The following is a 141619-nucleotide window of genomic DNA, read 5'->3' on the forward strand; positions in this document are numbered from 1 at the left end:
GCTGCTGAACCTGGCTAGCAATCCCTGTACAGCACGTGCCATGTGGCCTCCCATTGTGGTCTCCCAGAGGCGACAATTTCAACTCTAAGCCCAGAGCCAATACTCATAACTCCACATGTAAAAATGATACAAATATATAAACAGCATCAATATTCAGTGAAGGACCAGCTTTCATTAGACACCTCGCTTGGCCGGCTTTCAACAAGATGGGCCAAACCCAGGACAGTGGTTCCCACAGTGTCTGCATGTTCATTTTAACGTCATGGGAAGACAAGGGGGTATTACCCCTATAACTTCCAGGGAGGACAACTCACAGAAGCAATGGATTTGTTTTTCTGATTGCCAGAACATGATTTTGTCCTTGTGATCAGTAAGTCAAATTGTTTTACATTCAGACTGGGAGCCAAATTAAGACAGAACCAATCTCGCGCTCTGCCAGCGAGGGACCCCAACTGCTCAACCCATTTCCCAACAGTACCAAAATGAAAGAACTGTCTTTCTGTTCCCTTTGCTCTTGGCCATTAATCAGTTGATCTGTGATCAGAACTTGTGTAAATCTTCCTCCTTCTCTACAGCCAGACTTTCTTAGCTTCTTCACGCTCAGCTCTCCAGCCAAGATGGATGTGGAAACCCAGTCCTTCCCCCAGTGACTTCTCACAATCCATCGGCCTGAGTAGAATCCTGTCCAGGAAATCTGAAGCCTCACTGCCTGTGAGCAGCTTGTGTGTGTGAAGAGTTCCAGTGGTGGGTCCGTTCTGGGCCCAACTCAAGGCTAGTGGTCACTGCTAGAGACGTTGGGGTCAGCACTCTTGACACCCAGCATCTTTCTTAGTGCCCCCTTCACTTCCTGGTTCCTCAGGCAGTAAATGAAGGGGTTCAACATGGGGATGGCAATGGTGTACACCACGGACACGAGCTTGTTGAGGTCAAAGGAGTAGATCCTCCGGGGCCGGGCGTACATGAAGACGGTGGTTGAGAAGAAGACGACAACCACAGTGAGGTGGGAGCCGCAGGTGGAGAAGGCCTTCCTCCTGCCCTGGGCGGTGGGGATGCGCAGGATGGTGCTGATGATGCAGATGTAGGAGGTGACAGTGACGGAGAGGGGGATGAGGAGGATGATCAAGGCACAGACAAAGTCCACCATCTCTGCCACTGTCATGTCGGAGCAGGAGAGGTTGAGCAATGGGGAGATGTCACAGAAGAAGTGGTTGATGACATTGGGGCCACAGTATGACAGCTGGGCGATGAAGAAGACCTTCAGTATGGACATGAGGAAGCCAGTCAGCCAGGAGCCCACCGCCAGCTGCAGGCACAGCCGGTGACTCATGATAGTCGGGTAGCGCAGTGGGTTACAGATGGCCACATAGCGGTCATAGGCCATGGCAGCTAAGAGGGCACATTCAGTGCAGAACAAGGCAATGAAGAAGTAGAGCTGGACCATGCAGCCCAGGAAGGAGATGCTCTTATTCACCACCAGGAAATTCACCAGCAGCTTTGGGACGGTGACCGAGATGTACCAAGCCTCCAGGAAGGAGAGGTGACTGAGGAAGAAGTACATGGGCTTGTGGAGGTGGAGGTTGGTCCAGATCAGGGCAATGATGACCATGTTCTGCAGGAGGGTCAGCAGGTATATGGTGAGGAACACCACAAAGAGCAGCACCTGCAGCTCCAGGATGGTTGGGAATCCCACAAGGATGAACTCCCGCACTCGGGTGTGGTTCTCCTGCTCCATCGTGAGCCTGGGGGTCTGCGAAGAAAGAAAGAAAGAAAGAAAGAAAGAGCATTTTAAGCTCTTTCTTACCACAGTTTTTTGAATTCCTCTGCATTGTGGGGAGAAATAAGTTTAAATGTCTATATGAGAAACAAGTTTCTATAATAGTGGACTCTGTGATCTGCTCTACAGGTTGTACCTCCCTCACCCGGCACCCTCAGGATGAGAGTGGTCATGAACATGGGGATTTACCGGACAAGGGGAAGTTAAGCTCCCAACGTGCCTGGAGGGAAGCCCTACTCCTGCAGGGTTCCTCACAACCCCAGCCAGGATCACTGAAACTGTGGAGCTGCTGGTGGGGATCCCTTCCACAGCCAGCTCCCTGTGCCATGGGGCTGCTGGGGTTCCCCACCCCAGCCAGGGGTCCTCGGGGCTGTGGGCTGCTGGCAGGGCTCCCAGCTGGGGCTGGACTCCCCACAGTAAGGCTCCCCAACCCCAGCCAGGCTCCCAGCAGTGGGTCTCCCTGACCTGGCTGCCTACCCCATGGCTGCCCCCCAGGCTCCCCAGAGTAGGATTCCAGCAGGGGCTCCCTGCCAGCAGCAGGGCTCTGGTGCAACCCGCACAGCTGGAGGTCCCTGGCCCAGCAGCCTCCATGGTCCTGCCGGACGCAGGAAGTTGCTGGACGAGAGAGTTTCAACCCGTCTGACACCGTCCAACAGCTGAATTCTGAAGCGAGAGAAGTTCCCACCCGGAGCAATGGGGACGTCTTTCACAGTGAGGCTCAGGGGCTGCTCCATCACCTGCCGCTTTTAAAGCCAGGTTGAGTTTTCCCCCTCACACACCTGCTCTCGTTCCAGCCTGGATTGGTCCGGGGAGGTTCTAAGGCCAGTGTCACGCAGGACTTCAGGCTAAACCAGCGGTGGACAACCTGTGGCTGGCAGGTTGCACCCAGCCCCTCAGGGACACCCACAGGTGGGGCACAAGGCCTTTTGCTGGTGCTGACTGTCCACAGGCCTGGTCCCGCAGCTCCCACTGACTACGATTTGCCGTCCTGAGCCAGTGGGAGCTGTGGGAGGCAGCTTGGGCCTCGGGCCTTGGGCCACTTCCTGCAGCCCCCATTGGCTGAGAACTAACAACCACAGCCAGTGGGAGATCTGGGAGCCAGGCGTGTGGCCGGTCAACCTCAGCTAAAGCTCTCACAGCCCCCAGGGAATGACCCTGACGGGCCGGGTGCATCCAGACAACTGCAGTTTGCCCCCCACTGGGCTGGGATCTATGAAATGAGCCACTGCTGGGTCTGTGTCAATTCATCCCAATAAAAGCCCTGGCTGGGATGATTTAGTTGGGGTTGGTCCTGCTTTGGGCAGCGGGCTGGACTCAATGACCACCTGAGGTCCCTTCCAGCTCTAGGGTTCTCTGACTCTATGATTCTCTGAATAATCAAACCCAGTATCCCGCTCTTCACCCAGCTGTCCCTGAGCCATTCAAACAGAGCTGGGCAGCGCTTTCAGAGGACCCCAAGGGATGAAATCTCAGGGGGATTTGTGGTCTTGGCACACTAGAAAACAGTCGGGTAGCAACATGAATGGGGGCATTCAGGGGGTGTGTTCATACCACACTTTCCCTTTTCATGGGAACAGAAACTCCCAAAACTGGAAATTTTCAATTTTAAGCCAAAATGGTGTTTCCGTTTGTCAAAGATGTACAATTTCCATGGGAAGTCGAGTCACCTGTCTTGAAAAAGTTCATTTGGTCACAAAATCAATTTTCCATCAAACCCAAACTGAAATGAGTGTGCTAAAAAGAAGATCGACCTTTGCTGTTCACTTCACTGCCTGCTACTCTCACATCCGCTTGGGGGACAGGAAATCAGTAGCAGTAGTAGCAGAAGAGGAAGAACAAAGCCACTTTCTGGGGTTTGGCTTCACATCCTGCCAGTGTCCCAGCCAAGTGCTGGGTGATTGCACTTTTAAGGGTTTTTACTGTGAGGCTTAGAACATCCGTTCTCCAGCGTTGGTACTCGCAGCCCCTTTCCCACAGCAAACCTCCTCCTGCCTCCCCCCGTCTCCACTACCGGCATTTTTAGATAACGAACCAGCCATAAATACTGGAGGCAAAGCAGGGCTTGTGTGGGGGCTGACGGCTCCCAACCACCCATTTCAAGAACCCCTGGGTTAGAATCATAGAATCACGGAATCCTAAGGCTGGAAGGGACCTCAGGAGCTCACTGAGTCCAGCCTCCTGCCCAAAGCAGGATCAACCCTAATTAAATCACCCTAGTCCTGGCTTTGTCAAGCCAGGACTTTAAACCTCTAGGGATGGAGATTCCACCACCTCTCTGGGTAACACATTCCAGTGCTTCACCTCCACCCAGGGAAAGAGTTTTTCCTCATATCCAACCTCCACCTTCCCCCCACGTCCTTGTAACTTGGGACCATTGCTCCTTGTTCTGCCATCTGTCACTACTGAGAGCAGCTTCTCGCCCTCCTCTTAAAACCTCAGCAGTGCCAAATGAAGGGGAATAATAACTTCTCTAGAGCTGCTGGAAATGCTCCTCCTAATGAACCCCAATGTGCCGTTAGCCTCCTTGGCTGCAAGGACACACTGTTGACTCCTATCCAGCCTCTCATCCACTGTAATCCCCATGTCCTTTTCTGCTGTACTGCTACTTAGCCAGTCGGTCCCCAGCCTGTAACAATGCTTGGGATTCTTCCATCCCAAGGGCAGGGCTCTGCACTTCTCCATGCTGAACCTCATCAGGTTTCTTTTGGCCCAGTCTTCCAAATCTTTCAGGTCACTGTGGACCCTACCCCCACCTTCCAACGGAGCCACCTCTCCCCTCACAAGAATTTGTGTTTTTATTAGGAAATCCCAGCACATGATAAATGTACATTTCACCACATGCGTGCACAACGATGAAAAACTATTTCCACTGATAACTGAAACTTACAGCTTGGTGAAGTAGGACAAATGCTCCTTGGGAACTTCCTCATTTGATTTCAGGCTATTTCCTTCACACAGACTGACGGGGTGTTCACAGCTGGTGTTTTACCAGTCACGCTGCTTTGATTCCCAATCTCAATGTCTAGGGTCGTTCCAAAACTGAACACTTCAGGTGGTAACAATTGAAAAGGTTTAAAAACAGCCGTTGAAATGATCTGTCGAGATTGAAAAATCACGTTGTGCGAAGCTGCTTATTCCCCACTTTTGCAAAGCCTGACGCTACGTCTACACGATGGAAACTGCAGTGGGCAGGTTCCTGGCCATGGCCCGAGCAGCACGGCACCAGCTACGTCAGGAGAAAGGTCTCTGTGAGTGTAGAAATACGACCTCCCCAGGTGAGAGGTGATGTGTCGAGGGAACCATTCTTCCATCAGCACAGGGATGGCCACTCTTTGGGGCTCTGCAGCATAGTCCTCTTAGTCAGGGATGTGGATTTTGCCCACCTCTGACCCATGTAGCTATGGTCACCCTTCTTTTAAGGGTTGACCATGCCTCAATCAAATGCTTGACTTCCTACTCAGGAGTCCCTTGCTCTCTTTTAGGGGCTCACACCTGTGTCTTTTGTCTTTGATGAATATTTTTGGGTTACAAACCTTTGAAACAATAACAATACCTGTGCTGTTTATTACTTCTATTTATCTTTGGTGTTACTGTGATGGAGCCAAGAAGCCACAGGACACATTGACGCCAGTAACCAGACCTCCTCTGCGCTAGGCACTGCACAAACACAGAACTAGAAGACTCCGCCTTCCCTGAAGGCCGAATAGCCTCCGAGTACAACTAGAGACAACCGATGGAGGAGACAGAGCAATGGGAGAGTACAAGAAAACAGAGAGATAACAACATTTCATTGGGTTTCGCACCAGAGAGATTGATGAGAACCTCTCTAATCTGACCTCCTGCACAGCACAGGGTAGAAAATTGCCCTTAACTTCCCTTCCTCCCTCCACATTATTATTAGAGCTGTTTTGATTTGCCATTCGGGTCAGACCACACGACCGTCCCAGTCCGCCCATCCTACCAAAAGCAGGTTGATTAAAATACAATACTAGTGATTGAAAAGGGGAATCAGCTTTACCCGAGGCATTTCCTTCTGAATGCAAAACCCAGCAGAGAGACTGTCAATGGGGTCAGACTGATTTCGGAGCAGAAGTCCCCTGGGAAGGGAGTGAGACGCCTGCTCCTAGATCCTATCAGGCGACAGATGTCCTGACCTCTGTTGCAGAGTGAGGAAGAGGAAGTGAAGCTGGGCTTTGAGGTACAGGCCAAAACCCTGCTACCCCGGAGTTTTACTTGTGTGGGAAATGGTGATAATTCATTTTCCTTTTTTCCAACTCAGAACTCTCAGAACTCAACATCCCACAGCACAGACATTCCTGGTCCTGACCAGCTCACCTGCAAATTCCCTTTGACAATGTCAGCTTGGGGAATCTGAGTCTCCATTTCACAACAAGGCAGAGCTCAAGCAGTGGGTCTGTCCCACAAAAAACTCATCACCTGATAAATCAATTTGTTAGTCTTTAAAGTGCCACATTTCTGCTGTTTGGTTTTGTTACAACAAGGCGCAGGTTAAGGAAGAGCTCGGCCAAGTCACTCATACAATCCTAGGACTGGAAGAGACCTCAGGAGGTGATTGAGTCCAGCCCTCTGCCCAAAGCATGTCCAAACCCAGCTAAATCATCCCAGCCAATTAAATCATCATCATCAAGCTGGGACTTAAAAACCTCTAGGGATGGAGATTCCACCAGCTCTCGAGGTAACACAGACCAGTGCTTCACCACCGCCCGGGTGAAATAGCTTTCGTAATAGCCAACCTTCACCTCCCCCTCTGGAACTTCAGATCGTTGCTCCTTGTTCTGTCATCTGCCACTGCCGAGAACAGCCTCTCTCCATCTTTTTTAAAGCCCCCTTGGGGAAGCTGAAGGCCGCTGTCAAATCCGCCCTCACTCTTCTCTTCTGCAAACTAAATAAGCCCAAATCCCTCAGCATCTTATCGTGGTTCATGTGCTCCAGCCCCGCAGCCATTTTCAGTTGCCCTTCGCTGGACCCTCTCCAATCCATCCACGTCCTTTCTACGCTGGGGAGCCCAGAAATGGACACGACACTCCAGGTGTGGCCTCACCAGTGCCGAGCAGAGGGGCATAATAACTTCTCTGGATCTGCTGGAAATGCTCCTCCTGATACACCCCAAGATGCCATTCGCCTTTTTGGCTGCTAGGGCAGAATCTTGACTCACATCCAGCCTCTTATCCACTGTAATCCCCAGAGTGGGTCTGTCCCACGAAAGCTCATCACCTAATACATTATTTTGTGAGTCTTTAAAGTGCTGCTTGACCGGTATTTTGTTTTGACAGTGTGTAGACTCACACGGCTCCTTCTCTGCTCCTATCACCCCCAGGTCTTTTTCTGCCGCACTCTTATTGAGCCAGTCACTCCCCAGCCTGCAACAGCACTTGGGATTCTTCTGCACTCTGCACTTATCTTTCTTGACCCTCATCAACTTCTTTTGGCCCAGCCCTGCAGTCGGTCTGAGTCACTTTGGACACACCGACGTGTTCCGCTCTCCCCCAGCTGAGTGATGAACCTGGGAATGAGCAAACATCGCTCCTGGGGCGTGGCCCAAACACCCTTTGTCCTGCAGGGTTTTACCTGCAGAGAAGGAGATTCAGGAGCACTTTTCTAGCCACGTGAGGCTCACTTTGTGCCCCAGGGTTGGGAGATTGGTGTGAAAGGAGATGTTAAGGACAGGCCCAAAAACTACCAGAAAGGAGAGAAATTGAGCCGCAGAAAAATGAAGCTCAGAAACGGCAGCAAAATAATGAAAAACAAAGTTCCCGAGGGCGTAGACCAGCGCTGATCTCCGAACTGAGAAACCAGTCTGCTGAGCTGACGGTCCCAGGAGTGCGCCGTCCCCTTCGCGCCGACAGAGCAAAGGCACAAACTTCCCTCGCCCCTTTGTGAATGTGCCAGATCAGCCCTGAGCCCAGATCCGGCCATTTCTGCTTTTCACTCAGCCGCGACTCAGGCAAAGTCTCAGTGGAGGAGACGGAAGATTTACCTCACGAAGGATTAGATCAAATCTGGGCAGTGAATTTGCTTTTGACTCTTGTTATCTGTCCAGCCCGACATGAATCTCTCTCACTTACCCAGTCTGGTTCTGTCTCTACATCCCTGCAGCTGAGATCTGCATGTGCTCCATAGCTCCGTCCTTCTGCCCAGAGATGCAGCTCTCCCATCTCTGTGCCTGCATTTATAGTCAGCTCTCGAATGTCGTTATCTAACTCGAGCTTCACCCTCCCCCCTTCTCCAATTAAACTAACGAGGGGGCTGCCTGGGGAACGCCACACTGAGCCCTGGGGACGTTCCCAAAGCAGGAGAGAGGAAAAGAAAGTTTTGCTCCATCACCAGTGCAGCAGGTCAGCATCTCCCGACCCTTCTCACCTGCCCGTCCATAGCCAGCCCCCATCCCCTGTGGCTGGGCTGCCGGCTCAGCAGGCTGGGATCTGAGCTGACTCCTGAATTCAGACCAGCTTCCCCCAGGTGACAGCAGTTCCCCAGCCCCGGCACGAGCCATTCACTCAGCATTGCTCGGCCTCCCCCGAACTCTTACTCCCATGTCCGGTCACCCACCTGGATGGGAGGGACTTTCCCCTCCACTTCCTTTCTAGTAACAGAGAGAGCCGTGCTCGTCTATGTACGGTCAAAACCAAACAGCAGCCCAGGAGCACTTAAAAGACGAAAAAAATAATTTACTAGGCGATGAGCTTTCGTGTGACAGACCCACTTCTTCAGCCCATCCATAGCCAGACCAGAACAGACTCAATATGTAAGGCACAGAGAACCTCTCTGCCCAGCTGTCGTGTGTGTCTGGCAATGCCCACACACCCCTCTGCCCGTCCATCACCATATTTCCCTCCCGCACGCCCGGCCTCTCTGCCCAGCTGTCGTGTGTGTCTGGCAATGCCCACACACCCCTCTGCCCGTCCATCGCCATATTTCTCTCCTGCACGCCCGGCCTCTCTGCCCAGCTGTCGTGTGTGTCTGGCAATGCCCACACACACCTCTGCCCATCCATCACCGTATTTCCCTCCCGCACGCCCGGCCTCTCTGCCCAGCCGTCGTGTGTGTCTGGCAATGCCCACACACCCCCCTGCCCGTCCATCACCATATTTCCCTCCCACACGCCCGGCCTCTCTGCCCAGCTGTCGTGTGTGTCTGGCAATGCCCACACACCCCTCTGCCCGTCCATCGCCGTATTTCCCTCCCACACGCCCGGCCTCTCTGCCCAGCTGTCGTGTGTGTCTGGCAATGCCCACACACCCCTCTGCCCGTCCATCGCCGTATTTCCCTCCCACACGCCCGGCCTCTCTGCCCAGCTGTCGTGTGTGTCTGGCAATGCCCACACACCCCTCTGCCCGTCCATCGCCGTATTTCCCTCCCACACGCCCGGCCTCTCTGCCCAGCTGTCGTGTGTGTCTGGCAATGCCCACACACCCCTCTGCCCGTCCATCGCCGTATTTCCCTCCCACACGCCCGGCCTCTCTGCCCAGCTGTCGTGTGTGTCTGGCAATGCCCACACACCCCTCTGCCCGTCCATCGCCGTATTTCCCTCCCGCACGCCCGGCCTCTCTGCCCAGCTGTCGTGTGTGTCTGGCAATGCCCACACACCCCTCTGCCCGTCCATCCCCGTATTTCCCTCCCGCACGCCCGGCCTCTCTGCCCAGCTGTCGTGTGTGTCTGGCAATGCCTACACACCCCTCTGCCCGTCCATCGCCGTATTTCCCTCCCACACGCCCGGCCTCTCTGCCCAGCTGTCGTGTGTGTCTGGCAATGCCCACACACCCCTCTGCCCGTCCATCGCCGTATTTCCCACCCACACGCCTGGCCTCTCTGCCCAGCTGTCGTGTGTGTCTGGCAATGCCCACACACCCCTCTGCCCGTCCATCCCCGTATTTCCCTCCCGCACGCCCGGCCTCTCTGCCCAGCTGTCGCGTGTGTCTGACAATGCCCACACACCCCTCTGCCCGTCCATCCCCGTATTTCCCTCCCACACGCCCGGCCTCTCTGCCCAGCTGTCGTGTGTGTCTGGCAATGCCCACACACCCCTCTGCCCGTCCATCGCCGTATTTCCCTCCCGCACGCCCGGCCTCTCTGCCCAGCTGTCGTGTGTGTCTGGCAATGCCCACACACCCCTCTGCCCGTCCATCGCCGTATTTCCCTCCTGCACGCCCGGCCTCTCTGCCCAGCTGTCGTGTGTGTCTGGCAATGCCCACACACCCCTCTGCCCGTCCATCGCCGTATTTCCCTCTCGCACGCCCGGCCTCTCTGCCCAGCTGTCGTGTGTGTCTGGCAATGCCCACACACCCCTCTGCCCGTCCATCCCTGTATTTCCCTCCCACACACCCGGCCTCTCTGCCCAGCTGTCGTGTGTGTCTGGCAATGCCCACACACCCCTCTGCCCGTCCATCACCGTATTTCCCTCCCGCACGCCCGGCCTCTCTGCCCAGCTGTCGTGTGTGTCTGGCAATGCCCACACACCCCTCTGCCCGTCCATCGCCGTATTTCCCTCCCGCACGCCCGGCCTCTCTGCCCAGGTGTCGTGTGTGTCTGGCAATGCCCACAAACCCCTCTGCCCGTCCATCACCGTATTTCCCTCCCACACGCCCGGCCTCTCTGCCCCGCTGTCGTGTGTGTCTGGCAATGCCCACACACCCCTCTGCCTGTCCATCCCCGTATTTCCCTCCCGCACGCCCGGCCTCTCTGCCCAGGTGTCGTGTGTGTCTGGCAATGCCCACAAACCCCTCTGCCCGTCCATCACCGTATTTCCCTCCCACACGCCCGGCCTCTCTGCCCCGCTGTCGTGTGTGTCTGGCAATGCCCACACACCCCTCTGCCTGTCCATCCCCGTATTTCCCTCCCACACACCCAGCCTCTCTGCCCAGCTGTCATGTGTGTCTGGCAATGCCCACACACCCCTCTGCCCGTCCATCGCCGTATTTCCTTCCCGCACGCCCGGCCTCTCTGCCCAGCTCTCGTGTGTGTCTGGCAATGCCCACACACCCCTCTGCCCGTCCATCGCCGTATTTCCCTCCCACACGCCCGGCCTCTCTGCCCAGCTGTCGTGTGTGTCTGGCAATGCCCACACACCCCTCTGCCCGTCCATCGCCGTATTTCCCACTCGCACGCCCGGCCTCTCTGCCCAGCTGTCGCATGTGTCTGGCAATGCCCACACACCCCTCTGCCCGTCCATCCCCGTATTTCCCTCTCACACGCCCGGCCTCTCTGCCCAGCTGTCGTGTGTGTCTGGCAATGCCCACACACCCCTCTGCCCGTCCATCGCCATATTTCCCACCCACACACCCGGCCTCTCTGCCCAGCTGTCGTGTGCGTCTGGCAATGCCCACACACCCCTCTGCCCGTCCATCGCCGTATTTCCCTCCCGCACGCCCAGCCTCTCTGCCCAGCTGTTGCGTGTGTCTGGCAGTGCCCACACACCCCTCTGCCCGTCCATCCCCGTATTTCCCTCCCGCACGCCCGGCCTCTCTGCCCAGCTGTCGTGTGTGTCTGGCAATGCCCACACACCCCTCTGCCCATCCATCGCCGTATTTCCCTCCCGCACTCCCGGCCTCTCTGCCCAGCTGTCATGTGTGTCTGGCAATGCCCACACACCCCTCTGCCCATCCATCGCCGTATTTCCCTCTCGCACGCTCGGCCTCTCTGCCCAGCTGTCGTGTGTGTCTGGCAATGCCCACACACCCCTATGCCCGTCCATCCCCGTATTTCCCTCCCGCACGCCCAGCCTCTCTGCCCAGCTGTCGTGTGTGTCTGGCAATGCCTACACACCCCTCTGCCCGTCCATCGCCGTATTTCCCTCCCACACGCCCGGCCTCTCTGCCCAGCTGTCGTGTGTGTCTGGCAATGCCCACACACCCCTCTGCCCGTCCATCGCAGTATTTCCCACCCACACGCCTGGCCTCTCTGCCCAGCTGTCGTGTGTGTCTGGCAATGCCCACACACCCCTCTGCCCGTCCATCCCCGTATTTCCCTCCCGCACGCCCGGCCTCTCTGCCCAGCTGTCGCGTGTGTCTGACAATGCCCACACACCCCTCTGCCCGTCCATCCCCGTATTTCCCTCCCACACGCCCGGCCTCTCTGCCCAGCTGCCCAGAGGGTCGCACTCCCTGCTCCCAGTTGTAGTCATGTAGTAAGTACCGGCCCAGTATGAGGCCTTAGGCCTGAACCAAAGGAATGGTCAGGACTTTGCTAACAGAAAGCCAAGTGCAGCTGTGAGCTAAAGCAACGCATTGCTCACAGAAGGCGGCAAGAAGAGGGTCGCTGGTGCATAGACATCTCTGCCTGGCATATTGAAGTGTGAACACGGTACCAGAACTCCCGACCCTGGAACATCCCACGGATGAGAACGAACAGGCCGACCCACCCCAATGACAGGGGCAAAGGGAGTTGTTTTGTTCGAACCAACATGTACAAGGTGAGAGGCGGCACCTGGCTACGTAGAAGGGTTGTACCCCAGTACGTCAGGAGTGAGGTGTAAGTTGTTTGTACCTGTGTATAAGAATGTACCCCTGGGGTGTGGTCTGGGTCCGGCCGAGGGGGCAGTGGAAAGTCCTGCCACTGACTGAGCCGAGTCCATTGACCGCGGGTGCATATTTGTAGTTTGCCCTGACTTAGACTAAGAAATCTACAGGGAACTACTATTGTATCCAATACGGCAAGAAACCTGGCCAACGCGCCTTCACACCTTGCTAGACTCTGTGGTCACTGGGGGTTCTCCTCGGGTCTGCTGTGTCGGCTGTCTGCAGAGCTGGGGCAGCGCACAGAGGGAACACGCACGCAGCCGAGCGATACCAGCATTGGAGAGAACAGAGCACCACGCTGGTAGCATCTGACAACACCAGTCAGTGCTGCCAATGGGCCGAACAAACTCCCGGGGCACTGACAGGCCCAGCCCCAGCCATAGGCCCTGAGATCGGGACTGGGGCCCAGCAGCTTTAAGGCGTCATCAGGCTCCCCGGCCCGTGTGCGCTGAACACAGCTGGGCTGGGCTGGGCTGGGCTGGGCTGGGCTGGCCAGAGGGAGAATCTCCTCCGCTCGGCCAAGCAGACGCCCCCCGGGGGTTCCCCCCACTGGGGAGGATGTGGCTGAGCCGGCCGGAGCCAGGTCCCACTGCCGGGGGCGGCCGGAGCGTGTCCCTGCCGCGAGACGCAGAGACTCCAGCTCTGCCTGGCCAAGGTGCCCCGGCCCTGTGAGCGAGGGGCTGGGGCGGGGCGGGGCGGGGGGCTGTGCCCACACCCAGGGAAACCTGCCCCAGCGCTGAGGAGCCCAGGCCGGTGCGGCCCAGAGCGGAGCTGGCGCCTGCGGACGCGGAGGGGCTGGAAGGAGCAGGCGGGTGGGCGCAGCCTGGCCGGGGGGGAAGGACCCAGCCCCGGCCCAGCCCGGCCAGTGGGGCTGGGAGGGGGGGGGGGCAGAACTGCCGCCTGCGCCTGCGTCCCAGGGAGGGAAACCCAGCGCTGGGAGAGGGAGTCTGGAGGGACCAGGCGGCGCCAGCCGAGCGGCGGAGCTGGCGCCAGGCGGCGCTGCCCCCGGGAGGCAGGGAGCCTGCAGGAGAACCCAGCGCTCTGCTCTGCTCTGCCCTGCTCTGCTCTGCTCTGCCCTGCCCTGCCCTGCCCTGCTCTGCTCTGCTCTGCCCTGCCCTGCCCGAGCAGGAGGGGTCTGCCCCTGGGGGAGAGTGCGGTGTGCAGACACACACACACACACACACACACACAGAGACAGACACCGACACACAAACAGACACACACACACACACCCCCAACACAGACGCACACACACCCACTCACACACAGAGACACACACAGAGACACACACACATACAGATATACAGAGATAAACACACATACAGACTTATACACACCCGTTCACCCACAGACACACAGACACATATAGGCACACAGACACACACACACAGATACACAGAGATTAACACACATACAGGCATACACACCCATTCACCTACAGACACAGAGACAGACACACGCACACACACGCACACACCCACAGTCGTCGCACCATTCAGCCTGCGCAGACTATGGATGGCGCCTTCCGTAGTTCCATGTGGGCTCGTGTTTGCAGCGCTGGCTGTGACTGTGACTGTGAGGGCCCACACGAGAGTGCCAGTCTTGCTGCAGCTGTTGCCTGTGTGGTGGGTGCCTGGCAGGACCTTGCCGCGCGTTCTGTGCGCTCGCGTCTCCTCTGCTCGCTGTCTGACCCTCAGCTCACCCTTCTGACGGCCCTTGTGTAGTTCCCGCCTCCGTCTGCTGCGACCGTCTGCCAGCTCCCCCCAGCTGTCGGCTCAATGTCTCCCTCCCGCAGGTCCCTCTTGCAGACATCTTTGTAGCACAGCTGGGGGCGTCCGGGGGGTCTTTCGCCAGAGGCTAGCTCGCCATACAGGGTGTCTTTTGGGATCCCTCCATCGTTCATCCCATGGACACGGCCAAGCCAGCGGAGCCGCCGCTGCCTGAGGAGGGTGTGCATGCTGAACACAGACACGTACACACAGGCACACATTTATACATACACACATACTTACACCCCCCCCACACACACACCCACACACACGTCCCCCTGTGATCCCAGCACGGCTGTGGGGGTGGGGCCCGGTGGGGGGTGGGACTGAGCGGAGCCACACCTACGGCCCCTCCCCTGCCCCACATGTCCAGCCCCAGCCCAGAGCCTGGTGCGGCGCTTCCCCCCACCCGGCTGCACCGGCGGCTCTGGGAGTTACAGGGTGGGGGGGTGAAACCACGTGGAAGCGGGGGAGGGGGAGTGAAACTGAGGGGAGGTTGGGGCCAGAGAGGGGAAGTCAAGACGAGGGGTGGTTTGGGGAGCTGGGGGGGCGGGCGGTTTGGGGCCAGGGAGGGGGAGTTAAGCCAGGAACCAGTTTCGGGTTCGGGGGGGCAGGGGAGCTTGGGGCTGAGTTCCAGTCCCCAGGAGTCCTCACTCCCAGACCCACTGCCCAGACCACAGGGCCGGATTCCCACTGACCCCGGGGGCAGCCAGGGACACCCCTGCTAGGGCCCTGGCCTGGGATGGGCAGAGCAGGGAGGGCCCCGTCCCAGCGCTCTGCACGGACATCCCAGAGCAGGAGGGGTCTGCCCCAGGGGGTGGAGCCTGCACTGCACAGACACACACACACTTACATACACACACACACGTACCCATGCACAGGCACACACACTGGGGCACATTAATAAAAAGTGGGGCTGTGGGCGGTGAAGCCACATGGGAGCTGAAGGGCGGTTTGGGGCATGAATTCCGGTAGGGGGAGGGGGCCGGTTTGGAGCGTGAGTTCTGGCGGGGAGAGGTTTGGGGCATGAGCGCTGCCCCCACCCCTAGGAAATCAGCCCTGCGCACACACACGTGAGCAGCTTTTGGAGCAAAACCCCCGTGGGGTTCGTCTCAGCTGGGAAACGGGCTCTGCCCACTGAGTTCGTTGCTGTCAGTCTCTCAGGTGCCACCGGACCACTCGCTGCCCCGTCTGAGTCCTTCCGCCCAGCTCGCGGGATGGAGCCGCAGGAGTCAGGAGAATCTGAGCCCAGATCCCCGCCCGGCCCCGAGAGCGGCAGCAGCTCCGCACACATCTCAGGTGCCCGCTCAGAGCTGCCCAGGGGATTTGAGCACCCAATTCCATTTCCTGTTAATAACAGGTGCCCAAACCACCTAGGTCACTTGGACAATCTCTGCCTCAGTCACTCTCCCCAGACTCAGGGGCTCACAGTGGGGCTTAAAGCCACCGGTTCCCTCCCTCTCCAGCGTGTGGTGGCAGGGGGGACGTGGGCCTTCATTGCTCTACCCCATCCAAGGGCAGGGCCCTAGCGGGGGTGGCCATGGCTGTGACTGGGGTCAGTGGGAATCTGGCCCAGTGGTCTGGGCAGGGGATTTGGGAGTGAGGACTCTTTGGTTCTGGTCTCAGCTCTGGCAGAGGAGTGGGGTGTAATGGCTAGAGCTAGTGGAAGTTGGAGCTCCTGGGTTCTCATCATGGCTCTGAGACAAGAGTCTGAGCATCAGGAACCTGCAGCTGTGAGCCCTGGGGGTTGTCCCAGCCCTGACTTTGGGGTGTCTTCCTGGGACAAATCAGTCCTCCTTGTAGGCAAAACAGGTCAAATAATTTACCAGGAGAGCGAATCTCAGAATGATTTTAATTTAGAAAATACAGGTGAAGATGAGGATGACAATGATACAATTTCCCATAAACCGATTCTCTCAGTGACTATTGTTTGTTGCAGCCTGAGGCAGTGTTATTTTCCTCTGGGGAATACGGCAAGAAATTTTGCCTGAGGGACTTGGTCCCAGAAGCCAGTGAATGTAATAAACACACCTGTTTCCTTCAGCACGTCCAGCACCAGCAGCAGCTGGGAGGTGGAACTGCCCATCCTGAACAAGGTAGGGAAAAGGAGCCTTCAGCCCCCGGCCATCCTCCCACTGCAATCCTCAGTGTTGTGCCCCACTCTGCAACGGGAGCCAAATCACCTCACTGGTTCCTTCATCTGAATTTTCCATATGTGTGTGGAGAACTTAGTGTCTGTCTGTCTGAATCTGTCATTCAGAATTTACCTAATGTAGCTACCTTGGGTGAGGCCAAGCGCTGGATTTCAGGCCGTGGGGGTCATTGGCACAAGGTGAAGTTCTGGTCCCCTCATTCCATAGTGCCCAGCAGAGTGAGAGATGAGCCCCACACCTGCCCCTCCTGCCCACGCCTGATTCTTTTTGCGGTCGCAATGTTGGTGTTTTTAATTCTCACAGCTCTCGTCTTTTCTCCACTCTGCTACCCAGCCTTCCTCCTCCTCCTCCTCCTCATCCACAGACTCTGAGTGTAGCTGTTGTTTCGTAAGGTGTGTGCTGTTTATGAATTTGAGCACAGTCGGCTGGGTGGGCTCCGTCTGATGTCTCCTCATCAGAATAGCCACTCCTGAATACAAGCACAGCACGTGCTCCACAGGTGAAGCCCACTGATTTAGAGGTGGTCTCTCTCAACCAAATTTATCTGAGCCCTTTCGTTACATAATGTGGGCTTTGTTAATTTATAATTTGTTGCATAGTCTCCTGTTTCTAAAGGGACTGTCTGGGTGACTTGAAGAGCACTGAAATTACCACTGAGCTTTCAATGGCAAGAATCTCCCCGGACCTTATTCTCAGTGGTGAGTACATCGTAGAATGCTGGGCCTGGAAGAGACCCCAGGAAGTCATTGAGCTCAGCCCCCTGCCTAAAGTAGGATCACCCCCGACTAAATCATCTCAGCCAGGACTTTGTCGAGCTGGGACTTAAAAACTCGTAGGGATGGAGGTTCTGTGCTTCCCCACCCTGCTGGGGACATAGTTATTCCTAATATACAACCAAGACTTCTCCCACTGTAACTTAAGACCATTGCTCCTTTTTCTACCATCTGTCACAACTGAGAACAGCCTCTCTCCACCCTATTTAGAGCCCCCCTTCGGAAAGTTGAAGGCTGCTATCAAATCCCCACCTCACTCTTCTCTTCTGTGAACTAAATAAGGCCAAATAATGAAATAATTCCACTTGTTTAGAGTCTGTCCAAATGTCAACTAAGAAACAAAAACAAAAACCAAAATCCATTCTGGAAATAGAATTAATCGATATGGATGTTTTCCATCCGTAAACACTGAGAAAACATTTTGTGTTGGACGTTTGAGTTCATACAGACTCTTGCAAACTGAAATTTGTGTTTTTGCTGCTTCAACTTTTCATATTGATTGAGGGTGAAAACACACACTGGCATTTCCCACAGGATGGAAATTCCATTTCCCAGCCAGCTCTGCATTTAGTGCCATGGTCCTGCTGAGGAAAGTCCTTCGTAATGTCAGTGAAGGTTCCTCAAAGGAGCTCTTAGGACAGACACAAGAATTCTCACCGCTTCTGTATGTTTAGAAAATATCACTCACAGCTGTTTGAAAAGGTTCTGTGATGTGCACTGGGCGTAGCTCAGCCCCACCCTTTCCTTTGCTCCTGTGATTTCATGTTCTCTCTTTGTTCTCTTGGAGAGCGTGTGTCATTGAGAGTCAGAAGATCACAGTCTCCAGGTCTGGGCGTTCCCACTCAGTGTGTCTCTTCTGTCACTCTGGTTCCCACTTACGAGCTCACTGTTATTTGCTGCAGTCCTGTGAGAGCCCCATAGTGAGGAAGATACAGGCAGGCAAAATCCATTTGTTGTGTCTCATTTTTAATTCAAGAGTGTCACCATCATAGGAGAAAGCCCCACGACTGGTGCAACTCGTAGACTCAAACAATCATAGAACATTAGAACTGGAAGGAACCTCGAGAGGTCGTTGCGTCCAGTCCCCTTCACTGCCCAGACCGTCCATAGGTAATTTATTCCAGCGTTTAACCACCTTGACAGCTGGGAAATTTTTTCCTAATGTCCAACCTAAACCTCCTGCTGCAGTTTAAGCCCATTGTTCCTTGTCCTCAGTACAGCTCCTTTTACACCCCTGGCGTTGTTACGATTTACACCACGTGAGGAGCTGGCCCTGGGTCTTGCCTCTTATGTTGACACAAACCAACGTATTGCAGAACTGGCTGTGAGGGAGGCAGGAATGATTTGGGTCGTTCACTAACATTGAAGGAAGAATAACGCTGTGCAGAGCAGAAAGGCCAAAGTCCCCCACGGCTTTCAGATTCCAGGGGGCTTCTCCATCGGAAAACGGTTTCCAGCGTGTTTCGGCTCCGCAGTGTCCGTTTGCTGGTGTGAGGTGTCACTGCAGGGGAATCCGGGCACTGGTGGTGATTACTCGTATCATTTACATACGAGTGAGAGGAGAATGTGCCCTCGTCTGAGAAATCGTATTTGGGAACTCGGCTGCGGTGACACTTTCACCCCCCGACTCTGCAGTGACCCCCACACTGCACCCTCCATCTGGCACCCTCCACCCTCTGTCCTGAGCTGCCCCAACCCGCCCAGACCCTGCACAGACTGCATCACACCCCAGCAAGGACCCCCCCACCCAAACACCTGCCCTAACGCCCCCCCAGTCCTCTGTCCTGAGCTCCCTCCCCCACTCCATCCCCCTCCACCTTTGCCCTGAGACTCCCCACACCAAACCCTGCACCTTCAGCTCTTGCCCTCACCCCCGAACCTCACAACCAACAAATACTCTGCCCTGACCCATCCCTGCCCTCATAGGCCCCTCCCTGTCAATAATCATCTCCCTGGTGTACAACCACTCAGCACTTCCCACCCCCTGGCCTGAGTCCCCCCAACTCCCAACTTCTGCACCCCCATCCCCTGTCCTTAACCACCACACACAACGAGGCCTCCCCCGTAACCCCCTGCCCTCACTGCAGCACCCTCTGCCCCCTGCCCTGGTCCCGAACCCTCCCAGCTTCTGCTCCCCCTCCTCCACCACCCACCCCTTCCCCTCCACCTTTCCACACTCCAACAGTCCCTCACCCCCAGCCTTCAGCCATCTGTCTCCACCCCCACTGACATATCTTACACAGCCCATGGGGAGCCCCCCAAGGGTTGGGGGTGCCCATACAAGAGTACCTCAAACACACAGCTGTTACCTTCACCCCTGGGCTGCACCAGGGTGATCCACAACAACGGGCTCAACCTACCGCACCATTCCTTTTCACCACGCCTTTCAGACCAGCGAGACAGCAGAGACGCAGAGCAGGAAATGCACTTTCCCACTGGAAGTGACACATCTGACACAGCGCCACATTCACTGAGGGAATTAGACCCCCGTCAGGTCCAGCTCCCTCCCATTCACACAGAACGGCCCCATCGAGAGCTGTTGGAAATGCAACAAACAGACAACACGGACTGGAAACACAGAGACAGAGACAAGCGGCTCTTCCATGAGATGAAAATGAAGAACTCCGGGAAACTCACCTTCACATGGACAGGAGAAGACAGTGAACATCTCAACCCAGTGACAGTGAGGAGCCCTGAGAAACCTGACTTCCAAGAGACAGAAGAAGACAGTCAACCCCTTGAGCACACAAATTAATGTCCCTGACTCTGCTTAAAGCCCTGAGCAAGGCCGGGTCAGTTGCTGTTTTTTATAGAGAAATTATAAAATATAGAAAATCAGCAGGTGTTAGTCAGAAGGGTCCGAACAGGAAGGAAACCAGGACCAATGTTTTAATTTGAAGTCACATTTCTGACATGCCTCAGACCCAGTGTCTTTGTCCCCCTACAGATGACCTCTTCCGATGGAGACCCTGGAGGCAACCAGACCATCTCCGGTGTGTTCATCCTGGTGGGGTTCTCCTACCTTAACAAGCTGCAAATTCTTCTGTTTGTGGTGCTTCTGGACATCTACCTGCTCACCCTGATGGGGAACCTGCTCGTTATCCTGCTGATAAAGCTGAGCCCCTCCCTCCACACCCCCATGTATTTCTTTCTGCTGAACTTGTCTTTCCTGGAAATCTGCTTCACCAGCAGTGTGGACAATTCTTTGAAGGGGTTAATAAACATGCGGACAAGGGGCACCCAGTGGACATAATATACCTAGATTTCCAGAAAGCCTTTGACACGGTCCCACACCAAAGGCTTTTATGTAAATTAGGTGGTCATGGGATAGGAGGAAAGGTCCTTTCATGGATCAGGAATTGGTTAAAAGACAGAAAACAAAGGGTTGGAATAAATGGTAAATTTTCACAATGGAGGAGGGTAACTAGTGGTGTTCCCCAGGGATCAGTCCTGGGACCGATCCTGTTCAACTTGTTCATCAATGATCTAGAAAATGAGGTAAGCAGTGAGGTGGCAAAGTTTGCAGATGACACCAAGTTGTTCAGGACAGTCAAAAGCAAAAGGGATTGTGAAGAGCTACAAAAAGATCTCAGCAAACTGAGTGATTGGGCAGCAAAATGGCAAATGAAATTTAATGTGGGTAAGTGTAAGGTAATGCATGTTGGAAAAAATAACCCAAATTACACGTACTACATGATGGGGTCAAATTTAGCTACGACAGATCAGGAAAGGGATCTTGGAGTTATAGTGGATAGTTCTCTGAAGACATCCACGCAGTGTGCAGCGGCAGTTAGTAAGGCAAATAGGATGTTAGGAATTATTAAAAAAGGGATCGATAATAAGACAAAAGATATCATACTTCCCCTATATAAAACTATGGTACGCCCACATCTCGAGTACTGCGTGCAGATGTGGTCTCCTCACCTCAAAAAAGATATATTGGCATTAGAAAAGGTGCAGAAAAGGGCGACTAAGATGATTAGGGGCTTGGAAAGGGTCCCATATGGGGAGAGGCTAGAGAGACTGGGAATTTTCAGTTTGGAAAAAAGGCGATTGAGGGGCGATATGATAGAGGTATATAAAATCATGAATGGTGTGGAGAAAGTGAATATAGAAAAATTATTTACCTTTTCCCATAATACAAGAACTAGGGGACACCAAATGAAATTGATGGGTAGTAGGTTCAAAACTAATAAAAGGAAATTTTTCTTCACACAGCGCACAGTCAACCTGTGGAACTCCTTGCCCGAGGAGGCTGTGAAGGCCAGGACTCTATTAGGGTTTAAAAAAGAGCTGGATAAATGTTTGCAGGTTAGGTCCATAAATGGCTATTAGCCAGGGATAAAGTATGGTGCCCTAGCCTTCATAACAAGGGCAGGAGATGGATGGCAGGAGATAAATCACTTGATCATTGTCTTCTGTTCTCCTTCTCTGGGGCACCTGGCATTGGCCACCGTCGGCAGATGGGATGCTGGGCTTGATGGACCTTTGGTCTGACCCAGTATGGCCATTCTTATGTTCTTATGTTCTTATGTCCCCCAGCTGCTGGCTCACCTCCTGGTGGAGGAAAAGACCATCTCCATTGCAGCTTGTGCAGTGGGGTTGTATGTCAATGCCATCATGGGCCTCACGCAATGCTGCCTCCTCGCAGCCATGGCCTATGACCGCTACGTGGCCATATGTCACCACCTGCACTACGCAACCATCATGAGCGCCCGGGTCTGTGCTCTGCTTGTGGGGGCTTCATGGGCTGCTGGCATCTCGGTGGAAGTTCCTCTGACTATGTGGATCTTCAGCCTGCCCTTGTGTGGCTCCAACCGCATCCAACACTTCTTCTGTGACTTCCCACCAGTGCTGAGTATGGCATGTGCCGACACATCACAGATTAAGATTGTTGATCTCATGGTAACAATTGTGTTCATCCTGTGCCCTTTCCTGTTGATACTCCTGTCCTACGCCCGCATTATCTCCACCATCCTCAAGCTGCCATCGGCGGAGGGAAAGCATAAAGCCTTCTCCACCTGCTCATCCCACCTCACTGTGGTGACCGTGTCCTTGTAACCTGCCACCCCAAAGGGGGTAGAAAAGTATTCTTTTGTCTTTCAGAAACACAGGAAAGCTGGTAGTTACTGAAGAACAACCTAAACATCATGAATCTCCTTTTAAAATGAAGAATGTGGTTTTGTATTTTATGTTTGTGCTTATCTTATTAACAGCCTGACTCATGTAAGCGAAGCAGGGGGATAATTACTGCTGTTCAAGCAAATTGGTTTGCTTCCAAATTCTCCTAAGTAGCCCAAACTACTGTCTGGCTTGCCCTGTCTGCCAAGCCCATGACGTGGGCAAACCTGTAAAGACAGTTCTGGCAACCAGATCTCTGCCTTTAGGACTGTTCCTGCAGTTACAAATGAGCTTCATTCAGCTACCCAAATGTAAATCTTTTAAAATGTGCTGGTTATTGAATGTTTGTTCTCGGGATGGGTAGAGGAATGTCCATGCCGGAAAGTTAATACCGCACAGAACTCCACCTTAATTAAGGAATCTCTATGGAAGGTGGGAATGCCTAGTGAGTACCACCATGCCACCGAGCAACCCCTAAGTATAGGACATGTGTCAGCCCTGCAAAAGAATAACACCCCAGCTGCACAGCTAAATAACCTGGCAGATGCAGCAGCCCAGATCTCTGCTGCCCAAGTAGATTGGGAATGTTTATATCTATGGCTGCATGAGACTCTGGGGCACACAGGGAGTGATGAGCTGGTACGGCAAGCACATATCAGGGGGTGGCCTATCACTCACCAACAGGCTAGAGACCTGTTGCAAGCCTGTACTATCTGTGCTAAAACCTGAACACACATAGCTGAAGGACAGCGATTTGCCAGACTAAGAGATGGTAAAACACTATGGGCAACCTGGCAGGTTGATTACATTGACCCACTTCCTATGACCAGGCAAAGGTGTAAGTACCTCTTGACTGGAATGGAAGTTGTTTCAGGAATTGGTTTTGCACACCCTGCCCCATTGGCAACAGGACTGTCCACAATTATGGGACTAAACTGCTTAACAGCAATTGTCCCAGCACCCCATGAAATCCAGTCTGACAACAGCTCACGCTTTAAAAACAAAGTAGTACAAGAGTGGGCTACTAAGCATGGAATTGAGTGGACTTACCACAGCCCATACCGACCCCCGTCCAACGGCATAGTCGAGCGCTGGAATGGGCTGTTAAAAAGCCACTTGAAGCCCACGGCTGACACTTGGGAAAACAGGATGGATAAGGTGGTGCAGCACCTAACAATGAGCAAACCCCTACGGGCACTCCAATCAGCAGAGGATTCTTCCCTACAGGGAAAAATTCCTCAACTTTGGTTGCGCCACTCAAGGACTCCAAATCTAATCCTGGAGATACTGTTGTAATTAAACACCCTAGCCTGGGAACACAGACTCATGTACTGCACTCATACAAAGGTGGGGGTGTAGACTGCTTTAGACTCTAAAAGGGAACGAATAACCATTACCAAGGCTTGGATCACATCCAAGACCGGCTGACCTTGTGTTTTCTCTCCAGAAAAGAAGGAACCACCTGGAATGCACACCTCCCTGGGAGGAAGCAAGGCAATGGCCACCTGTAACATCAGTACACACCAAAGAACTTTAATGTACATAATATATGCATGCTGCTAGATGCCATATTAATACTAATAGACTCTTAGTAATTGCTATAGGCCTAGTTGTGTTGTAGCTACCTTCAACCCAGCTGACAGCATGGCACCTCAACTCCTCGTCATCTTCCTGACAACCTCGCTGACCTTTGCCACGCCTAAGCATCCCCTCAGGAATGCCATCCAGTCCATCGTCTCCACCGCTGGTGCCACGGATTGCTGGATGTGTACCCTGCTGAACTCCTCTACCACATTGGGAATTAAGTTTGTCCCTCTGAACCTGAATGATTGGTGGGAAGTTCTGGTTCTGGTTTTGTTATTGTATCCTGTAACGGGATGAGGCTTGCTGGGATTTGAGTCCCTGACAACCTTGTTGTCCCGGGTGCTGGGAGGGTGGAACTGAATGTCTTGCTTGTAATTCCTTGGAGTGGAAGCCATCGCGTGCGAGGAAGCTCCAAGGTTAAGCTGGGCCCTTCCATCCTGTCCTCCCACCCATGCTGGTGTGGGTAGAAGTAACCGGTTTGAACTCTCTGGATTAGACCATAATTCTCATCTGCCTTCCTGTCTAATTGTTCTCTGTCTGAGTGTCAGCAAGTGATGGGTGGGTCTCAAAGTATGTAGTCCTGGCCCAACAAGGAAGTGTTTGTGCTGTAATTAACCAATCTTACTGCTTTTAGGTAAACACTCAGAACAGATTAAACAGGATGTATCTGCCATCAAAGATGCAGTTAAAATCTCACAAGCTGTAACTAAGAATGGAAAGATCTCATGGTCAAAATGGTTAGCTCAACAATTAGAATTTTCTCTTACTCCATTCCTGCATTCTATTGTAACCACTATTTTGATTGTTCTTATCATAGTAGTTGTGTCTTGTATAACACTGTGCATCGTTAGGAGACTGATTGACGTGGCTATCTCCTCTATGAAAATCCGATACATGGAGCTGACAAGTGATCCTAGCCAATTCCGCGATTCCCCACATACTGATCGGATCATTGGGCACTTTTAGACTTCCCCCAAGGAGGGCAAAAGGTGCTGGCATCACCACCACCTTGCGTTCTGGGATGTAGTGTGGTGCATCAGGGGGTGGAATGTAGCCAGACAGAGTCTCCCCCTTACAAGCCAGCTTGCTTGTTGCCCCCCCCCCCCCACTGAGGAGCACACAGGGCACGGAAATGGCTGCTGACAGCACAGTCTTTGATGCCCTCATTGAGGCCCAGATATGCTGGCTTATCGTGACCCTGAGAAGCAGAAAGTACAGCTAGAAGGCTAACAGGCCAGACTGTCAACATGAGGGCGGGGGGGACCCTAAGAAATCACCCCAGCTGGCATTGATCAATATGATGCACACACAATCACCCAGAAGGGGACGTGCCCCGCCCGCACAAAAGAATGTCCTGTACTCCTAAATTGTTTATCTCTTGTCTTACAAGTGCAAACTAAGTAGAAATGCCCTTGTAACAAACTGGAGTCACAAAGACAAACCAGTATGATCTGGCACCATAGATAAGAAAGAGAATACGTAACCCAAAAGGGGGTATAAAAGATGGGTCCAGCAGAACTCTAACTGAGTGCATTTCAACCAACTTCCTGCTGGTCGGGTCAGGTGATTGCCTCCCGAGGTCCACAGCTGGGGACGCCCAACCTCGTATTTGTCTTTCCGTCGGAATTGAGTGACCGATCCGGCTTGGCTACGCTGGTATCGAGAGACGCAGAGAGGGTAAGATACACCCATGCTAGGTCTCTGACTTTTTTTTGTGCACAGCTAAAGAATTAGAGCTCTGTAACTAGTATCAAGATATCATTGTGTTAGATGGTAACAGATATCTTTGTATTGGATTGTAACGTAACTTGTTAACACCTGTACTTTGCTAGCATATAAGAAGTAAACAATAGCCTTTTGTAACCACACGCTTATAACTGTAGCTTAATAAACTTGTAACTAGTTAAGATCCAAGCCTAACTATTTTTGTTAACCCTTTTGTCACTGCAACACAGCCGGCACAACAAAAGAACTTTAACCATTTGGTTACAACAGCCTGGCCATAGGTAAGAGTGCTAGGAGCTGCCTGCTCTAACAGTAAAAACTGGGTTGCTTAGGACCCAGGGGAGTCCATCAGCCTGTCTTGGCTGCTTGCAGCGACGAGCTCTCTGCTCTTGTAGTTTTAAACTTGGATGATAACAAGGGCATAGTTGGTACCTCACCGCACATTACCTGGCCACCGGCTAACAGAATTGGCGTAGTCGGCAGGAGCCACTCAAGTAGATTGGAATTAACCAATCTTACTGCTTTTAGGTAAACACTCAGAACAGATTAAACAGGATGTATCTGCCATCAAAGATGCAGTTAAAATCTTACATCGAGAACAAACAAACAATAACCATATAAGAAGTAAACAATAGCCTTTTGTAACCGCACGCTTATAACTGTAGCTTAATAAACTTGTAACTAGTTAAGATCCAAGCCTAACTATTTTGTTAACCCTTTTGTCACTGCAACACAGCCGGCACAACAAAAGAACTTTAACCATTTGGTTACAACAGCCTGGCCGTAGGTAAGAGTGCTAGGAGCTGCCTGCTCTAACAGTAAAAAACTGGGTTGCTTAGGACCCAGGGGAGTCCGTCAGCCTGTCTTGGCTGCTTGCAGCGACGAGCTCTCTGCTCTTGTAGTTTTAAACTTGGATGATAACAAGGGCATAGTTGGTACCTCACAGCACATTACCTGGCCACCGGCTACCAGAATAGCCACCCAAGTAGATTGGAAGGGGGTAGAAAAGTATTCGCAGAGGATTTTTCCCTACTGGGAGAAATTTCTCAGCTTCAGCTGCACCGCTCAAGGACTCCACAGGGCACGGAAATGGCTATATGTATCCTGTGTGAGGGAGGATAAAAAGGGATTTGTTATACCAAGCTTGGCTTTCAGGGTATTCATTAAACTTTAGAGGGACAATTGCAGCATCCTTAACACCAAACAAAACTTTGTGACCTAGGGAGGCATTAATGACATTTCCCCAACAGTTTAACTGCGGTCCCTTTTCTTGTTGTGAGTGAACATCCCAGATCCCTAACTTCCTGTTGAATGAGACCAGGTGGGTGCACTGGTGGTCACCCAGGCTTCCCATCTGAGCCTCAGCATTTCCCCTGCTTTCAAAACAAATGGGATACATTGCTTTAGACGACCCTATTACATATTCCAGTGGTTGCCCCCACATAGTACGCTGCCATTGTTTTGGCTCCCCCCCAGAGTTAGTGTGAGGACTGCCTCCGGACCATTCCGGTCCCCACCGGAAGATGTCGCTCTTATTCCACCAGTCATTTAGGCCAAGGGGCACAAACTCAATTCCAGGTCCAGTGGGGGAGTTGAGCAGTGTGCACATCCAGCAGTCGGTTGCTTTGGCGATGGAGGCGATAGCTTGAACGGCACCCCGGAGTGGGTGGTCGGGTATGGCGATGGCAGCTGGAGCTAGGAGGATGATGATGAGTTGAAGGAGCGCATCCTTTGTCAGTCGGGGCTTTCCTAGATAGCTCATTTTAAAACTGAATACAATAATCAAAGAAGCTGTAACAGCAAGCAGTAAATATATACAGAGTTCATAGTGCAGCTTGGCATCTGGGCCAATCTCGGGAGGCGTCCGTTCCACTGAGGAGTTGTTTGGAGCCATGGGGCTGTTTCTGGAACAAATCACAAGGTCAGCCGGTCTTGGATACAATCCAAGCCTCAGTGATAGTTAGTGGTGCCTGGTCAGGGCCAGCAGTAATCCAAACTCCCTTCCCTTTGTATGAGTGCAGTACATGAGTCTGTGTTCCCAGGCTAGGGTGTCTAATTACAACAATATCTCCAGGATTATATTTGGAGTCCTTGAGCGGTGCAGCTGAAGCTGAGAAATTTCTCCCAGTAGGGAAAAATCCTCTGCTGATTGGACTGCCCGTAGGGGTCTGTCGGTTGTTCAGTCTCTGTACAACCTCATCCAGCCTGTTTCCCCAAGTGCCATCCGTGGGCTTCAGGTGGTTTTTTAACAGCCCATTCCAGCGCTCGACTATGCCGTTGGACTGGGGTCGATAAGGGAGGTGGTAAGTCCACTGAATTCCATGCTTAACAGCCCACTCTTGTACTGTTTTGTTTTTAAAGTGTGAGCCATTGTCAGATTGGATCTCTTGGGGTGTAGGGACTATTGCTATTACACGATTCAGTCCCGTGATGGTGGAAAGTCCTGTTGCCCCCTGGGTGGGGTATGCAAACCCTATTCCTGAGACAACCTCCACTCCAGTTAAAATATATTTCCACCGTTGTCTGGTAGTAGGGAGTGGGCCAATGTAATCAACCTGCCAGGTTGCCCATAGTGTTTTTCCATCTTTTAGTCTGGCAAATCGCTGCCCTTCTGCTACATGTTTTCGGGTTTCTGCACAGATAGTACAGGCTTGCACCAGGTCTCTAGCCTGTCGGTGGGTGATGGGCTACCCCCTGATATGTGCTTGCCGCGTTAACTCCTCACTTCCAGTGTGCCCTAAAGTATCATGCAGCCATAGGTACAAACGTTCCCAATCTACTTGGGCAGCAGAGATCTGGGCTGCTGCATCTGCCAGGTTATTTAGCTGTGCAGCTGGAGTATTATTCTTTTGATGGGCTGACACATGGCCTATGCTTAAGGCATTTTGGGTTGCATGATGGTATATCCATTTCCAGTATTTTAATCCCCATACAGGCTTTCCTCCAATTTCCCAGTTGTTATTTTTCCAGTTAGTTATCCACTGAGTAGCCCCTGCCCATATTGCGTAGGAATCGGTGTATACAACATTGGCTCCTGCCTTACAGGCTAGTACAATAGCAGCTAGTTCAGCTAGTTGGGCTGATCCCTCTATGTCTGCAGTTAGGGGTGCAGCTGATGCATCCGCTGGGACCGCTGCAGCTTTTCCCTTCCATTTCCCTTTTACCAGCTTTGCACTGCCATCTGTGAACCATACTCCCTCAGATTGAGATGGGTTAAACGGAGGAGCATCCTTAATAGGAGATGGTTGTGGGGGTAGATGGTATTCGGTAGGCATTCCCACTTTCCACAGGGACTCCTTAACCATAGTGGGATTCTGCGCAGTGTCTGCCCCACTGACCCTGTGATGTATGTAGAGTGCCCACCTTTGTACAGTCATCTTTTGGGCTACCCCAGGTGGTAACTCTTTTCCCTCCAATATAGGCTTAATGATCGGGAGAGGAGTGTGGAGTGTTACAGATTGGCCTTGGGTTAACTCCTCTGTCTCCCTTAGAGCTGTGAAAGCTGACAGGAGTACCTTTTCGTAGGGGGTATAATTGGTCTGTGACCCTTGCCATGACTTTGAGCCAAATTGAATAGGACGGCGAGGTACAGTTTCACTCTCCTGCCATAGGGCATAGGAGGACCCAGTATTCCCCACGGTGAGGTACAAGTGGAAGTGGGCATTGGGGTGGATTGGACCCAGAGCTTGATAGGTATGAATCTCACCTATTAGCTGTCTGAGGGCCTCCTCATGCACAGGGGTCCATTCCCATGTGGCACTCTTTTTAAGCAAGTTGTAAAGGGGTCGGGCTATGATAGCAAAACCCGGTACATGCTTTCTCCAGAATCCCAAAACCCCTAACATTTGTCTCAGTTGGGCTTTATCTTCTGGGGACGATGCCTGACTTAATTCATTTACAGTTTCATCAGGTATCGACCTTCGTCCTCCCATCCAGATGGTACCCAGGAATTTTACCTCATGAGAGGGACCTTGGCATTTATCAGGTGGTAGATCTAAGCCAAGACCTTCCAGGGCTGCCTTTACCTCAGTTACGGCTTCCTGTACCTCCTCAGAGGTATCCCCTCCTATTAAGATGTCATCAATGTACTGTAGGATCTGGGTGTTAGAAGGCAGGTTTAGGCCGCCTAAAACCTTTGCTAGTGCGGCATGGCAGATGGTGGGTGAGTGCGTATAGCCTTGGGGCATGCGAGTGAATGTATATTGGACCCCTTTCCAGGTAAAAGCGAACTTTTCCTGATCCTGAGGTTGCAAGGGAACCATGAAAAACATATCCTTTATATCCAATACAGCTAACCACTCCTTATTCCAAGTCTGTATGGTGTTTACAATGTCAATAATGTTGGGGACTGCTGCTGTAAGGGGCCCTGTGTTGCTATTAAGCTTTCGGTAATCTATGGTGAGCCTCCATTTTCCATTGGGCTTTTTCACAGGCCAGACAGGTGAGTTATATGGAGAATTGGTACGGATTAGAATACCCCGTTTCTCCAGGTCCTTTACAAGTTCAGAAATCGGGCCTATAGCTTCTGCTGGGACATTATACTGTTTCACGTTGGTTAAGGTCGAGGGTGGGAGAGCAGGAGCACTACTGAGCAGGTTGATTGTATATCTGGAGGCATCTTCTTCTTCCAGAACAGTGGTATGGGGCTTAAAGCCTGCTCCAAAAGCCCATTTCTCCCCATTTATTATTCCCTCTTTTCCTTTCAGAATGTCCATGCCCAATATGTTAGCATTACCGAGGATTATCTCGTGCTTTCGGGGCTGTCTGTAAAGTTGTAAAGGGATGTCTAATTTAACTTTGACCAGAGGGTATGTAATAATTGTGCCATTAACTCCTGTGACCAGTACTTGTTTTCGGCCAGTAGGTGGTGGACCGGGAAAGCTTTCTCGCTTAATCATGGATACTTGGGCTCCAGTGTCCACTAGAAAGGATGTTACATGCCTGTCATTTACTATTACTTGAATCCGGGGGTCATTTGCTGACTCATTCTCCCCTTTTAACTGATTTACTTGGAGGGGAGACTGACCCCCGCCACCTAGTTTCCCTGATCGAGATCGACTGGGGACGGCAGCTCACGTAGTTGCTGCCATAGTGGTGTGTAAAGGGTGTCTGGGAGAGGAGGAGCATCAGGAGTTACTGCTGTTTCCTCCTCTCTGGCCTTTCCAAAGGCAGCTAGGAGTTTTAGCTTTTCAGTCGGCAGCCCATGAATTACATCTTTGGGATAGCCTAAGGCCAGGCACTGTTTCCATAGCTTTGCTCGGAGCTCTTTCTCCTCTGGAGTTGTTTCACGTTTGGGCTTGAAGCCCCCCCGTTTCTTGGATTGGGAGCTTTCTTGTCTACCCTTTTGCTCCTCTTTTAACTGTCGCACTTAAGCTTTGTTTAGTGGGGTTTTACTTTCCCCAAACTCTCTGAAATATTGTATTAGGCGACGAAGCAAATCTTGAAAGGTGAGGTCAGTATTACTTTGTACCTCCATTCGGAGGGACAATGCCATTGCCTTATGGGCACTGGCAGCTCCCTTTAACAAAGGTCTCAGATCATTTACTCGGGCCAACTGTTCCCACGGGCTTCTTTCGTCCCTATTTTCACTCTGGTGCAAGTGGCTGAGCAAACTAATGGTGGCTATAGTTTGCAGGGCTTCCTTAGCTTCCTCTGCATTAGCCCATGGTATAACTGTGGGTTCATCTCGGTCTGCTGGATGTATTTCTGCAGCCCACCTAGTGACTAGGGTCCATAGTGTTCTGGGGCTTTCCTGTTCAGGGCAGCTGAGGGATATTTCTGCCCCCAAATTAAGCTGGTCACATTCATGGGCGACAAGGTGTATATGACCCCACCCTTGTAAATTCCAACACTCTGTTATCAAATCAGTGTGCTAAAGATAACCTTTTCAAGCCAGACCAAATTTTGCAAGACCTACTGGTTACTTTATACTGTTCTATTACCAGTGATCACTATTGTGTCCCATACCATGCCCCCAGGCTCGATCCAAACGAAGGATGGTATAAGGGACCTTTTTCTCCCATCCTCAGTAAAGAGCCTGGATTGTTTTTCATCTGTGGGGAAAAAGCTTATAAATACTTACCAACAAACTGGACTGGACGATGCTCTCTTGGGCACATAGTACCCGGGGGATTAACTGTATACCCTCACATCACCGCTCCCGGCATAACCAACCTGGGAAGCTTCTTGCATCGATCCAAAAGAAAGTTCACTCGTAACCCCCTCATTGAGCGACCCACAGGCTTCCACAGATTTACCCGTGCACTTTTTCCCTGGTTGGGAGTTGCTGAACTTGAGCGAGCCTTAGTTAACATCTCAGGCCAACTAGAAATAGCTCTTAATCATACTGCAGATGCCTTAAATCTTTTAAATAACCAACTCCAATCCGTAGCTCGCTTTGCTCTACAAAATAGAATTGCTCTAGATGCCATCCTAGCCCAACAAGGAGGTGTCTGTGCTGTAATAAATCAGTCCTGCTGCTTTTAGGTAAACACTCAGAACAGATTAAACAGGATGTATCTGCCATCAAAGATGCAGTTAAAATCTTACATCGAGAACAAACAAACAATAACCATATAAGAAGTAAACAATAGCCTTTTGTAACCGCAGGCTTATAACTGTAGCTTTAATAAACTTGTAACTAGTTAAGCTCTGAGCCTAACTATTTTGTTAACCCTTTTGTCACTGCAACACAGCCGGCACAACAAAAGAACTTTAACCGTTTGGTTACTACAGCCTGGCGGTGGGTGAGTGTGCTAGGAGCTGCCTGCTCTAACAGTAAAAAACTGGGTTGTTTAGGACCCAGGGGAGTACTTCACCGCACATTACCTGGCCGCCGGCTAACAGTCCTATGGAACGGCCCTCATCACCTACCTGGTGCCCAACTTTGGCTCCACTACAGAGAGTGACCTATTGATTTCCCTGTTGAACACAATCGTCTCACCAGCTTTGAACCCCATAATTTACACTTTGAGGAACAAAGAGGTGAAAGGAGCCTTGAGAAAACTTTACAGAAAAGCACCTTTTATCGCCACTGCAGAACCTAGAGCATCAAAAGTCAAGTTAGTCAAAATTGAGGTGGGGGTCCCGGTGAAAGGAAATTCCTAAACATTTTCTTGAATTTCTCACAACAGCGCTCAGTTTTTTTGTTGTTTTGAAAGCCTTTATCCTGTTGGTTAAATGGGAAGAAGACTTGTTGCCAGTTTACCCCAAAATTTTAAATTTCTATATTTTTTTAAAATACGAAAGGTAGAACAATTTCCCTGGATTTATAATTTGTTGAAAAAAAGGAAGCCCAGAGGAACAGGTTTAGTCAAAGTCTGGTCCTGATTTTCAACTGCCAAAATTGGAAATCTCAAAGGAAAACAGAGCGTCCAAGGAGGGATGTGTCATTGCAGGTTCACCTCTGCCGGCCATGTCCTTCCCAGGTCAGATTATGTGAAGCTGTTTCCTTACTACCCCCTTGCTCCTGACGATGACATGTGGGATGCTGACAGGGAAAGGTTTGGGGGGGCGTCCGATGCTGAGGACTTGTTCCGCAGAAGGAGGTAAGAATGGGTCGGTTGTAGCACCAGCAATATATTAGAAACAAGAGGAAGGCCAAGGATAGGGTAGGCTCATTGATCAGTGAAGAGAGAGGAACAATACCAAGAAAATTGGAAATGGCAGAGCTGCTTAACGACCTCTTTATTTCGGTCTTCACCAAGAAGTCTGATGGAGAAATGCCTGACATAGTGAGTCCCAGTGGGGAGGGAGTAGGTTTAGAAGATAAAATAAAAAAAGAAGGCAAAAATAACCTAGAAATGTTCCATGTCTGCAGGTCACCAGGACCTGATGAAATGCCTCCTAGAACACTGGCGGAGCTGAAAGGGGAGGTATCTGAGCCTTTCGCTTTCATGGTTGAAAAGTCCTGGAAGTCTGGAGAGATTCCAGAAGACTGGAAAGGGGCAAATAAAGTGCTCATCTCTAAAAAGGGGGAAAAAAAACAACTCAGGAAGTTACAGACCTGTCAGTTTACTAACTTCTGTGCCAGGAAAGATAATGGAGCAAATAATTTAGGAATTCATCTGCAAACTTCTGAAAGAAAATAAGGGGCTGGGTAACAGCCAGCATGGATATGTGAAGTACAAATCATGTCCAACCAATCCGATAGCTTTCTGTGATAGGATAATAAGTCTTGAGGACAAGGGAGAAAGGGTGGATGTGGTGTACCTATGTTTTAGGAAGGCATTTGATATTGTCTGGCATAAATTCTTATCAATAAACTAGGCAAATACAACTGAGATGGGGCTGCTGTAAGGTGGGTGCATAACTGGCTGTACAGCCGTTCTCAGAGAGTCGTTATCAATGGGTCACAGCCCTGCTGGAAGGGCAGAGCAAGAGGGGCTCTGCAGGGGTCTGTTTGGGGACAGGCTCTGCTCAGTATCTTCGGCGATGTGGATCTGGGCGTGGAGAGTGCGCTGCTTACGTCTGTAGCTGATACCAAGCTGGGAGGGAGAACAGGGTCGTAACTCAGAATGATCTGGGCACACTGGAGAAACGGCCTGAGGTCAATGGGGTGAAGCTGAATAAGGCCAAGTGCAAAGTGCTCCCCTGAGGAAGGCCCAATCCGTGTCAAGCCCAGCCGGGGAAGTGGCTGTCGAGGGAGGAGTCCTGCAGAAAGGGATCTGGGCTCAGAGCGGAGCACAAGCTCCAGAGGAGTCAACAGGGTGAGACTGTTGCCAGAAGCGCCAACCTGCTTGTGGGCATCACTGCCGGGTGTTGGGAGCCAGCCAGGAGCAGCAATTCCTTCCCCCCGCTCTGCGCTGAGCAGCCTCCGTGGGGCTTGTGCCCAGGGCTGGCCCCACATTTGCAGGAGGCTGTGGAGAAGGGGGAGCAGGTGCGGAGAAGAGCACAAGGCTGGTGGAAGGTGCAGAGAACATGAGCTGTGGGGGAGCCGGCCAGACCTGGGCTCCTTTCGCTCAGAAAAGAGAAAGCTCCCAGGGGCCAGGGGAGCGGGTCTCAAGCAGAGAGCTGCAAGGAAGAGGGATAATTGTGGTGCCCCCCAGCCAGCCCCCAGCCCCTCCCACTCCCCACTGCCCCCCTCTCCCCACCCAGCCCGTCCTGCAGCAGGGAGTCCCACAGGCTCTGGGATGTCCTGATGGCAGAGATGGGACCAGATCCTGCCCTGGGGCTGAAGCAGAGGCTGATCCTGCCCTGGGGCTCAGGCGGGGGCTGATCCTGCCCGCTGTGGGGAGAAGGGCCACGCCAGCCCAGCCGGGCAGGGGCACCTGTATGCCGGGACTGGAGCTGTGCCCTGGCTGTGGAAGCCATTTCTGTCACCGGTGTGTAGAGCGGCACCGACCCTGGGGCTGGGGGGCCAAGTGAGGGGTGTGATGAAAGCTGGAGATGCCCTGAAGCTGTGTGTGACTTGTGTGTCGGTGCCGTGGTCGTGTGAGAAGTTACACACATTGGCTCCGTAGCTGTGTTAGAAATGTCTGAGTGCTGAGAGTCACACTAGGGGGTGCAACACACACACACACACACACACACAGAACCAGGCTGCTGGGCTAGACACCAGGCTCAGCCGTCGAATACACATCTCAGGGATGTGGGACTTGTCGTCCACAGCAGCCCAAGGGGTCAGGTGGCCTGGGCTGAGCAATGGGGTTGAAATCGGATGCTCAGACGTCCATCCCAGCTGTCGGAGAGACAGGCCAGGAGCAGTTGGGGATGTGAATATTAGCTGGGGCAGGCTCAGTCCCGACTCAGCCCCAGGGTAGGATCAGCCTCCGTCTTAGCACCTGGGGCAGGTTCAGCTCCCTCCTCAGCCACTGGGGACCAGGAGACCGTGGATGGGAGGGACCAGCTGACACCTCTGTCCCTCGGGCTCCTCGCAGGGGCTGCTGCTCTCCTGCGCCCGGATCGTCCTCCCCTCCATCGGCCCCCTCGCCCCAAGAAAGCGAACCGGCTGGGGACTCTGGGCGGGGGAGAGCTACGTGCTGCCGGTGTGGGGAACGCAGAGGGGGCCAGACCCTGCCGGCTGCCCTGGGAACTCCGGGCCCAGCACAGACCTGTGTGCGATGGATCGTACTGTGGGTAAGGGCTGCGGCTGAGTGACAGGACAGCGGCTTCCAGCCCAGCCCTGCCCTGCCGTGACTCGCTGGGCGACCTTGGCTGAGGTTCTGCCCCAGGTCTGGGCCTGTTTCCTCATCTGTCTCCCCGGGAGGTTACGGCTGGGAGATGCCATCCAGAGAGAGGAAAGCAGGGGAGAGGTTCAGCCCTTGTCCTCAGGCAATGGCCCCACCCTGCCATTCACCAGCCATGGAGTCTTTCTCACCCCCATGCTGCAGCACATGGCGGCGTTGCTGGGTGCTGTTATATAGCGCCTCTGCCCCACCCCAGAAGTGGCTGCATTTCAGCACTGGGGAACTGACTCTGGGGCAGCACTGCAGTGCGCTATCAGGCAGCTGTCGCGTCCCACCCCACAGGTGGCTGCATTGTAATGCTGGGTGGAATAATTTCCATACAGACCCATTGAGGGCAAGTTGATTCTCACCATTTTTGTGGGGAGGGGCTGTTGGTGCTGAATGGGGCTGGGTGGCCGGCCCGTGGAGACACCCCACTGACTAGAGAGAGCTCAGCAGAGCAATGGGACACGGACCGTCGTGCCAGACGCCCACTCGGACTTGGAGGGGCTGAGTCGGGACGAGCCCCTTGCAGGCCCTGGCCTGGCCTTGTTGCCCTGCACAGAGCCCAGCCAGCCCAGCCCGGTGCTGCCGGAGCCAGACGAGGAGCTGTGAACGCCCCCTGCCGCCTCTCTCGCCCTGCCAGCGATGGAGGGAGGGGTTAGCGGGAGGGCTGGGAGCCACTGGCCAGGACCCCGGCTTTCCCTGCCCATTGACTTCCCTTACTGCCGCCGCCGGGAGTGCAGACAATTACCCCACGCGGCTCACCCGTCCCCCAGCCCCTCTCCAGGTGTCTCGTCTCCCTCCGCTTTGGGAGACCCAAACGGACCCGAACAGACTGGCCCAGCTGTGCCTGGGGGGCTGGGAGCCTTGTGCCTGAACCCTGCCCCGAGCCCCTCACACCCCACAGCTCCAGACGCCGGCAGCAGCAGACGTCCCATTACAGAGAATCGGGGAGTTCCAGGTTCATTGACGTGATAGTTACTCACCTCAGTTCCCAGTGCAGTGGGATGTTTCCAGCCATGCAGATGAGCTTTGTTCCCAGCTCTTTGCCGGCCCCTTGCTCTGAATTCGGAGGGAGTTGGGCTCTGTGGTTTGAGAAGGTCGCGCACCCCCGCCGTAGGGCCGAGCAGGTTCCTTTGGGCACAGGCTGGTGTGGGTAAAACCCCCCGTGGGCAGGCGGGTGAGATGTTGTGGCTGGAGTCGCAGTGTGGGCAGAGCTGCCAACGTCGGGGTGTCGGGCAGGGACCGGTTCTTGGGTTGGGGTTTCTGTGCTGTGGGGTGCGGCTGCTGGCGAGTGTTGGCGTCGGGTTGGGGTTGTGTGTGGGCAAGGCCTGGCCTGTCTCCCAGCACCTGTGAGAGGGAGGGACCGTTCCTAGGAGTGGGGGTGGGTCCATGAGATGCTGGTGGGACATGAGCTGGGGCTGCACATGACGATGGGCTGTTCTATTAGTTCCCTTCCTGGGCCTGTCCTGGAGCAGGCGACTTCTGGGCACAGCTCTGGTTGTGTCCGTCTGTGGCCTCTGTGTGCCAGGTGGGTGTTGCAGTGTCAGCAAAGCCCAACACAGCCCTGGGGGTGTTTGTCTCTGGCAGATCGGAGCCAATGTGGGTGTGTCTCAGGACGGGGCATTAGACACTGACCGTGTGACCTGGTCTGGGTGGAAGCTGGAGGCCGGTAGGAAAGTAACAACCACGCGGGTTTTGCCCACAAAAGCTGATGCCCAGATAAATCCATTAGTTGAAGGCGCTGCTGGACTCCTCATTGCTTCTGTAGAGACAGACGAACGCGGCTCCTGCTCCCCCAACACCTGTTAGTTAATCTGCGTCTCCCAGACACACCAGTCCTGGTGCTCGGCCCAGTGCTCAGAGCAGTGAGGTGGAAATGACTTTGTGTTTCCTCTGAGCCCAAGCTGTGGTGGGTCCCACCGAGACATGGGACCAGGCAGCGGGTGCTGGAACCCACCTTTTGCCTGGGGCTGGGGAGTCACACAAAGGGTCCCTGCCCTTGGGGAATTCTGTCCCAGGACGGGGAAGCCATGTGTGGTCATCTCAATCCACAATCTCACTCTTCAGCCGCGCGGGATTTCTTTGTACAGGGTGTGACGGGGTGTATCAATCTGCCACTGGGTGTGAACGTGAGCGTTTGTGCCTCCAGCTCCTACCAGCGGCCACTGAACTCACTTGAGAGGGAGGAATTTCCCAACTGCCCCGCACTCAGCAGCGGGAAATGTGGGCTCCCTCGTGCTGAGCTGCTCCAGACAATTCTTTCCCAGCGCTCGGCTGGGGGCTCTGGCCAAACACTCCTGCTCTGAGCGACCCCGTGTCTGGGCTCGGAAGGGAGTTTCAGGGGGTCGGATGTGCAGAGCCCATGGGGGTGGGGGATGAGGCTCCCTCCCTCTGCGGTGTGCGCCAGGGTCCTGGGCTGGGTTCAAGTCATGTCAATGGCTGCCCCAAAAACACTCCTGGGTGTGTGGGCTGCATCCCAGGGAGGGCTCTGCTGGCACCGCTCTGTCCCCACAGGCCTGGGGTGTAGCCGCCCGCTCAGTTGTCCTGGGAAAAGTGTTTCACCTCCTCCGGCTTGCAGGGAAAAGGCTGAAACCCGACCCCAGCGTGTGCTTCAGGCTCAGAAAGCAAAGCTCAGAAAAAGACCCCACACGAGAGTTTTCTTTATTTCACTTTAATCTCAGTGTTTCCAGCCGGTCTCACAGTCATTTCATTCGGCTCCTGATGTCACTGCACCTGAGGTGGGGGGAGATTTCGGCATCGAGGGAGCATCTCTGGGAGGCCACGTTTCACCTTCCCTCTTCCCAGCCATGCAGGAGGAGGCAGAGGGACTGCGGAGTCAGCGGCAGGCTGGATAAATCGTGGCTGGTACCGGGGGCGGCAGACAGTGTTTTGTGCCTGGTGAGCAGCAGGTTTCTTTATGCACCAGTCTGTCGCCACGAGCCTCTGGCCACTCACTGCTGGGGTGTAAGCCCTGCCGTGGCCCTGGGCGCTCCTGGCCAGGCCCTCCCTTTGCTCCTCCACTCTCCATGCAGGCAGATCTCGGAGTGGGGTCCACCTTCCCTGAGAACCTCCCACCTCCTCCATGGAAGTGGTGGGAAAGGGGCTGGCAGGAACTCCTGGCCGTGTTGGCCCTCGGGGTCGTAGAGGAATCCCCTAGTGCAGTGTTTCTCCCCCTGGGGGTCCCAGACCAGAAGGGGGCAACAAGGCGAGCGCAGGAGGGTCACTCGCAGGGCACCAGACTTTCGGGCTTTTCTCAGGCATGGCCTCGTCTGCAGTCCCCAGGTCTCCGTCCAGGCGGAGTTTGGAAATCAGAAGAAATGTCCGTGATCTCTCCTGGCTTCCGAGCTGGGTGTCTGGAGGGGCAGCTGCTCTCTGCCGCCCAACCCGGTCAGCAGCGGCGCAGATGGAAAGGCAGTAACATCATCGCTGGTTGCACTCCCTTCTGCGCTGCTGCTGCTGGCACTGACTTCACAGCTGGGCTCCGCTCGCTCTCACACCCAGCGTTGAAGGGAGAGATGCCACAGGAGGCGGTGCCGGGGGAAGGGTGGCAATGCCGTGCTACACCCCTTCCTTCTGTGCTGCTGCTGGTAGCGGCGCTGTCATCCGAGCTGGGCGCTGCCATCCAGCAGCAGAGCAGTGGGAGCAGTTGTGGTTCCCGGCTCGGAGGGTGGCCCCACTGAGCAGCGAGGGAGCGGTGGTCACTGACAGGCCACTCCGCCTCCTGCGCTGATACTGGTGGTGCCATTGGCTTCAGAGCTGGGTGTCCTGCCGGTGACCACCCCACCCTCGCTGCTCAGTGCAGCCACCCTCCACACTGGGAAAAACAACAGCGGCCACTGCTCTGCTGCCGCCCAGGGCCAAAGGCAGTGCCACCGCCTGCAGTGGGGCAGAAGGAAGGGCGGCGATACCATACCAGGCCCCTCCCTCCTGCGCTGCTACTGGCGGTGGAGCTGACTTCAGCCTTGGGCGCCCTGCCAGTCTCTGCCTCTCTCTGGCCCCTCGGGGTGGGGAGCCAGGCTGCCCCCGGCAGTGGCACAGAGGAGAGGTTGCACTCACAGACCTTCTGTGCCTCTGCTGGGGGCAGAGGCCTTGTGCACGTGGTGACCGCTCTCTCTTGCCGCCCAGCTGAGAAGAGAGAGGCTCCGCCAGCAGCGGCACAGAAGGGAGAGTGGCAATTCCAGCCCAGGCCTCCCTCCCTCCTGCGCTGCTGCTGGCGGTGGGGTTGCCATCCAGGTTGGGCACCAGACCCAATCCCACTGCCCCAGCCCCCCGTCAGGCAGTGCCCCCGGCAGGGTGCACAAGGAAGGGAGGCAATGGCTCGCCAGGCCACCCTGCCCTCTGCACTGCTGCTGGGGTGGCGCTGCCTTTCCCGCTGCCCACGTGGGCAGACAGAGCTGCCCCCAGCAGGGGCGCAGCAGGCCGGGCATCAACGCCATCGAATGGCGCCCTGCGTTCTGCGCTGCTGCTGGTGGCTCTGCCGCCTTCTCAGCCAGGTGCCTGGCCAGGGGCTGCTGCCCTGCAGCCTCCCAGTGTGGAATTCAGCACTGCCAGCAGTGAGGATGTGAAGGACGAGTCGACTTTGGGATAAAGAAGTCACAGTGACTGGTGGATTCCCCCCACTTGCTGCCTGTGTCATACAGTGGCAGGAGAGGAGGGGAAGAGAAGGTACTTCGAAGTGGCAGTGCCATGTGGAACCCAGGGGCAGCCGGCGACTCCCTAGCTCACCGCGGGCTCCCTGCGGCATTTCCACAGACCCCGGATTCCCCAGTGGATCCTGGGTTGGGGGAGATGCTGCGTGGAGCCCGGGACCCACTGACCCTCGGCTCCATGAGGCGCTTCCACTTTGAAATGCACCAGAGTCTCCGGACTTCCCGCTGGCCCCGCGCTGCACAGGGAGTTCCCATGTGAAATGCACAAGGGCCCCGCTGGGCTCACGTCCATGTCAAAGTGCAGAAGTGTCCACCAGCTCCTCGAGCAGTCGATGGAAATTCCACCCACCAGGAAACGAATCTCTGTGACGTCCTTAGTCTGCAGCACCAGCGGCAGCGGTGGCAGCACAGAAGGGAGGGAGGCAAAGCTGCCCCAGGCCACCTGTCTTCTGCACGGCTCCCGCCAACGGCAGTGACTGTCCGGCTGCCTGGCGGGAACAGTGGTGCCGCCGGCGGCGATGACAGAGAAGGAAGAAGGGCGGCACCATGCAGGGCCGCCCTCCCTTCTGCGCTAGGGACGTCAGACAGGAAGTCATTGAATAACGGTGTCACCGCCCCAAACCGCAGCAACTCCACAATTATTCCACAGCTCCTGGGGGCGGGAGAGCTGGGTGGGAACCCACTTTCCATGTGCACCGGCTCCCGCCTGCTCCCCGACCCTCCCCATCGCTGCATCTCTGCCCCAGGCAGCAGTGCGGGGGCAGGAGACCAGGCAGCTCTGTGGGATCTGGTGCTCATGGGGAGGCACCTTGAAAACCGGCTCCCCACAGGCACCAGCTCCCACCTCCCCTCCCCATCCTGCCCCTGATACTGCGGCCGCCGGGGGAGGGGTGTGCAGCCGACAGGATTAACCAAGCGGCCCAGGCGTATTGTTTAATCTTGTCGTCGATGACACACGTTGACACCCCCAGTTTGTGCTGCTGCTGGCGCCGGCGCTGCCCTCTGTAGTATCCCCTGGCCAGTGGCACCCGCTCTCTGGTCCCCCCGTTTGGGAGTCAGGGCTGCCCCCAGCCGTGGGGCAGACGGAAGTGCTGCAATCCCACCCCAACCCCCACTTCACATCCTGCTGCACCGCTGTTAGGAGCAGCACTGACTGCCCAGCGGGGCGGCCAGAGAGTCGTGGCTGCTGGTGAGACGCCCAGCTCGGAAGGCAGGGCCACCGCCAGCAGTGGCACAGACGTAGGAGTGACAATACCACACAATGCCCCCCCTCCTTCTGTGCTGCTGCTGGCAGGGACGCTGTCCTCTGAGCTGGGCCCCTGGCCAGCAGCCGCTGCTCTGCCACCACCCAGCTCAGAAGGCAGCTCGCACTCAGCAGCAATGCAGAAGGGAAGGTGGTAGTAACATATCCGGCTCCCTTCCCTCTGTGCTGCGGCTGGGGGAGGCGCTGACTTCTGAGCTGGGTGACCTGCCAGCGGCTACTGCTCTGATGCAGCCCAGATTGAAAGGCCGCCCCACTGCCAGCAGCGGTGCAGGAGGAGGGGTGGTGATACCGCACCAGGCCTCCCTTCCCCCTGTGCTGCTCCTGGCAGTGACGCTGCCGTCCTAACCGGGCGCCCAGACAGTGGCCGCTGCTCTCCAGGCACTCAGCTTGGAAAGCCGGGAGAAATCTGACATTTTTAATATTTCCAAACATCCGCCCAGAGGAAGATTTGAGGCCCAAAGAGGAGGTCATGGCTGGGAACACCCGGACGGCCAGTGACCCTGCTTGTGAGCCACCTACCCTGCCCTGTGACCCCCTTGTGGGTTGGGAGCCCCAGCTGGAGAAAGGCTGCACTAGGGGAATCCCCAATGACCCTGAGATCCAACAGGGCAAAGAGTTTCTGGCAGACCCTTTCCCACCACTTCCATGGAACACGCCGTAACTCGGGCCCCATCGCGTCCTCCTGCCCCCTCGCCCATTTCACAGCCAGGCAGTTCCCACGCTGCTCCGGTTCCCCCTCTCGGGTGTTCTCGTGGGAAATTTCACGGCGCTCTGACCGTGCAGGTCCTGGCCTGACATAGGGTGTGTGCAGTGGGGGAGGGGGACGTCCCAAGAATGACACTTTCACTCCCCAGGAGCATGCGGGGCAGGGCCAGAGCAGTTCCACCCTCATTTCTCCTGCCTCTCAGGGTGGCGCTGATCTCCCTGCCAGGCGTGGCCGTGTAGGGGAAGGACAACTCCTGTCCCATCCCGGCCTGGCCACGTGACCAGCTGGGCCCCCCAGGCTCCTCACCGCGTGGGGAGATCAGATTCCACCCCCGTCACACCTCTCCTGGCTGTGAAATGGGTGGAGCCCTAGTCACGTTCTCAGGGACCTTCCTCCCCCCCAAGAGCAGGGCTGGGGAACCTGTGTCGGGTCAGGGCCACTGACCCACAGACAAATCATTCGGCGGCAGCACACAACTGAGAGAGCCCCCCCCACCCCTCCCAGCGTGGGCTCCCCAGTGCAGGGGGGAGCTCTGAGCTTCAGGGGCCGCATCCCCACAAGCCGGGGGCTGCATCCGGCCACTGCCCCTGAGGTTCCCCACCCCTGCCGCAGCGCTGTGCACTGGATGGGAGTCTCCCTGGGAAGGGCCTGGCCTGGCCATGAGCGCCCAGGGCAGGGCTGCGACGCGCCGTATTTCTGTGGCTTCTGTGCCCAGCGTCGTGGCTGATGGGCGCCGCAGCCCAAGCTCGGGGTCTGGGGGACGCGGTGCGACGGGGAGGCCCCTTGGTGTGTTGAACTCTTCAGCAGGTCCCCGTGGTGCAGCCCCCGTCTGCTTCTCTGCCCTGGCCGGCAGGTTTCTCCTCCGCCGCCCTTGTCCCGTGCGTGACCTCGCAGGGCCCTGGCCGCTGGGCCGGCTGTTCAGCCTCCCATCTGCGCAGCGACCAGCCCCGTCCCTGGGCTGGAATTCTCACAGTCGGGCCGCTGGGTCCAGCCCGCGCCTGGCTCTGAGCGGACGGCAGCTTCTCCCGCCACAAAGCCTGTGGGCTCCGAGCTCCCCTCTGGCAGAACTGCCTTGGGGCAGGGCAGCCTAGTGAGCGGAGTCCATAACCCGCCTCTTTTCTCAGGGCAGTGCGGCCCAATGGCCAGAGTCGCTCCCTTGCCCCTTTTCTCAGGGCAGTGCGGCCCAATGGCCAGAGTCGGTCCCTTGCCCCTTTTCTCAGGGCAGTGCGGCCCAATGGCCAGAGTCGGTCCCTTGCCCCTTTTCCCAGGGCACTGCGGCCCAATGGCCAGAGTCGGTCCCTTGCCCCTTTTCTCAGGGCAGTGCGGCCCAATGGCCAGAGTCAGTCCCGTGCCCCTTTTCTCAGGGCAGTGCGGCCCAATGGCTACAGTCCATAACCTGGCCGTGGCTCACAGGGCTGGGCAGGTCCCTGTGCGGGACAGGAGACGGGGGCGGTTCCATCCCCCGCGGGGGGCAGCCCCTCCCTCTCCACGGGAGCCCGGTCCGGGCTGCAGGTGGTGCTGTGGCTCCCGGCCCGGCGTGAGCGGGAAAAGCTGCGACCGAGGCGCTGACTCCCGCCGGCGGCTCCCTCCCTCCCCAGCAGCCGGCGCCTGCCCTGGCCCAGCCCCTGCCGAGCCGCGGGCACCTGGCGCCAGGCTGAGCCGGGGGAGCTGGCGCGTCCCCGTGGCCGGGCTGGAACATGGGCCCTTGAAGTGCCAGGGGCTCCCTGAGCCAGGAGCAGATGAGCTGGGCCCACGTCTGGCTCAGCCCGGCTCTGACTCTGCCCCAGGGTCACTCCCAGGCGCAGCCCTGCAGCTGCCGCCCTGCGGCCTGTGGGAGCCGCCTGCCCACGCCGGGGTCCGGGAGCCGGCTCAGAGGTCACTCGCGGGCAGCGCGGGCGGGGGGCCGGGAAAGGGGGCGGAGGCAGGAGGGGGCAGCCAGAGGGAGGGAAAGGGGCGAAGGGAACCAGACCGAGCAGGCTCCAAACCCCTCGGCGGCTCCCACCTTCTCCCCGGGCCCAGCCCCACCGGCCGCAGGGAAGGAGAAAACGCCCACGAGGCTCCTCCTGCCCCGCCCGTCGGTCCCAGTTCTCCCTCCGGCCCCCGCAGAGACCCTGGGGAGGCGCCGGCTGCTGCCAAGCCGCGGGAATCTCTGAGCTTGTCCCCGCCTCGCGCCTCTGTCCTGATTGGCTGTTGTCAGGGTCTCTCTGTGAGGTCATCCCTGTCCTCCAATAGGCTGAGGTGCTGCCACAGGCCTTTGTGATGTCACTGCTACCCCCACTCCTCCCCCGCAAGGCTGGTGTCCTGGCCCTGGCCAGCCCCTCTGGAGGTTGGAGGGGTTCCCCTGGCGCCCCACTGAATGGCAGCTGGGTCTGGGGCAGAGCAGGCTGGGCAGTAACACCCCAGGGGCTGCTCCCTCGGCCCCACCCAACTCATCAGTCCTCGGCAGACAGGCCAGTGTAACCGGGGAGGTGTTAACCAGACACTGGTCTGAGCCCTGGCATGGACACAAGGGCGCTGCTATTGAGGCCCCTTCTCTTGCTAGAGTGTATTTATTGTACGTCCTCAGCTGGAGCCACGGCCTGCTGGAGGCTCTGTCACACGGTTAGGACTGACTCCCTGGGAGTTTTTTCCTCTCCCCAGCACCAGTTTAATGACAATTGATACGTTGTCAAAACACCTTTAACTCATCTCTTCAGCAGCACACAACCTACTTTCCAGAGGAGAGAAGGTTCATTATCCCCATTCCACAGATGGAGAAACTGAGGCATGGAAAGGGGCAGGGCCTTGCCTTAAGTCACCAAGCTGGATAGTGGTAGGCCCACACCCATTGGGTCTCAGTCCAGGGCTGGACGTACTCCCCTTGATCAGGAACGGCCCTATTAGTGCCCCTCTGAGCATGTTAGTCTATAAGGTGCCACAGGACTTCTTGTTGTTTCTGAAGATACAGACTCAGTCGGCCCTTCTCTGACAGATTTACAACAACCCAAGGGACGTGTTCCTTCACATGGCACGCAGTCAACCTGTGGAACTCCTCGCCAGAGGATGTTGTGGAGGAAACATCCGTCTCCATCCATTTTGCCCCCCACATTCTCTCTCTCTTTCCTGTTTCCCTTAGGGATCCCAAACCTCTTGCCAGGCTCAGGCGGCCTTGTGGATTTCAGGGCTGGAGACCTCTGATGGGTCCATGATGTGAAGTTCCCCCACTTGGTGATTTGCCCGATACTGAGCTGCTGGGGGAAGATCAGGCCAGGCTACGGAGAGAGTTGTTGCCGGACTGTGGCACTCTGGGCATGACACAAGGCGAGGGGATAACACAGCAGCGTGCACAGACCTGCCCTCGGTGGCTGGTTCCTGCCTTGGAGATGCTTGAGGGGGACTGGTCTGTCCCCTGGAACATCATTTGTCCTGCCACACAAGGAACATCAGCGCCTCTCCACCAGTCCACTCTCTAGACATCTCTGGGGACACTTGTTTGACCTTCGAGAACCACAAGAAGTCCTGTGACACCTAAAAGACTGACATATTTTGGAGCATTTCATGGATTAGCTTTGTGTGCGAATCGCGAGAGTCCCAGAGAGGTGTCCCCCAACCACCCCTGGGGCTGCGTGTGGAGACTAGCTCTGCACATCGCGTTCACAAATGAGCTGGGAAAAGGGATACACAGTGAGGGGGCAAAATTTGCAGCTGAACTGCAGTTAAATCGCAGGGAGACGGCGAAAAGCTACAAGATGATCTTTCTGAACTGGGTGTTCGGGCAACAAAATAGTGGAAATATTTTGCAAAACTAGATTATTTTAAAAAAATTCAGTCAACTCTGCAAAGAACCAGACACCCCCAGTAGCTGCAACACACTGACAGAGACCAAGCTCTGTCCTGGGTCTGAGCTGCAAGCCAGCATGGGAGCCAGCCGAGTGTGATCAGTCCTGCAAACACCGGCCTTTCCACTGGACAAAAAGCAACCGTCGGCGAAGGGTCAACTTCTGTCCGTGGGAGTGATGGACTGTCAGCTCACCATCAGCCTGGGGGCCCATGGGAACGGGGAGAATCAGCAGGACACGTTGGGACATTCTGGGCCCTTGTCAACACCCTCATCCTGGAACTGACCAGGCTCTCCTACCTGAGTTGGCCCCTTTGGGGATGTCTATACTGGAAGACCAGGATTCCGAGGAGAGTCCACAGACCCTGGGGTGGTTAACCGAGGGCTGGAGAGACTGCACACCTGGCACATGTACCCTACCTGGGAGACTGACCCATTCGGAGTCGTTCTTCCGGGGTTTGGTCTTTGTGCCCTGGCGGGGACGTGCGAAATCGCAGGATCGGGGGTCAACAGCCGAGCCTGGTGCTTGTCACTCTCGCAAGGCGTGAAAGAGCTCAGCAGGAGAGTTTCTCCCCTTGGCCTCCCTCTGTGAGCACAGCCAGATCAGCCAGTGGTAGGTACGTCCATTCTAGCTACGCGGTGGCTGTACCTGGCATGGCACATCGGTGGTCGACTGTGAGGTCTGGTGTTGACCTGACCTCGTTTGGAACCTCTCGTGAGGAACCATTGAACCCACATCCCAACCTGCTGCTCCAACGTCCACGTCACACTGAGTCAGCCTGAATCAAACCCTCCATGTTCCAGCCCTCCGCGTGCCCTCCCCAGACGCTCTAGCTCTATTCCCAGGGCGGCGTGGGAAACCCTGACTGTCCACCCAGCCTGACTGCCCAGAGGACGACTCAGCCGTCCCCCGGGAGTTAAGGGGGCCAACGTTCTACTCCTACACAGCAGGATCCCTTGGCCACGCCCCTTCCCCACCTCCCAGTCACCACCTTCTCCTCTCCAGCGGCTCATTCCCCTCCATGCTCATTCGCTGCCCCTGGGCTGGGGTCGGGGTGGGAGGGGCGGGAGAGGTGAGGCTCTAACTGGGGGTGGGGGCTCTGGCAAGAGGGGCTCCAGGCCGGGCTGGGTGTTGGAGAGCAGGAAGGAGTGAGGGCTGTGGCAGGGGCTGCAGGCCCCGGGGTGGGCTGAGGCTGAGGGGCTGGGGGTGCTGGAGGAATTCTGGGTGGGGGGACTCAGGGCTGGGGCAGGGGTTTGGGGCTCTGGGTTGGAGTATAAATGTGCCTCAGGCAGCTCCCAGTCAGTGGTGCAGGGGGCTAAGGTGGGCTCCCAGCCGGTTCTGGCTCCATGGTGGCCCTTGGAGGTGGCTGGCAGGACCGGCTCTGGCGTTACCCGCCATTTCCAGGACAATGTGTGGAGTCAGGACAGGTGGGACCAGCCTGTCTTCCCTCCTGCAGCACCACCGACTGGGCTGTTCACGGTCTGGCCAGCAGTGTGCACCGGAGCCGCCCGCCTCCCTTTCCCGCCAGGAATTCTGGTCGAAATACAGATGCCAGATGACCCTAGTGGGACTGGGGAATACGTCTGATGGGCGCCCAGGGTATTTCTGTGCAGCGATTAATAGCCTGCAGCTGGCGGTGTGAGCTGGGCAGGGGTCCTGGGGCTCAGGCTGGGGGGATGTAAAATTCATAGAATCCTCGGGCTGGAAGAGACCTCGGGAGGTCATTGAGTCCAGCCCCCTGCCCAAAGCAGAACCAACCCCAACTAAATCATCCCCGCCAGGACTTTGTCCAGCCAGGACTTGAAAACCTCTAGGGACGGAGATTCCACCACCTCTCTAGATAACACACTCCAGTGCTTCACCTCCCTCCTGGGGAAACAGTTTTTGCTAATATCCAACCTACACCTCCCGCACTGCAACTTCAGACCATTGCTCCTCGTTCTGCCATCCATCACCACTGAGGACAGCCTCTCTCCGGCCTCCTTTGAGCCCCCTTCGCAAAGTAGGAGACTGGTATCTGAAGGACAATATGCAAATGAGGTACCAGATATGTAAACCAGTGCCTCATTTGCATTTTCGCTTTCCTTCACTTGCATGCCTCTTTCCAAAGAGGAGTACAAGTGGAGACCCAGCTGGCCAGCTTAAATCCACGTTTGCTTGTGTCCAGAGTGGGCCCTAACTTAAACAAGTCTTCTGATTGAGTCAGAACAATCGTCTCTCCCCTCAGCCTCCATTGGCTTCGGCTGAGCAAGTGAAGCTCTTCCAAACGCCTTTCATAGGCAGCTTTTCCACTCCTCTGAACATCCTCACTGGCCTTCTCTGTGCTTGCCCCTGTCCGGATTTCTTAAACCGGGGAGGGCAGAACTGCACACGGTGTTCCAGAGCAGGGCTCCCCAGAGCCTTGTGTAATGGTGTTCACACTTCCCTCTTCTAAAGGGAGCAAAGCACACGTTGGGGGGGAGGTTTGTTAACACTGTGAGGGTTTATGGGGCTCGATAGTAACAAATTTAAAAACCATCGAGTGAAAATTAAAAAGAAAACAAAACCCATGATGCCTTCTTGTGCTCCCGGAAGGTCTGTCTACACAGCAGCCTTATTTCAAAGTTAGCTGCTCTGGAAGAGATTTTCCAGAAGAGCTTATTTCAGAATAACGCTGCTACACACAAACGTGCGTTTCAAATAGCACTTAGCTACAGTAAACTCTTCTGTGCCCAGCAGCCCTGGGAGCGAGAAGGTGCTGGATAATCAGGTATTCTGGATGACAGAGAGGTACACCTAGCAGTGCATAACACTTAGGAAACAAAATATTAGATATAAAGAAACATACCAAAATGTGTGCAGAGTACTTTATTAACCACCAACAGCAGTGCTGTACAGTGTAAACTTATACGGGATTTGCTGCATTTATTTACATTTACTCTCTCTATACTGCACTTATGGAAAACGTCACAGACATTCACTTCTGGTTAAAATGCCGGTTATTTGAGAGCACGGGATTAGAGAATGCTGGACATGAAAGAGTTCGCTCTATTTCCAAATACAGCATTTGCACTTCTGGGCCCTCTTTCGAATACAGCCAATGGACGCCCTACGGCTGATTCCAAAATCGGTTCTGTTCACTATGCTGGCAGCCTCGATTTCGAAATAGCTCTTGTGACGTGGGCGCTGTTCCTCAGGGAATGAAAATGACCAAATTTGAAAAAAGCCAATTGTGATTTGTGAATTATTTTGGAATCACAGGCGGATTGTGCAGATGCTGGAAGAGTTAGCTTGAAATAACAAACTATTATTTGTTTGTTAGACTATTATTAGACTATTAGAATAATAACAGTTGTTATTTCTAAATAGTTTTCCTGGGCAAACCCTACCCTGAGGAGAGTGTTCTGATCATTAGTCTTCTGATCGCCTTCTGCATCTCGGCATTCCTCAGCGCGTAGATCATGGGGTTCAGCATTGGGGTGATGACCGTGTAAAGGACGGAGACCACCTTGTCCAAGGTGAATTTCTGGAAGGGCCGCGCGTAGATGAAGATAAAAGGGATGAATATTAAACACAGAACAGTGATCTGGGTTCCACAGGTGGACAGAGCCTTGTGCTTCCCCTCTGTGAGGTGCGTCCTGATCTTGACCAGTATGATGGTGTATGAGATGAGCAGGAGAATGAAGATAATTATGGCCAGCACCCCGCTCTGGGAAACCATCAGCAGCTCAAAGAGGTAGGTGTCGGTGCAGGCCAGTTTGAGGACTTGTGGGACGTCGCAGTAGAAGTTGTCCAGGACGTTTGGCCCACAGAACGGTAGCTGGAGGATTAGCACAATCTGCACAGACGAGTGAAACAACCCTCCCAGCCACGTGCCCGCCACCAGCCCCACGCACACACCCCTGTTCATGATAGTCAAGTATTGCAATGGTTTATGGATGGCCACGTACCGATCAGCCGCCATCACCACCAGTAAAAAGACCATGGCACCGGCGATGAAGTGGAAGAAGAACATTTGGAGGATGCACTGATTGAATGAGATGGTTTTGCTCTGGGAGAGGAGACCCAACAGCATCTTTGGCACGCTGACGGTAGCGTCGCTGATATCGATGAACGCCAGGTTGGCCAGAAGGAAGTACATGGGCGTGTGGAGCTGGTGGTCGGAGATCACGGTGGTGATGATGAGGACGTTTCCCAGCCAGGTTGTCAGGTAGACTATAGAGAAGAGAATGAAGAGGAATTGCTTCAGCTGAGGGCTTTGGGTGAGGCCTAAGAGGACAAATTCTGTAACTCTCAAGGTGAAGTTCTCCTGCTCCATTCGGTGTCCTTCAATATTTACCTGGGAACTGAATAATACGAGTATTTAGCAAAAGGTTCTCAGCTTGAGAAAAACAATTGTCAGCTCCGCCATCCAAGAGGTTCCATCTCACTGTCTGATCCCACCAAAGCAAAAGCTCATCTTGGAAAAGCCGGGTCACTTCGTTTTGGTGCCTGTGGAGTCTGCTGCCGAACTTAAAGTACTTGTGCTTAAAAAATGTGAGGACATGTAGGTGCACCTATCGTGAGATATTTAAAACACCCAGAGGATGTAGGCACTTAATCTCCATTAAAATTTTGAAACTCTTGAGCAAAATCTTGCAACAAAATCTTTAAAGGAAAAAAACAAAAGACCTGATATTTTTGGTTCCAATTTTTTTCCACTTGGAATATTTTTAAATGAGACAAAATGTTCATGTTCATTTAATTGCTATTCAAGACCCACTTTTTATTTTGATCCCATTATTAATGACATATTGCTTTTGATTCAGTCTTTGGCAAAAAGACCTGAATTCAAGGGGGTTTTATTTTTACTTTGTTGGGTATTCTCCCAGATACTCCCAAGCATTTTCTCTCGGTTTTCAGTTTGCCAATTGGAAAAAATAAGAGGGGTGAGGAAAGAAAGGGGAGAAAAATGAATGAGAATTTGATAAAATAATTTTAATTTTTAATTTTAATTTTATTTCACTTTTCGACTACTTGAGTATGTAAAGATTGAAAATTTTGACTCAAGATTCCATGAAACAAATATTTTGCTTTTAAAATTTCAGATCACTTTTTAAAAAAAAATGATTAAAGACAGATCTTGTCATCCACAATTTGTTGACAGAATTATGTACTTGCAAAGTCAATTGTTTCTGTAGGAAAATGTCAGCTCCAGAGAACAGGGTGAAGTTGCTGTGAGAAACTCAGGAGAACGGTTTTGTGGGAAAGCCACTGACCTTGGGCTGCAGAGACCAAGATACAGTTTTTGTCCCACCAGAGACAACTTGGCTACATCGACGCTAGAATCACCTGTTGACAGCAGTTACTGCTGGAAGAGACGTCCTTACAAAACTTCTACCCACAGATTGTGTCTGCACATAAAAGCAGCTCGATCTTTCAATCCGCTCTGTCAACAAACCGCCCCCCTCCCCCGCCCCCGGAGCATCTACAAGGCTTTTTAACACATTTTGCACGTAGCTTCTTCACAGGTTTTGTCAACGACACCCAACAAAACCCCAGTTTTGTCTCCACAACTGTAGGGTCGATGGAGCCCTTTTGTGCCCATAAACAATTCACACCCCCTCCTGGTGTGCGCTCTTCCAAGGAGAATAATGGAGGTAGATGACCAATTCCCCTCGATCCTCTCACTCCTGACCTCTCCAGGGCCCTTTAAAAACCAGGGACTGCGACTCACTGTCCCTTTGTGAAACAGGGCAATGCTGCAGCTCCCTGCCTTGGTAGGAAGGCTCTGAGGGCCAGTCCCCTGACGACCGTGAAGCACTCAGGTACAAGGGCCAGGAGGTGGATCTCCTGGGGACAAAGGCAGTGAAAGCGGACAGGACATTGCTCACCACTTTCCTGTCAACCTCAGAGGCTGCCGAACTCACTGCAGCTGCTAAGGAGTGGAGGCTGAAGCCACGCCCAAGCACTCAGCTCCAGACAGCTTGATGTAAAAGCCTGAGCACCTCTGGGCTGAGCTAAGCACCCACAGCTGTTGGGTCAGCTGCTGGAGGAGACCCCTAAAGCTCCATCCAGGTACCAGCCTATGGGCAGCAGAGAGACACTCACAGGGATAGTACGGGATGCTCCTCAGTCCTTGTCGGACAGGTGGCTTTTGGACACTGGAGGCTGGCAGGTCCCAGGAGATGAAGGGCGTTCGGTGTCCGGCTCCCACTGAAATTCTGGGGCTTTGGAATTTCAGAGTAAAGCTTCTAGTGAGCTAAAGCTCCAGGGAATGTCAGCATCTCATTGCTCCGAGCACCAGCCTTTGGGAACGTACAAGTGGGGAGATTTATGGCTCTGTCTCCTCGCTGGAACTGGCCCCTCCTTCTCTGCTGGCCAGGACCACAAAGATCAGCTCTGACCAGACATCTCCCACTGAAATTCTGGGGCTTTGGAATTTCAGAGTAAAGCTACAAGACAGCTACAGACGGGTAAACTTCTCTACAAGCAAGCAGCCGCCCTGGCAATCTCACTCTGGTTTTATCTGCAGCCCCAGATACCTCCCATCGCTCTTTCTCGGTTTCATTCACACCACCACCTTGCCCCAGCATCTCTTAGCTGAGTCCTGCAGACCTGGTCTGGGAGAGCCAGAGGCACAAAGACCTCGGACCATCCTGGGAGCAAAGCAGCTGTGGTTTGTCCTTCCCCTATCTGCTGAGACTGCTCTGGGAACTCCAGGTAACATCTGGAGATCCCTTTGGAGGAGCACTTGCTCTGTGAGTGCCAGATGCTACCTCCCCGGCTAAGGCTGTTCTTTCCTGAGCAGTGCAGCCCTGAGCAGCTCTCATCGTAATGCTAATAACCAGTCCCCACCGTCGCACCGCACACTGTGTGAAGGAAAAGTCCGTACCTGCTGCAACTGGCCGTGGCTGTGACCTCAGAGCCGGCTGCCTCCCAAACATCCAGGGCGTCCTGTGGGGTCTGAGCTGATCATTGCCGTCCTGGCCAGCAGAGGAAGACGACCCAGTTCCAAGGAGGTGAGAGCCTCATAAATCTCCCCGTTAAGTGTTCACTAAGGCTGGTGCTGGGCATGACGAGATGCTGAAATTCCCCCAGAGCTTTACTAGGAAAGATCACGAAAATTGTTGCTCTGGAGCTCTGGGGATTCGCCCACAAGAGGCGTCGTTAGTAACTTTAGGAACTTTCCGCAGGCTGACTTTGTGCCATGTGAAGAAACACTTCTTTGGGTTGTTGTAAATCCGCTCCCTGCTGATGTCATTTGGTCACCGGCTAGTCCTTGTGCCACGGGAAGAAGTAAATAACTCTTCTCTATTCTGTTTCTCCACTGAGTAGAGGATTGTGATTTGCTTCGCTGACAGCAATTTCTCCTTTAGTCTCCCAGGTGGAGGAAGTTAAACTGTTCCAGCCTTGGAAGTGTTTATTCTGAGCAATTGGCTGGAGCAGAAAACGTTCAGTTTCCCCAGGGAAAACCTGCTTTGCAACCAGAACAAACCCAGTGTGGGACAGGACGTGTTTCGAAGGAACAAAACCATTGATTTGAATATCATTCTGGTTTTACAGAGCAGGACTGTGGCTGCTCCCTTCACTCTGGGGACTGAACTGCCCTGACAGCAGGTCCTGCCGTTGGAATGGGAACCAGGCGAGTCCCCAGGCCCGCAAGCGGAGCGACCCCACTGCACAGCACCAGCAGCGGGTGTATTGTGGGAATCCCACTGAGAGGGGCAGTAATATGGCTGTTCCTGATCAAGGGGAGGACGTCCAGCCCTGGACTGAGACTCAGCAGGTCTGGGCCCACCAGTTTCCAGCTTGCTGACTTTAGGCAAGGCCCCGCCCCTGTCTCTGCCTCAGTTTCTCCATCTGTAGAATGGGGATAATGGACCTTCTCTCCTCTGGAAAGTAGGTTGTGTGCTGCTGAAGAGATGACCTCAGAGTCAGTCCTAACTGTGTGACAGAGCCTCCAGCAGGCCGTGGTTCCAGCTGGGGACGTACAATACACTCTAGCAAGAGAAGGGGCCTCAATAGCAGCGCCCTTGTGCCCACACCAGGGCTCAGACCAGTGTCTGGTTAACACCTCTCCGCTTACACTGGTCTGTATGCTGAGGACTGACAAGCTGGGTGGGGCCGAGGGAGCAGCCCCTGGGGGGTTACTGCCCAGCCCGCTCTGCCCCAGACCCAGCTGCCATTCAGTGGGGCTCCAGGGGATCCCTCCAACCTCCAGAGGGGCCGGCCAGGGCCAGGACACCAGCCTTGGGGGGGAGGAGTGGGGGTAGCAGTGACATCACAAAGGCCTGTGGCAGGACCTCAGCCTATTGGAGGACAGGGATGACCTCACAGAGGGACCCTGACAACAGCCAATCAGGACAGAGGCGCGAGGGGGACAAGCTCAGAGATTCCCGCGGCTTGGCAGCAGCCGGCGCCTCCCCAGGGTCTCTGCCGGGCCGGAGGGAGAACTGGGACCGACGGGCGGGGCGGGAGGAGCCTCGTGGGCGTTTTCTCCTTCCCTGCGGCCGGTGGGGCTGGGCCCGGGGAGAAGGTGGGAGCCTCCGAGGGGTTTGGAGCCTGCTCGGTCTGGTTCCCCTTCGCCCCTTTCCCTCCCTCTGGCTGCCCCCTCCTGCCTCGGCCCCCTTTCCCGGCCCCCCGCCAAGCAGGGTGGGTGGGGGCTGGGGTGGGGGCGGGAGGCCTCCCACGGAGCTGGGGCTGGCAGAGCGCTGGGAGCCGGAGGTGACCTGGGCCGGCCTTTTGGACGTCTGCTGAGACCCCTCCGCCCCCCGCGCCCGGAGTCTGGCTGCTGCCTGGCCGAGCGGTGGTCACCGGCAGGGGAGATTCCCTCCCGCTTCTGTTCTCCTCCCGCCGCTCTCAGGGAGTCGTCAGTGACGGTTCCCAGCCGGGCGGGACGGGCCCAACCCGTGGGGCTGCGCAGGGGCTGCGCTGGGACCGGGTCCCTTCACCCTTCACCCGCCATTGCGGGGAGGGCAGAGCGGAGGCGAGTTACGTTTGCAGATGGTCCCAGGCTGGGGGGCGAGTGCGCTGGAGGACGGGGGCAGAATTCGAACTGATCTGGGCACCCTGGAGAAACGGCCTGAGGTCAATGGGGTGAAGCTGAATAAGGCCAAGCGCAAAGTGCTCCCCTGAGGAAGGCCCAATCCGTGTCACACCCAGACGGGGAAGTGGCTGTCGAGGGAGGAGTCCTGCAGAAAGGGATCTGGGCTCAGAGCGGAGCACAAGCTCCAGAGGAGTCAACAGGGTGAGACTGTTGCCAGAAGCGCCAACCTGCTTGTGGGCGGCACTGCCGGGTGTTGGGAGCCAGCCAGGAGCAGCAATTTCTTCCCCCCGCTCTGCGCTGAGCAGCCTCCGTGGGGCTGGTGCCCAGGGCTGGCCCCACACTTGAGGGAAGATGGGGAGAAGCTGCAGGGGGGCTGGAGAAGAGCCCGAGGCTGAGGAAAGGTGCAGAACATGCGCTGGGAGGGGAGGGGAGGAACTGGGCTGGGTGAGGCTGGAAGGAGAAGACCGAGGGGGACGTGACGCGGTTTGTAAATACCTCAGAGCGTTTTACGGCGCAGGGAGAAAACGTCGTTGTCGTTGGGCTCTGAGGACAGGACGAGAAGCAGCGGGTTTAAGGGGGGCTGGGGGGGTCGAGCTGCTTCTCTGCACTTCCTGCCTTGGGGCAGGTCCCGAGTCCCTCTGGGGCTGTGTCTGCAATGCCGCCCTCCTGCGGCAGAGGAAATGCAAATGAGGTGCTCATTAGCATATGTCACTCTCTCATTTGCATAGCCACGTCAACCCATTTTCCGCAAAAAGGAAAAAAAAGAAAAAAAACCAAACAAAAATCCCCCACCCTTTTAGTTAAACCTGTGACCCCCCTTTCCCCCTCCCCTGCAGGCTCTGCAGGGCCTGGTCTGGCCTCGGGCCGGCCCTGCGGGGGACCTGCGGGCAGAGCCCCAGAGGGCAGCAGGACAGCTGGGAGGGGAGCGTGGGGGTGGGGGGGCAGTTTCCCTGGGGGAGCGGCAGAGCCCGGCTGTAACTCACCCCCCACCCGCACTGCCCGCGAGTGACCTCTGAGCCGGCTCCCGGACCCCGGCGTGGGCAGGCGGCTCCCACAGGCCGCAGGGCGGCAGCTGCAGGGCTGCACCTGGGAGTGACCCTGGCAGAGTCAGAGCCGGGCCTGAGCCAGACGTGGGCCCAGCTCATCTTCTCCTGGCTCAGGGAGCCCCTGGCACTTTAAGGGCCCATGTTCCAGCCCCGGCTCCAGCCAGGCTCCTGCCCGGCCACAGAATCCCCAACCCAACAAACAGTCCCTGCCCGACACCCCGACGTTGGCAGCTCTGCCCACACTGCGACTCCAGCCACAACGTCTCACCCGCCTGCCCATGGGGGGTTTTACCCACACCAGCCGGTGCCCAAAGGAACCTGCTCGGCCCTACGGCGGGGGTGCGCGACCTTCTCAAACCACAGAGCCCAACTCCCTCTGAATTCAGAGCAAGGGGCCAGCAAAGAGCTGGGAACAAAGCTCATCTGTATGGCTGGAAACATCCCACTGAACTGGGAACTGACGTGAGTGACTGTCGCATCTATTGGAACAAAGAGATAATGTTAACAAATCCCCGGGACCGGATGGTGTTCATCCAAGGGCATTGGAACCTGTCCTTTGGATCAGCTGTCGTACATAATGACGGGAGGATTGCTCATGGGACACCAACGTTTAAAAAGGGCTCAAGAGGTGACCCTGGCAATTCCAGACTGGTGAGTCTAACGTCAGTTCCGGGCAACTTAGGTGAAAAATAAAAAGAATAAAATTGTCAGGCATGGAGAAGAACAGAATTTGATGGGAAAAAGTCAACCTGGTTTCTGCAGAGGGAAATCACGTCTTACTCACGTGTTGGAGTTCTTTAAAGGCGTTAACAAACATACAGACAGGGGAGACCCAGTGGATTTAGTATACTTAGATTTCCAGAAAGCCTTTGACAAGGTACCTCATCAAAGGCTCTTGCGTAAATGAAGTTGTCCTGGGATAAGAGGGAAGGTCCTTTCATGGACTGAGAACTGGTTAAAATCTAGGAAACAAAGGGTAGGTATAAATGGTAAATTTTCCTAATGGAGAGGGGTAATGTGGTGTCCCCCAAGGGTCAGTCCTAGGACCAATCCTGTTCAATTTATTCATAAATGGTCTGGAGAAGGGGGTGAGCAGTGAGGTGGCTCAGTGTGCAGATGACACGAAACTGTTCCAGATCGTCAAGACAAAGGCCGACTGTGAAGAACTTCAAAAAGATCTCATCAAACTGAGTGATTGGGCAACAAAATGGCAAATGAAATTTAATGTGGATAAGTGGAAGGTAACGCACATTGGAAAAAATAACCCCAGCTGTACCCACAATACGATGGGGGCTAATTTAGCTATAACTAATCAGGAAAGAGATCTTGGAGTTATCGTGGACAGTTCCCTGAAAACCTCCACGCAGGGCGCAGAGGCCGTCAAAAAGGCCAATAGGATGTTAGGTATTATTAAAAAAAAGGGATAGACAATAAGACAAGGAGTATCTTACTGCCCCTATATAAATCTATGCTACGCCCACCTCTTGAATACTGCGCACAGAGGTGGTCTCCTCACCTCAAAAAAGATCTGGCACTGGGAAAAGGTTCAGAAAAGGGCAATTCAATGATTCGTGGTTTGAAACAGGTGCCATCTGAGGAGAGGCTAAAGAGACTGGAACTTTTCAGTTTAGAAAAGAGGAGGCTGAGGGGGGACATGATAGAGGTCTATAAAATTACGACAGGTGTGGAGAGGGCAAACAAGGAGAAGTTATTTACCTGAGCCCATAATGCAAGAACTGGAGGACATCAACCTACGTCTACACGTGCAGCCAACATCGAAATAGTTTATTTCGAAGTTGCGACATCGAAATAGTCTATTTCGATGAATAACGTCTACACGTCCTCCAGGGCCGGCAACGTCGATGTTCAACTTCGACGTTGCTCAGCCCAACATCGAAATAGGCGCAGCGAGGGAACGTCTACACGTCAAAGTAGCACACATCGAAATAGGGATGCCAGGCACAGCTGCAGACAGGGTCACAGGGCGGACTCAACAGCAAGCCGCTCCCTTAAAGGGCCCCTCCCAGACACAGTTGCACTAAACAACACAAGATCCACAGAGCTGACAACTGGTTGCAGACCCTGTGCCTGCAGCATAGATCCCCAGCTGCCGCAGAAGCAGCCAGAAGCCCTGGGCTAAGGGCTGCTGCCCACGGTGACCATAGAGCCCCGCAGGGGCTGGAGAGAGAGCATCTCTCAACCCCCCAGCTGATGGCCGCCATGGAAGACCCAGCAATTTCGACGTTGCGGGACGCGGATCGTCTACACAGTCCCTACTTCGACGTTGAACGTCGAAGTAGAGCGCTATTCCTATCTCATCATGAGGTTAGCGACTTCGACGTCTCGCCGCCTAACGTCGAAGTTAACTTCGAAATAGCGCCCGACGCGTGTAGACGCGACGGGCGCTATTTCGAAGTTGGTGCCGCTACTTCGAAGTAGCGTGCACGTGTAGACGCAGCTCAAATGAAATTAATGGGTAGCAGGGTTAAAACTAATAAAAGAAAGTTCTACTTCACTGAGCGCGCAGTTCACCTGTGGAACTCCTCGCTAGAGCAGACTGTGAAGGCTGGGACGGTAACAGAATGTCAGAAAGAGCTAGATAAATTCCTGGAGGTCAGGTCCATAAAAGGCTGTTAGCCAAGGGTTGGAATGGTGTCCCTGGCCTCTGGTGTCAGAGGCTGGAGACAGATGGCAGGAGAAAAATCATTTGATCATTGTCTTCGGTCCCTCCCATCTGGGGCACCTGGCACTGGCCATGGTTGACAGACAAGCTACTGGGCTGGATGGACCTTTTGTCTGACCCAGTATGGGAGTTCTTATGTTCTTATCAGTAAACCTGATACTCCCCGATTCTCTGTAACGGGACGTCTGCTGCTGCAGGTGTCTGGAGCTGTGGGGTGCGAGGGGCGAGGGGCAGGGTTCAGGCATAAGGCTCCCAGCCCCCACAGGCACAGCCAGGGCCAGTCTGTTCGCGTACGTTCGGGTCTCCCAAAGAGGAGGGAGACGAGACACCTGGAGCAGGGGCTGGGGGACGGGTGAGCCGCGTGGGGTAATTGTCTGCACTCCCGGCGGCGGCAGTAAGGGAAGTCAATGGGCAGGGAAAGCCGGGGTCCTGGCCAGTGGCTCCCAGCCCTCCCGCTCACCCCCTCCCTCCATCGCTGGCAGGGTGAGAGAGGAGGCAGGGGGCATTCACAGCTCCTCGTCTGGCTCCGGCAGCACCGGGCTGGGCTGGCTGGGCTCTGTGCAGGGCGGCGAGGCCAGGCCAGGGCCTGCAAGGGACTTGTCCCGACTCAGCCCCTCCAAGTCCCAGTGGGCATCTGGCAGGACTGTCCCCATCTTGTTACTCTGCTGAACTTCCACGAGTCAGTGGGGTGTCCACCCAGCCCCATTCAGCACCAATCCTCCCCTCTTCCCCTCCCTGCCCCACAGGTGGTAAGAATCAACTTGCTCTTGATGGAGCTGTGTGGAAATTCCTCCACCCAGCATTACAATGCAGCCACCTGTGGGGTGGGACGTGACAGCTGCCTGATAGCGCACTGCAGTGCTGCCCTGGAATCACTGCCCCAGTGCTGAAATGCAGCCACTTCTGGGGTGGGGCAGAGGCCCTATATAACAGCATCCAGCAACGCCGCCGTGCGCTGCAGCATCGGGGTAAGAAAGACTCCATGGCTGGTGAATGGCAGGGTGGGGCCATTGCCTGAGGACAAGGGCTGAACCTCACCCCTGCTTTCCTCTCTCCGGATGGCATCTCCCAGCCGTAACCTTCTGGGGAGACAGATGGGAAAACAGGCCCAGACCTGGGGCAGAGCCTCAGCCAAGGTCGCCCAGCGAGTCACGGCAGGGCAGGGCTGGGCTGGAAGCCGCTGTCCTGTCACTCAGCCGCAGCCCTTACCCACAGTACGATCCATCGCACACAGGTCTGTGCTGGGCCGAGTTCCCAGGGCAGCCGGCAGGGTCTGGCCCCCTCTGCGTTCCCCACACCGGCAGCACGTAGCTCTCCCCCGCCCAGAGTCCCCGGCCGGCTCCGCTTTCTTGGGGCGAAGGGGCCGAGGGAGGGGAGGACGATCCGGGTGCAGGAGAGCAGCAGCCCCTGCGAGGAGCCCGAGGGACAGAGGTGTCAGCTGGTCCCTCCCATCCACGGTCTCCTGGCTGGGGCTGAGGAGGGAGCTGAACCTGCCCTGGGGCTGAGGCGGGGACTGAGCCTGCCCCAGCGAATATTCACATCCCCAACTGTTCCTGGCCTGTCTCTCCGACAGCTGGGATGGACATCTGAGCATCCGATTTCAACCCCATTGCTCAGCCCAGGCCACCTGACCCCCACCACCCAATTTTGACTAACTTGACTTCTCATTCTCTAGTTTCTCCAGAGGTGAGAAAAGCTGCTCTTCTGTACAGTTCTTCTCAAGGCTCTTTTCACCTCTTTGTTCCTCAGAGTGTAAATTATGGGGTTCAACGCTGGAGAGACGATAGTGTTCAATAGGGAAATCAATAGGTCACTTTCTGTAGTAGAGCCAGTGTTGGGCACCAGGTAGGTGACAAGGGCCGTTGCATAGAACACAGTCACCACCGTGAGGTGGGAGGAGCAGGTGGAGAAGGCTTTACGCCTTCCCTCCGCTGATGGCAGCTTGAGAATGGTGGAGGTAATGCAGATGTAGGACAGGAGTGTCAACAGGAAATTGCCCAGGATGAACACAACTGTCACCATGAGGGCTACAGCCTTAATCTGCGACGTGTCGGCACATGCCATTTTCAACACTGGTGGAACATCACAGAAGAAGTGTTGGATGCGGTTGGAGCCACAGAAGGGCAGGCTGAAGAGCCACGTGTTCAGAGGAACTCCCACCGAGATGCCAATAGCCCATGCAGTCCCCGCGAGCAGAGCACACACCCGGACGCTCATGATGGTTGTGTAGTGCAGGGGGTGACATATGGCCACGTAGCGGTCGTAGGCCATGGCTGCAAGTAGGCAGCATTCTGTGAGGCCCATGATGGCATTGACGTACATCCCTGCTGCACAAGCTGCAATGGAGATGGTCTTTTCCTCCACCAGGAGGTGAGCCAGCAGCTGAGGGACCACACTGCTGGTGAAGCAGATTTCCGATGCAGACAGGTTCACCAGGAAGAAATACATGGGGGTGTGGAGGGAGGGGTTCAGCTTTATCAGCAGGATAACGAGCAGGTTCCCCGTCAGGGTGAGCAGGTAGATGACCAGAAGCACCACAAACAGAAGGATTTGCAGCTCCTTAAGGTACGAGAACCCCACCAGGAAGAGAACATTGGAGATGGTCTGGTTCCCTCCAGGGTCGCCCTCGGAAGAGGTCATCTGTAGGGGGACAAAGAGACCGGGTCTGAGGCACATCAGAAATGTGACTGCAAATTAAAACATTTGTCCTGGTTTCCTTCCTGTTGGGACCCTTCTGACTAACACCTGCTGAAATTTCTCTGGAAATTACAGCGACTGACCCGGCCTTGCTCAAGGCTTAAAGAAGCATTGGGGACATTTGGTTTGTGTGCTCAAGGGTCTGTCTCTTTGAAGTCAGGTTGCTCCGGGCTCCTCACTGTCACTGGGTTGAGATGTTCACTGTCTTCTCCCGTCCATATAAAGGTGAGTTTCCCGGAGTTCTTCATTTTCTTCTGATGGAAGAGCTGCTTGTCTCTGTCTCTGTGTTTCCAGTCCATGTTGTCTGTTTGTTGCATTTCCAACAGCTCTCGATGGGGCCGTTCTGTGTGAATGGGAGGGAGCTGGACCTGACGGGGGTCTAATTCCCTCAGTGAATGTGGCGCTGTGTAAGTTGTGTCACTTCCAGTGGGAAAGTGCATTTCCTGCTCTGTGTACCTGCCGTCTCGCTGGTCTGAAAGGCGTGGTGAGAAGGAATGGTGTGGTGGGTTGAACCCATTGTTGTGGATCACCCTAGCGCAGCCCAGGGGTGAAGGTAACAGCTGTGTGTTTGTGGTACCCTTGTATGGGCATCCCCGGCCGTTGGGGGGTTTCCCCATGGGCTGTGTAAGATATGTCAGTGGGGGTGGAGGCAGGGGTCTGAAAGCTGGCGGGAGGGAGCGTTGGGGCAAAGGAGGCGGGAGGGGAAGAGGTGGGTGGTGGAGGGGGGGGAGCAGAAGCTGGGAGGGTTCGGGACCAGGGCAGGGGGCAGAGGGTGCTGCAGTGAGGGCGGGGGTTGTGGGGGAGGCCTTGTTGTGTGTGGTGGTTAAGGGCAGGGGATGGGGGTGTAGAAGTCAGAGGGGTTGGGGGGACTCAGGGCAGGGGGTGGGAGGTGCTGGAGTGGTTGTACACCAGGGAGATGATTATTGACAGGGAAGGGCCTATGAAGACAGGGATGGATCAGGCAGAGGGTTTGGGGGGTGGGAGGGTCGGGGGCGAGGGCAGGAGCTGGAGGTGCAGAAATCACAGCAGGGTTTGGTGTGGGGGGTCTCAGGACAAAGATGGAGGGGGATGGAGTGAGGGGAGGGGGCTCAGGACAGAGGGTTGCGGGGGCGTTAGGGCAGGTGTTTGGGTGGGGGGCGGTCCTTGCCGGGGTGTGATGGAGTATGTGCAGGGTCTGTGAGGGTTGGGGCAGCTCAGGGCAGGGGATGGAGGGTGCCAGATGGAGGGTGCGGTGTGGGGGTCAGTGCAGAGTCTGGGGGTGAAAGTGTCACCGCAGCTGAGTTCCCAAATACCATTTCTTAGACGAGGGCACATTCTCCTCTCACTCGTATGTTAGTGATATGAATAATCACACAAGTGCCCGGATTCCCCTGCAGTGACACCTCACACCAGCAAACGGACACCGTGGAGCCGAAACATGCTGGAAACCGTTTTCCGATGGAGAAGCCCCCTGGAATCTGAAAGCAGTGGGGGACTTTGGCCCTTTTGCACTGCACAGTGTTATTCTTCCTTCAGTGTTAGTGCATGACCCAAATCATTCCTGCCTCCCTCACAGCCAGTTCTGCAATACGTTGGTTTGTGTCCACATACGAGACAAGACCCAGGGCCAGCACCTTACATGGTGTAAATCATAACAACGCCAGGGAGCTGCACTGAGGACAAAGGAGTAATGGGCTTAAACTGCAGCAAGGGAGGTTTAGTTTGGACATAGGAAAAATTTCCTAGCTGTCAGGGTGGTTAAACGCTGGAATAAATTGCTGAGAGGGGCTGTGGAATCTCCATCCCTGGGGATGTTTAAGAGCAGGTTAGACAGACATCTATCAGGGACCCTCCGTGCAGTGCAGGGGACTGGACGCAACGACCTCTCGAGGTCCCTCCCAGTTCTAATGTTCTATAATCCTATGTGCCTCTGAGTTACACCACTTGTGAAGCTTTCTTCTATGATGGTAACACAAGGAAATTTGCAAAAAAGATCCGGTGATGTAGGAGACATTTCCTACACATTTTACTTCAGGCTCATTTGGTGAAAAGGAACTTCACAATCGCAGGTGTGACCGTGAAGTGACAGAGCTGAATTAAAAATGAGACACAACAAATGGATTCTGCCTGCGCTTAACTTCCTCACTATGGGGCTCTCACAGGACTGCAGCAAATAACAGTGAGCTCGTAAGCAGAAACCAGAGTGACAGAAGAGACACACTGAGTGGGAAGGCCCAGACCTGGAGACTGTGTTCTTCTGACTCTCAATGACACACGCTCTCCAAGAGAACAAAGAGAGAACATGAAATCACAGGAGCAAAGGAAAGGGTGGGGCTGAGCTACGCCCAGTGCACATCACAGAACCTTTTAAAACAGCTGTGAATGATATTTTCTAAACATACAGAAGCGGTGAGAATTCTTGTGTCTGTCTTAAGAGCTCCTTTGAGGAACCTACACTGACATTATGAAGGACTTTCCTCAGCACGACCATGGCACTAAATGCAGAGCTGGCCAGGAAATGGAATTTCCATCCCGTGGGAAATGCCAGTGTGTGTTTTCACACTGAATCAATATCAAAAGTTGAAACAGCAAAAACTCAAATTACAGTTCACAAGAGTCCGTATGAACTCAAAGATCCAACACAAAATGTTTTCTCAGTGTTTACGGATGGAAAACATCCATATAGATTAATTCTTTTTCCAGAATGGATTTTGGTTTATGTTTTCATTTCTTAGTTGCCATTTGGACAGTCTCTAAACAAATGGAATTTATTTCATTATTTGGCCTTCTTTAGTTTTCAGAAGAGAAGAGTGAGGTGGGGATTTGATAGTCGCCTTCAGCGTCCTGAAGAGGGGCTCTAAAGAGGGTGGAGAGAGGCTGTTCTCAGTAGTGACAAATAGGACAACAAGGAGCAAGGGTCTTAAGTTACAGTGGGGGAAGTCTAGGTTGGATATTAGGAATAACTATTTCCCCAGCAGGGTGGGGAAGCGCAGAAATGCATTACCTAGAGAAAGCAGTCAAGTAGCACTGTAAAGACTAGCAAAATGGTTTCTTAGGTGAGCTTTCATGGGACAGACCCACTTCTTCAGACCAGAGCCAGACCAGAACAGACTCAATATTTAAGACACAGAGAAGTGGGTCTGTCCCACGAAAGCTCACCTTATAAACCATTTTCTAGTCTTTAAAGTGCTACTTGACTGCTTTTTGTTTTGATGGAGTATAGACTAGCACGGCTCCCTCTCTGTTACTGTTACCTAGAGAGTTGATGGAACCTCTGTATCAAGAAGTTTTTAAGTCGCCGCTTCACAAAGTCCTGGCTGGGATGATTTAGTTGGGGTTGATCCTGCTTTAGGTAGGGGGCTGAACTCAATGACTTCCTGGGTTCCCTTCCAGGCCCAACATTCTACGATTTACTCACCACTGAGAATAAAGTCCAGGGAGATTCTTGTCATTGAAAGCTCAGTGGTAATTTCAGTGCTCTTCCGGTCACCCAGACAGCCCCTTTAGAAACAGGAGACCAAGCAACAAATTAACAAAGCCCCATTGTGTAACGAAAGGGCTCAGATAAATTCAGCTATGAGAGACCCCCTCTAAATTCGTGGGCTTCACCTGTGGAGCATGTGCCGTGGGCGTATTCAGGAGAGGATATTCTCATGAGAAGAGATCAGATGGAGCCCACCCAGCCGACTGTGCTCAAATTCGTAACCAGCACACACCTTACACTGCTTACGCAACAACAGCTACACTCAGAGTCAGTGGATAATGAGGAGGAGAAGGAGGAGGAAGTCTGCGGAGCAGAGGGGAGAAAAGACAACACCTTACGAAACAACAGGACGGGCAGTTCCACCTCCCAGCTGCTGCTGGTGCTGGACGTGCTGAAGGAAACAGGTGTGTTTATTACAGTCACTGGCTTCTGGGACCAAGTCCCTCAGGCCAAATTTCTTGCCGTATTCCCCAGAGGAAAACAACACTGCCTCAGGCTGCAACAAACAAACGTCACTCAGAGAACCGGTTTGTAGGAAGTTGTATCATCGTCATCCTCATCTTCACCTGTATTTTCTAAATTAAAACCATTCTGAGATTCGCTCTCCTGGAGGATTATTTGACCTGTTTTGCCTACAAGGAGGACTGATTTGTCCCAGGAAGACACCCTAGAGTCAGGGCTGGGAGAAGCTCCAGGGCTCATGGCTGCAGTTTCCTGATGCTCAGACTCTTGTCTCAGGACCATGATGAGAGCCCAGGAGCTCTGATTCCCATTCCCACCTGCTCTAACCATTACACCCCACTCCTCTGCCAAAGATGAGAACAGAACCCAGGAGTCCTCACTCCCAGACCCACTGCCCAGACCACAGGGCCAGATTCCCACTGACCCCAGGCACAGCCAGGGCCACTCCTGCTAGGGCCCTGGCCTTGGACGGGGTAGAGCAATGAAGGCCCACGTCCCCTCTGCCACCACACGCTGGAGAGGGAGGGAACCGGTGGCTTTAAGCCCCACTGTGCGCCCCTGAGTCTGGGGAGAGTGACTGAGGCAGAGATTGTGCAAGTGACCTAGGTGGTTTGGGCACCTGTTATTAACCGGAAATGGAAGCAGGTGCTCAAATCCCCTAGGCAGCTCTGAACTGGCACCTGAGATGTGTGCGGAGCTGCTTCCGCTCTCGGGGCCAGGAGGGGATCTGGGCTTAGATTCTCCTGACTCCTGCGGCTCCACCCGCGAGCTGGGCGGAAGGACTCAGACGGGGCAGCGAGTGGTCCGGTGGCACCTGAGAGACTGACAGCGATGAACTCAGTGGGCAGAGCCCGTTTCCCAGCTGAGACGAGCCCCACGGGGTTTTGCTCCAAAAGCTGCTCACGTGTGTGTGTGCGCAGGGCTGATTTCCTAGGGGCGGGGGCAGCGCTCACGCCCTAACTGGCACCCCCAGAACTCACACCCCAAACCGCCCCCCCCACTGGAACTCACGACCCAAACCACCCCCCTCACCCCCCACCGGAGCTCACACCCCAAACCACCCCCCTCACCCCCCACCGGAGCTCACACCCCAAACCACCCCCCTCACCCCCCACCGGAGCTCACACCCCAAACCACCTCCCTGCTGGAAGTCACGCCCCAAACTGGTCCCCACCCCCCCGCTGGAACTCACACCCCAAACCCGCTGCTGCTCCCATGTGGCATCACCTCCCACAGCCCCCCCTCTTTAAACTAATGTGCCCCCAGTGTGTGTGTGTGTGTGTGTGTGTGTGTGTGTGTGTGTGTAAGTATCCGTGTTTATGTCTATAAGTGTCTCTGGGTGTGTATGTACGTGTGTATGTAAGTATTTGCGTGTGTCTGTCTGTGTAACTGTGTGTGTCTGTGTGTGTGTGTGTGTCTGTGTGTGTGTGTCTATCTGTGTGAGTGTGTGTGTTTGTGTGTGCGTGTCTGTCTGTGTAAGTGTGTGTGTGTGTCTGTGTGTCTGTGCAGTGCATGCTCCGCCCCTGGGGCAGACCCCTCCTGCTCTGGGACGTCCGCGCAGAGCGCTGGGACGGGGCCCTCCCTGCTCTGCCCATCCCAGGCCAGGGCCGAGCAGGGGTGTCCCTGGCTGCCCCTGGGGTCATTGGGAATCTGGCCCTGTTGTTACTGAAATATCGGTCCGCCTAGCTGAGAGCCAGTAACGACCAGACAGGGCTAAGGAAGGGCTTTACTTCTGCAGAAAGAAAGGCGAGCCAAGTACATGGGTACAAAGACTCCGCCTGGATACAGAGCTGAAGAGCCTTTTATAATGATAACGAGATAAACTCCAGCCAAGCTAACATCTCATTGGTGTTTACTGCAAGTTCTCATAACACTGCTTCTCTGCACAAGAAAAGCAAGCACAGGAAAACCAGTTAAGGGCCAGTTTCATCCGCTTCGTGGGCACTTGGGGGGTGTAGCTCAAAAGTGTAAACTGCTGAGGACCTCTCACATGACGGCTGTTGATTTAAGATGGCTGCAAACTGCCCAGGCCGAACGTTCCTGTGACAGTCCCCCCTTCGGGCCTGACAACCCAAAGGCTAGTCAGGCCCGTTGCTATACTGATTGCAAGGTGGGAGGATCTCTGGGTCGTAGGCTCCGCTCAACCTGGACTCTTATATTATCTGAAGTTTTAGCAAGAGGAGTCTCACTACACTGCAAGCAAACTAAACAACAGCATTTAACTACCACATAGATTAATATAAACCCAGCTAAAATTAACAATCCGGTCTGCAGTATTGATTTCAACATTCCTCCTAACCGTCCTCCCCCATTCGGAAGCCAGTCAAACATATGATCCCACCAACTGTCGCTGGGTGGGACATAGGCGGCTTCTACTGCTTCTTGGGCTTGAGCTGCAGCCCTGACTACATTCTGATACATTTCTGTGGAGGTGTCATTAACAGACACACAACATTTTTCTCCCCCTAGAGCACACCCCCCCCCTTGCGCTGCTGAAAGATAATCCAAAGCTGAGCGATTTTGGAGTGTCATGGTGCGGACCTGGGCCAGTTCTGCAGAAAGCCCTTGGATTGCTTGTCCCAGGTCATAGACGGCTGACTCTGTAACTATGGCAATCTCTTCTAGCACCATTTGCAGGCGGATTACACAGCGCCCTGTACATGCATCGGCGACTCCAGTAACCAAAGGGATAATACCAGCCATAGAGCACCCAATAAGTGTTCCTGTGGTAAGGGGCTCCTTCCAAGACCCATTTAAGGCCTTATTTATTCGAGTAAGGGCTTGTTCCCTGGTTTCATCCTCATCCCTAAGGGCAGCGCCTTGGACGTTACAGACCCGCCCTTTAGGGAGACTGTTATGTATGGTGAGATGAGGGGACAAATAGCCTATGTAACATGTCCCTGTCCAGTTTGCAGGAAGGATCTTATAGGCCCTCTGCCCACAAACAACATACTGGTCTCTGTAAGGGGTCTGTCCTCTACACCAAGTAGCCACCACCCATCGCTCCATCGCACAACTCTGAAGGCCCTGGTTCCCACCAGGAAGCTGTACCCACTTGTTTGGTTCCGCATAAAGCACCATTTACCCCATACGACAGAGGTGACAGTGTAGTCCCAATCTTGGGGGCCGCTCGGATTTCCCCTTGTTCTATTCCAAAAATTGTCATCAGACGACCCCTTCCAGGCTAAGCCATCCAACACAGCTAAGCCAGGGGTATACAGGGGTACTGCGTCCATAGGAACGCCCACCTGTGGGGTCACAGGGCTGTTTGCACGCACCCAGCAGGAAGACTGATTTGTCGTTTGTGCCACAGTTTTTGCAAGAGTCACAAAGGAATTGTGCTCATGACATTCTACTGTGTCCCCAGCCAATGTGAGCACATAAATGGCGACCAGGAACTGCTGCGTCATGTTAGTCCGTGACCTCCTTTCTACGACCCCTTCGGAAGAGAACTTTTACCCCTTCCAAGGGCTCAGCAGTCCAGGCCTCATCTGCTCTTGGCCCTTCCGGTTCATGCAGGAAGGGCTAGCGGAGCTCCCCCGAGGTCCAGCGTCATCTTCTTCTGGCCCCGGCCTAGGGGCTAGTTTGAGCTGCGTATGGTGGATCCAAGTACCCTTTTCCTTTCCACATACCGCAGTGTGGGAAGTAAGGAGAACTTGGAAAGGACCGACCCACCGGGGCTGAAGGGTCGCACTCTTCCATTCTTTCACACAGACCCAATCTCCTGGCTGGATTCGGTGAGCAGGTACATCTGTTGGCAAGGACTGGAACTGGGCTGCATACTTGTGGAGAGAGGTGAGAGCAGTTTGGAGGGTGGAGACAAAACTGGTCAGTTCCTCGTCTCCCCAGGTGACCAGGTCAGTCACAGGTCCCGGGTCAGCAAATCCAGTATATGGCCTGCCAAATAAAAGTTCAAAAGGTGAGATACCACGTCTGCCTCGAGGGGCAGTTCGGACAGCTAAAAGAGCAAGAGGTAGAGCTTGAAGCCACCTGAGACCAGTCTGTGCACATATTTGAGAAAGTTTGAGCTTTAGAGTTTGGTTCATTCTTTCCACCTGGCCAGAAGAGGGTGGTCTCCACAGGGTACGCAGGAGCCAGGTGATGCCCAGGGCCTATGCGATGTACTTGATAACCTGAGCAGTGAAGTGAGTGCCTTGGTCGGAATCGATGGACCTAGGTGGGCCAAACCTGGGAATAATACGGTTTAGCAAAACTTTCCCCACTTCCAAGGCCGTGGCCCGTCTGGTTGGGAAGGCTTCAACCCACCCGGTCAATTGACACACAATTACAAGGAGGTGTTTGTAGCCTTGGCATTCAGGCACCTCTGAATAGTCAATCTGGAGTCGTTCAAAGGGGGTGTATGCCCAGAGTCTCGCACCAGGGGGGCCTTTAGGTTCCCCCCTTGGGTTAAACTTCACACAGATATCACAGGTTGATAGAATTCTTTTGGCCTCTTGAAATACACCTGGGGCGTGTCAGGGATTTTTCATCCCTCAGGCATTACGCCCCCGTGGGTCAGGGGAAACAAGCCTTTGGCCATTAAACATCATTACAGGTACAGGGAGAATCTAAAATCACATAGGCTGCCATTCAGCAGCCCCCTGTAATGGTCACTCTGAGTCAGTTGGTTTCCCCGGTAACCCTGAACTCATAAACAACTCATGACCTGGAGTTTAAAATCCAGGCACCTGACTGGGCGGTGGTGGAAAAGCCTCTAGAAGTTTCCACAGCCCAGAGGACCTGTTTGAAAGCAGGCCCTCAGAACGCTCGCATGTAAATAACCTCATGAATCATGCATGAGATCATAGGATATAAGGCGGCGCAGCACAGCGCTCGCTGGCCCTTGGAGCGGATACAACTCTGCTGCCTGTACGGGGAGGTGTTGGCCCTTGAGGCGTCCACCAGCCCCTAGGCCAGCTGCCTCACAAGCAGCGAAGACTTTGCGAAGAGCTCCAGCCTGAGAAGACTTTGCGAAGGGCTCCTGAGTCAACACCAGCATCGCCCAGCAGGGCCTCCTGCTGCGGTGACAGCTGGCATTTTACCTCAGCACTAAAAAGCCGCGTCTACACGTGCCGGCGACTTCGAAGTAGCGGCACTAACTTTGAAGTAGCGCCCGTCACGGCTACACGTGTTGGGCGCTAGTTCGAAGTTGAAATCGACGTTAGGCGGCGAGATGTCGAAGTCGCTAACCCCATGAGGGGATGGGAATAGCGCCCTACTTCGAAGTTGAACGTCGAAGTAGGGCACGTGTAGACGATCCGCGTCCCGCAACATCGAAATAGCGGGGTCCGCCATGGCGGCCATCAGCTGAGGGGTTGAGAGACACTCTTTCCAGCCCCTGCGGGGCTCTATGGTCACCGTGTGCAGCAGCCCTTAGCCCAGGGCTTCTGGCTGCTGCTGCGGCAGCTGGGGATCCATGCTGCATGCACAGGGTCTGCAACCAGTTGTCGGCTCTGTGGATCTTGTGCTGTTTAGTGCAACTGTGTCTGGGAGGGGCCCTTTAAGGGAGCGGCTGGCTGTTGAGTCCGCCCTTTGACCCTGTCTGCAGCTGCTCCTGGCACCCTTATTTCGATGTGTGCTACTGTGGCGTGTAGACGTTCCCTCGCAGCGCCTAATTCGATGTGGTGATGCTCAACATCGATGTTGAACGTCGACGTTGCCAGCCCTGGAGGACGTGTAGATGTTATTCATCGAAATAGCCTATATCGATGTTGCTACATAGAAATAAGCTACTTTGATGTAGGCTTCACGTGTAGACGTAGCTAAAGAGTGACAAGCAGCCCTGAGGCAGATCAGGCGAGTGGCGAACTGGCCTCATCACTAGGGTGAGGTACTGTGCGCTCGCCTGTTGAAACCCAGGGTCTGCCATCTACACAGCAAGCAGGCTCTGAGGTGGATCAGCTGGTCGGCGAACTGGCCTCACCATTAGGGTGAGGTACTGCGCGCCCAGCTGTTGAAGCCCAGAGCCTGCCATCGAAGCGGCACCCTCGCTCCCGCCACCTGCCACCCTGCGGTGACGACACCACCTACCGGACACGACCCACCTGCCTGACGAGACCACAATCACCTGGACACGTAAATCCACCACAAGCCTGAGGCCCAGCCCAGGCCACATAGACTTTCACAGGCCCGAGACCCAGTCCGGGCTGTACAAATTATATTACCACAGTACTTTGGGCATTGGGTCCCCAGTTGGGGGTTTCGGGATTGCAACCCGGGCCGCGCCCTTCCAGGGCCGAGGAAGGACCACACCCGGGGCTCGACCCCAGGGCCGGGCCTAACTGCCCATACCTACATATTAATAGGCTGTACACTTGTATTAATAAGTTCTGTAGTTATCGTTTAATTCAGTTATAGCTTAATTAAGTAGTTATGTATTGTTGTTTGCATAGTAATTATATTTGTTTATTTAGTGTGCAGGCGGGTCATCTCGGTAGAGGCTTGACCTCCCAGTTGCCCTACACACCCTGCATCCTACCTTACCCCCTTACCTGTCCCTATCCTCCGAGCCCTGGCTGAGGAGGTAACGTTGCCCCTCACTCAGCTGGGAGGAGGCCCTAGCAGGCAGAGCCCGGGGGTCTCCAATTGGCTGGAGTAGCGAACCAGCCGGGGCACAAAGGGGGAAGGCAAATTGACCTTCCCCTGCCCAGAGTTAAAACTATTTAAAATTACCTTTACCTCTTTCCTTGGATGTTCCTTTTAACCTTCCTCTTTGCCTCCAACCTAATAAAAGCCACCATACAGGTCGCCTCATGGATTCTTTAGTACTTAGCATTGTAAGTGTTTAAATGAAATACTCTTGTTGCAATTCAGTATATTAGTAGTAGTAATCACTAGTTTATAGACGTAGTTACATTGTAAGGAATTATCTACTGTGTTACATTTGTTGTTCCCTTTTTTCCTGTTGTTTGTTCCGTTAATAAACTTAGTAACTGTTTGCACCTTCACAAGCCTTCCCCTTGCCGTCTCACCCTTCTCCCTTAGAGCCAGCCTCCTGCCTGCCAGGGCAAAATCTACCAGCCTCTCTAACAGCGGTACAGGGCCAGTGCACAATCCCTGGGGCCTCCTGCCGGAGGTGGGTGGGAGCGGCTGCCAGAGGGGCGGGGCGGCCTCTACTCGTCGCCGGGTCTCCGCCGTCCCCTCCTTATCCTCGTCCCAGGCCTCTTGAGGATCCGAGCGGTATCCTGGTGTGGGGTCAGTGTGGCCTTGGCCCGTGACTTTGCCCGCACCGACAGGGCGTACCACAGTCTATTTACTATCTGACACGGTTTCCACTCTGCGGTGCAGCCTGAGCAAGACAGGCCGTAAGGCAGCCTGCAGTAGGGCCTTTCTCCCGTCAGGCATTTGCCACTCCCCACTTTGATTCTGTATTGCCCCCTCTTTCTTCCATCTAAGGACTCCCGGCGGCTCAGGGTTAATCAGGACTGACTCTGGTGACTGAGGTACGAGAAGCATCTGGTTGGTCATATAGGGTTGCAGGGAGGCTATTGTGGAAGCAGCGTCGGCTCGCCAGTTTCCAAGGACAGTGGGGTCATTCCCTTTTTGGTGTGCCTGAACATGTACAATGGCAAGCTCTGTAGGCAGGTGTACAGCTCTTAACAACTGCAGGATCTGCGGTCTGTGGGCTACTTTGGTACCGCTAGAGGTGATAAAACCTCGCTCTGCCCAAAGTTGGCCCATTGCATGGCAGACACTGAAGGCGTAGTTGAAATCAGTATAGATGTTTACAGACTGACTTGCTGCCAGCTCACATGCTCGGGTGAGGGCTATTAATTCTGCTGCTTGGGCTGGGGTAGATGGTCCCAGTGGTGCAGCCTCAATTACCTCAAACTGGGTGGTTACTGCGAATCCAGATACCCGCCGACCTTCCATTACCCGTGCTGATCCGTCTGTGTACGGTTCCAGGTTGGCATTTTGGATGGGCATGTCCGTTAAATCTGATCGAGACTTTTCCTGATGGTGCACCACTTGGAGGCAATCATGTGAGCATTCATGGTCCAGAAAAGGCAAGAGGGTCACAGGGTTTAGTGTATGACGTTGTTCAATTTTTAGGTTGGTCCTGGACAATAAGGAAATTTCTAAATGGGTCAGTCTCTGGGTTGTCAGGTGTTGGGTGCCTTTCTGAACTAGCAGTTGTTGGACTGCATGTGGGGTTTGTAAAATCATTGAGTGGCCTAATGTAATGTTCTCTGCTTGTGGTACCAGGAGGCCAGCAGCAACTAGTGCCCGAAGGCAGCCAGGAAGCTACTGGGTCTAGTTTCTGAGAATAGTAGGCCACTGGACGTTCCTTGGATGTTCTGTGATAAAAAACACCACTGGTTCCCAGGCACTCCTGGATCTGGGCTTGTTTAGTTTGCAGAAGAGAAGACTGAGGGGTGATTTAATAGCAGCCTTCAACTTCCTGAAGGGGAGCTCGAAAGAGGAGGGTGAGAAACTGTTCTCAATGGTGTCAGATGGCAGAACAAGGAGCAATGGTCTGAAGTTGAAGAGGGAAAGGTGTAGGTTAGATATTAGGAAAAACTACTTCACCAGGAGGGTGGTGAAGCACTGGAATGCGTTGCCTAGAGAGGTGGTGAATTAACCATCCCTCAAGGTTTTTAAGTCCCGGCTGGACAAGGTCCTGGCTGGGATGACTTAGAGGGCGTTGATCCTGCTTGAAGCAGGAGGCTGGACTAGATGACCTGCTGAGATCCCTTCCAGCTAGACTTTCACATACACCTCAGTCTTCTTGGTGTTACAGTGTCTGTGTTACTGGGTGTTTCTTCAATGCTTCTGAGAACTGTACTTCCCGGTCTACTAAACCAATACACAGTGGCTTTGGCTGAGCTAACGTTCTAACAGCAGCAGTGTAACCTTAACAGCACAGGCTAATTGTCCAAACCTAACCCCATCTGATATCTTAGGTGACTATTCCAAACTGCTGCTAGAGTGATCAGAGTTAATATAGATAGACAGATAGATAGATGGATAGATATAGATATAGATACATCATACAGCCAGGGTTGTGAGCTGAATCCTTGAAGGGTTATCTAGGGATATGGGCAAATAGATTTAAAAAAAAAAAAAAGGGATGGTGCTTGGTTCTGCCAAGAGGGCAGGGGGCTGGACTCAAGGACTTCCTGAGGTCCCTTCCAACTCTCTGAGATGTGTGTATCTCCATAGAATCACAGAATCCTGGGAAAGGAAGGGATCTAAGGAGGTCCTAGAGTCCAGCCCCCTGCCCAAAGCAGGATCAGCCTTCACTCTTTCATGCCAGTCAGGACTTTGTCAAGCCAGGACATAAAAACCTCCAGGAATGGAGATACCACCACCTCTCAAGGTAACACATTCTAGGGCTTCACACTCTATAAAATCCATGTATCTCTGTCCAAGCTGGGAATTACACCCCTCAGCAACAGGGCAGATGTTTTGCATGAGTTTGAACCTTTGCTATTTTTTTGTTAAGACTTGTGGATGTAAGGATATTTCAAAATCTGCACACAGGAGTTTAAAACTATATTCAAGGGAGATTACGGGAATAGAGGTGACATTTCTGTAATTCAGTAAGATTCTGTGTTTTGGGCTCATCTATATTAAAAGATCTGCCTCTCAATTATATAATGACAAGTCTCAGATGGGTAGCCGTGTTAGTTGGTCCATGCAAAAAAACAACAAGGAGTCCCGTGGCACCTTAAAGACTAACAGATTTAGTTGGCATAAACTTTCCTGTGTAAAACACATCTGACAGAGTGTTTTTTTAATCCACAAAAGCATATGCCCATATAAATCTGATAGACTGCATCTACGCCAGCAAGAAATTTCAGAAAATCAGGAATAGTTCTGAAAGAACTCTTGGAGCATCCACAGGCAAATGCAGTCTTTCAATACGAAAGGGAAGCAACATGGCTCTGCTTCTGGAAGCCATCTTCTGATCCCGGATCAGGAAGAGTGCCTCCTTTCGAAAACTTCTTTCAAAAAAAAAATGTTGACAGAAGCTCCACGGGCCAATTTTATGAAAGAGCAGTCCTCATGGTGCTGGATTTATTGCTCCCTGGCCTGTTCTTTCGAAAGAAGAGAGGCTGCGTGGATGGTCTCTATCGAAAGAGCCGATCGATCCTTCGATCCGTTTCTTTGTGTGAAGACGTGCTCTTTCGAGAAAAGTTTTTTTAGAAGAGATCTTCCAGAGGAACTTCTTTCGACAGATCAGTATTGTGCAGACGTCTTTAAGTTGCCACAAGATTCATTATTGTTTTAAGTAGATGAGTTTTCCTGTGTTCATTGAGGACTCCATTTTTGAAACATGGAGATATACTTATCTCATAGAGCTGAAATGGACCTTGAAAGGGTATTGAGTCCAGTCCCCTGTGCTCACAACAGGATCTAGCACCATCCCTGACCATTTTTTTAAATCTAACCTGTTGTCTGCACTCCATCATTATGTAGTGGTTTTCTCTTTCTAGATCCCTTACACGGAGAACATGGAGGATGGAAACCAGACACTCATCGTGGAATTCATCCTGTTAGGATTTGGGAATGTCCCTGAAATGGAGACCCTTCTCTTCCTGCTGCTTCTACTGATCTACATTGTGACCATGACTGGGAACACCCTCATCATCACACTTGTAGTGACTGATCAGCACCTTCAGACCCCCATGTACATCTTTGTGGGCAACTTGTCCTTCTTGGAGATCTGCTACAGCTCTGCCATCCTGTGCAGGCTGCTGGCCAGTCTCCTGACTGGCAACAAGACCATTTCTGTGTCAGGATGTCTTGTGCAATTGTATTTCTTTGGTATTATGGCAAACTCAGAAGCTCTTCTGCTTACAGCAATGTCTTGCGATCGGTACCTAGCAATATGCAATCCCCTCCGTAATGCTGCTCTGATGAATGGCCGGGTTTGTTTCCAGCTAGTGGCTGGGTGCTGGATCAGTAGTGTTGTGGTCTGTGGCATTGCTATTGTTTTCCTGTTCCAAATAACGTTCTGTGGTTTGAATGAAATTGACCATTTCTTTTGTGATATTTCACCTGTGATAAAATTGTCCTGTGGAGACACCCGGACTCTGCAAGAGATAACGTTTATTGTGTGTACCGTAGGGACGATGATACCCTCTGTACTGACACCGATAACCTATGTCTGTATCATCACCACCATCCTGAGGATCCCATCCACCACTGGGAAGAAAAAGGCCTTCTCCACCCACCTCATTGTGCTGACAGTTTTCTATGGGACCGTGTTCACTGTCTATGTCGGTCCAATAGCCAACACTCCCAAGGTCCTACACAAAATCTTCTCTCTCTGCTACACAGTCTTGATACCCACGATCAACCCTGTCATCTACAGCTTGAGAAACAAGGATGTCAATGAATCTCTGAGAGAAAATATTCTTAAACGATTGGCTTTGAGAAAAAGGCTCAGAATGCGAAAGACAAATTGTAGCTTACGGTACAACGCAGGTGAACTCATATGGTTTCTTTGAGACGAGCCTTTTTAGATCTCGAGAATAGAGCCCCTCGTTGCTCACCCTGCTTTAAGCTTGTTTTCTTTCTTTCTTTCTTTGCTCCTTGTGCATAATTCTCCTTTCCTACATTCAATGCACATTTCTATTTCCAGGATTTGACACTATTTTTAACAAGGGAGCTTTTCCCCAAACTGGCATTTAATTCACCTGTACATGAAAACAAGTGCCTAAATTCTGCAGAGAAGCATCACGTCTTTTCAGGACTTTTGGGTCCCTTGCACTTCCATGGGAGCCAATGAACTTCATTATCCATAGATCAGAATCATGACTTTTCCATTACACCTCTGAAAAGTAAGTGGGGAATGTTCATTCCACAGTGAGTGGAGAACGTTAATTGGGTAGCGTTCTATGCCGTTCTGCACACGTCAGACATAAAATGGAAATCCGTGCATGATTGGGAATCTCTGTGTCCCACCATTAGATATCTGGTGCCTGTTAATACATCCTGGCAAACTCAAGACAACACTTCAATGTTTATATTTGTGTGTGTGCTGAGATCAATAAAGATAATTGATACAGATGTATGAAAAGTGAATATAAGTTAGCGGCGAGAGTACGCTTATTAAGTTTGCAGATGATACCAAGCTGGGAGGGGTTGCAACTGCTTTGGAGGATAGGGTCATAGTTCAAAACGATCTGGACAAATTGGAGAAATGGTCTGAGGTAAACAGAAGTTTAATAAAGACAAATGCAAAGCATTCCACTTAGGAAGGCCCAATCTGCTTCATACATATAGAATGGGAAGTGACTGTCTAGCAAGGAGTCCTACAGAAAGGGATCTAGGGGTCAGAGTGGAGCATAAATGTAATGCTGTTGCAAATGTAACCCTCCTATTAATGCCAGATGCCTGCCAGAAGGGCCGGATTCAACTCATGTGGGGTTTCCTGTCCAGGATACAACCAACCAGATCGAGCCCCCACCCAGTGGCCTGGGACAATTTCACCCCTGTGCTGGGTGCCTGTAAGGTGGTTCTCCCCCCTCGCAAGCACAAAGTCTGAGATAGAAACAGCTTGTTTAATGACCATAACCTACCCCCAGGGTACAGTGACAGATGCCGTGTATCTAAGCAAAGAAGAGACAAACCCCTTTACCAAGATACCATCCCCACATGCAGTAGAACCAAGTCTCTTGCTGGGGCTCTTGGCCCTTTACCCCACACACAGTTACAGGGTGTACCTTCTGTGGTGCAGTCCCGAACCCAGAGCCCACAGATACATCACCAGGGCAGTACTAGCTGTCCACTTGTCTGCAGCCTCCCCTTGCTGCCACCGGCCGCCCACTGGTTGCCATCATCCACCCCCCGCCCCTACCAGCCACCTGCCAGTCACCATTGTCCACCACCACTCCCACCACTCAGGATTGCCCTGCAGCAGAACCCTGTGATTTCAGCTCTGCATGGCCCCAGCTGCCACGCTGCGATTTCAGCTCTTGATAGCTCTAGCAGGGGGTTTCACAAACATCCTAGTATCCAGCTCTAACTTTCAACAGGTGGGGAGGGTTAGTTGAGCCAGTCTTATAGCTATATGGCCAAAGCCCTCAGCAAACTGACTCAACCAGTACCCCTCCCCTCCTCCTTTACAGTGCTTTAAACCAGGGAGCCCTGTGTAATCAATGTCTTATGCAGCTATGGTGACTGCCCTGTCCCCCACAACAACCCAGAGTACTGGTGAGATCTCACAACTCCCACACTGTCAGCTTAAATTGTGATTTTACAACTACATGTTTACAATAGACCAAATCTCATGGCTGACTTGCTACCCATTTGGCTTTGCCTGAAAGTTATCACACATGCACATCTTTGCATTCTCATCCAAATGATCTCTGGGAGACACATTCCTCACAGCCTCAGTATCACACCTGCAGCCCTTTGCATTCTCATGCAGATGACCTCTGGGAGACACATTCCTCCCAGCCTTCAGCAGCGTTGCGTTCCTGCTGCCACATTCCCTACACAAAAAAAAGCAATCAAGTTTCTGGGGTGCATTCACAGGAATGTTGCAAACAAGACCTGAGAAGTCATTCTGCTCTGCTCTGCACTGATTAGCTTTCAGTTAGAGTACTGTGTCCACTTCTGGGCACCGCATTTCAAGCAAGATGTGCAGAAATTGAAGAAGGTCCATAGAAGAGCAACAAGAATGATTAAAAGGTGTAGAGAACATGAGCTGTGAGGGAAGACTGAAAGAACTGGGCTTGTTTAGTTTAGAAGAGAGAAGACTTAGAGGGAACATGACAGCAATTTTCAAAAACCTTAAAGAGGGTAACGTACAGACCCTTGGTTTCAGAAGAGCAGACTTGGACTCCCTGAGAGACCGGATGAGCAGGATCCCTTGGGAAATGAAGATGAAGGGGAAAAGAGTTGAAGAGAACGGGAAGTACTTTAAAGAAGTCTTACTGAAGGAACAGGAACAAACAATCCCTCTGCGTAGTAAGAAATGCAAACATGGTAGGCGACCAGCTTGGCTTAACAGGGAAATGCTTAGTCAGCTTAAATTCAAAAAGGATGCACACAAGAAATGGAAATGTGGACAGTTGACTAAGGAGGAGTATAAACAAACAGCTGGAGAATGCCGGGCAGTGATCAGGAAAGCGAAAGCACAATTGTAACTGCAGCTGGCAAGGGATGTGAAGAGTAACAAGAAGGGTTTCTACAGGCATGTGAACAATAAACGGGTTATCAGAGAAGGTGTGGGGCCGTTACTGGATGAAGGAGGTAACCTAGTGACAGATGATGCAGGAAAAGCTGAAGCACTCAATGCTTTTTTTGCCTCAGTCTTCATGGACAAAGTCAACTTCCCCATGGCGGTCCTAGACGATGCAGTATGGGAAGGTGGAGGGCAGCCATCTGTGGGGAAGGAACATGTTCTGAGCTATCTAGAAAAAACTAGATGTGCACAAGTCCATGGATCTGGATTTAATGCACCCCAGGGTACTGAGGAAATTGGCAGAGGTCATTGCTGAACCTTTGGCCATTATCCTTGAAGACTCTTGGCGATCAGGGGAGATACCGGATGACTGGAAGAAGGCAAACATAGTGCCCATCTTTAAAAAAGGTAAGAAGGATAATCCAGGGAACTATAGACCTGTCAGCTTTACCTCAATCCCTGGGAAAATTATGGAGGGAATCCTTAAGGAATCCATTTTGGAGCACTTGGAAGAGGGGAAAGTGATCAAAAGTAGCCAACATGGATTCACCAGGGGCAAGTCCTGCCTGACCAATCTGATTAGCTTCTATGACGAGGCAACAAGCTCTGTGGGCATGGGGAAGTCAGTGGATGTGATATACTTTGACTTCAGCAAGGCTTTTGATACGGTCTCCCACAACATTCTCGTCCATAAGTTAAGGAAATATGGATTGGATCCTTGGACTATAAAATGGATAGAAAGCTGGCTTGATGGTCAGGCCCAATGGATTGTGGTCAACGGCTCAATGTCTGGATGGTGGTCTGTTCCAAGTGGAGTGCCGCAAGGCTCGGTTCTGGGGCCGGTGTTATTCAACATCTTTATTAATGGCCTGGATGAGGGACTGGGTTGCACCCTCAGCAAGTTTGTGGGTGACACAAAACTAGGGGGAGAGGTAGATTCATTGGAGGCTAGAGAGAGAATCCAGAGGGACCTGGATAAATTGGAGGACTGGGCCAAAAGAAATCTGATGTGGTTCAATAAGGAGAAGTGTAGAGTCCTGCACCTGGGGCGGAAGAATCCCAAACCTTGTTACAGGCTGGAGACCGACTGGCTCAGCAGCAGTTCGATGGAAAGGGACCTAGGGGTTATGGTGGATGAAAGGCTGGATATGAGTAAACAGTGTGCCCTTGTAGCCAAGAAGGCTAACAGCAGACTGGGGTGCATTAGGAGGAGCATTTCGAGCAGATCTAGAGAAGTAATTATTCCTCTTTATTCGGCACTGGTGAGGCCACATCTGGAATATTGTGTCCAGTTTTGCCCCTCCCCAGTATAAAAGGATGTGGATTTGCTGAAGCAGGTTCAGTGAAGGGTAACAAAAATGATTAAGGGTCTGGAACACAAGACCTATGAGGAGAGGCTGAGGGATTTGGGCTTGTTTAGTTTACAGAACAGAAGACTTAAAGGTGATTTAATAGCAGCCTTCAACTTCCTGAAGGGGAGCTCTAAAGAATCATAGAATCGTAGAACACTAAGACTGGAAGGGACCTTGAGAGGCCATCGAGTCCAGCCCCCTGCCCCAATGGCAGGACCAAGTATTATCTAAACTATCCCTGATAGACATTGATCTAACCTGTTCTTAAATATCTCCAGCGATGGAGATTCCACAGCCTCCCTTGGCAATTTATTCCACTGTTTGACCGCCCTGACAGTTAGGAACTTTTTCCTAATGTCCAAACTAAACCACCCTTGCTGCAGTTTAAGCCCGTTGCCTCTTGTTCTATCCTCAGAGGCCAAGAAGAACAAGTTTTCTCCTTCCTCCTTATGACTCCGTTTAGATACCTGAAAACCGCTATCATGTCTCCCCTCAATCTCTTTTCCAAACTAAACAAGCCCAGTTCTTTCAACCTTTTTTCATGGGTCACATTCTCTAGACCTTTAATCATTCTTGTCGCTCTTTTCTGGACCCTCTCTAATTTCTCCACATCTTTTTTGAACTGCGGTGCCCAGAACTGGACACAATACTGCAGCTGAGGCCTAACCAGTGCAGAGTAGAGCAGCAGAATGACTTCCCGTGTCTTGTTCACAACACACCTGTTAATGCAGCCCAGAATCATGTTTGCTTTTTTTGCAACAGCATCGCACTGTTGACTCATATTTAGCTTGTGGTCCACTATAAGCCCCAGATCCCTTTCTGCTGCAGTCGTTCCTAGACAGTCTCTCCCCATACTGCTGTTTGTGATGTGCACTGAGTAGTGCTTAGGAGTTCCTCACATGGGCTGACATCCCATCGTACCTGAGCAGAACAAACACGGAACCAAAAGATTGTCCCGACCTGATGAGCTCCCAGTCTAAGCACCCAGGCAAGAGGCAACAGATGGAGACAGACAGACGAACAGCACCAGGGCTCTGCGTCAGCACAGTGCTCGACTGCCCCGTCAACATTCACAGCTCTGTTATTTTCCCACCTGCCGGGCAGAGCCAGCCTGCACAACCGTATTCCCTCCAGCTCCCCTGGGACGGCGGGTTTGTTTGTCTGCTGAGCTGGAAGGTTCATGGAGTTCTGGCCCAGAGCAACCAGCAGACGGTCTCTGGGGCGAAAGCAGATTGCCGCTCAGCACAGGTTGATTATAAAAAGGCTTCTTTGTTGCAGGCTCATCAAGCGTTTCTGAACCACTCGGCTTCTTCCAATTCCCATCTCAACAGGCTGAAGTCCTGGATCCTTTCCCAGCGGTTTGATCTTTTGTTTGGTTTTGTTGTTGTCAGTCGTCACCTTGAAGGAGGATTGTGTCCAGCCAGGTACGTGCTCAAAGTGCAGTCTTCAGCATTTGCCAAGGCAGATTTGTAAGGTGGCCCCATTTTCTTTTCTTTCTTTCTTTCTTTCTTTCAACTAAACAAGCTGAGCTAGAGACATGGAACATACAGTACAGAGCATGGTGAAGACACAGGAAATGTGCTAAGTCTTTTTGGATGGATGGACAGGTAGAATATATCTCTCCAGAGGGGTCTGTGGCAGCATTTTTTAAAGAAAGCGCCTGCAGATAAGTGCCTGACTGTCAGTATGTGTGAATGGGGATTGGGCACCGAACTCCCGTAAGCCCCCTTGGAAATCCCTGCCTAGGGGTCTGGCTGGACCATGTACACAAGGAAAGAATCGTGTTGAAGCATTTTGATAAGTGCAATGAAGTTGTGAATTTTCAGAGGAACACTGGGCACTCCATGGGAGTTGGGAGCTCAACTGCCCAGCATGTGGGGTCTGTAATAGACCAGACTGTTCCGTCTACAGCAGTGCTTTATAACCCCACCCCTCACCCCAGTGCCTGAGCACCTTCCTTTTCACGCAGCACTGATCGCTACAACCCCTCCCGGCTTTGGGGCGTCTCTGACGCATCTCCTCTGCCAGGGCCCGAGCTGGGATGCCCTGTAACTTTGGTTTTGTCTGGAGCTTTTCACATTAATTCCATCTCCTTCTTCTCCTCTTCCCTCTTGCTGTCGCACACCGACTCACTACCGGGAGGTGCCAGTGGGGAAGGAGGCGGCTTCGCAAGAGACAATGGGGCATGGGAATGGCTATCCAGAGTTTTGCAGCTTTTCATACAAGCCAACACATTCTGGCTGCGTCTGGCCTTCAGAGAGCAAGCGTGATTTTGTGGCTCAGTACAAACTTGCACCATGGGCCCCTTCTCACACACGTACCACAATTAGCAGCTGGGGCCAGACCTGCCAGTGAAGTGGGCCCTTTCAGCCCTGCACATGGTCCCCGCCGATCTCCTCGTCAAGGGTGATGAAAGATGGTTTTGACAGCTCGTTTGTACCTAGAACTTTTCATCAGTAGCTTCCCAAGCAGCTCTGCCAGAGTCACAAAGCTAAAGGGAGCACCAGGCTGTTCAACCTGAGCGCCTGTAGATCACACCCCACACGCACCCTGATAGATAGATAGATACAGTGTATGGGGACAGATAGATGGATAGATAGATACAGTGTATGGGGATAGATATATACAGTGTATGGGGATCGATAGATAAATAGATAGATAGACAGATAGATAGATAGATAGATACAGTGTATGGGGATAGATAAGAACATAAGAATGGCCATACTGGGTCAGACCAAAGGTCCATCCAGCCCAGCATCCCGTCTGCCGACGGTGGCTAATGCCAGGTGCCCCAGAGAAGGAGAACAGAAGACAATGATCAAGTGATTTATCTCCTGCCATCCATCTCCTGCCCTTGTTCTGAAGGCTAGGGCACCATACTTTATCCTTGGCTAATAGCCATTTATGGACCTAACCTGCAAAAATTTATCAAGCTCTTTTTTAAACCCTAATAGAGTCCTGGCCTTCACAGCCTCCTCGGGCAAGGAGTTCCACAGGTTGACTGTGCGCTGTGTGAAGAAAAATTTCCTTTTATTAGTTTTGAACCTACTACCCATCAATTTCATTTGGTGTCCCTTAGTTCTTGTATTATGGGAAAAGGTAAATAATTTTTCTATGTTCACTTTCTCCACACCATTCATGATTTTATATACCTCTATCATATCGCCCCTCAATCGCCTCTTTTCCAAACTGAAAAGTCCCAGTCTCTCTAGCCTCTCCCCATATGGGACCCATTCCAAGCCCCTAATCATCTTAGTCGCCCTTTTCTGAACCTTTTCTAATGCCAATATATCTTTTTTGAGGTGAGGAGACCACATCTGCACGCAGTACTCAAGATGTGGGCGTACTATAGTTTTATATAGGGGAAGTATGATATCTTTTGTCTTATTATCGATCCCTTTTTTAATAATTCCTAACATCCTATTTGCTTTACTAACTGCCGCTGCACACTGCGTGGATGTCTTCAGAGAACTATCCACTATAACTCCAAGATCCCTTTCCTGATCTGTCGTAGCTAAATTTGACCCCATCATGTAGTACGTGTAATTTGGGTTATTTTTTCCAACGTGCATTACCTTACACTTACCCACATTAAATTTCATTTGCCATTTTGCTGCCCAATCACTGTTTGCTGAGATCTTTTTGTAGTTCTTCACAATCCCTTTTGGTTTCGACTGTCCTGAACAACTTGGTGTCATCTGCAAACTTTGCCACCTCACCGCTCACCTCATTTTCTAGATCATTGATGAACAAGTTGAACAGGATCGGTCCCAGGACTGACCCCTGGGAAACACCACTAGTTACCCTCCTCCATTATGAAAATTTACCATTTATTCCCACCCTTTGTTTTCTGTCTTTTAACCAATTCCCGATCCATGAAAGGATCTTTCCTCCTATCCCATGACCGCCTAATTTACATAAAAGCCTTTGGTGTGGGACCGTGTCAAAGGCTTTCTGGAAATCTAGGTATATTATGTCCACTGGGTGCCCCTTGTCCGCATGTTTATTAACCCCTTCAAAGAATTCTAATAGATTAGTTAGACACGACTTCCCTCTGCAGAAACCATGCTGACTTTTGCCCAACAATTCGTGCTCTTCTACGTACCTTGCAATTTTATTCTTTACTAGTGTTTCTACTAATTTGCCTGGTACTGATGTTAAACTTATCGGTCTATAATTGCCAGGGTCTCCTCTAGAGCCTTTTTTAAATATTGGCGTTATATTGGCCGTCTTCCAGTCATTTGGTACCAAAGTGGATTTAAAGGATAGGTTACAAACCACTGTTAATAACTCCACAATTTCACATTTGAGTTCTTTCAGAACCCTTGGGTGAATACCGTCTGGTCCTGGAGACTTGTTACTATTCAGCTTATCAATTAACTCCAAAACCTCCTCTAATGTCACTTCAATCTGAGAGAGTTCCTCAGATTTGTCACCTAAAAAGACTGGCTCAGATTTAAGAACCTCTGTAACATCCTCAGCCGTGAAGACTGAAGCAAAGAAATCATTTAATCGCTCCGCAATGGCACTGTCTTCCTTGATCGCTCCTTTTATATCTTTATCGTCCAAGGGCCCCACTGCTTTTTTAGCGGGCTTCCTGCTTCTAATGTATTTAAAAAACATTTTACTATCGTTTTTTGAATTTTTGGCTAGCTGTTCCTCAAAATCTTTTTTGGCTTTTCTTATTACATTATGACACTTAATGGCTACATCTACACGTGAAGCCAACATCAAAATAGCTTATTTTGATGTAGCGACGATGAATAACGTCTACACGTCCTCCAGGGCTGGCAACGTCGATGTTCAACTTCGACGTTGCGCGGCACCACATCGAAGTAGGCGCTGCGAGGGTACGTCTACATGCCAAAGTAGCACACATCGAAATAAGGGTGCCAGGCACAGCTGCAGACAGGGTCACAGGGCGGACTCAACAGCAAGCCGCTCCCTTAAAGGGCCCCTCCCAGACACAGTTGCACTAAAAAACACAAGATCCACAGAGCCAACAACTGGTTGCAGACCCTGTGCCTGCAGCATGGATCCCCAGCTGCAGCAGCAGCAGCCAGAAGCCCTGGGCTAAGGGCTGCTGCCCACGGTGACCATAGAGCCCCGCAGGGGCTGGAGAGAGAGCATCTCTCAACCCCCCAGCTGATGGCCACCATGGAGGACCCGGCAATTTCGACGTTGCAGGACGTGGATCGTCTACACAGTCCCTACTTCGACGTTGAACGTCGAAGTAGGGCGCTATTCCGATCCCCTCATGAGGTTAGCGACTTCGACGTCTCGCAGCCTAACGTCGAAGTTAACTTCGAAATAGCGCCCGACGCGTGTAGCCGCGACGGGCGCTATTTCGAAGTTAGTGCCGCTACTTCGAAGTAGCGTGCACATGTAGGCTACGTCTACACGTGCACCCAACTTCGAAATAGCTTATTTCGATGTTGCGACATCGAAATAGGCTATTTCGATGAATAACGTCTACACGTCCTCCAGGGCTGGCAACGTCGATGTTCAACTTCGACGTTGCTCAGCCCAACATCGAAATAGGCACAGCGAGGGAACGTCTACACGCCAAAGTAGCACACATCGAAATAAGGGAGCCAGGCACAGCTGCAGACAGGGTCACGGGGCGGACTCAACAGCAAGTCGCTCCCTTAAAGGGCCCCTCCCAGACACACTTTCATTAAACAGTGCAAGATACACAGAGCCAACAACTAGTTGCAGACCCTGTATATGCAGCACGGACCCCCAGCTGCAGCAGCAGCAGCCAGAAGCCCTGGGCTAAGGGCTGCTGCCCACGGTGACCACAGAGCCCCGCAAGGGCTGGAGAGAGAGTATCTCTCAACCCCCCAGCTGATGGCCGCCATGGAGGACCCCGCTATTTCGATGTTGCAGGACGCGGATCGTCTACACGTCCCTACTTCGATGTTGAACGTCGAAGTAGGGCGCTATTCCCATCCGCTCATGGGGTTAGCGACTTCGACGTCTCGCCGCCTAACGTCGATTTCAACTTCGAAATAGAGCCCAACACGTGTAGACGTGACGGGCGCTATTTCGAAGTTACTGCCGCTACTTCGAAGTAGCGTGCACGTGTAGACGCAGTCGTAGACACAGCTAATTTGGGAGTGTTTATGTTCCTTTCTATTTTCCTCACTAGGATTTGACTTCCACTTTTTAAAAGCTGCCCTTTTCTCTCTCACTGCCTTTTTAACATGGCTGTTTAGCCATGGTGGTTCTTTGTTAGGTCTCTTACTGTGTTTTTTTATTTGGGGTATACATTTAAGTTGGGCCTCTAGTATGGTGTCTTTAAACAGTTTCCATGCAGCTTCCAGAGATTTTAGTTTAATTACTCTACCTTTTAGTTTCTGTTTAACTAGCTTCCTCATTTTAGTGTAATTCCCCTTTTTGAAATTAAATGCCAGAGTGTTTGACCGCTGCGGTGTTCTTCCCAACACAGGAATATTAAAAGTTATTATATTGTGGTCACTATTTCCAAGCGGTCCAGTAACAGTTACCTCTTGGACCAGATCCTGTGTTCCAGTCAAGACTAGATCGAGAATTGACTCTCCCCTTGTGGGTTCCTGTACTAGCTGCTCCAAGAAGCAGTCATTTAAGGCATCAAGAAATTTAATCTCTGAATCCCGTCCTGAGGTGACATGCGCCCAATCAATATGGGGATAATTGAAATCTCCTATTATTACTGCGTTTTTTATTTTGATAGCCTCTCTAATCTCCCTTAACATTTCAGCATCACTATCACTGTCCTGGTTAGGTGGTCGGTAATATATTCCTAATGCCATATTCATATTAGAGGAATGAATTGTTATCCATAATGATTCTATGGAACATTTTGATTCCTTTAGGATTTTTGCTTCATTTGATTCTATATTATCCTTCACATATAGTACCACTCCGCCACCCGCACAACCTGTTCTGTCTTTCTGATATAATTTATATCCCGGTATGATAGTGTCCCACCGATTGTCCTCATTCCACCATGTTTCTGTGATACCTATTATGTCAACTTCCTCCTTTGATATGAGGTACTCCAGTTCACCCATCTTATTTGACAGACTCCTAGCATTTGTGTAAAAGCACGTTAAAAAACTACCACTATTTATATGTCCGCCTTTCACAGACGCGTTGGATTTTTTTATATGCGATTGTTTCACATCTGATCTTGCCCATATATTATTTCCCACGTTCCCTATCTGACTAACTTCTAGGGAATCCCTATCTATGGAGCCTCGTGTAAGAGAAGTCTCCGTCCGATCCAGGTGCTCCCCCGCACTAATCGGCTTTCCCCCACCTCTTAGTTTAAAAACTGCTCTACGACCTTTTTAATGTTTAATGCCAGCAGTCTGGATCCACCTTGATTTAGGTGGAGCCCATCATTTCTGTATAGGCTCCCCCTACCCCAAAAGTGTCCCCAGTTCTTAATAAATCTAAACCCCTCTTCCCTACACCATCGTCTCATCCACACATTGAGACTCTGAAGTTCTGCCTGTCTATCTGGCCCTGTGCGTGGAACTGGAAGCATTTCAGAGAATGCCACCATAGATGTTCTGGATTTCAGATGGATAGATAAATAGATACAGTGTATGGGGATAGATAGATGGATAGATAGATGCAGTGTATGGGGATAGATAGATAGATACAGTGTATGGGGATAGATAGATACAGTGTATGGGGATAGATAGATAGATACAGTGTATGGGGATAGATGGATAGATAGATAGATACAGTGTATGGGGATAGATAGATGGATAGATAGATGCAGTGTATGGGGATAGATAGATACAGTGTATGGGGATAGATAGATAGATACAGTGTATGGGGATAGATGGATAGATAGATAGATACAGTGTATGGGGATAGATAGATGGATAGATAGATACAGTGTATGGGGATAGATAGATACAGTGTATGGGGATAGATAGATAGATACAGTGTATGGGGATAGATAGATGGATAGATAGATACAGTGTATGGGGATAGATAGATAGATACAGTGTATAGGGATAGGTAGATAGATACAGTGTATGGGGATAGATAGATAGATAGATAGATAGATATAGTGTATGGGGAAAGGTAGATACAGTGTATGGGGATAGATAGATAGATACAGTGTATGGGGATAGATGGATAGATAGATAGATACAGTGTATGGGGATAGATAGATAGATAGATAGATAGATACAGTGTATGGGGATAGATGGATAGATAGATAGATACAGTGTATGGGGATAGATAGATAGATAGATAGATACAGTGTATGGGGATAGATAGATAGATACAGTGTATGGGGATAGATAGATAGATAGATAGATACAGTGTATGGGGATAGATAGATAGATAGATAGATCTCCATTCAGCCGTCTGCAATGTGGAGATGATCAAACATGCACATGCAGGGAGCTCACAGCCGTGATACCCAGGGATGAACCTGGCTCATAGAAATGCTACCACACTGGCCAGAATTGTAAAGAGGGGTCAATATCCATTTGTCATTAGTTTTAGCACCTACGGCCCACTGAAAACCTCTGCTTCATCCGGCTCCTTTAACGCCTCATTCCTCCCCAGCTCCCACAGCGATGGAGAACCAGACGGAGGTGAGTGAATTCATCCTCACGGGCCTGACTGACCTCCAGGGGATGGAGGACTTTCTATTCACGCTCTTCCTGCTGCTCTACGTGGCCACCCTTCTGGGCAACGGGGCCATGGTGGCCATGGTGCTGGCCGAGCCCCGGCTCCACACCCCCATGTACTTTTTCCTCGGGAATCTCTCCTGCCTGGACTTCTGCTACTGCACGGTCACGGTGCCCAAGATGCTGTCTGGCTTCTTCTCAGAGCGTCAGACCATCTCCTTGGCCGGCTGCCTGGCCCAGCTCCACTTCTTCCACTTCCTGGGCAGCAGCGAGGCCGTGCTGCTGGCCATCATGGCCTATGACCGCTACGTGGCCATCTGCAACCCACTGCGATACAGGCTGGTCATGAGCCCACAGGCCTGCCTGCTCCTGGCAGTGTCTACCTGGGCCACCGGCTTCCTGCACGCCCTGATGCACACGATTATGACCTCCCAGCTGCACTTCCGTGGCCACAAAAATATCCACCACTTCTTCTGTGACATCAAGCCCCTGCTGAGCCTGGCCTGTGACAGCACCCGCCTCAACCTGACCCTGCTCAACATAATCACGGGGGGCATCGTGGTCATTCCCTGTGTGCTCACACTGCTCTCCTACCTCTACATCATCTCCTTCCTGCTCCTGAAGGTGCAGTCGCGGGAAAGCCGGAGAAAGGCCTTCTCCACCTGCGCCTCCCACCTCACCGTGGTGTCGCTCTTCTATGGAGCTGCCATCTTGACCTACGCGCCCCCGTCCTCCGGGGAATCCCCCCAGTGGGACATGGTGATCGTTCTCCTCTACAGCGTGGTCACTCCCGCCCTGAACCCCGTCATCTACACCCTGCGGAACAAGGAGGTGCAGGCGGCTCTGAGGAAAATCCTGCACCGAAGGTTCTTCCTGGATGGGGTGTGAGGAAAGGGAAGATTTTGCTTCTGCCTCTGGCCATGAGGAGGGCTGTGGGGGCTGGGAAAACAGGCAGACATCACTGGGCAGTAGCTCCTCTCGGGATGGTGCCACTTGTCTCTGGGCACCAGGATGCCCAGCTGAGGGACCATTTCATCTTTGCACCTGGGTTGCAAGAGAGATTCATGCAGGAACCTCTGTGCACCAGAGACTCAGCGCTGTGCAGGGGCCATTGCCCGCTGGGTGTGGAGAAGAGGCCGGAGGGGACATTGGGGGTGGGAAGACAGTGCAGGGACAAGGCAATGGCCTGTCAAGGACCTGAATTTCCAAGGGAGAAGCTGAAAAAAAATCCTCAAGCGCTTTGTGGGACCCTTGTCCACCTGGTCTCACCTTCTGTGACGTCGTGGGGGTATGTGTGGGGAGGCGGCTCACGAGGGCTGGGGGCTCCTGCTGAGGGTAACCGTGGCGACCAGGTGACACCTCTGGCTGCAGACAAAGGGGGAGGTGGAGCCTGAGGGGGTTGAATTGGGAGTTGGAAGCTGTGAGTCTGGGCAGGGAGAAACAGAGACAAAGGAGGGGACCAGGCCCCGCCTCCGGGGGCCCCTCGGGGCCTCCTCTCCCCAACATGGATGGGACTGGCTGTCCCTGCCGGCTGCACTGACTCCTCTGTACGACGCTGTGTCCTGTTGGCTAATAAACCCGCTGTTCTGCTGCCGAGTGAGAGTCACTCCTGCCTGCGGACGGGGTGCAGAGCCTGGGGACCCCTGAGCCCATCGCACCTTCTCTCCACTCTCGTCTGATTCCCTTCCCCAGGCTCTTGAGAAAGGGAACGTAAAAGCTGGCTGGGCTGATTCGATGCTTGTAGGGACTCCCACACCCACTGAGCCGGCTGGCACAGGAACCGGGGGGGGGGCGTTACCATATTTTGCCCTTTAAAAAAGAGCCCCCCGCCCCCCCGGGGAAGGAGTGTGTCCGTGTGAGTGTCTGTGAGTGTCCCGGCTCTGCCTTAACACACTCACACCCCGCCTGTGGGCAGACACTGAGACAGACACGCGCCCGTTCCGGGGGCCTCTTTTGTATGTGGTAACCCTAGTCCAGGCCCAGGGACCCTGGGCCACTCCCCTGCTATTCCGGAAGTTTGGGGCCCGGCCCACAAGTCCAAACCCCCTTAGTTGGGCTCTGCTGGGGTGGGGGCCCGTCTGCCCAGCAGAGGGGAAATGACTTGCCCCTGGTCATGCCGGGACAGGGTAATTACCCAGCCCTTCTGAGCCCCAGTCTTGCTTCCCTGGCAGAGCCCTGTGCCATGGCACCTCCCCGGAGAGGCAGTCACACCACATGGCTTTCTGGGGGCAATGGCTGGGAGCTGGAGCCCAGACATCTTGGCCCAGAATCGGAGCTGCTGGGCCCTGACATCGCTCCAGGCTGGGATAGTCAAAGGAGCCTAAAATCCCATTGAAATATTGGCAGCTAATTCCCATCGGTTCTCCTGAGAATTGCGTCCATCTAGACCTGTGAAAGGCCAAAGCAGTTAGCGCCAGAGCCGCAGGGTGAGATGGGCCTAAGTCTCTGCTTTCACCCCTCCCAGGCTTCTTTCTAGACAGGCACAGACACAGGCTGCTATCGCTTCCAATGCCCCAGGTTGGACTCCAATGGAGAACTGTGTCTGGCGCCCACGTTCCCTGTGAGCTGGGCCCCTGGGCGGCCACCTGGGAGGGATTCCAGTGCCACTCACTGCTGAGCAGAGTGCCTGCAGCCAGCCGCAGGGCTTTCCATAGGTGGTGTACATCTGCACCTTCCTAGTGCACCTAACAAAATGTATTCCGCACATGGCTGAGGGAAAAGCGGGACCTGCTCCATCTCGACACCTGCCCGTGTCTTCAGCGCCTGAGGGAATCAGGAGCCTCCTCACATTCCGGCTCCCTGGGCCGTGGGAAAGGAAGTCACGGCCATGACTGAAAACTCCCTCGGCGCCTTTGCACTGAGGAGGAAACCACGTTGCCACGTCTAAGGCACAGGCACCGAAGCGCAGGTGAGAACCCGTCAGCTCCTCTACAACTTTTGTGGGTCTGACCGCGGGAATCGACCTGACCTTGCACATCACGGGGGCTCACAGACTGCGTTGTGGGAAAAAGCCCTGGCTGGGAGTTTGGAGCAAGGCTCCAGCCTGAGCGTCTGTGCCCAAACCGCAGTGTTACAGCTCTGCAGTCTGTGCCGCGCACACACGCGCCAGCTGGCCTGAGCCGGGCAGTGCGGACTCACAATCACAGTGTCCGACTCACTGAATCACAGAACAACGAAACTGGAAGGGACCTCGAGAGGTCATCGAGTGCGACCCCTGTGCTCACAGCAGGCCCAGGCACCATTCCAGACTGTCCCTGGCAGGGGTGTGTCCAACCTGCTCTGGAATAACCCCAGGGATGGAGATTCCACAGCCCCTGGGCAATTTATTCCAGTGTTTAACCACCCGGGCAGGTGGGAAGTTTTTCCTAATGTCCGACCTAAACCTCCCAGGCTGCAGGTTCAGCCCGTTGCTCCTTGTCCTGCACACAGAGGCCCAGCAGAGCAATTTCAGGTGCTTCTGAGAGATCTTGGCACTTTCCAAACCCCACACAAAACAGCCACATTGCTGCACCTCCTGAGCGATTTTTCACCTGGCTCTGATCTTGTCGCTGGGCAAAGAGACGCATCACCAGCCAGCGCTGTTCCAAGGAACTCTTCTATCTCCACACGCGGGGGCCGTTTCAGAGCAATCTCCCCGGGCGCGGCTGCACAGCACAAACACCGACGACACCCATGAGGGCCTGGTCGACCAAACCCCCATAACCTGCCGAGCACGTTCCCGTCATTGCTCAGGATCTGGAAAGTGATACCCACTGGTGTGGTACCCACCAGGACAAATAAAAAACAAACAGCAAGGCCAGACAAATACCCAGAGACCAGCTGCTCCAAGACAGGCCCAACACAGCCAAGAACAGAACACCACTGGTCATCAGCTACAGCCCCCAACTCAAACCACTGCAGCGAATTATTAAAGACCTACAACCTATCCTTAATCAGGATGCCACACTCCAGAAGGCCCTGGGTGATAGGCCTGTTCTCTTGTACAGGCACCTCCCAACCTTATGAGGATTCTCACCAACAGCCACAGTCTATACCCCAGGAACACCAGTCCTGGAACTTTTCCATACAACAAAGCCTGCTGCCAGCTTTGTCCACATATCTATTCTGGAAATACCATCACTGGACCTAACCGGGTTACTCACAGAATCATGGGCACTTTCTCTTGTTCCTCAGCTAACGTCATATTTGCCATCCTGTGCCAACAATGCCCAAATGCTTTGTACGTTGGACAGACTTCTAACTCCCTTAGACAAAGAGTTAATGGGCACAAAACAGACATAAAAACACTCCAGATCCACAAACTGGTTACTCAACATTTTAAAGGAATGGGCCATTCTGTTAATGACTTAAGAGTTTGCGTGTTACTGAAAAAAAAATTTTGCACCACTATTGAAAGGGAGACAGCCGAGCTGTCTTTTATATTCAAATTCCGCACATTAACATGTGGTTTGAACCGGGATGGGATAGGGGCTTGTTTACAAACTTGGCTTAATCTAATTCTTGACCATCCCCCTGCCCATACCCCTCTACTCTCTGGTTTGCTCACCTTGATCATTTTTTTCTGATTTGCCCTCCTTGATTACTGTTTTTGGTTCTCTGTGCCTTAAATATTGAGTCTGTTCTGGTCTGGCTAAGGATGGTCTGAAGAAGCGGGTCTGTCCCACGAAAGCTCATCACCTAATAAATTATCAAGTAACTGACTGTGACTGTGAAATGAATCAGCAACAGGCAGCAGAGGGCAGCAGAGGATGAGTGACGGGAAACCAGCTGCTGTATTGCAAAACAGCCCTAAGGAATGAGTGGATGCAGTGAGGGAGGGTCGCTCGCAGACAGAGGGACAATATTAAAAGGGGGCTGGCACTCCGTATCTTATAACAAAAAAGCAGTAAAGTAGCACTTTAAAGGCTCACAAAATAGTTTATTAGGTGAGCTTTCGTGGGACAGACCCACGTCTTCAGACCAGAGCCAGACCAGAACAGACTCAATATTTAAGGCACAGAGAACCAAAACCAGGAATCAAGGAGGACAAATCAGAAAAAGATAATCAAGGTGAGCAAATCAGAGAGGAGAGGGGCGGTGGGGGGTGGGAGTTAAGAATTAGATGAAGCCAAGTATGCAAAAGAGCCCCTATAATGACCCAGAAAATTCACATGCCAGCGTGTGTCTGTCTGTCTGTCTGTCTGTTCAAGCACTCCTCTAAAACTGGAAGAGCAACAACCACACAACTTGGCCTGCAGCTTCCTCTGACCCTGCCTTAAACTAAGGTCAGGGCTTGGCCGTGCCTGGAAAGTGGGAAGTGCCTGGAATCCCCGGGTCTCCCACACCGGGGAAGGGAGGGGCACTGAGAAGTGGTACGAGACACGTCAGACTCAGCACTGGGGCAGCGAGTGCAGGGACCAGCCGTTCTGCAGAGAGAGCAGTAGAAGTAGTTCCTCCCCTCTGTGCCCCACGGGCAGCCCCCTAAGCTCTTCCTGGGCCTGGCACAGGATGTCTGCCCCTCTGCCCCAATCAGGCTGCAGCCCAGACCCAACCCTAACAGCCCCCCTGTCCACTCCGATGCTGAGACTGGCCCACGCACGCTGAAATAGGGCCAGGGCATTCACAGCTGGAGCTGAGCACCCCCGCTCATCCCAGGATGGGGCCCTCGCACCCACAACACCCCCTGGAGCTACACTGGCTCCCCTCAGAGCTGGAACCTCCTACTAGCCCTCCCCCAGCTCATAGCAGGGCCAGGCTGTCACCCAGGCCATGCCCCCACTGCTCCCCAACCCCACAGCAGAGACTGGGGCTGACCCCCTACATCTCGCCCTGGGGCCAGGCTCAGTGCCCATGGCCAGCTGAATCCCTTCGATGCACCCTCCCCCCTGCAGCTGCCCCCCAGCCCTGAAGCTATGGCTGGACCCCGGAGCTGGGACCTGGCTCCCGGCTCACCCCAGGGAGGGACCCATCCCTGCAGCTGAGTCCTGGCCCCCATGGGCCCCCAGCCCAAAACTGGGGCAGAGTTGAGCTGAGCCTGGTTCACCCCAGGGCAGTGCCCAGCACCATGGCCTGCCCCCCACACCTCACCAAGGAGCCCAGCCTCCCCGGACAGTGAAAAGGCGCCTCCCCTCCAGGAGCTGAGGCTGGGGCTATAGATACCAGCTGGGCCCAGCCCTCCTCCCCAGAGACACTGGTATCAGGAGCCACAGCTTGGACACCACCACCTGAGGAGATGCCAGGGCCGAGCAGCTCAGCCCGGACCCACCCATGGACCAGCTCCACTGTGGCTGCCCCTGGTAAACCCCCTGAGAGCGCCCAACCTCCTCACCTACCACCCCTGCTCTGCCACCCCCATCCTCTGGCTGGACCCCCACCACACATCAAACCTTCTGCCTGAGCCCTCCACCCGGGTCTGAGCTCTCCACACCAAAACCCTGCTGTGACTTCACCACTCCCACCCCCAACCACAGTCCCCTACACACACACCCCATTCCCTGCACCCACATTTCAAGCAAACAAGGAGGAACACAGGGAAACTCGATGGATTCTTTCAGGTGTTTATTATTGCAACCGTCTTTTCTCCCTTGTTTTCTATCATTTACAGAAACCAAAAAAGTTTTCCAAAAAAAAGAGAAAAAAAAACCCTTTATTTAACTTGGGACCAACAGTGAGGGGCTTGAGGTCTGGGAGCAAGGGCTCCTGGGGTCTGTTCCCAGCTCCGGCAGGGCAGTGGGGTGTAATGGTTAGAGCAGGTGGAACTGGGAGTCAGAGCTCCTGAGTTCTCATCATGGCGCTGAGAAAAGAGTGGGGCCCACAGTCTGGGCATCCAGGACCTGGAGTCCTGGGCCTTGCCTTGGACAAACATTTCCACATGTCAGACAAAATGCATAAAACAACTTTCCAGTTAGTGAACCTCTGATTATTTTCAACTAGAAAACAGACATGATGACGAGGATGATGTTATGATTTCCTATGAAACAACCGACATCATGAAGTCTGTTTGGTGCAGGCTGAGGCAGTGTTGTTCTTCCCCGGAGGAATATGACAAGAAATTTCCATAGGGGATTTGGTCCCAGAAGCCTACAAGTGAAATAAAAACCCCTCTGTTTCCTTCAGAGCAGACAACGCCAGCATCTCCGTGATGGGACAACTCTTCTTAAGCAGCACAAGCTATAAATGAGTGAGTGAAGCCCCCAGACGTTCTCCCACTGGAGTCCATTGGCATTGTGCTCGGGTCTGAAATTGGCACAAAATGATGTGACTAGTTCCTTTGTTTGAATTATCCAGACATAGGGAGGGAAGCTTTGTGTGTCTGAGCACATAGGTTGTGTGTCTGTGTGTTCACATCTATCCATCTATCTATCTATCTATCTATCCCCATACACCGTATCTATCTATCTATCTATCCCCATACATTGTATCTATCTATCTATCTATCTATCCATCCCCATACACCGTATCTATCTATCTATCTATCTATCCCCATACACCGTATCTATCTATCTATCCCCATACACCGTATCTATCTATCTATCTATCTATCCATCCCCATACACCGTGTCTATCTATCTATCTATCTATCCATCCCCATACACCGTATCTATCTATCTATCCCCATACACTGTATCTATCTATCTATCTATCTATCTATCTATCCCCATACACTGTATCTATCTATCTATCTATCTATCCCCATACACCATATCTATCTAACTATCTATCCCCATACACCGTATCTATCTATCTATCCCCATACATCGTATCTATCTATCTATCTATCTATCTATCCATCTATCCCCATACACTGTATCTATCTGTCTATCTATCTATCCCCATACACCGTATCTATCTATCTATCTATCTATCCATCCCCATACACCGTATCTATCTATCTATCCCCATACACCGTATCTATCTATCTATCTATCTATCCATCTATCCCCATACACTGTATCTATCTATCTATCTATCTATCTCTGTTCAATTCAATCAGACCCACCTGGCAGTCTCTCTCTCTCTCTCTCTCTCTCTCTCTCTCTCTCTCTCTTAGTTTAACAGTTGACCTGCTGTTCTCTGAACGTACTGCACTGATTTAGCTCGTTGAACACTCGCGGGTCAGATCGCGATCGTGGCTCAGATATCGTTCTGCTATTGAAGAGGAGGTGACGCTCTGACCGCATCACTCCATTGTGCCCCCCCAGTGAGACGTGAGCCCCAGACGTGCTCGTCACCCGTCCGTGACGCTGTTGTCCTTGTTGTTCCATGTGGGGCGGTGCTGGTGTTTATGGCTTCTCTCTTCTCTCTTCTCCGCTCTCCTCTGGCCCCCAACCCCCCCCATCCAGTCACTCTGAGGGGAAATGTTGTGTTTTGAGGTGGGTCCTGTGTGTGGATCTGTCCCCTGTCAGTCACGTGGGCTCAGTCTGGTCTCTCCTAGTCAGACAGGGGATTGTTAGGAACCCACCATGGCAAAGGCTCCACAGCTGGGTGCAGATGTTCAGTGCAGGTCTCCTTTAGGAAAATGTACCTCACCCCCCTCCCCACGTAGCATCAGCCCCTTCCTTGTGCGTCTGCTCTCCTGTACCTCAGCGGGGTGTTGGGAGGCCTTGCAGAGCTGTGACAATATCGCTCAGCTGCCGCTGACACGGATTTTTACTTTATTGCAAGCGTTGGAAAAGCGTGTCCCTGCTTAGCTGTCTGCCGTTTCCTGGTGTGATTGAATGGACACTTTTCCATTTGACTGTTTCTAATCTGATCTTACCCGAATTTTATCGCCTTCCACCCTCTCCAGTTCACCAGGACATGGTGAGTATCTATGAATACACCCTCCCCAAGGGAACTCTCTGTCCTATTCGTGTGCTCCTCCGCACCTGTCCGCTTTCCCTCAGCCCTTCGCTTAAAAACTGCTCCACAACCTTTTTAATGTTAAGTGCCAGCAATCTGGTTGCATTTGGGTTTAGGAGGTGCCCATCCCAGCTCTATAGGCTCCCACTTCCCCAAAAGATTTCCCAGATCCTAATGAATCTAACCACCACCCCCCAACACACGCCATCATCTCATCCAGGCAGTGAGACCCTGCCTGCCTAACTCGCCCTGCATGTAAAACTGGAAGCATTTCACAGAACATGATAATTTGGGTCCAGGATTTCAGTGTCTTTCTTGGCAGCCTAAATTCGGCCACCAGGGCCCCTCCCTAGGTCACTGCTATCTACATGTAGCACAACGACTAACTTCTGCCCGAACATTACACACAAATCTATATAGATTTCTTGAGAGATTTGCAACCCCCAGGAAGGTGTCCTCAATGCGAGAGAACACCACAGCATCATCTGTAAGGAGACTCCCACCTATGAGATCGTTTCCCTCTGGTCCAGTTGGATGTTCTCCCTCCTGGAGACTTTCACCCTCCTTAGCAGAACACTGGAGCTGCCTGAATAGGGGTGGGGCCATTATACAATATCCCAGAAAGTCTCATCCATGTGTCTCTCTGCTTCCCCGAGCACCTCCAGTTCAACCACCCTTCAAAGTCTGTATTTGGTCTCTGAGGGCCAGGAGCTCCTGGCCCCGAATGCACACGCACACCACTTGTCCACGGGGCAGATAGGCTGCGTCTACACGTGCACGCTACTTCGAAGTAGCGGCAGTAACTTCGAAATAGCGCCCGTCACGTCTACACGTGTTGGGCGCTATTTCGAAGTTGAAATCGACGTTAGGCGGCGAGACGTCGAAGTCGCTAACCCCATGAGCGGATGGGAATAGCGCCCTACTTCGACGTTCAACGTCGAAGTAGGGACAGTGTAGACGATCCGCGTCCCGCAACATCGAAATAGAGGGGTCCTCCATGGCGGCCATCAGCTGGGGGGTTGAGAGATACTCTCTCTCCAGCCCTTGCGGGGCTCTGTGGTCACCGTGGGCAGCAGCCCTTAGCCCAGGGCTTCTGGCTGCTGCTGCTGCAGCTGGGGGTCCGTGCTGCATATACAGGGTCTGCAACTAGTTGTTGGCTCTGTGTATCTTGCACTGTTTAATGAAAGTGTGTCTGAGAGGGGCCCTTTAAGGGAGCGACTTGCTGTTGAGTCCGCCCCGTGACCCTGTCTGCAGCTGTGCCTGGCTCCCTTATTTCGATGTGTGCTACTTTGGCGTGTAGACGTTCCCTCGCTGTGCCTATTTCGATGTTGGGCTGAGCAACGTCGAAGTTGAACATCGACGTTGCCAGCCCTGGAGGAAGTGTAGACGTTATTCATCGAAATAGCCTATTTCGATGTCGCAAAATCGAAATAAGCTATTTCGAAGTTGGGTGCACGTGTAGACGTAGCCGTAATCAGACATGCTCCAGTGGGTGCAATCAATGGGATAGCCCCCACTCTGCTGTCCGGCTTCTGCCTGCGTTCCCTTTTTACTCTTAGCGCGAATTAGCTTCTTGACAGGGCTTTTTAAATCAGGTGGTTTGGGGAATAGTTTAGTTTAAAGGAAGCTGAACGTTTCTATCTCACTTCAAAATCCTCCTGAAAACCTCTTTGCCAAACTCCCTCTCAGCTGCTCCTGTTCGTTAGCTCCTCTGCTTGTTTGGGAGTGGGTTTCTCAGAGCCTGGCCTTCCTCAATGGCCATGCTCCCAGATGACGCCATGACGGGTTTGAAAAGGTTGAGGTATCAAAGCCTGGTTGAGAAGCTCTCAGCCTTGCCTTGCAGGCTGTTAACTTCAGCACATGGTCCTTCAAACAAGCAAGCTCAGCAGCTGGACCTACAGACAAACAAGCTTAGCACATGGGATCTTTCAGGCGAGCGGTACGTACAGCCCCCAAACACAAACAAACACACACACACACTCCAGACAACCAGTTCCATGGAGGGTTCCATAATCACTCCCTCACCTGGAGAAGTCCCTCGCCAAACTTCCTGTTAGCTGCTCCTGTTTGCTAGGGCATCTCGGTGTCATTCCCAACTTACTGCTGAGTAAGTCACCGCTAATGCATGAGCAGCATCGACAGCCCCACACTGAGGGAGCTGAGGGTATGCAAAATATGACATTCATTCCTGCTCCTTTTTATTTCAACTCTGTCACTTCACTGTCACACCAGGTATTATAAAGTTCCTGGTCAACACATTAACCTTGAAATGAAACGTCTGTGCAAACCATCTCTGATATTCTAGGCTCTTCTTTCTTGCAAAATTTTTATAGGAAAGTGATGGGAGAAAGACACACAACTGGTGCGAATCAGGGCAGAATCTTTTTACCCTTGAGACAGTTAAAATTTCCACCAGCTAAGGAACCAGCACTAGGTCTTAATTTAATTTAATTTAATACTGAGACAAACCAATGCCTTGAGGATGCTGCTATGAGGTAGGAAGGATTCAAATCATTCACTAATATTTAGGGAAGGATAATAATAAAACTTATCCAGAAGACCAAGATCTCCTGTTGTTTTCACCATTCATCATGACACTCATTCTTCAACGGCTTCAGACATGCCAGGCTCAGCAGCACCAGTGTGCTCTTGTTAGTTGTCCTCTCTGATGTGAGTTGTAATTACCATGGGAACACTTGCATTAGTAGAACCATCTTTGTGATTAAGGCAGGAGTGAGATGAGAATTTACTCTCATTTCAGAAACCTTATTTGGTGATGAGGCTGTGGAGTAAGAAAGAAAGAAAGAAAAAAAGAAAATCCCTTCCTGAAATTTTCTTGAGAGAGCAAAGAACTGTGCGTTCAAAGAGGATATTGGAGACTGGCCTGTACCCTTTCCTGGGATAAGCAGATATAGCTTCTTTAGAGCTAATTTATCAGCTCCTCCTCTGCTTTAAATGAACTGTCCTTCTGCTGAGGTGCAAGTGGCCATTTCTCCAGCTGATCTGCACTGACATAGCTTGGTTAACATCAAAACAGAAACACCAGTTTGTGTGTGATGATGATTGCCCCAGTTACTCACTCACATACAGAACGGCAGAAGGTTGAGTTCAGAAGCTTTGCAATGCACTGGAAATCAGAACGAACTGTCAGATTAACAGCCACATGTTTGGTATTTATCAAACGCAGCTTTAGAGTGTCTTCCTTTGTCACCCCTACAGGTGACCCGTTCTGCAAGAACCCCTGATGAGAACCAGACCATCTCCGACGTACTTATCTTGGTCGGGTTTTCGTATCTTAACAAGCTGCAAATCCTTCTCTTTCTGCTGCTTTTGGTCATCTATTTGGCCACCCTGATGTGGAACCTGCTGGTTATCCTGCTGATAAAGCTGAGCCCCTCCCTCCACACTCCCATGTATTTCTTCCTGGTGAACCTGTCTTTCTTGGATATCTGCTTCACTACGAGTATGGTCCCTCAGCTGCTGGTTCACCTCCTGGTCGAAGAAAAAACCATCTCCATTGTGGGTTGTGCAGCCCAGATGTGCGTCATCACCACCATGGGCATGACAGAATGCTGCCTTCTCGCAGTCATGGCCTACGACCGCTATGTAGCCATATGTCACCCCCTGCACTACACAACCATCATGAGCAGCCGGGTGAGTGCTTTGCTTGCAGGTGCTTCGTGGTTCATCAGCATCTCGGTAGAAATCGCTCAGACCACATGGACCTTCAGCCTGCCCTTCTGTGGCTCCAACCGCATCCACCACTTCTTCTGCAACTTCCCACCAGTTTTGGAGATGGCATGTGCCGACACATCAAAGAATGTGGTTGTAGGCCTCACGGTGACAGTTGTGTTCATTCTGGGCCCTTTCCTGTTAATAGTCCTGTCCTACGTCCGCATTGTCTCCACCATCCTCAAGCTGCCATCCGCAGAGGGAAGGAGTAAAGTCTTCTCCACCTGCTCCTCCCACCTCATGGTGGTGACTTTGTTCTATGGAACGGCCCTCATCACCTTCCTGGTGCCCAAGTCCAGTGCCAGCCTGGAGAGAGATCAAGTGATTTCTCTGTTGAACATAATTGTTGCACCGATGCTGAACCCCATAATATACACTCTGAGGAACAAAGAGGTGAAGGGAGCCTTAAGAAGAGCAGTGGAGAAGAGCCTCTTTCATACAGCCTGAGAAATTAGAGAAAGAAAAGTCGAGTGAGGCCAAATTGGAGGATTAAAGGAACGTCATAAACATTTTGCTGAATTTTCCACAATGTGTCTCCCTTTTTAAACTGACATTTGTGATTTGAAAACCCTGTTCTCAGCCTATCTGAAAAATGTGAAAACGTTGTTTCGGAATAAAAATATGAAATATGTAATTTTTCATGAACATTTGATTGAACTTTTGGACTGGATTTCAACTCCATTGAAAAATCAAATGAGAATATTCAAATCACGCTGTGTCTTTACTTTACATCCCAAAATTTAAAGTGTGAAAACAAAACAAAAACAAAGCTCAGAATGAGAAATATTGAAGGCAAATATTCTCCTCGGTTTGCTGAAATTTAACAATTCCAACCCGTCCTACAGCAAAGCCCATTTAGGTTTCTCCTTCTCCTGCGCTCCCACTCACATGTAGCGTCTGCCTAGCGATAGTGCAGTTTTGTTTTCTTTTGTTTTATTTCCTCTTGAACTCATTCCTCTGGCCTGATTAGAAACAACTTCCCTCAGCACTTACCAACAGCTTCCTATGGAAAGCGATGCTCGACCTTTCGGGCCTGACCTGAGCAGGTCACGCGACATCTCTGGGAAATGGAGCTTCACTTCCATGGCATTTGCACAGCGGCAGAGGCCAAGGCCAGCACACCACAGCGCAGAGCACAGACTCACTGAGCACAAAGTCCTGAGGGATCATTTTGATCATCCCGTCTGAGTAAGCGCACACCAGAAAATGTCCCCTGCTGATCGCTGTGTCTGAGGAGCACTGTACATATTTATATTATATCTGCCAAATAACAGGTGTGTTCAACATTCATAGAACTACGAGACTTGCCTCCAACGTACAGCAATGTGGCACCACGTACCTGTGTATAAGGAACATATTTGTGTAATTATATAATAAAACATGTAAATATTCCTGTAATAGGAAATAGGTTGCTTGTCTGCCAGCATCACTGTTCACAGCTGCGTCTACACGTGCACGCTACTTCGAAGTAGCGGCAGTAACTTCGAAATAGCGCCCGTCACGTCTACACGTGTTGGGCGCTATTTCGAAGTTGAAATCGACGTTAGGCGGCGAGACGTCGAAGTCGCTAACCCCATGAGGGGATGGGAATAGCGCCCTACTTCGACGTTCAACATCGAAGTAGGGACGTGTAGACGATCCGCGTCCCGCAACATCGAAATAGCGGGGTCCTCCATGGCGGCCATCAGCTGGGGGGTTGAGAGATACTCTCTCTCCAGCCCTTGCGGGGCTCTGTGGTCACCGTGGGCAGCAGCCCTTAGCCCAGGGCTTCTGGCTGCTGCTGCTGCACCTGGGGGTCCGTGCTGCATATACAGGGTCTGCAACTAGTTGTTGGCTCTGTGTATCTTGCACTGTTTAATGAAAGTGTGTCTGGGAGGGGCCCTTTAAGGGAGCGACTTGCTGTTGAGTCCGCCCCGTGACCCTGTCTGCAGCTGTGCCTGGCTCCCTTATTTCGATGTGTGCTACTTTGGCGTGTAGACGTTCCCTCGCTGCGCCTATTTCGATGTTGGGCTGAGCAACGTCGAAGTTGAACATCGACGTTGCCAGCCCTGGAGGACGTGTAGACGTTATTCATCGAAATAGCCTATTTCGATGTCGCAACATCGAAATAATCTATTTCGATGTTGGCTGCACGTCCGAGGCTGCGTCTACACGTGCACGCTACTTCGAAGTAGCGGCAGTAACTTCGAAATAGCGCCCGTCACGTCTACACGTGTTGGGCGCTATTTCGAAGTTGAAATCGACGTTAGGCGGCGAGACGTCGAAGTCGCTAACCCCATGAGCGGATGGGAATAGCGCCCTACTTCGACGTTCAACATCGAAGTAGGGACGTGTAGACGATCCGCGTCCCGCAACATCGAAATAGCGGGGTCCTCCATGGCGGCCATCAGCTGGGGGGTTGAGAGATACTCTCTCTCCAGCCCTTGCGGGGCTCTGTGGTCACCGTGGGCAGCAGCCCTTAGCCCAGGGCTTCTGGCTGCTGCTGCTGCAGCTGGGGGTCCGTGCTGCATATACAGGGTCTGCAACTAGTTGTTGGCTCTGTGGATCTTGCACTGTTTAATGAAAGTGTGTCTGGGAGGGGCCCTTTAAGGGAGCGACTTGCTGTTGAGTCCGCCCCGTGACCCTGTCTGCAGCTGTGCCTGGCTCCCTTATTTCGATGTGTGCTACTTTGGCGTGTAGACGTTCCCTTGCTGTGCCTATTTCGATGTTGGGCTGAGCAACGTCGAAGTTGAACATCGACGTTGCCAGCCCTGGAGGACGTGTAGACGTTATTCATCGAAATAGCCTATTTCGATGTCGCAACATCGAAATAAGCTATTTCGAAGTTGGGTGCACGTGTAGACGTAGCCCTCCAGGGCTGGCAACGTCGATGTTTAACTTCGACGTTGCTCAGCCCAACATCGAAATAGGCGCAGCGAGGGAACGTCTCGGCTACGTCTACACGTGCAGCCAACATCGAAATAGATTATTTCGAATTTGCGACATCGAAATAGGCTATTTCGATGAATAACGTCTACACGTCCTCCAGAGCCAGCAACGTCGATGTTCAACTTCGACGTTGCTCAGCCCAACATCGAAATAGGCGCAGCGAGGGAACGTCTACACGTCAAAGTAGCACACATCGAAATAGGGATGCCAGGCACAGCTGCAGACAGGGTCACAGGGCGGACTCAACAGCCAGCCGCTCCCTTAAAGGGCCCCTCCCAGACACACTTGCACTAAACAACACAAGATACACAGAGCTGACAACTGGTTGCAGACCCTGTGCCTGCAGCATAGATCCCCAGCTGCCGCAGAAGCAGCCAGAAGTCCTGGGCTAAGGGCTGCTGCCCACGGTGACCATAGAGCCCCGCAGGGGCTGGAGAGAGAGTATCTCTCAACCCCCCAGCTGATGGCCGCCATGGAGGACCCAGCAATTTCGAAGTTGCGGGACGCGGATCGTCTACACATCCCTACTTCGATGTTGAACGTCGAAGTAGGGCGCTATTCCTATCTCCTCATGAGGTTAGCGACTTCGACGTCTCGCCGCCTAACGTCGATTTCAACTTCGAAATAGCGCCCGACGCGTGTAGACGTGACGGGCGCTATTTCGAAGTTAGTGCCGCTACTTCGAAGTAGCGTGCACGTGTAGACGCAGCTCAGATGTACGTCTTCATCATCATGGGCCTTATGGAATGCTGCCTTCTTGCAGCCATGGCCTATGTTACCCCCTGCACTACACAACCATCATGCGTGGTCTGGTATGTGCACAGCTTGTGTGTGCTTCGTGGTTCATCAGCATCTCAGCGGAAGTAGCTCAGACCACGTGGATCTTTAACCTGCCCTTCTGTGGCTCCAACCGCATCCACCACTTCTTCTGTGACATCCCACCAATGTTGAAGATGGCATGCGCCGACACCTCCAAAAATGAGATTATGGTATTTACTGTGTCAGTTGAGTTCAGCCTGGGCCCTTTCTTGTTGATCCTCCTGTCCTACATCTGCATTTTCTCCACCATCCTCCAGCTGCCATCAGGGAAGGGAAGGCGAAAAGCCTTCTCCACCTGCTGCTCCCACCTCACCATGGTGACTTTGTTCTATGGAACGGCCCTCATCACCTACCTGTTGCCCAAGTCTAGCTCCAGCCTGGAGAGTGATCAAATGATTTCCCTGATGAACACAATGGTCTGCCCAGTGCTGAACCCCATAATATACACTCTGAGGAACAAAGAGGTGAAGGGAGCCTTCCGGAGAGCTGTAGAGAAGAGCATCTTTGCACACAGCTAGAGAACTACTAGATTTTCTGCCAGTGTGTAACAATATTGCACCAAATGCCCGTGGAAATGGCACATATTTGTATATTTAGCTCATCAAATACATTTCTATATTCCTAGAATGAGAAACAGCACTCTTTGCTTGTCTGTCGACATCTCTGGCCTCATAGGATAAACACCAATTTTAAATCTATCCCTAGTAAGCCTGTAATTAACTAAACGCCTTAGTTCCTAAATACTCGTATATATTATGTGCGTGTCTGTGTGTCGATCAGTGACTCCATATGTTGACGTCTCTGTGAGTCCATTTGTACAAGAACTCCTCATAAACCTTAAGAGCTAGGACCCCCAAATTATCCTAACTGACACCAAGCTCGGGGTTTGGTCGTGCCAGGAGAAAAGAAGTGCCTGAAATCTGATGGTTTTCCAGAACATGAAAAGGGAGGGACACAGACAGGAGGGAAGACATACTTCAAACTCAGCACTCAGTGGATCTATCTATCTCCATCCCGCCCTTGCTACCTCCCATCCCAGCACACCACAGGGGGAGCCTTGTTGCCCCCCAATAACTAGCTCCCAGTTGCTGGGGACAGGGCAATGACCCTGCCCCCCCAGCTCTCCACAGGCTGGGCACAAGATACTTAGTCCCCCATCCTCCCAGCCGAGGCTGCAGCCTGTCCCCATCCCACTCCCACTCCAGAGCTCCCAAAAGCAGGTGCTGGTGCCGTGGGCCCAAGCCCTTCCCCCAGTGGCCATGGCCCAGCCTGTCTTCCCTGCCCCCTCCTGGAGTCCAGCCCTGGTCCCCAAGAGCACCTTGCAGCTGGGGCCAAGACTGCTCCCCCAGAGCTGGCCCTGTGGTGGGACTCCCCACTCCCACCCCCCATGGCAGCTCTGCTCCTACAGCTGTTGCTGGTCCCTCTCCTGAGGGACGTCGAGGCCTGGCAGGGTTGGGCACAGCCCCAGCGAGGTGAGGCAGAGGGCCACAGTGCAGAGCCCAGCCCCGGTCCCAGCCCCTGCTGTGTGTGTGTGGGGGGGTGGCAGCCATGCAGCCAGGGCTGGAACCCAGCCTGAACGCCCAGGGAGGGTTGAGGAGGTCAGTCCTGATGCCCACCAGTGTGACCCTCCCACGTGCTGGGTGCAGTTCACTGTCCCAGGGAGCGGCACCAAGCCCCTTACACAGAGAACAAATGAGCCTCCTCTGCAGCCATAGCTGGGCGCCAGCTGGCTCTGAGCTCAGCCTGTGGAGGCTCCCGCACTGAGCTCCCGAGGGCCCAGGTGCGAGTCTGCCTAGGGGCAGGTCCACTGCAACAGCTCTGGTGGGGGTGGCCTTGGCCTCAGCTGCAGGGAACTGCGGGGAGGGAGGGGGCAGCTCACAGCCCTGATGGGGGAGGGGAAGCTGGGAGAGTGGGGGGGGCAGCCCACAGCTCTGATGGGGGAGGGGAAGCTGGGAGATTGGGGGGGCAGCTCACAGCTCTGATGGGGGAGGGGAAGCTGGGAGAGTGGGGGGGGCAGTTCACAGCTCTGACGGGGGAGGGGATGCTGGGAGAGTGGGGGGGCAGCTCACAGCTCTGATGGGGGAGGGGAAGCTGCGACAGTGGGGGGGACAGCTCACAGCTCTGATGGGGAGGGGATACTCGGAGAGTGGGGGGGCAGCTCACAGCTCTGATGGGGGAGGGGAAGCTGGGAGAGTGGGGGGGAAGCTCACAGCTCTGATGGGGGAGGGGAAGCTGGGAGAGTGGGGGGGCAGCTCACAGCTCTGACGGGGGACAAAATGCTGGGAGGGGGGGCACCTCACAGCTCTGATGTGGGAGGGGATGGTGGGAGAGTGGGGGGCAGCTCACAGCTCTGATGGGGGAGGGGAAGCTGGGAGAGTGGGCGGGACAGCTCACAGCTCTGATGGGGGAGGGGAAGCTGGGAGAGTGGGGGGCAGCTCACAGCTCTGATGGGGGAGGGGATGGTGGGAGAGTGGGGGGCAGCTCACAGCTCTGATGGGGGAGGAGATGCTGGGGGGGGCACCTCACAGCTCTGATGTGGGAGGGGAAGCTGGGAGAGTGGGGGGGCAGGTCACAGCCCTGATGGAGGAGGAGATGCTGGGAGGGGGGGGGGCACCTCACAGCTCTGATGTGGGAGGGGGTGGTGGGAGAGTGGGGGGCAGCTCACAGCCCTGATGGGGGAGGGGATGCTGGGGGGGGGCACCTCACAGCTCTGATGGGGGAGGGGAAGCTGGGAGAGTGGGGGGGGCAGGTCACAGCCCTGATGGAGGAGGAGATGCTGGGGGGGGGCACCTCACAGCTCTGATGTGGGAGGGGATGGTGGGAGAGTGGGGGGCAGCTCACAGCCCTGATGGGGGAGGGGATGCTGGGGGGGGCACCTCACAGCTCTGATGGGGGAGGGGAAGCTGGGAGAGTGGGGGGGGCAAGTCACAGCCCTGATGGGGGAGGAGATGCTGGGAGGGGGGGGCACCTCACAGCTCTGATGTGGGAGGGGATGCTGGGATATTTGGGGGTGACAGCTCACAGCTCTGATGGGGGAGGGGATGCTGGGATATTTGGGGGTGACAGCTCACAGCTCTGATGGGGGAGGGGATGCTGGGATATTTGGGGGTCACCTCACAGCTCTGATGGGGGAGGAGATGCTGGAAGGGGGGGGCACCTCCCAGCTCTGATGGGGGAGGGGAAGCTGGGACATTCGGGGGTGACAGCTCACAGCACTTCCCCAAGAGCTGGGGCTGGCCAGAATGACACCCCCTCCCCCCCAGATCTCCCCCTGCAGCAGGGCCAGGCCCAGAGCTGGAGCTCAGCCCTGACCCTAATGATCCCCCCGACCTGATGTGGGGGATGACCCCCATGGTCCCCTCCCCCCAGCTCACCCTGGGGCCAGGCCCAGTGCTGTAGGCTGGCCCATGGCCCACCTGCCAGCTCTGGCAGGCACCAGCCCCCCATCCTGAGATGCAGCTGGACCCCCTCACCTTAGGACTGGGTCTGGAGCTGTTGCCTGGTCCTGGTCCCCTTGGTGCCTCATTCCCACTCTCAGCTCACCCCAGAGCCTGGCCCTGCCATGGCCACCCCACCCTGAAGCTGTGGCCAGCTCCCCACCTGCACAGCTGGGGCTGGGGCTGGCCCCCCAGCTCACCTCAGGGCTGGGCCGATAGCTCCCCCACCTCGGCCCCACAGCACCTTCCTCCCAGATCCCCGATGGGCAGGCAGCATCGTGGTCCAGCCCGGCCCCACACCCCAGAGCTAGGGCTGGGCCTGGCCTCCCCAGCTCACCTGCTGCTGGGCCCGGCGCTGTGGACCAGCCCAAGCCCCCAAGGCCCATCCTTCTCCCCTCCCACTCTGAACCTGGGGCCACCCCCTTCCCCCGGCGCTGTGCCTGTGACTTCCAGCCCACCCCAGGGTCAGGTCCAGTTCAGCAGCCCAGGCCTGGCTCCCACAGACCCCTGCACTGGAGCTGGTGGGGCTGAGGTTGTCCTCCCAGCCTGGCTCATCCTGAGGCTGGGCCCAGAGCCATGGCCTCCCCAGAGCCCAGCCTCCTCCGGACTGTGAAGAGCACTTCCCCCAGGAGCTGAGGCCGGGGCTGCAGGAGCCAGCCTGTCCAGCCCTCCTCCCCAGAGCTGCTCGGGCAGGAGCCATGGATCCCGAGGAGAGGCCAGGACTGAGCAGCACAATCCCGACCCCTCAGGGACCAGCTCCACCTTCATCTCTGCAGCTGTCCCTGGTAACCCCCCGAGACCGACAGCCCCCTTCCCTGAGCCCCATGATGTGCCACCCGCATCTTCTGACCGAACCTCCCGCTACACACACCGAACCCTCTGCTCTGAGCCCTCCACCCCCTGCCCTCACTCCACCGCCAGCCACCCTTGCCTGACCCCACACCTGGTCTTCACCCCTACCTCCTACCATGACCACCCCGGCACACACACGCCGAACCCCGTGCCAACATTGCAAGCAAACAAGAATGAGGAACACAGAGCAACTCGATGGCTTACTCTCAGGCATTTATTACGGCAAACTTCTTCTTTCCCTTGTCTTCCAAAACTGCAATCATTGACAGAAACCGCCTATGTCTTCCAAACAAGGAAAATAAACCTTACCTGACTTACACGCGCGAGCAACACTGTGTAAACTTGCTAGGGTGAGGATGGATAGATATGGTGCGTGGGGATAGATAGATAGATAGATAGATAGAGAGAGAGAGATTCTGCAGTCTGAGGCAGTGTTGTCCTTCCTCTGAGGAATATGACAAGAAATTCCCTTCAGGGACTCAGTCCCAGAAGCCAATGAATGAAATAAAAACTCGTCTGATTCCTTCAACACGTACAGCCCCTGGAGCTAGGAGATGGATCTGCTCTTTGGAAACAAGGTAGGTTATAAGGGACTGACTGCATCCCCCAGCCATGTGCCCACTGAAATCTATCAGTGTTGTGCCCCACTCTGCAACTGGAGTGAAATCATGTCACCGGTTTCTTCATCGGAGATTTCTCTGTGTGGGCGGAGAACGTCAGCGTGTCTGAGCACTTGGAGTTCGTGTGTCGCCCTCTCTTGCTCTCTCTCTCTCGTTATCTGTGGAACACCGTCAAAGCCACCTGAGGCTCTATTAACATGTCAGTTGATGTGTTGCTCTTTGAATCTACTGTTCTGGATTCAAATCAAACTGTCAAGGTCACGGCCGGAGCCTGACTGCAGAGTGTGACGCTGACTGACACCAGACGACGTTCTGGCCCCTGGTGTCCGTGGTGCTCACCAGCAGATGTGCTCCTCACCCTCCCCTGGTTCTTTGTGGTGTTGTGTTGGGGATGTTGTTTCTGGTTTCTCCCATCTCTCATCTTTACTCCCCTCTGGTCCCCAACCCTCCGCCTCATCCCTGAACCTACATGGAAAGGTTGGATAACAGTAACAGAGGGGTAACAACTCCTAGGGCTGGAAGGGACCTTGGGAAGTCATCTAGTCCAGTCCCCTGCCCTCTTGGCAGGACCAACCACCATCCCTGATATCTATTTGCCCCAGTCCCTAAATGGCCTCCTCAAGGACTGAGCACACAACCCTGGGTTTAACAGACTGATGCTCAAATCACTGACCTGTGCCTCCCCACCTTAGAGAGGTCTCATGCGTGGCTCTGCACTCAGTCTGATGGGCTCCGTCTGATGTTTTCTAAGACGATTGTCCACTCCTAGGGTCCATCTGCAGTAAATGCTCCACATGTGGTGCCCAAGAGTTAAGTGCTTGGCTCTCATTTCAGTTTGTCTTGACCGTCTCCCCACACGAAGTCTGTTTCTCTCGTTGCTTTCATGTTTGGCTGTATTTAAATGGAGCATCCAGATGCCTTGAAGAGCTGTGAAAATATCACTGAGCTGCCACCAAAGACTCTTTAGAGAGCTTACGTCTAAGGGGGAGTAAGTGATGCCATTTATTTACAGCCTGAGCAAACGTCAGCTCAAACATATGTCAATAGATCAAATCCCTTCAGCACATGCCTGCGTCCCTGCTGCTGTCTGCTGGGAGCTAACACTGATGGGGAAGGAAGTTTTCAATTTTCCCTTTTATTTCCTATTAATGTTTCTGATTCCAAATGAAACGTTTCTCTCTTTCAGCTCTTCATAGAGAGTCATATTGAAAACAAGTATTGGCACACGGGAATTTGCCACGAAATGGAAATTCCATTTCCTGGCCAGCTCTGAATTCACTGCCATGGTCATGCCAAGGGAAGTGCTCACAGACATCAGGGTAGGTTCCCCAGAGTAGCTCTTCAGAGAGACACAAGAATTCCCATCACTTCTTCAGGTCTTTGTGTTTAGAGAATATCATTCACCTTCGTTTTCAATGGTTGTGTGCAGTGCGCTTTGCATGGTGCCCCATCCGAGTGTGCTGTGGTAGTTAGATTTTAAAAGATGGAAGACTTTCCTCTTTCTGTTTGTGACCTATGAAGAGAAGCTGAGAGATTTGGGCTGATTTCTTTTGCAGAAGAGAAGAGTGAGGGGTGATTTGATAGCAGCCTTCAACTTCCTGAAGGGGGGCTCTAAAGAGGTTGGAGAGAGGCTGTTCTCAGTAGTGATGGATGACAGAAGAAGGAGCAATGGTCTGAAGTTACAGAAGGGGAGGTGTAGGTTGGATATCAGGAATAACTATTTCACCAGGATGGTGGTGAAGCACTGGAATTTGTTACCCAAAGAGGTGACAGAATCTCCATCCCTAGAGGTTTTTAAGTCGCAGCTTGACAAAGTCCTGTTTGGGGTGATTTAGTTGGGGTTGATCCTGCTTGAAGCAGGGGGCTGGACTCAACAACCTCCTGAGATCTCTTCCAGCCCTAGGATTCTATGATTTTATGATTCATTGAATTTCTCAAGAGGAAGGTCATGAGATTCTACATACCTTCACATTTCAGGATAACTCAATTTCCTCGTCTGGAAATATGGAGTTGGTCTATAAATCCAGTCTCTCCCCTCTTTCTTTCCTGGCTTCCTTCTTAGTTTGTCACTATTATTTGACAAATTCCTTGAAGACCTGGTAAGATGTTCCGTCATGTAAAATGCTCTATAGCAAGATCATAGGACAAAGCCCCACAACTGGTGTAAATCAGTATGAATACTTGTATGCTCAGAGAGAAGATAAAACCAGCTGAGGAACTGGCTTTAGGTATCAAAACAAAAAGCAGTCAAGTAGCACTTTAAAGACTAGCAAAATAATTTATTAGATGAGCTTTTGTGGGACAGATCCAATTCTTCAGACCATAGCCAGACCAGAACAGACTCAATATTTAAGGCACAGAGAACCAAAAACAGGAATCAAGGAGGCCAAATCAGAAAAAAAATCAAGATGAGCAAATCAGAGAGTGGAGGGGTGGGGGAAGAAGGTCAAGAATTAGATTAAGCCAAGTATTCAGACGAGCCCCTGTAGGGACTCAGAAAGTTCACATCCCAGTTCAAACCATGTGTTAATGTGCTGCATCTGAATATAAAAGCCAGCTCGGCTTCTTGTCTTTGAACAGTGGTGCGAAAGTTTTTTTTAAGTAACACACATACCTTGAAGTCATTAACAGAATGCCCCATTCCATTAAAATGTTGACTAACTGGTTTGTGGATCTGGAGCGTTTTGGTGTCTGTTTTGTGCCCATTGACCCTTTGTCTAAGGGAGTTAGAAGTCTGTCCAATATACAAAGCATCTGGGCATTGTTGGCACATGATGGCATATATGATGTTAGTAGAGGAGCATGAGAAAGTGCTGGTGATTCTGTGAGTAACCTGGTTCGGTCCAGTGATAGTATTTGCAGAGAAGATATGTGGACAGAGCTGGCAGCGGGCTTTGTTGCAAGGAAAGGTTCCAGGACTGGTATTCCTGGGGTATAGACAGTGGCTGTTTGTGAGTATCCTCATGAGGTTGGGAGGTTGTCTGTAGGAGAGAACAGTCATGTCACCCAGGGCCTTCTGGAGTGTGGAATCCTGGTTAAAAATAGGCTGTAGGTCTTTAATAATCCGTTGCAGTGGTCTGAGTTGGGGGCTGTAGGTGATGACCAGTGGTGTTCTGTTCTTGGCTTTTTTGGGCTGATCTTGGAGTAGCTGGTCTCTGGGTATTCGTCTGGCCCTGTCAATTTGTTTTTTTACTTCTCCTGGAGGGTAATTCAGGTTTATGAATATTTGGTCAAGTTCTTGTAGTTTTTGGTGTCTGTCAGTTGGATCAGAGCAAATGCCATTATACCTAAGAGCTTGACTGTAAAGAATGGATCTAGTTATGTGTGCAGGATGGAAGCTAGAAGGGTGTAGATAAGTATAGCGATCAGTAGGTTTTCGGTACAGTGTGGTACTGATCAGGCCATCCTTGATTAGTACTGTAGTGTCCAGGAAATGTATCTCTTGCATGTTGTAATCGAGGCATAAGTTGATGGTGGGGTGTAAATTGTTAGTCTCTGTGGAATTCCTCTAAAGCCTCTGTCCCATAGGTCCAAATCATAAAGATGTCATCAATGTATCTTAAGTAGAGGAGAGGTAATAGGGGACGAGAGCTGAGGAATCATATTTCCAGGTCAGCCATAAATATATTCGCCTATTATGGGGCCATGCGGGTGCCTACAGCTGTTCCACTAATCTGGAGGTATAAATTGTCCCCAAATTGGAAATAATTGTGTGTGAGAAGAAAGTAACAGAGGTCAGACACCAGATTGGCTGTGGTGACATCAGGGACGGTGTTCCTGATTGCTTGCAATCTGTCTTTATGTGGAATATTAGTGTACAACACTTCTACATCCATGGTGGCAAGGATGGCATTGTCAGGAAGTTTTCTTATGTTTTGTAATTTCCTCAGGAAGTTGTTGGTATCTCAGAGATAGCTGGGAGTGTTGGTGGCATAGGGTTTGAGGAGGGAGTCCATGTAACCGGATAGTCCGGTGCTAAGGGTGCCAATACCCAAAATGATAGGGCATCCGGGGTTTCCAGGTTTGTGTATTTTGGGAAGTAAATAGAATAATCCAAGCTGGGGCTCAGATGGTGTGTGTGAGTGAATGAGGTCCCGAGTAGCAGCAGGAGGGAGTTCCTTAAGTAGTTGTTGTAATTTCCTTTGGAATTCCCAAGTGGGATCAGCGGAGAGAGGTCTGTAAAATGTGGTGTTGGAGAGTTGTCTGGCTGTCTCCTGTTCATAGTCTGACTTATTCAGGATGACAACAGCACCCCCTTTGCCAGCTGGTTTGCTTATAATGTCTGGGTCATTTTAGAGGCTGTGCACAGCATGGCATTCAGCACAGTTGAGATTGTGTCTCCTTTGGCATTGTTTGTGTATAATGTCAGCTTGAGCCCGCTTGCGGAAGCAGTGTACGGAGAAGTCCAGACTTTCACTATGACCCTCGGGGGGAGTCCACGTAGAGTTCTTCTTCTTTTGTTGTTGGGGGGGGGGTCGAGAGAGTCAGACTGTTGTTCATAGGTTTGCTGAAAAAATTCCTTTAGACGGAGGCGGTGAAAGAAGGCTTCAGGGTCACCACAGAATTGTATTAAGTTTGTGGAGGAGGTAGGGCAGAAGGAAAGGCCCCGGGATAAGAGAGACTCCTCTGCTGGGCTGAGTTGGTAGCTTGAAAGGTTAACAATATTGTTAGCTGAGCTGTTGTTATTGTGGTTGAAGTATCCTGAGGAATGGCATGCCTGTTGTCTCCTACAGACAACCTCCCAACCTTATGAGGATTCTCACAAACATCCACAGTCTATACCCCAGGAATACCAGTCCTGGAACCTTTCCCTGCAACAAAGCCCCCTGCCAGATTTGTCCACATATCTTCTCTGGAAATACCATCACTGGACCTCACCAGGTTACTCACAGAATCACCGGCACTTTCTCATGCTCCTCTACTAACATCATATATGCCATCATGTGCCAACAATGCCCAGATGCTTTGTATATTGGACAGACTTCTAACTCCCTTAGACAAAGGGTCAACGGGCACAAAACAGACACCAAAACGCTCCAGATCCACAAACCAGTTAGTCGACATTTTAACAGAATGGGGCATTCTGTCAATGACCTAAAGGTATGTGTTCCCAGTGCTATTGAAAGAGAAGCAGCGGAACTGGCTTTTATATTCAAATTCGGCACATTAACATGTGGTTTGAACTGGGATGTGAACTTTCTGAGTCACTACAGGGGCTCATCTGCATCCTTTGCTTAATCTAATTCTTGACCTTCCTCCCCCACCCTTCCACTCTCTGATTTGCTCACCTTAATCTTTTTTTTTCTGATTTGTCCTCCTTGATTCCTGTTTTTGGTTCTCTGTGCCTTAAATATTGAGTCTGTTCTGGTCTGGCTATGGTCTGAAGAAGTGGGTCTGTCCCACGAAAGCTCACCTAATAAACTATTTTGTTAGTCTTTAAAGTGCTACTTGACTGCTTTTTGTTTTGATAGTGTATAGACTACCATGGCTCCCTCTCTGGCTTTAGGTATGTGTTTGTATCCTGGCAGAAATCAATGTATTTGTGATGCTGCTATGACAAAGGCAGGAATGATTTATATTGTTTTGGAAAGAATAAATGTTTATACTGTACAAAAGGCCAAAAGCCGTCCACATTTTCAACATTCATCTTACTTCTCATTCATCAAATGGCTTCAGATCAGCTGGTCCCAGGAGCATGAGGTTACTGACGTGAGCAGTCTTCACCCGGCGGAGTTGTAACTTCAGTAGACGTGTCTGTTCTTGTGACGGAGATGTGACTCAGTTCAGAGTTTGGCCTTCTTTGAGATATTATATGAGGTGAATGTGGCTGAAGAGTAACATTAAGAAAGAGAGAAAGACTTTTTGAATTTCCATGTGAAGAGAATGAGAATAGGACCCTTGATAATGGAATGAGGAAGATCCCCATTGCTGGGATGAGCTTGGGTAGCTCCCTTCGGCTCAAATTATCAGATCCACATCTGTTCTAAATCCACTGGTGTCCTAATGATCGTCTCTCCATCTAAGCTGCGCTGGCACAGCTTGTTCACACAGGATGGTGTCTGGGCCCAGTTACTTGTTTTTATACAGAATGGCGGCAGATTTTGTTCAGAAGCATCTTAGGAGAAAAGAAACCAGTGTGAATTGTGATTCAGATCCACAGGTTTCATACTCCTGATTTTCAGCTCCAGTGTCTCTCTTCCACCCTTACAGGTGATCTATTCTGAGAACAACCCTGGAGAGAACAAGACCACCTCGGAGATGCTCATCCTGGTGGGGTTCTCGTACCTTGCCAACCTCCAAAGTCTCCTGTTTTTTGGGCTTCTGGTTATTTATTTGGTCATCCTGATGGGGAACCTGCTGGTTATCTTCCTGATAAAGCTAAACCCCTCCCTCCACACCCCCATGTATTTCTTCCTGGTGAACCTGTCTGCCTCGGAAATCTGCTTCACCAGCAGTGTGGTCCCTCAGCTGCTGGCTCACCTCCTAGTGGAGGAAAAGACCCTGTCCATTGCAGGCTGTGCAGCCCAGTTGTGTGTCTTCACCACCATGGGCCTCACGGAATGCAGCCTCCTGGCAGCCATGGCCTATGACCGCTACGTGGCCATATGTCACCCCTTGCAGTACACAACTATCTTGAGCAGCCGGGTGTGTGCTCTGCTCGCAGGGGCTTCATGGTTCATTGGCCTCTCAGCAGAAGTAGCTGTGACCATATGGATCTTCAGCCTGCCCTTCTGTGGCTCCAGCCGCATCCCCCACTTCTTCTGTGACATCCCACCAGTGCTGAAGATGGCTTGCGTGGACACATCTCAGATTAAGATTTTAGGCTTCTTTGTGACAGTGCTGTTCATCATGAGCCCTTTTTTATTGATCCTCCTGTCCTACCTCTGCATTATCTCCACCATCCTCAAGCTGCCGTCAGCAGAGGGAAGGCGTAAAGCCTTCTGCACCTGCTCCTCCCACCTCATGGTGGTGACTTTGTTCTATGGAACGGCCCTTTCCACCTACCTGGTGCCCAAGTCGAGCTCCACCACAGACAACGACCTGCTGATTTCTCTCTTGAACACAATTGTCTCCCCAGTGCTGAACCCCATAATTTACACTCTGAGGAATGCTGAGGTGAAGGGAGCCCTGAGAAGCACAGTGGTGAAGGGCATCTTTTCACACAGCCGGAGAAATCCAAGACTGAAGAGTAGAGATAGTTAATATGACAAAATGAAGGGAAATTCATAAACATTCATTGAGTTTCTCACACTAACACTCTTTGTCAGGCCCAGGGGCCAAGGGGACAATTGCCCAGGGACCTGGATGATTTAAAATGATCCGGGGAAGTGGGTCTTTGCACCATGTTTCTGCCCCGAGCTCCGACTCTGCAGCTCCCATTGGCTGGGATAGGTGAGCAATGAGCACTGCCGAGGTGGTGCCTGTGGGCAGAAGTGCACGGAGACCTTCTGCCCACTCCGCTATGAGCTACTTCTCCTGCTGGAGGAGAGACCAGGTGTTGAGTCTCTGTGCAGGTGTACCCTCTGGTGGCCTGTCCCCCAGACTCCTTCTCTTCTTCTCAGAGTGATCTGCTCATATATGTTCATGTTTCTATGGCTGTAGCTGCACTGACCCCACCTTTGCTCCCCATCACCTAGGACGACCATTATCTCCCATATCCTACAGGCAGCAGCGGGTCTGGAGCGTGTAGCCAGTGCGGTGACCATACACGTTGGGAGCGCTTGCTTCTAACTTCGGTGTCACCATGTGCTCCTCATCCGTCACCCAATAAAATATGTCTGTGTGATATTTGTGTGGTGTTCCTGAGTCTCTACCCCAGCTCAACCCAACTGGACGCCCTACTGGCCTTCAGACAAATCTCTTTCCAAACACTTCCATTCTTCACTTGCACAGGCAACAATTCCACTGTTGTTCAACACATGCAAGGATTCTGTAGTTGCTTTTGTACAAACAGATCTAGTGCAAAATGTTGTAAAAGTCAAGTATCAACAACTCTTACAGATTCTTCCATAACACAAAACAAATACCTCCCTGCCACCCCCTCGTAATTGTGCTCTTAAATTAATGAGGAAATTCACAACTAAGGGTAAAAGGAAGTACCCACACTGAGTCACAAGGATCCCTCTGGTCTGTTCCTACCTTAACATTAATCACAAACAGCCTGCTTGACGCGTCTTTACCAACAGCTCTAGTTCTGCTAGTGAGAAAGGGTGGCTGGCAAGGTACACTGAGGCACATTAAATTGTGTATGGCTGCATTTATAGCTACATGGCTACAGTGTCTTGTCTCTGGAAGTGAGTACTATGCCCCAGCCAGGCCAAAGAGTAAGGACCAGCTAGAGATGCCACTTCTCCAAACCAGCCTCTATTGTTTGGCAATTGCCAGTTCAGAGACCTACAACACAGAGGTAGAGTGAGGTGACCCTGACTGTTGTACAACATCTGCAGTGTGGTACTAGCGACAAGTATTCATATTATGGGCAGAAAAGAGTTGCAGAGGAGCCCAGAGAATATTGTGGCATTTACAAGATGGTAAGTTTAAAATTATATTGTTATAAAGATATGTAAATGCATCAGGTTGGCCGTGTCTACACTAGCCAAAAACTTCAAGATGGTCATGCAAATGGCCATTTTGAAGTTTACTAATGAAGCACTGAAATACATATGCAGCGCCTCATTAACATGAGGGCGGCTGCGGCACTTCGAAATTGACGCGGCTCGCCACCACGTGGCTCGTCCAGATGGGGCTCCTTTTTGAAAGGACCCTGGCTACTTCGAAGTCCCCTTATTCCTATCTGCTCATGGGAATAAGTGGACTTCGAAGTAGCTAGGGTCCTTTCGAAAAGGAGCCGTGTCGGGACAAGCCGCGCTGCAGCGAGCCGCGTCAGTTTCAAAGTGCCACGGCCACCCATATGCTAATGAGACGCTGAATATGTATTTCAGCACGTCATTAGTAGACTTCGAAATGGCCATTTGCATGGCCATTTCGAAGTTTGGGGCTAGTGTAGACATAGCCGTTGTGAGATATAAGCGAGATCCATAGATATATTGATAAACAAAAAAAAGAATTCCTTTTCTCTGAGAAACCTAGAAACAGGCCTGGCCAGGGCGATGTGACCCAGAAACCAGAACATCAGCAGAAAAAATTCTTGTTGGCATTAGGTTGTTAACACTTTGCATGCATAATGCAGAGGTCATGTGAAACCCAATGGACAATGTATTGGATCATGATTGGTGGAGATTTGAGAAGGAAAAATGAAGGAGAATACATATGAAAAACAGGCCCAAGGCAGGAGAAAAGCTGGTCCAGAAACCAATGTACAAGGTGGAAGGAGGAGACCAGGAGATCTGAGGAGGTGAAAACCATCATACAAGAGGGAGGGATTTGTTACCGGTGTGTGTTAACTTGGCCACATTCACCCCGATACTGGAGGTGACACCAATTCTCTCTGAAATTGTACTGAATAAAGGCAAAGCTGATTAAGCTGTAATTTGGGGATGTGTGACTCAGTTTCTCACACTACACTCCCAACCACCACATACGCAAATGGATACAACAGGGTAAAACTCTCACAAACTCCTTCATCTCTGAGGCTCCCTCTTTCAACCTTCCTCTGGAACCCCCCAGTCAGCCATCTTAAGAAGCGGGTCTTTGCCCATGAAAGTTTATGTTCCAAAATATCTGTTAGTCTTTAAGGGGCCAGAAGACTTCTTGTTGTTTTAGAATACACAGACTGACTCGGCTCCCTCTCTGATATTTGTTTATAGCAAGGGAATTCATCAGTCCAACAGTATCTGTGTTTGTTAACACCACCACAAAATTCCTGTGTGTGTTGCTGAGGCCCTTACCCTGTACCTGTGAGTGTGGCTGGGGCAGGAACCGTGTCTGGGCCTGGCCTGGGCCTGGCTCATTTTCTATTCATCACAGCTCACTCTGGGCTTCATTTCCAAAGGGGTGAAATCTCACCCGCTTCCGTGACAGATGCAGATCTCAGACGTTGCTGTGAATTAGACCCAATTATCCAATCGATGTGTGGAGAACAGACACAAATTATTCACCTGTGGGAGCAGGTCCTTTCCCTCCTCCTCATGCACAGCAACAATAAGGGTGATGCACTGGTCTGTTCACTGTCACACGAAATCAGTTCCCTCCTGAAGTCTCTTCTGTCTTTGAAAAACACAAGACAATCACTTCTATTCTTCTGGGCCCATTTGGCAGATAGAAAGTCCATTTGTTTGTCTTTGGAATTCACTTTTACCAGGTACACTGTGCTGGCTTTATCCCAGCAATTCCAGTCACATCTCATTAAGAACATAAGAACATAAGAACATAAGAATGGCCATACTGGGTCAGACCAAAGGTCCATCAAGCCCAGCATCCCATCTGCCGACGGTGGCCAATGCCAGGTGCCCCAGAGAAGGAGAACAGAAGACAAGTGATTTATCTCCTGCCATCCATCTCCTGCCCTTGTTCTGAAGGCTAGGGCACCATACTTTATCCCTGGCTAATAGCCATTTATGGACCTGACCTGCAAAAATTTATCAAGCTCTTTTTTAAACCCTAATAGAGTCCTGGCCTTCACAGCCTCCTCGGGCAAGGAGTTCCACAGGTTGACTGTGCGCTGTGTGAAGAAAAATTTCCTTTTATTAGTTTTGAACCTACTACCCATCAATTTCATTTGGTGTCCCCTAGTTCTTGTATTATGGGAAAAGGTAAATAATTTTTCTATATTCACTTTCTCCACACCATTCATGATTTTATATACCTCTATCATATCGCCCCTCAATCGCCTCTTTTCCAAACTGAAAAGTCCCAGTCTCTCTAGCCTCTCCCCATATGGGACCCTTTCCAAGCCCCTAATCATCTTAGTCGCCCTTTTCTGAACCTTTTCTAATGCCAATATATCTTTTTTGAGGTGAGGAGACCACATCTGCACGCAGTACTCGAGATGTGGGCATACCATAGTTTTATATAGGGGAAGTATGATATCTTTTGTCTTATTATCGATCCCTTTTTTAATAATTCCTAACATCCTATTTGCCTTACTAACTGCCGCTGCACACTGCGTGGATGTCTTCAGAGAACTATCCACTATAACTCCAAGATCCCTTTCCTGATCTGTCGTAGCTAAATTTGACCCCATCATGTAGTACGTGTAATTTGGGTTATTTTTTCCAACATGCATTACCTTACACTTACCCACATTAAATTTCATTTGCCATTTTGCTGCCCAATCACTCAGTTTGCTGAGATCTTTTTGTAGTTCTTCACAATCCCTTTTGCTTTTGACTGTCCTGAACAACTTGGTGTCATCTGCAAACTTTGTATTGTATTGCCCGACAGTCATAGAACACAAGGTCAGAAGGGACCCCTGGATTATGTCCTCTGAACCCTCCTCTCTCTCCTAAGCTGTGTCTACACGTGCACGCTACTTCGAAGTAGCGGCACTAACTTCGAAATAGTACCCGTCGCGGCTACACGCGTCGGGCGCTATTTCGAAGTTGAAATCGACGTTAGGCGGCGAGACGTCGAAGTCGCTAACCTCATGAGGGGATCGGAATAGCGCCCTACTTCGACGTTCAACGTCGAAGTAGGGACCGTGTAGACGATCCGCGTCCCGCAACGTCGAAATTGTGGGGTCCTGCATGGCAGCCATCAGCTGGGGGGTTGAGAGACGCTGTCTCTCCAGCCCATGCGGGGCTCTATGGTCACCGTGTGCAGCAGCCTTTAGCCCAGGGATTCTGGCTGCCGCTGCTGCAGCAGGGAATTCATGCTGCATGCACAGGGTCTGCAACTCGTTGTCGGCTCTGTGGATCTTGTGCTGTTTAGTGCAAGTGTGTCTGGGAGGGGCCCTTTAAGGGAGCGGCTGGCTGTTGAGTCCGCCCTGTGACCCTGTCTGCAGCTGTGCCTGGCACCCTTATTTCGATGTGTGCTACTGTGGCGTGTAGACGTTCCCTCGCAGCGCCTATTTCGATGTGGTGCTGCGCAACGTCGATGTTGAACATCGACGTTACCAGCCCTGGAGGACGTGTAGACGTTATTCATCGAAATAGCCTATTTCGATGTCGCCACATCGAAATAGGCTACTTTGATGTAGGCTTCACGTGTAGACGTAGCCCCAGTGATGGAGATGGTCTTTTCCTCCACCAGGAGATGAATCAGCTGGGCTATGTCTACACGTGCACCCAACATCGAAATAGGCTATTTCGATGAGTAACGTCTACACGTTCTCCAGGGCTGGCAACGTCGATGTTCAACTTCGACGTTGCTCAGCCCAACATCGAAATAGGCACAGCGAGGGAACGTCTACACGGCAAAGTAGCACACATCGAAATAAGGGAGCCAGGCACAGCTGCAGACAGGGTCACGGGGTGGACTCAACAGCAAGTCGCTCCCTTAAAGGGCCCCTCCCAGACACACTTTCATTAAACAGTGCAAGATACACAGAGCCAACAACTAGTTGCAGACCCTATATATGCAGCACGGACCCCCAGCTGCAGCAGCAGCAGCCAGAAGCCCTGGGCTAAGGGCTGCTGCCCACGGTGACCACAGAGCCCCGCAAGGGCTGGAGAGAGAGTATCTCTCAACCCCCCAGCTGCTGGCCGCCATGGAGGACCCCGCTATTTCGATGTTGCGGGACGCGGATCGTCTACACGTTCCTACTTCGATGTTGAACGTCGAAGTAGGGCGCTATTCCCATCCGCTCATGGGGTTAGCGACTTCGACGTCTCGCCGCCTCACGTCGATTTCAACTTCGAAATAGCGCCCAACACGTGTAGACGTGACGGGCGCTATTTCGAAGTTACTGCCGCTACTTCGAAATAGCGTGCACGTGTAGACGCAGCCGTGGTGTTCCCCAAACGTCTGTACTGGGACCAATCCTATCAACCTGATGGCAAAACTTGCTGATAATACTTAGCTGCTGAAGATCGTTATGACCAAAGCAGACTGTAAAGAACCTCAAAAAGATCCCACCGAACTGAGAGACTGGGCAACCAAATGGCAAATGAATTTTAATGCTGATAAATGCAACGTAATGCACATTGGACAAAATAATCCTAACTATGCATATGAAATGATGGGGACTAGTTTAGCTATAACCACTCAAAAGAAAGATCTTGGAATCATTGTGGATTGTTCTCCGAAAACTTTGTCTCAATAGCTGTGTCTACACATGCACGCTACTTCGAAGTAGCGGCACTAACTTCGAAATAGCGCCCGTTGCGGCTACACGCGTCGGGCGCTATTTCGAAGTTAACTTCAACGTTAGGCGGCGAGACGTCGAAGTCGCTAACCCCATGAGGGTATAGGAATAGCGCCGTACTTCGACGTTCAACGTCGAAGTAGGGACAGTGTAGACGATCCGCGTCCCGCAACATCGAAATTGCCGGGTCCTCCATGGTGGCCATCAGCTGGGGGGTTGAGAGATGCTCTCTCCAGCCCCTCAGCTCACTGGTGGCCGCGTGGAGCGGCCCCTTAAAGGTCCCCTCCCCCTCCCTGCCTCTGCAGGAAGCTGAGGCAACGTGCAGGCTGCAGCCTGCACACGCGGGCAGCCTGCTGCACCCTCAGCCACCCACCAGCGACGACGGCTAGCCGGCAGCCCCCCCAGCACCCCCAGGGGACCCCCCCCAAGGGGAGCCAGGGCAGCCAGCCCAGTCAGAAGGCCAGCCAGGCTGGGAAGCAGCAGCAGGGCCCCTCCTGGATGGAGGCCGAGCTGCGGGACCTGCTGGGGCTCTGGAGCGAGGAGGAGGTGCTCCAGGTAATGGGGAGCAAGAGGCGGAATGCGGATGCGTTCGCTCAGCTGGCCGATGGCCTGGCTGCCCGGGGTCACCCTGCCCGCACTCCGGACCATGTCCGGAGTAAGGTGAAGGAGCTGCGGCAAGGTTATGCCCGGGCCCGGGATGCGGCCAGCCAATCTGGGGCCGCCCCCATCACTTGCCCCTTTTACAGGGAGCTCAGGGACATCCTGGGCTCCCGGCACACCTCCTCCCCTCCGGCCACCCTTGACACCTTGGCTGACGAGCCCGAGCAGGCCCTGCAGCCGGAGTCCGCCCCGGAGGCAAGCCCCGCCCCCCGGGGCCCGCCCCCCCGGAGGCCATCCCCGGGACATCGCGACAGGAGGAGGAGGAGGAGGAGGAGGGAGGCTCCTCCTCCACAGAATCCAGCCTGCAGATCCTCCTCCTGCCATCCCGGAGCAGCAGCAGGGCCTCCGACCCCCGGGGATCTCCGGACCGTGGGAGCGGACCCACAGGTAGGTACCCCTCTCTGGTGGACACCCCGGGGCTTGAGGGGCTGGGGTAACAAAGATGTGTCCAGGGCCCCCCACACGCTCACATGGCCATGGCCCCAAGGACACCAGGGCCATGGCCCTCACAGTACTGCAGCCATCAGCCCCCCACACCCTGCATGACAGTGCCATGCCCCATCCCCGGGCCAGGGGGGAGCGGAACCTCGAGGGGCCCCCGGGCGGAGGGGGTGGGACACCCCGCAGCAGCAGCATGTGATGGAGTGGGGGGACTGCCAAAGGGAGATTCAGGCTACATATGAGCCACAAGAGCCGAGGAGCTCCCAGGGCCAAAGGAGGATCCTGGCGCTACAGCTGGCAGGTGACACCTCTGCCCTGAACAAACAGGAGGGAGGAGCTGAGCTGGCTTAGAATTGGGGGGCGAGGGCGGGGGCCACAGGTAGAGGCTAGGGGAAGGGAGAGCTGGTAGGCAGCCAGCCTGAGGAGGGGGAAACCTGCATCCCAGAGGGGCCCCCCTTGGGGTCTTCTCCCCATGACGGGTTGGAAGGACTGTCTCTTCCGACAGCTGGTGCTGTCACTCCTGCTAGAAAAGTGGCCATCTGTGGCCTAAGAAACCTCTCCTGCTCTCAGACCCTGCGGGGTGAAGTGAGAGTCGCTCCCACCAGGGGATGGGGTGCAGGGCAGGGGGACCCCTGAACCCCATCCATCACAGCAGCATCTCACGGGGACGGGGATGGGGAACCTGCAGCACAGGGCGGGGGGGACAAAGGCCACGGCTTGGGGCCCACACCAACGCCTGTCTCAATTCTTCTTTCCCCGCTCCTCTCCTGTGTCCTGCACCTGCACCTGCACCATCAGAAGGACCGGAAGAGAGCGCTGGCAAGGCCTCAGTTGTCCCGGAGAGCCCTCCGGGACCATCGCTCCAGGGCAGCCCCTCGGCCGAGGAACGACCGGCCCCGCGGAGGCTAGACGGCGGACCCCGCGCCTACTACCGCCGATGGCGACGGACCCCCAGCTGCTGGCCATCCTCCGCCGGCAGCTGGAGGTCTCGGAGCAGCACCTCCAGCTGCGGGAGCGGGCGCTGGCCTGGCGCCAGGAGGCATGGGGGGCCTATATGCAGACATTTAACCGGCTCGTTGACTACCTGGCCCCCCATGCCGCGCCGGCCGACCCATCGCCTGCCCTGCCCGCTCCTGCAGCCCCACCACCAGCTGCTCCGCCTGTCGCCGGCCCGTCCGCCGTCGCCCCACCACCCACCCGTGAGGGCCAGAGCACCAAGGGACCCCTGGAGCCACCTGAGACTCGCCGGCCCCGATACCTTCCAGTCCAGCCCGCTCCCACCCAGCCGCGGACCAGGCTGCGAGCGCGGCGGGGCTCCCGGCCGGGCACGCCCAGTGCCGGGCTATAGGGGCGAGGGGCCTGGGACGTGGCCCCCCCCTTGTATATAGTTGGACCCTGTTTTTTTGGTCCCCCCATTTGCCCCGTCCCCCCCATGTAAATAGTTCTCCCCTTTCTCCTTCCTGGTTTTCTTTTTATTATTTATGGCACACAGTTGTTTCTTTGGATTGTTTTATTTGTGTACATGTTGCTTTGGTTGAACGTTTGTACCTAGTTTTCTGTTTGTGCTTCACATATTTATTTACACCCAAAAAAAGGTTCAGCCAGAAAAAAAAAAATTTACTTTCAGCCATAAGTTCGTGCTGTCATTTGTCCAGGACAAGTGTGGGGGGGGGGGCGCTGGGGTGCTCCATGGTGTGGGCGTTGGGGGCAGGAGGGTGGGGGAGGAAGGGGCGGGCAGTAGGGGGCCTGGGCAGAGTTCACTCTGCGGCCTGTTGGTCGAAGTGGGCCCGCAGGGCCTCCCGGACCCGGGTCCCCTCGGGGTCCACCTGCCGACTGGGGGCAGCAGGTGGCTGGACGTGTGCCCTGCTGGCCTCCGCGGCCCAGCCCTGCAGAAAGGTCTCCCCCTTGCTCTCCACGAGGTTGTGCAGGGCGCAGCAGGCACCCACAATCTGGGGGATGTTGTTGGGGCCCACATCCAGGCGGGTCAGGAGACATCTCCAGCGTCCCTTGAGGCGGCCAAATGAGCGCTCCACCACCTGGCGCGCATGGTTCAGGCGCTTGTTGAAGCGCTCCTGGCTAGCGGAGAGATGGCCCGTGTAGGGGTGCATGAGCCACGGCCGGAGGGGGTATGCCACATCTGCGATGACGCAGAAGGGCATGGTGGTGTCCCCCAGAGGGATCTCCCGCTGCGGGATGTAGGTCCCCGCCTCCAGCCGGTGGCACAGGCCCGAGTTGCGGAAAACCCGGGCGTCGTGGGTGCTGCCAGGCCAGCCCACGTAAATGTCCTGGAAACGTCCCCGGCTGTCCACCAAGGCCTGCAGGACGACAGAATGGTAGCCCTTCCGATTCAGGTATCGTCCTCCACTGTGCTGCGGGGCGCGGATGGGGATGTGAGTCCCATCCAGAGCTCCGAAGCAGTTGGGGAAGCCCAGGGTGGCAAAGGCGGCGACGGTGGCATCTGGGTCCCCCAGCCTCACGAGCCTGTGGAGGAGCAGGGCGTTGATGGCACACAGAACCCGCAGAGAAAGCACATGGGACAGCCCCAATGAGGGGTGAGCAGGGTGTGCGTGGCCCTGCCCTGCTCTGGCCGCTCTGCTCTGGCCCCCCTGCCCTGCTCTGGCCCCCCTGCTCTGGCCCCCCTGTCCTGGCCCCCCTGCCCTGCTCTGGCCCTGCCCTGCCCTGGCCTGCTCTGGCCCCCCTGGCCTGCCCTGCTCTGGCCCCCCTGCCCTGGCCCCCCTGCCCTGCCCTGGCCTCCCCCTGTGGGTTCTCTTACCTCCATGAAGACAGCCCCGACGGTGGCCTTTCCGACACCAAACTGCTGTCCCACGGATCGGTAGCTGTCCGGAGTGGCCAGCTTCCAGACAGCGATGCCAACCCGTTTCTCCACAGGGAGGGCACGCTGCATGGCTGTGTCCCAGTGCCTGAGTGCGGGGGTGAGCCACTGGCACAGCTCCAGGAATGTCTGCCGGCTCATCCTGAAGTTCCTGAGCCAGTGGTCGTCGTCCCACTCCCCAAGCACCCGCCGCTCCCACCAGTCGGTGCTGGTGGGGTAGCTCCACAGCCACCGGCGTGTGAGGCTGGGGGTGGAGCGGGGTGCTGCAGGGGTAGGGGTTGAGCCCTGCTGCCCTGGGGGCATCTCCTCCCCTGGGGCAAGGAGGTGCTCAGCTGCCTCCCACATGGCATGGGCCAGGGCAAGCCCTGCTCCTGCCGGGAGGGCTGGGTGGACCTCTAGCTGCTGCTGCTGCTGCTGCTGCTGCTGCTGCTGCTGCTGCGGCTGCTGCTGGGGGTCCATGACTGCGTCGCCCGGGGTCTGCGTGCCTATGGCTCCTGAGACCGCGTGCTGTGCAGGCTGAGTGTGTCTGGGAGGGGCCCTTTAAGGGAGCGGCTAGCTGTTGCCCCGGAAGCGCTAGTCCGCCCGTTGACCCTGTCTGCAGCTGTGCCTGGCATCCCTATTTTGATGTGTGCTACTTGGGCGTGTAGACGTTCCCTCACTGCGCCTATTTCGATGTTGGCCTGAGCAACGTCGAAGTTGAACATCGACGTTGCCGGCCCTGGAGGACGTGTAGACGCTATTCATCGAAATAGCCTATTTCGATGTCTCAACATCGAAATAAGCTACTTCAATGTAGGCTTCACGTGTAGACGTAGCCAATGTGTTACAACAGTCAAAAAGGCAACCAGAATGCTAGGAACCATTATAAAAGGGACAGAAAATAAGAGATAGGATATTGTATGACCTCTGTATAAATCCATTGCACCTCTACATATTAAATACTGCACACAGATATAGTTGCCTCATCTAAAAAAAGATATATTGGCACTGGAAAAGGGCAAGAAAAGGGCAAGAAAAAAGGTGAAGAGTTAGGAACTGGTCCCATATGAGGAAAGATACAAAAGACTGGGACTTTTCAGCTTAGAAAAGAGGAGACTAAGGAGGGAGATGAGAGAGGTCTATAAAATCATGATAGGTGTGGGAAAGTGAGTAAGGGAAAGTTATTTACTGGTTCCCATCATGTGAAAACGAGAGGCCATTGAATGAAATTAATGGGTGGCAGGTTTAGAACAAACCAAAGGACGTTTTTCTCCAGACAGCACACATGCAGCCTGTGGAACTTCTGGCCAGAGGATGTTTTGAAGACCAAGACTTTACCAGGGTTCAAAGAGAGCTAGATACATTCCTGGAGGCTCGGTCCATCGATGCATATGAGCTAGGATGGGTAGGAATGGCATCTTTAGCTTCTGTTTGTCGGAAGCTTGGAACGGGAGACAGAGGAGGGAATCTCTTGATGATTATCTGTTGTGTATATGCCCTCTGGGGCTGCTGGCATTGGCCACCGTCAGAAGACAGGACGCTGGGCTAGATGGACCTTTGGTCTGTCCCAGTGTGGCCGTTCTTATGTTGTTATGAAAATGTGTGTGACTCCACAATAAAGGAGCCCAAAGCTGAAGGAATGCAGAAGCATAAACTGAGAGAAGAAAAGGAAGGAGCGCACCAGGAGAGCCGGGCAGGAGAAAGCCATCAGGGGTTCTTTTGGAAAAGACCCGGCTCTTTTGGAAGAACTTGCTAGTGTCGATGCAGCCTGGGACCCTGGTTATTTTGCCCATCTCTGTCTACAACCATCTCACTGAGAGAACTGAACAAATGTTATGTCCCTGGCACACAGTCTTTATTCCTTTGGTCCATCCCCTCAGCTATGGCCTTCAGCACAGACAGGTGAAGCAGTCCCTCAGAAATTCTGCGCATGAATTTATGTCACGTACAACAGTGCAGAGAATCCAAGTGTGGGGAATGTTGAAATGGTGATGAAAATGGGATATGTTCCAATGCTTCCGTGAGTCGGGGGTACGGTGTGACAGCTTCTGTCTTCTTTGTCTCTTTTCCTTTTGTTTAGTCAGGCAGTGGCGATGGAAAACAGGGATCACATAATTGGTTCTCTTCATGACGGTCCCTCGCTGCACAGTAAAATTCAGTGTGCACATTCCTCGTCAGAGACACCCGAGAAAATGATTTTGAAATAATGTGGAAATTGGTTCATGAACTGAGGCAGAACATGTTTATTTGCTGTTGTCTAGAGTTCATTTCCACAGTCAAATACAAATATGAGAACCTGGGTCATGACCCCAATGCTGAAATATTTGGCCCAAGTTATTCTCTTTGTTGAAACACTTGGCTCAGAATTGATGAAGTACATTTGTATTTGCCCGTAAGCAGAGGCAATCCCGATCTCGGCATCAGCCAGGTCTTCAGGAGCAGTGGTGTCCTCTGAGCTTTAGGCTGCAGTGTCACTCTCATTTTTGATGAGGCAACAGCCTAATGACCTGTCCATTAGTTATTCAGTTCAGGCCAGGCCTTAGGGCAAGGTGAGCAAGGGTGTTCCCTTGGGCCACAAGCCGATGGGGCCCCACACTCCAATTGACTAAAGCATCCTCCGTTCATGGGCCAGGTCCCACTGTCAGCGGCTGCCTGGGTCTGCACTGGGTCACCCCCACCAGCATGGAACAGTGTCACGTGGAAAGACAGACAGAACCACGTACACCACTGCACGGGGGGAGCACTTGTCTGAGATGTAGCCAAGCCTGATTCAAATCTCCCCATCCACACTCCCAAGAGTGGGACACTCTAACAAGAGATCTCTGAGAGCCCAGCTCAGCACTCGAACCAGTGGGCTGACAGTGACACATTTCAGTGCTTGGCAGAACTCAGCAAAACGCTATTTTTACGTCTCTCTCATTTCTTGAAACTCAAAGCCTGGCCACCAGCCTGGATATTTCCACATCTGAAGAAGTGGGTCTGTCCCATGGAAGCTCATCACCGAACAAATTATACTGTGAGCCTTTAAACGCTGTGGGGCAGCTTTTTTGCCTTTCTGTATTGTGAAGATACAGACTAAAATGGCGACCTTGCTATGACTGTGAGGCATTCTCATTTGCTTTTCGTAGAATCATAGAAGAGTAGGACTGGAAGGGACCTCGAGAGGCCATCGAGTCCAGCCCCCTGCCCTCATGGCAGGACCAAGCACTTTCTAGACCATCCCTGAAAGCCATCTATCTAACCCCTTCTTAAATAGCTCCAGTAGAATCTCCATCAATCTCCATCTCCATCAGTAGAAGCGCCATCTCCAGCTACCAGCCTTTGGGATCATCTACACTAGCGCCGTCTTTTGAAGGGAGCATGTAAACGAGCCTGATCAGAGAATACCAATGAGGTGCCGCATTGCATGTGCAGCACCTCATTAGCATAATTCTTACCGCGTGAGCTTCGAAGTTGCTGACTTTGAACTGGCAGCAAGCAGTGCAGCCCTGGGCACTTCAAAGTACCCACGTGACTTCAAAGGTCCCTTACTCCCAGAACATTCTGGGAGTACGGGAGTTTCAAAGTTGCCTGGGTACTTCCAGGTGCCGCTGGCTACGCTGCTTGCTGGCTCTTGGCGTTAACAACTTCGAGTTCACGCGGTAGGAATTATGCTAATGAGGCACTGCATATGCAGCACAGCACCTGCTTGCTGTTCTCCAGTGGGGCTTGTTTACATACCCTCTCCGAAGGAGAGGGCTAGTGTAGACGAACCCTTTGTCACTCATGGTAAGTATCAATAGATGTGACGCCAGACAGCAAATCCAAGGGTGGTTATGTAGTCTGGTAGGGGTAAGCCCAGAGGAGGAGGGGGGGATCTGGACGGGGGAGGGTTATGGGTTCTAGGGTGGAACATTGATTAGAGGGGGAGTAGGGGTGGGAGTGGAGGGGGGAGCCAGGGTAGGAGCAGGGGCCGGGCCGGGAGCGGAGGGGATGTCAGGAGGGGGGACTTCCACAGGCAGTGGAAGAGGAGTTGGGGTTAAGGGCAAGGTGCCCATGCACTCGGAGGTGGGCACCAACAGGGCGGGGGGATGGTGTTGGAGTCCTCACATCCAAGAGGGGAAGGGAGGCATAAGGGGAACACTAGTTCTCCTGGGGCGTCCAGGGGCTGGCCGACCCCCGCTGGGAGGTCATCCCCAGTTGGGGGGGGGCGCACCCTGCAACATCCCAGAGCAGGGAGGGGTGGCAGTTAGAGAGGCGCTGGTGGGCGGGGAGAAGGGGAGCGAGGGGAGTGGGGAGTAGACGGATGGCCTGCAGGCCTCCCGTAGAAGGCCGTCTGTGTCCAGGGACGCTGGGGTGAGACCCAGGGCCTCGACCTCCTGCAAGAGCAGGGCAAGGCCAAGGCTCACCTCCTCCAGATGCTCTGCAGCAGCGAGCTGGGCAGAGGCCGGAGGGCTGTCGGAGGAGGGCAAGTGAACAACGGAGGCCATCTCTGCTTTTGGAGGCTCTGGCTCCAGGGCAGAAGGGGTGGTGTCCTTTATGGCTGCCGCAGCAGCCTCAATCACCCCCAGCAGGTGGTCAGTGGCCAGGGCTTTGGCAGGTGGGCTGGGGCTAGTGGCCCTTTTAGGTGCTTTGTGGGGCACCTCCACCCCGTCCTCCGACGGGGTGGGGTGCTGGGCGCGCACACTCCTTTTTTTTCTTTTTCCCCCCACCAGCTCCCAGTCCTCCGAGGAGGGGGCTGGGCGGCAGAGGAGGAAGGGCCGGGGGCTGAGGCAGCGAGGAGGGAGGGAGGGAGGGAAAGAGGGGACAGGACAGCAGGGAGAAGGGACGGCCCGCCCTGGGGTGGGCCCTGCCCAGGTCCTGCTGCCGGCCCTGCCTCCCTCTCCTCTGTGGGCCCGGCTCTTGTGCCCCCTTGGGCGCCGGCGCCCGCTTCTTCCTGCCTGGCACCATGCGATTGGGTGCCCTCTGATGCCCGAGCGGCAATGGATCCATCTGGGGTGAGAGGAGGAAGGGCGGTCCCAGGGCCTGTCACGGTCGGGGCACTGCCGGTCTCATGGCTGGCACCCCCCGGGTCGGAGGAGGTCCTGGGCTCCTCTTCGTGCCAGGCCAGGGGGCAATCCCTCCGGACAGGCCCTGCGGCCCAGCACACAAAGCACTGGGCATCCCCCAGAGTATAAAAGACCTGGTACTGGGCCCCTTGATAGGGCACCAGTATAGCCCCCTCCTGGGCTACCCTGCCCTGTGCTGCCGCCGGCGGCAGTTGGACATGGGCTTGCTGGCGGAAGGAAAGCACATGCCGGAGGGTGGGGTCCTTGCAGCCTAGGGGGAGGGGGCTCAGGACCGACAGAGACCAGCCCAGGGAGGCAAGAAAAGGCAGAAGGGCGGAGTTGGGGAGGAAGGGTGGGACAGAAGAGAAGGCCACCCACCTGCCCAGGTCTTCGAGCGGCTCCAGGAGCACGTGAACACCCCCAACCGCCAGGCCCCTCTCCACTGCCTCCTGGGTGGCAGCCTCCAAAGCCAGGAAGACGACAATCTTCCCGAACATCCGGGAGGCCGCCACCACGGCCGCGGGCCCCACCACCCGTGCCAACGCACACACGTCGGTCTCCACGTGGGGCGAGGCAGCCCCCAGGAGGCAGCGGACTCCGTGCCTCCTGGTGAGCGCGGGGAAGGGGCCGCGACCATTGGGGGTGGAAGTCCTGGAGGAGGTGGAGGGAGCAGAGTGCAAGGCAGTGGCCGCCCACCTGTGTGTACGACCTGGGGGCCAAAGAATCGGAGCCCCAGGTGCGGTGGTGGGAGCAGTGGGGCAGGGAGAAGGGGGAGCTGCGCTGGATGTTGCAGCAGCAGGGGTAAGAGCCTCCACCATGGGAGCTTTGGCCTTCCGGGCTGAGCTCTTTGCCTTTCTTTTTCCCCTGGCCCTTCCTACCCCTTCGGGGGGTTGGGTTCGGGGTGGGGTGGCCGGAGGGTGCCTCAGCCGGGGTGGCAGGAGCCCCAGAGCCTACGCCCGCACCCTCAGCCGACGAGATGGCGAGGACCCCGGCAGCCCTGGATGAGGGGGCTGCCATTTCAGAGGTGGGAGGAAGACCAGTGAAGGGGGGGAAGGGGGGTGTCACCGGGCGACCCCCAGTGGGCACGGTGGCCATGATGAGGGGTATCGGGTGAAGGGGATTTATTGAGGGTGGGGACCTCGAGGAAAGAGTGGGGGAGGGGAGAAATGCCGGAGGGGGTGGGAGGAAGTTTCTGCCCCTTCCCCACCAGCCAAGCTGAGGACCTGGTCAAGTGGGGGCGGGGCAGGAGGAGGGAGGGAGGAAAGGGAGGTGCAAGGGGGCCACAACTCCCAGCACAGGGTGGTAAGCGGCTCCTGCGACTGCGCTGGGATGGGGGTGGGGGTACGATATGTGTAAGTGGGGAGGTGAGTGAGTGGAAGGGGAGGGGCTCAGGCACCTAACAGAAAAAAAAGGGGAGGAAACGTGGGCACAAAAAGGGGGGGCAAGATGGAAGGGTGGTGAAGCCAACCAAAGGGGGGGTTGGGGGAGGAGTGTGCCCATGGGTGCCTGAGGGTGGGCCCACAGCAGCTGCTGCAGAGCCCCACAGGTGCAGGACGGAGGAAGGGGCAGGTGGTTGGGGGGGGCCCAGATGGGGAGGGCCCCGGCAGCAGCTGGGTATGGAGGGGGGGTGGTGGCTGCAGGGGCGGGGCAGGGACCACACCCTAACACCCCACCCCCAACTATGCAGCCTCCCCTCTGGAGCCCCAGTGGAGAGGGGCCCCACCCAAACTCACCCCCCCAGACACACCACAGCAAGCTGTGGGGGAAGCCCAGCCACTGCCCAAGAAAGCCCCTCACCTCCTCCGGAGCAGTGAGGATGCAGCAGCCAGTGGATGGAGAGGTGGGCCCGAGTAGAGGGCCAGCAGAGTCCCCCCCAGAAGATGGAAGGGGGGTACCCCCTCCCCGCCAAGAGGCAGGGCAGCAGGAGTCCCCCCACACACCACCCATGCAGCAGGGCCAGAAGAAACTAGCTGGAGGAGCACAGAGCACAGAGCAAGAGCAGAGAGCAAGAGCGAGAAGGTAGCACGGGGAAGCGGTGGGCGAAGTGGCCCAGGGTGAGGCTACCCCTTTGGGGCAGGGGTGAAGGCCCTGCCAGTTGCCTCTTGTCCTTGTAGGGACCCTGGGCTGGAGTCCAGGGTAGAGGGTGGGTCTGGACTCCCCCGACCCTTCCCCAGAGGGATCTCTCTACTGGAGCAGGCGCGGGCCTGCAAGGGGACTGCTGGTATTCTCCCCACTCGGGACGTGCCTATGATGAGGATGTCTCGCTAGGCGGAGACCCCTGCCTTTGGAAAGGCCTGGGCAAAAAGGGGGCCTCCATGAGTCTCTGAGTCACCATAGGACTGCCAGGGAGTGCAGGGACCCACAGGGGCTGACAAGGGACTTTGTCACTATATATATATGTATATATATATATATATATATGTGTGCCAACAAACATATTCTGGTCAGTGTCAATGCAGTTATAGATGTTTTAATGTTTCCTTTGCTTTGCGAAAGTGTATGAAAGAACCAGATGTTTCACACGGAAGGACACCAGGCACCCTCCATGGACGCCCGTGTTTTTGTTTACCCAACTACTTGAAAAAAAACATCCTCATCGATGGAAAAGTTCTCCCACCAGGAATGGGGTGAAGCACGGGAATGCGTTGCCCAGAGAGGTGGTGGAATCTCCACTCCTAGAGGTTTTTAAGTCTCAGCTTGACAAAGCCCTGGCTGGGATGAATTAGTTCAGGCTGAGTTCGGGTTGATCCTGCCTTCAGCAGGGGGCTGGACTAGATGAACTGCTGAGGTCCCTTCCCACCCTTGGATTCAAGGATTCTAAGATTCGAGATGCTTTTTCACTGCAGTTCACACACCCATAGACAGAACCATAAAATCCTTCGGAAGTCTGACTGCAGAGCTGAGGGTAGGTGCTGACAGTGTTTTTTGGATCAGCATAGTGGCTGTTGAGAGAATCCTATTGGTGGCAGGAGCCTGGGACTTAGACGCCTCGGCTGCATCTGCACAAGTAAGTTCTTTTGGATATATCCAGCCATTTTTCAACTGAACATGCAAAGTTTCTACACACAAAATGCACTCTTGATCTGAAATGGAAAGAACATGGCTGTTCTTCTGGGAGCCGTCTTCTGCTCCCGGATCAAGGAGAATGCCTTCTCCTGAGAGATTCTTTCAAAAAAAGAGTGTGTGTAGGTGCTCTGTGGCCCTTCTTTGGAAAGAGCAGTCCTCATGGCACCGGATTTTTTTATCTCTGCCCATTCTCTCCAGAGAGCAGGGGCTGTGGGGATGCTCTCCAGCACAAGAGCAGATTGAGCTTTCCATCCACTTCTTTTGCCTGGCTGTGATCTCCCAAAAGAAGGTGTTTTGGAAGAGCTCGTCCAGAAGAACTTCTTCCAAAGCATCTCTCCAGCACAGACGTCGCCCGAAAGTGAGGAGGAGCCAAAGTCCATGTCTGTAGCTCACCCCAGCTGCTTCGGAACTTCTCACTTGGTTGCTAACCTGATTCTTTAGGCAAATAAATCCCATTAACTCCCTGGCCCTGAGTGTTGGAAATAAAGGACCAAGGCTCTCAAACCACCTGACCAGCTCTGTGTGCGCTAATAGTATGTGTTGGAACTGTGCCTCTCGCCCTGGGGTCTCTGGGATTGGGTACAGTGGAATCACCGTGTGTAACAGTTCTTCTGTGCTCTCCTTTTTATGGGGGTATTTGGTATCACACGGTGTGTTGAGAAGCGGGAGAATATTGAGTGCACACAACGGCCCAGATTCTCATCTCTGTTACACTGGTTTAAATGTGGCATATTTCCTCTTGCTCCAGTTGTGTCTCTCCTTTCAGCATCAGGCTCAGTATCGCAGGGATAAAAATAATCCTGACTAAGACGCATCCCTGCTGCAACCCTAGGGAAAAGAGCAGAGTTACACCAGGGAACAGTTTGGACCATTGTATTGAAAACTAATTGCAACTTCTTAGCAATATTGCAGAAGACACGACACAATCAATGCTGCTGTTAATTAAAACCCCAAGGACCTAACCGCAAACCCCCCATCCTCAGGGGGATAGGTTAGTGAAGACACAGTTCAGAGCCAATGAGGAATTCTTGTGTTGTGTTTACACATTGGCCATTTAAATCCCGTATTCTCCAAGGTTACAAAGCAGGTAGCTCAAGGAGCTTGGAACAATCCTCTGGGCTTTTCATTGATCTGACTCCTGGTGCTTTGGCTACTCTTTACATGCTGGTAAATGGTGATGACATACTGGTCGCTTTTATTCCTGTCATTGTGCACTCAGGTTGAAACCATTGTGACATCTCCAGGCCTTCCTGGCAGGCCTAGGAAATATTAGTGTTGCAGCCGAGCTGACTTTTATATTCAAATTCGGCACATTAACACATGGTTTAAATTGTGATGGGAACTTTCTGAGTTACTATAGGGGCTCGTCTGCGTACTTGGCTCAATCTAATTCTTGACCTTCCCCCCCACCTCTCCGCTCTCTGATTTGCTCACCTTGATTATTTTTTTCTGATTTGTCCTGCTTGCTTACTGTTTTTGGTTCTCTGTGTCTTAAATATTGAGTCTGTTCTGGTCTGGCTATGGCCTGAAGAAGTGGGTCTGTCCCATGAAAGCTCACCTAATAAACTATTTTGCTAGTCTTTAAAGTGCTACTTGACTGCTTTTTGTTTTGAAACCCCAAAGAATTGGTGGTTGCTGTGAAGTTCAAGCCACCTGTCCTCGAGCACAGCAGATTTAAAGAAAAAAAAGGGCACCAATTGATGGATGTAGTTGAGAGATGAAAGAAGTCCAGAAAACCATGGGCTGCTACCTGTTCTCGATAGCACCCAGGTAAACTGCACCAACTTCACGTGAATTTACAAAATGAAACGAGTGAAACAGGAGAGTCATTTTCATCCAGGAGGAAGAATGTGCTGTAAGAAAAATGGAAAAAGCTGAAGAGAAAAGGAAGAAATATATAGAATGAGATAACAACACAAAGTGCAAGTGAAAGAAAGGATTTAGTTCTACAGATGTTATGAGCAATAAAACATGGATCTATAGAAAGGGATGTAACAGATTCTTGCTGTTTAAGCAAAGCCATCGGAGCCAATCAATCTGATACCCTTTCCTTTCTTTTCCCAAACACTTCTCTTCATATATCTTAAGTCCTGAGAACTTCAGTCATGGACATGTGATAAATCCACACCAAGTTAGTCCTCACTTTGAGTGGTAATACTTTAACATACACCAACAAGAATGAAAAAGAGAAAAATGGAAAATCGAGAACGAACACACACACACACACACACACACAGAAAAAAGAGAACTTTTTGTTTCAAAATGCATGTGAAATAAGAGACGCAGGTGGAAAATAAAACAGACAAACTAGGAGAAAATAAACAAGATGAACTCTCGGGGGTTAGATATTAGCCAGGAGAGATCAGGACGGTGTGTCTACACTCTGGTTGCCAGAACCTGGGAGCCGCGATCGTTCTGTTTGTTGCCTTTGGAGTACATGGAATTGGCGACTGTGGGAAGCAGGATATTGGGTTAGACGAATCTTTGGTATTCACCAATTTGGCTGTTCTGGTGTTCTGAAGGTGAGAGCCATTGACAGATCTTTCACACTCATGTTTTGCAATAAACCATCTGTGACGGACTCTTACAGAAACAGAGTCATAGGGCTGGAAGGGACTCAGAAGGTCATTCAGTTGAGCCCCCTGCTGGATCAACCCCTCTAAATCATCCCAACAGCATGTTGTCAAGCCAGGAGTTAAAAACCTTCAGGGGTGGAGATTCTACCACCTCTCTAGGCAACGCATTCCAGTGCTTCACCACCCTCCTAGCGAAATAGTTTTCATACCATCCACCTTACACCTCCCCCTCTGTAACTTGAGACCATTGCTCCTTGTTCTGCTATCCAACACTATTGAGCACAGCATCTCTGCATCCTCTTTAGAGCCCCACTTCGGGAAGTTGAAGGCTGCTGCCAAATCCCCCCTCACTCTTCTCTTCTGCAAACTAAATAACTCCAGATCCTTCAGCCTCGCCTCTCAGATCATGTGTTCCAGCCCCCTCATCATTTTCTTTGCCCTCTCTGGACAGTCTCTAATGCATCCACTTCCTGTCTATACCGGGGGGCCCAGAACTGACAAAATACTCCAAATGTGGCCTCACCAGTGCCAAATAAAAGGCCAATAATAACTTCTCTAAATCCTCTAGAAATGTTCCCCTAATGCACCTCAATATGCCATTAGCCTTCTTGGCTACAAGGGCACAGTGTTCACTTGTGTCCACCTTCTCATCCACTGTAACCTGTAGTTCCTTTTCTCCTGCACTGCAGTCGGTCCCCATCCTGTAACAATGCCGGGACTCTTCCATCCCAAGAGCAGAACGCTGCACTTGTACGTGTTGAACCTCATCAGATTTCTTTTGGCCCAATCCTCCGATTAGTTAAGGTCACCATGGACACCACTCCTATTCTCCCATGTATCTCCCACATCTGTCTAACCCTAGCTTAGAGTCATCTGTAGATTTGCTGAGGATGGTTTTTACCTACCTACCTATCTCACAGAGCTGGAAGGGACCTTCAGAGGTCATCAGGTCCAGTCCCCTGCATTCACAGCAGGACCTATCACCAGCCCCTGACTTTTTTTATTTTAATAGCTATTTGCCCCAGATCCCTAAATAGCCCCCTCAAGGACTGAGCTCACCAATCTGGGTTCAGCAAGGCAATGCTCAAACCACTGAGCTGTCCCTCCCCAAGAAAGTGGGGTTCCACAGCCCTCTCTCCCTCCGGTCTGGGCTTAGTCTCTCACCGTGCTGCCGTGGCATTCCATAGACCCATTCTCAGCCCCATGCTTCCCGCTGCATACACTCAGACAGGGACACACCCAGCCACTGCCTGAACCAGGAACACATCGTCTACGCTCAAGACCACCACCAGGTCCCACTTTCGACTTTGAGCTGCACCGTTCCACCCTTGTGCAAACACAGACTAGGGAGCCATTGGGGCCCAGTTCCCCTCTCCCTCAATGTGGAGAGGATTGTGCACCCTTGTGCTGAACAAGCTGTGACTTTTCTCTGGACACTTCACTTCTGGGCACACTCATTTCTGCTCAGCTACGAACACGGTTACAAACGGCAAAGGGTTTTACGTGACAATAAGGGTTAGCAAAGTGGTGAAAAACAGCAAGAAGTCCTGCGGCACCTTAGAGACTAACAGATATTTTGGAGCAGAAGCTTTCATGGGCAAAGACCCACTCTGCCAGATGCCTGAGTTGGGGGTTTGAGAGGGGGGTTAAAGAGGGAATCTCAGACAAGAGGGGGGCCAGAGCTGACAAGGTCTGTTCAGTCAGGGAGGATGTGAAGTAATTGAAGGAACAGATCGACAGAGCCAGACGGGTACCCAGAAGCCACCTGCTTCCAGACAGGCCCAATAAGGAAAAGACGAGAACACCACTGGGCATCACACACAGTCCCCAGCTAAAGCCTCTCCAGCGCATCATCAGGGATCCACAACCATCCTGGACAACGATCCTTCTCTCCCACAGAGCTTGGGAGGCAGGTCTGCCCTCACCTACAGACAGCTGCCCACCTGAAACAAATTCTCACCAGCAACTATAGACCACAACACAGGAACTCTAAACCTGGCACCAATCCCTGCAACAAACCTCGCTGCCACCTCCGCTCACAGCGCTACACCAGGACACAGGACTTCTTGTTGTTTTTTGAAGATACGGACTAACTCGGCCACCTCTCTGATACAAAGAGGTGGAAGCGGATGAACGAGCAAATAAACATAAACGCAAAATGCAAAATGAGCTTGACATGCAGGTTGGAATGACTATCAATGAGACGCCTTGCATGGTGGCACATATCGGAGAGGTAACTGAGTAAGTCTGTATCCTCAAAAACAAGAAGTCCTGTGGTACCTTATAGACAAACAGATATTTTGTAGCATCAGCCTTCATGGGCAAAGACCCACTTCGTCAGATGCATGAGTGGGCAATGGGGGTTTCAGAGGAGGATTTAAAGAGGGGGTCTCAGTAAAAGGGAGGGCCAGAGCTGACAAGATCTAGTCAGTCAGGGTGGAAATGGCCCATTATCAGCAGTTAGTATGGAGTTGTAAACATCAAGAGAGGAGAAAACAAGTCAGTCCAGTCAGGGAGGATGTGGCCCATTGTCAGATGCTAACGTGGAGGTTTGAACACCAAGAGTGGAGAAATTGCTTTTGTAATGGCCAAACGCTCCCAGTCTCTGTTCAGTCCTTGGCTGATGGAGTCATATTTGCAAATGAATTGCAGCTCTCAAATTTCTCTTTCCATTTTATTTTGGAAAGTACTTATTTATTTATTTATTTATTTAAATTTATTTTTAATTTCAATTTATTTTGAATTCTTTATTGTTGTATGGCTGCTACTTTTAAATCTGTTACTGAGTGTCCAGGGACACTGAACTATTCTCCTACAGGCTTTTGTACGTTTCTGTTCCTGATGTCTGATTTATGGCCATTTCTTCTTTTATGTAGGGAAAGACGTAAATGAATAAAAAGATGTATGCTCCAAAATATCTGGACTTCTTGTTGTTTATCAATGAGCTGGTCCTTACCCTGACTGATGAAACCCACGGACAGGGAGATTCTCAAGGCAGAAGCTGAATGTACTTCGCAGCTTGGGTGGTCCAGGTTTCTGCACAAGCTGAAAATATTTTTGTCTGGGACCAGCACTTCCCCCAGTTCATTC

At 52.9% G+C, this 141619-nt stretch overlaps 6 protein-coding genes across 7 annotated transcripts; 3 read left to right on the plus strand and 3 right to left on the minus strand.

Moving 5' to 3' along the window:
- Positions 1 to 772: 772 nt before the first annotated feature.
- LOC142004909 (olfactory receptor 6B1-like) lies at positions 773 to 1735 on the minus strand. Its single transcript, XM_074982589.1, has one exon. It carries the CDS (start codon positions 1730 to 1732, stop codon positions 773 to 775), a length of 960 nt encoding a protein of 319 aa, XP_074838690.1. The 5' UTR covers positions 1733 to 1735.
- Positions 1736 to 27511: 25776 nt separating this feature from the next.
- Positions 27512 to 90596, plus strand: LOC142004989 (olfactory receptor 12D1-like). 2 transcript variants are annotated; one of them, XM_074982661.1, is made up of 2 exons: positions 27512 to 27737; positions 89471 to 90596. In XM_074982661.1, exon 2 carries the CDS (start codon positions 89482 to 89484, stop codon positions 90421 to 90423), a length of 942 nt encoding a protein of 313 aa, XP_074838762.1. In that variant the 5' UTR covers positions 27512 to 27737; positions 89471 to 89481; the 3' UTR covers positions 90424 to 90596. The 2 variants fall into 2 exon arrangements, with proteins under 2 accessions (XP_074838762.1, XP_074838761.1); XM_074982660.1 differs by lacking the exon at positions 89471 to 90596 and adding an exon at positions 75841 to 77316.
- LOC142004992 (olfactory receptor 4D1-like) lies at positions 48943 to 50340 on the minus strand. Its single transcript, XM_074982663.1, has one exon. The coding sequence runs from the start codon at positions 50338 to 50340 to the stop codon at positions 49408 to 49410; it is 933 nt and encodes a 310-aa protein (XP_074838764.1). The 3' UTR covers positions 48943 to 49407.
- Positions 60451 to 73327, minus strand: LOC142004910 (olfactory receptor 10A4-like). Its single transcript, XM_074982591.1, has 2 exons — positions 73277 to 73327; positions 60451 to 61419 (listed from the first exon to the last, which is right to left on the minus strand). The coding sequence occupies exons 1-2, from the start codon at positions 73325 to 73327 to the stop codon at positions 60451 to 60453; spliced, it is 1020 nt and encodes a 339-aa protein (XP_074838692.1).
- A 7063-nt stretch (positions 90597 to 97659) lies between the features above and the next one.
- On the plus strand, positions 97660 to 102562 carry LOC142004991 (olfactory receptor 10A4-like). Its single transcript, XM_074982662.1, has 3 exons — positions 97660 to 97721; positions 98179 to 98316; positions 101575 to 102562. The coding sequence occupies exons 2-3, from the start codon at positions 98314 to 98316 to the stop codon at positions 102532 to 102534; spliced, it is 963 nt and encodes a 320-aa protein (XP_074838763.1). The 5' UTR covers positions 97660 to 97721; positions 98179 to 98313; the 3' UTR covers positions 102535 to 102562.
- Positions 102563 to 105968: 3406 nt separating this feature from the next.
- Positions 105969 to 117946, plus strand: LOC142004911 (olfactory receptor 10A4-like). Its single transcript, XM_074982592.1, has 2 exons — positions 105969 to 106298; positions 116954 to 117946. Exons 1-2 carry the CDS (start codon positions 105969 to 105971, stop codon positions 117944 to 117946), a joined length of 1323 nt encoding a protein of 440 aa, XP_074838693.1.
- The last annotated feature ends 23673 nt before the right edge of the window (positions 117947 to 141619 follow it).

This window comes from Carettochelys insculpta, chromosome 32 (genome assembly GCF_033958435.1).
Source record: "Carettochelys insculpta isolate YL-2023 chromosome 32, ASM3395843v1, whole genome shotgun sequence".
Lineage (NCBI taxonomy): Eukaryota > Metazoa > Chordata > Testudines > Carettochelyidae > Carettochelys > Carettochelys insculpta.

Excerpts from the sequence above, each read along its gene's own strand:
- LOC142004909 (XM_074982589.1), bottom strand. The coding sequence starts at position 1,732 with ATGGAGCAGGAGAACCACACCCGAGTGCGGGAGTTCATCCTTGTGGGA.
- LOC142004992 (XM_074982663.1), bottom strand. The coding sequence starts at position 50,340 with ATGGAGCAGGAGAACTTCACCTTGAGAGTTACAGAATTTGTCCTCTTA.
- LOC142004910 (XM_074982591.1), bottom strand. The coding sequence starts at position 73,327 with ATGCCCATCCAAAATGCCAACCTGGAACCGTACACAGACGGATCAGCA. Across the intron at positions 61,420-73,276 it reads ACACAGACGGATCAGCACGG|ATGACCTCTTCCGAGGGCGA; the intron begins GTAATGGAAGGT and ends GTCCCCCTACAG.
- LOC142004989 (XM_074982660.1), top strand. The coding sequence starts at position 75,859 with ATGGAGGATGGAAACCAGACACTCATCGTGGAATTCATCCTGTTAGGA.
- LOC142004911 (XM_074982592.1), top strand. The coding sequence starts at position 105,969 with ATGGCATGCGCCGACACCTCCAAAAATGAGATTATGGTATTTACTGTG. Across the intron at positions 106,299-116,953 it reads ACACTCTGAGGAACAAAGAG|GTGATCTATTCTGAGAACAA; the intron begins GTGAAGGGAGCC and ends CCACCCTTACAG.